The sequence below is a fragment of the Eucyclogobius newberryi genome, unplaced genomic scaffold (assembly GCF_026437365.1).
Source record: "Eucyclogobius newberryi isolate DKJ021-1_F unplaced genomic scaffold, fEucNew1.0.hap1 SCAF_14, whole genome shotgun sequence".
Lineage (NCBI taxonomy): Eukaryota > Metazoa > Chordata > Actinopteri > Gobiiformes > Gobiidae > Eucyclogobius > Eucyclogobius newberryi.
In genome coordinates this window covers 12,029,389-12,156,511 of record NW_027315768.1, presented here as the reverse complement: position 1 = coordinate 12,156,511, position 127,123 = coordinate 12,029,389, and the positions used below count along the sequence as shown (strand labels likewise).

At 41.1% G+C, this 127,123-nt stretch overlaps 1 protein-coding gene across 2 annotated transcripts; it reads left to right on the top strand.

The window, feature by feature from the left end:
- The first annotated feature begins 9,615 nt into the window (after positions 1-9,615).
- gli2a (GLI family zinc finger 2a) lies at positions 9,616-105,314 on the top strand. Of its 2 annotated transcripts, none has more exons than XM_072444301.1 (14): positions 9,616-10,006; positions 28,852-28,992; positions 58,448-58,553; positions 69,971-70,176; positions 74,536-74,745; positions 84,019-84,220; positions 85,004-85,205; positions 87,054-87,164; positions 88,355-88,495; positions 93,423-93,572; positions 97,891-98,055; positions 98,748-99,020; positions 100,982-101,342; positions 101,424-105,314. In XM_072444301.1, exons 2-14 carry the CDS (start codon positions 28,878-28,880, stop codon positions 103,553-103,555), a joined length of 4,374 nt encoding a protein of 1,457 aa, XP_072300402.1. In that variant the 5' UTR covers positions 9,616-10,006; positions 28,852-28,877; the 3' UTR covers positions 103,556-105,314. The 2 variants fall into 2 exon arrangements, with proteins under 2 accessions (XP_072300402.1, XP_072300403.1); XM_072444302.1 differs by lacking the exon at positions 9,616-10,006 and adding an exon at positions 18,283-18,389.
- Positions 105,315-127,123: the final 21,809 nt, after the last annotated feature.

Here is a 127,123-nt window from a genome sequence, read left to right as displayed (position 1 = left end):
ACAATTGCGTTAGCGCCAACTCTGTAAAATGCAGAGAGCAGAGTCGGAAGGCCGGCAACCCGCGAGGGCCGTTGGATGCCGCTTGCGGCTTTAATTAGGCCCGAGCCCCAGCAGGGGGAGGGCCTATTGCTCCCGCAACGCTGCCAAAGGCAGCGTTGCAACTGTCTGACCAAACATGCGGGCGCAGCCCGCATGTTTGGTACCCCGTCGCCCCTGGCAAGTACAGTGAACTAGCCCATGCCGAAGGCATGGATCATGCATACTTACTCCTGCTATGACAGAAATAGTCAACAATTAGTGAATGGGCGTAGCCCATTCACTAATTGTTGACAACAGCAGCGCGAAGCGCTGCATTCCTCCAAAAACCCTCCTGGCATCGTCCCGTATGCGAGAATCCATGCCGCAGGCATGGGCCATGCTTGTATCTGCTCAAATCAATGGGAGTCTATGGGGAGTGGGCGGGGCATCCCGACGGAATAGGGAGTGACGAGCGCGTAAGCGCTCGTAATGATAATTCCACCCCATGGCGGCATCGGGAAGGCTTAGAGCTTTCAAACGATGTATCATTTGTTGTTATAGTAAAAACGGCTATATTGTTTTTGCTAAAAATATTATTATTATTATTTTTCTTGTTCTTCTTCAGCGCTTTGATCTCTAATTTGACCCCCTGAACATGCTCAAAAACTCACCAAACTTTGCCCAAAATTCAGAATCGGTGAAAAATTTTATTTTTTCTGGGCCATTTTTTTTTTCGTTAAAAAATGGCGCGACAGCGCCACCGACAAAAGTCAAAATACATTGCGCCTATGGGAGACGCCCCGAGGTCAACTTTGGCGTAAAGCTACGAAATTCGGTACACGCATTCCTCTCGTGAGGATAAACAAAAAAAAACATTGTGGCCACGCCCCCAAACTTACCCTATGGCCGCCATCTTCCTTTGAAAATGAAAACAAGCTGAGTTAGCCATTTTGTTTACATCAAACTTTGACGAACTCCTCCTAGGGCGTTTTGCCCACCGACTTCAAAATCGGCGTACGTCCTCTGGACAAGTGGGGCATCTAAAGTTATTCAATTTTTTGAGATACCTTTTACGGTCTGTGTGCGGCGCAGCCGCAAAGTTGGACAACTTATTTTGGAATATTGCAGGTCTAAAAATTGCTCCCATTTGATCAAAACGAGTCCGATTAGGACCAAATTTGAATCAGTTGTTAAACTTTCTAGTTTGGACCAGTTTAGGCTGACAAAATTGAAATGGCAGTGATAGCGCCCCCTACAGAGTGACCTTTAAATTAACATTGAAGGTCAAAAATTTGTTTTACCAAAATTGTCTAAACTTTACCCAAAATTCTATTTTGCCGTCCCGATCACAAAAGCCAATCACAAAAATGCCTAAATTTTTACGCCGTAGTCGTAGCGATGACAGAAACCTCCCATGTTATCCCTATGGGAAAACCACAAAATCTCTCAAATTACCACATTTTTATGTTTTACACTTTAACGAAGTCCTCCTAGTGCGTTTTGCCCACCAACCTCAAAATTGGTGTACGTCCTCTAGACAAGTGGTGTATCTAAAGTTATCCAAATTTTAAGGATAACTTTTACGGTCTTTGTGCGACGGAGCCGCAAACGTTTCCCAGAATTCTGACTATTTGGCCTTCAGAGTGGCCTATAAACAATAGAGTTTTTCCAAATGACATGATATTTTGAACAAAATTCTAATTTGCCATCCTGATCATAAAAGTATGAGAGCCAAAGTCATATTTTGTACGGCGTAACCGTAGCGTTGACAGAAACATCCCATGTTATCCTTATGGGAAAATCGTAGAATCGCTCAAATCACCACATTTTTACGCTTCACACTTTAACAAACTCCTCCTAGGGCGATTGTCCGATCAAGTTCATATTTGGAGAATATCATCTACACAAGCGGGGCATCAAAACTTACCCATATTTTGATTCTAAGTGCTACGGTCTCTGTGTGGCGGACCCGCAAATATATGTCAGAAATGGGAAAACAGCGAAATCTCTAAAATCACCACATTTTTACGCTTCACACTTTAACGAACTCCTCCTAGGGCGATTGCCCGATCAAGCTCATATTTGGGGAAAATCATCTACACAAACGGGGCATCAAAAGTTATCCATATTTTGATTTTAAGTGGTACGGTCTCTGTGCCGTGGAGCTGCAAATATACTGTCACAAATGGGAAAAACGCCAAATCCTTGAAATGTTCACATTTACGCTTCACACTTTAACAAACTCCTCCGTGGGCAATAGCTCGATCAAGCTTTACTTTGGGAAAAATCATCTACACAGGCGGGGCATCAAAAGTTATCCATATTTTTATTCCAAGTGCTACGGTCTCTGTGCGGCGGCGCAGCAAATTTGACTGACACTTGTGTTGATTTGCACTGGATTGGCCATGTCCAATGTGTCGCCGTCTGTCAAGTTCTTTTTTTATTCAAGACACAATAAGGGCGCCATCTTTATCAAGTCAAAAGCGCAGAGTCGGAAGGCCGGCGGCCCGCGAGGGCCGTTGGATGCCGCTTGCGGCTTTAATTCTTTCTTCTTCTTTCTTCTTCTCGGGACCAACCCCCCTATTTTTCACCCAGTGAACATTGACGAAAAGTCACAAAAATGTTCACACCTCTAAAAATCGTGCCTCTCTACATTCTGGCTATTTCCCTTTTCTAAAACAAAAAAAATTGGCGCGTCAGCGCCCCCAAATGTACCAAAAATGCATTGAGAGATGGGAAATGACCCAAAAAAAATCTGATCGTAGAATCATGAAATTTGGCGCCGAGGTAGATGGTGACAAGAGAAGTAAAAAATATTATTACGGCAACGCCGTCCGCCCAACCAAATGTCGGCCATATTGCTTCAAAAATGGCTAAACATGACTTCGGAGTTTTTCCAAACGTCGTACTTTTACGAACTCCTCCCAGGGCGTTGGCCCTAAAAAGCTGAAATTTGGTGAAAATGCTACTGAGGAGTGGGACATCAAAAGTTATCCAAATTACATTGATACCTCTCACGGTCTCTGAAGACCGTGAGAGGTAGCCGCAAACTGTAGCTAGAATTTCAGAAATCTCCCATATTTAAAATTTCTGCCGTTTGCGCAGATAAAGTCCGAATTGCGTCAAATTAGAATCAGTTGTTAAACTCTTTGCCCTAAACCTACTTGAAGTGAAATAAATTCATTTGGCGCCACAGCGCCCCCTACAGATTTTATATGGAGGTTAAATGTTTAGTTTTGCGAAATTATATGAAATTTGACACACAACTCAATTTTGGCATCCCCATCAAAAAAGTCAATGAGACCCATGTCATAATTGTTATGGCGTTGCCGTAACGATGACCGAAACCTTCCATGTTATTCCAATGGGGAAATCGCCAGAACATGTTTACACTTTAGACTTTCACAAACTCCTCCCAGGGCGTTAGACATATTAACCTGAAATTTGGTGAGACTCATCTTCAGGACCATCAAAAGTTATCCACATTTTTATTCAAAGAGTCACGGTGTCTGTGCGGCAAAGCCGCACATTTTGCCAAGAATTCAAAATAAAATTGCTTTTTGATGGTAAAACAAGGGGAGAAGATGTGACAGCGTCACAGATTCAGCAGTAGGCGTAATAAAAGAACAATTGGGGCGCGTTAGCGCCCCCTCCTCTTGCGGCGTGGCAGCGGTGTGGCGGCGGCGTGGCGAGGGCCGATCATTGCCGCTTGCGGCTATATTTTTTCTGTTATTGTTTTAAAGTTGGGAGTTGCTTGAAAATAGCCTAAATTTGCTTTGTGTAATGAGCTAGCAGAGAAACACCTTAAAATATCCTCACCCCGGTCAAAGGGTCTTGGCATAAAATGTACAATATGCTGTGGAAATCCTGTCAGGATGTTGCAGTAGCATTAAGACACAGCAGAGGGCAGCACCTCTGTCGTGCTGCTCAGCCCTCCCTCTGTGACCTGTGACCCCTGTGACACATGTGATTAATAAATATCTATAGATAAGATTCACCTATCACAAAATCACCTACATCTGAAGAGAGACAAGATGTTATCCAACACGATAAATATGTATCTTCAAACTGGAACTATTTTAAATATTATGCTGCTATTTTATTCAATTAAATCCTGTTACTATTGGTATCTTTGTCTTTGAGGTAAAAGAGGATTCTACACTCCACACTGCCATGTGAGCCCCCACAAACATAACAATGATATTACAATAACATTTATCAGTAAGTTAAACTTCACCCACCAAAACTTGACCTGTAAGATAAGATAAGATAAGATAAGACCACTATGATTGTGCTCATGGGACTGAGATGACCTCAACTCTTACTACTTCAATTACAAATCAATTACAGATCTGATTTGAAACAGAATCATTCTCTCCTTATGACGTGTAGTATGTAGATGAACACTAAATCAATCATTCAGAAATACACTTTTAAAATGAAATGAAAGTAGCAGGAGAGATGGCATTAAGATAATTTGGGTCTTTCAGAAATCACTGGCATCACAGTTTACCAGGTAATTGTAATATTAACCAACTCCTGTCTGAATAATTGCTCGTGGTGACATTGATCATGACATTGAAACTGAAGGTGGTGCATAACCTCAGCATGTCGGTGTCGTAAGTGAACATTTTGGCTGCAGTGACTACATTTGCGGGGTAAAATAAACAAATACATCTTCACTTTTTGGCACAAACAGATACAAACCGTAGCTTATTTGTATTTCCTTACTATATTTGTAGAAGCTGCTCACAATTAATGGAGGGAGAAACATTCATCACTATTTTTTCCTCATGTTGATTGATCTAGATTTTTGGTTTATTAAATACTAATATAAATAATATTGAAAAATAATGAATAAACAATTAATGCATAATAAATTGTTTAATAATTAAATAGAGACAGACTTTTAATCATTGCCATTTCACAGACCTCTGGATTAGAAAGACCCGAGCTGATCACTGACGATAAAGTGACAGAATCTCAATGTTGATTCAAATTCAGTTAATTTTAATAATTACGTTTAGAGATATCAATTTAGAGGTTTGAATTTAGAGATATAAATTTAGAGGTTTGAATTTGAATTTCTTCTGTACTCTGTAAAGTCATTGTATGTGTTAAAAATGGCCCAACATCTGAAAAAAAAAAATAGAACCAGGTTAAAATTGGTTGCTTCCTTTTGTTGACACATTGGGTTAAAAAAATGTACAGAATTTATTTTATTTTGTACATTTTTGGGAGTTAAAACTTGAATGTACAGGATCAGGATTAGAGTGAGTACAAGAATGGAAGGTTTAGTGTGCAGGTGCTGCTTTAAAGCCTGATCTTTATGTCTCGACGGGAGAAAAATGCATTTTTAGAAAACGGATTCAGTTACAGCGTCCCATATAGATCTATTGCAAGTTTCTTTTTATTTTAAATTTGTTTGCCTATAGTACTTAACATTGACTTCTGTTCTGTCTTTACCTGTGCATCACTTTGAGAATCTTCTCCAGATCTCACGCTCCTGATATCAAGCCGATGACGACACCTGGACATGAATTTAGCAACATTTCTTCCCTTATCTTTCTACTTTAAATATTCCATGTGTTCCCGTCGACAGGGCGACTTCATCTAAACTGTGAGACCTACTGTATGATGATAAATGCTGTTTGTCCCTTCTTCCCACTGGGCCTAAACAGCAGAATAAAGGGTTTAGAACCAGATGAAACATGAAGTGGACGCTCATAAACAAAACATGCATTATGAAGAATCCTTGCCTTCTACTTTGTAAATCAGTGCGCTGATTTTAACTACAGGCTCTGGGCGCTGGGTTGGAAAATGTTTGTTCGACATCAGAGAGCGCCTTCATTATGTTTCCGCCTACTTAAAGCATCACAGAAACAACAGGCCAAGCAAGATCCATGTGCAAAGAATTAAAGGAGGCGCGATTAAGGAGCACTCGGATCAGTAGAGAAAGAAGACTCACAAAAAGCATAAGGGAATATTTAAATTTGATGAAATAATGTGGCTCTTAGGAAGCTTTGGGTCGTTATTTTGGAGTTGGTGAAGACTGAAGAGATGTGAATGCGACTGAAAGACTTGCACGAACTTAATCGAGCAGCAAAATAAGAGTATATAGTGAATAATAATGAATAAACTGATAAAACGCTTAATAATGATAATAGCACTGCACTTGCACACGCTGTAAACTGCATCGAACTTGGGATTAAACCGGGACTAAATTCTGAATTGAATCTAAGAGTTCGACAGCATCGAACAATGTCTGTAACTGGACTAAACTGGACTAAACTGGGCTCGGACCAGGACCCAGAAAGGACAAGTGTGAACGCACATTTTACAAACAAAAGCCGTTTCCAAACTGCACGTAGTGAAATAAAATCCACTGTTTAACACAACCAGTAAAAGCAATAATAAAACATAATAAAAAATATATGAAAACGTAAAATAGATTAAATAAATATAGATAATGATAAATGAATAATAAAACAGAGGCGTTTGCAAAGTTTGGAATCCAATTTGACACATGTTGTTGGGTCATTTGTGCCATGTTTAATTACTCATTGTAGCATGACATATGTCGTTATGACCCTGGCTCTTCAGGTTCTTAACACATTAACACATCTTCTTGTGTAACTTTGTTTTCTCTGTTTAAAATGTAGAGAAATGTATGATCACAGCCAGAAAACACACTTCAAAAGCAGTAAAACAGACTCGCCTGGAGGTAAAAGATGTAAAAGATACAGTTTCCAATAGCAGTGAATTCAACTTAATCATTATCTCTTATGTGTTAATCAATGTTAATTTTAAGACAAACATGTGGTTCAGATTGTGCCACTTTTGAGCAAAATCCTTCTCAAGTAACTCTGTGAAGTCCCTTAAATAATGCAAAGCTAATTTTCTTACACAAGTAAAAGGTTTTATAAGGTCTTTTATTACCACTTAGATAAATAAATGGTAGTGTATAATAAAGCTGCAATAATGAAATAAATACAAAACTTACACATGTATTATTGTTTTAGTCCTGATGTAGACTTGGTTTGGTCCTGTTCTTCATTAACAATTTTAATTAACCATAATGAGTGTAAAACATAAATTAGATTGTTGTGTTGCTCTATGCCCAGAGTAATACTCAAGTAAAAGTACAAAGTAGCAGTCCAAGAATTTACTTGAGTAAGAGTCAAAAAAATATGTATCCATATTTGTGGAAACTATTACTCAAGTAAGAGTAATTGTATCTAATAAATAATTTGAAGTTGATCTAATGTGAAGGACAAAACTATAAATAATACACTTATTATGTTTTTTTCAAAGGATAGACTCAAATATTAGAAACATTTATTAATATCTGTGGAGCCGTGCAAGAAAGACACATGTTCAAATCATTCAAAACGCGTGTATTACTTTACTTTAAACAAAATATTAGTAGGAGTAAAAGTATGATGTACTACAACTACTACTACTCTGGTCCCACTTTTATATATTATTCATAGTATAACTTACGTGCTACTGAGGTATGACAGTAAATATAACCGAAACAATTCATAAATACAGCAAAGCCTGAAGTAAAGTTATTTTTTCTGCACTGGATTACCAAATATTGAACAACCTACTTGCGTTTTTGCCGCTGGTTTTACGCACGACACAACTTTACGCATGACATAACTCTCACGCACAACATAACTCTCACGCACGGCATAACTGACATAACTTTTACGCATGACATAACAACATAACTTTTACGCACGACATAACTTTACGCATGACATAACATTTACGCACGACACAACTGACATAACTTTTACGCATGACATAACCAACATAACTTTTACACACGACATAACTTTACGCATGACATAACTTTACGCACAACATAACATTTACGCACGACATAACTGACATAACTTTTACGCACGACATAACTGACATAACTTTACGCACAACATAACCAACATAACTTTTATCCACGACATACCTTTTATGCACAACATAACATTTACACACTGCCTAACTGACATAACTTTTACGCACGACATAACTGACATAACTTTTACGCACGACATAACTGACATAACTTTTACGCAGGACATAACTGACATAACTTTTACGCAGGACATAACTGACATAACTTTTACGCAGGACATAACTGACATAACTTTTACGCAGGACATAACTGACATAACTTTTACGCACAACATAACTTTACGCAGGACATAACTGACATAACTTTTACGCACAACATAACTTTACGCACAACATAACTGACATAACTTTTACGCACAACATAACTTTACGCACAACATAACTGACATAACTTTTACGCACAACATAACTTTACGCACAACATAACTGACATAACTTTTACGCACAACATAACTGACATAACTTTTACGCACAACATAACTTTACGCACAACATAACTGACATAATTTTTACGCACAACATAACTTTACGCACAACATAACTGACATAACTTTTACGCACAACATAACTTTACGCACAACATAACTGACATAACTTTTCCGCACGACATAACTGACATAACTTTTACGTACGACATAACTTTTACGCACAACATAACTTTACGCATGACATAACTTTACGCACAACATAACTTATATAACTTTTACGCACGACATAACCAACATAACTTTCACGCACAACATAACTTTTATGCATGACATAACAAACATAACTTTTACGCACAACATAACTTACGCACGACATAACAAACATAACTTTTACGCACGACATAACTTTTACGCACGACATAACAAACATAACTTTTACGCACAACATAACTTTACGCATGACATAACTTTACGCACAACATAACTTATATAACTTTTACGCACGACATAACCAACATAACTTTCACGCACAACATAACTTTTATGCATGACATAACCGACATAACTTTTACGCACGACATAACTTTCACGCACGACATAACAAACATAACTTTTACGCACGACATAACTTTCACGCACGACATAACTTTCACGCACGACATAACCAACATAACTTTTACGCACGACATAACTTTCACGCACGAAATAACCACATAACCGACATAACTTTTACGCAACTATCCTACCCTCAGCTGTAACGTTTACTCTCCCCCATTCACTCAATCTAACGTGAAATGAAACTTTATCCCAACTTTCCCCTTCCCCTCCACGTCCCACTGCTGGATCGGGTTAGGCCCGTCCCATCTGGCGCAGCAAATGGCCCTTTACTCACCGGGGAAGCTCGGGGGGGACAACGAGAAGAAGGGGGAGAGAGGCAGGCGAACGGGGCGAGGAGCAGAGCAAAGAAGCCCGAGGAGGAGGCGAAGAAGAAGAAGAGGAAGAAGAAGAAGAAGAAGGAGAAGAAGGAGAAGAAGGAGAAGAAGAAGGAGGAGAAGAAGGAGGGGGGCAGGATTGAAAACAGATCAGGCACAGCAGCGGCAGAACGGGACGACCCCAAACACCGGCGGCAGCGCGTGTTTCTGCTCCAACTCCCGCAACGCGCGCGCCGAACTTTCAAGCCCCGCGCGCCGATCCAGACTGCTTACGATGGATTTTACGCACGAGCTCGCCACTACTACTACTTCTACTACTACTTCTACTACTACTTCTACGACTACTTTTGCTTCAACTTATTCCCTAGTTGCGTCGCTCTGACTCGGGACACATCGGGACACGGAGAGAGTCGAGAAAAGGAGAAGAAGGAGGTGGAGAAGGAGTAAACTGCTCCAAAAACTTTCCCCAAGTCGCTTCATGGAGTTTTTAACGCCTTTTGCGCGTCGCGTTTTGAGTTTGCGCGTTCGCCCCTGACTCCAACAGCGAGTGGGAAACAGCAGACTAAAAAAAAAAACAAAAAAAAAAAAAGAGCGGATAGGACAAGAAGAAGAGGAGACGCTGTTAAAAAATAAATAAATAAATAAATAAATAAATAGAAAAGAAGAAGAAGCAGAAGAAGCGCAAAGACGCGTCTGTGAGAGAAGGTAAGAGATGAAGAAGATGCTCACGCGCGCTTCTTTTTTTCTCTCTCTCTTTTGTTTGTTTGTTTGTTTGTTTGTTCTATACTTTTGTGTGTTTATTCTCTGTCCGTTCGCATGACTCGTGCGGCGCGGGGCGTCTCGTGTTGCGTTGCGTGTCAGCGGCAGATGAGGCTGCTCCACACATCTCTGTTGCACTTTGAACTTATCTGACACAGGAATCCAAAAAATGTTTCGTCCTGCAACTTGATCCATATGGGAAGAGATGTGATCAGAAAGCACGGCGCCGATCCCCTCCCTCAACTCCCCCACAGAGGCTTTTAGTTTCTCTTATTTTGTTTTCATTTTTGGTAATATTATATGAGTTATTGCACTGCGTTTGAGTCGCAACAACTTTCAAAATGTCCATTCATCCTTTCATTTTGCATTGGTTGCTTTATACATCTACTTTATTATATATTTACTGTGAAGTCGGTTGTTTTGCTGTGAATTTTAGTGGGAAAAAAGTTGCATTTTGTGTTATAGATCATCTCTGCAACAAGATAATCCATTGTTTTTTTCAGAGAGGATCAAACTCTGCAGCATATTTCTGATGTTATGTGAAACGTGCATGCTAAATTAGACTTTGCACGTCAAATATTTTACTTTTTCACACCCTTTTCTTATAGGTTTTTGAAAATGACATGAGAAGAAACATGTCGGATGCCTTCACGAGTTAATTGGAAACGCAAATCCAATCAAGTATTTCAAGTCGTCCTCCATACTTTTTGCTACTTGACGTTTTCAGTGTAAAAAGACAGAAATATAGCGGTGTGTCATGTGGAATGCAGCAGCAGAAGCAGCAGCAGAAACAGCAGCAGCAGGGGCCCGACTGCAAAGCCATGTGTACTTATTGTTGAAAGATTCCCGGTTTACTGTTTGCTTTGGAGTCGAAGTAGTCAACAAACACTTGACGCCTTTGTGTGGCCCCTTAAAGCTCTTATATTTGCTGTTGGCTTTTTGGCCTCTATCAAACAGGCGCTCCGCTAATGATCGCCGAACCCATGTGCTTTTGGAATAACCAGCCCTGCTTTTTGTGGACACTTTGCTCGTTAGTTAGTCGTTTTGATTTCGCCCTGAATATGGAATCGTAAAGAGTTTTTAAGGCTGATTTAATTTTCTCGGGGCAACTATTCAGAAAAAGGATGTAAATTTTGAAGTGTGTTGCGATGCCTTTGATTGGAGGTGACTAGTTCTGTTTGTTAATGTTGCTAAGTAGTAAGTCAGAATAATGAAAATGTAGGCATGTTGACGTAGCTGTTAACTATTTAAAGATAAATATAATGTCTTTTTAAATGTTTAAAAGCTCTCAAAATGCAGCAGAAAGCAAAGTTGAGGTATTCAGTCAAGTCATTTTAGATTTTGTACAAATTTCCCGTTTGTAAAATGTATAGTTTGTCCCAAATGTTTAACGATTTAATTTATTATTACTGCAATTTAACTGGAAAGCTGTAAGATAATAACTGTACTTTATTACAAACGTGTCAGCTTTCTACGCTCCGACACTTTCCGCTAACTTAATCTTCTACATCGACACATGTACATTTGACTGTTGGCTTAAAATTCATCGACTTTTACGTCCAGTGCAAGTGTGTTTTTCCGCTTCACACGATGACGACTCCGGTCAGCGGTCGAGGCTTGGAAGGAGAAAGACGGAAGGGGGGGGTCTATTCCCATTTGCATGAGAAAAAAAGCGGCGAAAAGTTTTAGTGCATTTGCCCATTGTGAGGAATGAAGAGTTCCAACAGTTAGGGCCTATGGGTAGTGAAAGGCCCCAAGAATGGATGAGCCTATTCAACTCATTCAAGGCTTCAGTCTTGTCGGGAGAGGGGGGGGTCTCTCCTGCGGCAGCCTTCACCGACCCATAGTAGCCGTGTCACTTTCATCTCCACAGTCCTTCTGTTGTGAACGCCATTGCACGTTTTTTCTTCTTCTTTTCCCCTTCTTCTCTCGTACATCGCTGCATGCCTTGCTTTCATTGATCTAGCTTCCTAATAGCTTACGGCATTTAATGAAGCTGGAAACGCAATGACTGGTTTTTGTGTTGGGGGGGGGAAGAAGAAGAAGTAGAAGTAGAAAGTGGTGATGGAGGTGGGGGGCGTTACGACCTTTTTTTTTTTTTTTTTAAAGCAAATTCCGATGAAGTCTAGCGTACAGGGACTGAGAGTGACTCTAAGAAGGAGGAGAGCTGGGGAAGAGGAGGAGGAGTTGTGCCCCCCCACTAGGCCGGCCCTCCTACTACCTCCGAAAAGAGAAAACCACCCACTCCCGCTGAGTAAACTCAAAAGTGCGGAGGAAAAAAGAAAATTCCTCAAAGCAGCGCATCTTTAGGACATAATTCGGGAGGTATATAAAGCCATTGAGAGAAGCCAGCCGTGCACCTTTTGGATGGGAACGGTCGGGTAGTCGTTAGAGGTGGATGGGGGCGGTTGTTTGGTGGAGCGAGTGACCCTTTGACTCAAAGTCCTCCTGTAGCGCCTCGTAAATCTCCTCACATAAACATTTAGTCTGACTGTAAAGGTCCGAGTCAAAAAGAGCTTCTTTTGGATTGTCACGCTGTGTCCAGGCCGTTTCTTGTTTTTGAACAGGTTTATACAAGAGAAATTGTTACCAAATCAAGTTAGTTAGTTAGTTTTTGACCTGGAAGTACTGTTTAAGTATAGATATTGTAAAGTGATACGGAAAAACGATGCGAGTTGTACTTTTTTATTGGCGGATTCATCTAAAATCAAAATGCTTCGTAATTCAATCCCCATATTTTAGAAAAGGGCTTGGATTATGTAACTGTTTATATTCCTTTGATCGTCCTCAAATGCCCTTACAGCACTTCACCTTCTCCGCATCCCAATGTATTTCCTAGAACCAAGTGTCGTTGCTGACTGAAGTTTGCTCAAGTGAAAGTTTTGAATTGATGAGACCCAAATGGGCGTTCAAGAGGCTGTAAAAGGCACCTCGGCGTTGAACGATGCCACCGCCGCCCGTCCCAGTCCAAACCCACTTCACCGCCGCGCAAAAGTGGACCAGGCGAGAGGGAGATGGCTGTTTACATTCATGTGTAGAGCACTTCACTGGATCCCATCTCCTTTTGGCTGCATCCCGAGGGTGGGTGGGGGGTGCTGGTGTGCGGAGGTGGGTGACACAGCTTGTTTTAACGCCTGTTGTCTTAGGCCCCCTCCAGGCGTCCCGTTCTTTCTCCCCTCGAGTGTGCGAGGTTAAAGAGGCTCCAATCATATCCGCCGTGAAGCACCGAGGTGGGCTGTGGGAGTGGGAGGTCAGCCTGTTAGGAACCCAGAGCAGAGAAGTGGGTGTTCAGTTGGTGGTGCACTCCAGTCAATGCTGGCGATGGTGCTCCAACTATAATGGACAACTGGCTGTAGGTAAGACCGCTTGTTTTGAGAAACCCTTACTGTTTTATTTGACAGCTGTATCGTCTTAATTTCTTGTAAATGGCATTCCACCAGTCTACTGTCATTTGACCTTTTGACCTATAGAACTTCACCCAACCTACATGCTTAAATTGAATGATATCACGATGGCAAAGTCCTAATGGATTTACGTTGTTTTGTTGGTGATAAGTGAATGGTCATTTTGAGGGTTTTTGTTGCTGCTGATGCTTCTGGTGGAGAGTGCCACTGTTGGAGAGTCTTTATGGATATTCCTTTGCCATCTAAATACCGCTGTACGGCGATGAACGTATATACTCCACGAAGACGAGCAGGTTACGCCAGCAGGTCATGAATGTTCCGTGATGTCAGGTTGGGTTCAGGCGTTGGTTGAAATAGCCAAGATTAGAGAAAGATTTGAAGTTGGCTCATCAGCAAGGTTGTTGACAGTTGTTGAGCCTACTCACAGTACCAATGGATGTATTTCAAAGTATTTTCTTGTTTTTTTTTACGATTTTTTTTGGCCCGTAGGCTTTATTTGACAGGACAGTGCAGCATGACATGGGGATAAGAGCGGGGAAGGACATGCAGTAAATTGTCGAGACGCTCCACAGTGCAGGCATTGACTACAAGCGGAACTCAAAGTATTTTCTTAGTAATAAAAAAAGTACAATTTTAAAATGTTAGAACGCCATACTGTGGAATATTCCAGGCAAAACGATAACTTTCAAGTGGAGCGGCCCCTCCTCCAGAGTACCTTTGATATGGGGTCCATCCAATTAAATATGCTAGAAAAGTTCCATAGTGGACCTCTAATATGGGGCCGATCCAATTAAACATGATGATTTTTCACTTGCCACTTTTTCATTGGGAAAGTTGCGCAATTGCTCCAAAAGCAAGGAATCCTGGGCCTGCTCTCTTTAGTCCAAAGCACCTAATGTAAGCATTCCAATTACCTGTCAGTCATAAGTTTGGAATGTCCACTTTATAACTCTGTCTCCTCTAAAAGACCAGAGCACATCACAGGCGTTTGGTCTTGTATACAGGTGAAAGGATGATGCACCATGAATCATTCCCTTACACAAACCAGAGCTCTGGAGATCTCACAGTTCCATCCCCGGACACTTCTCTCACTCCCTAAATCACACACTGAGTCATCGGAAGCCCGTTTTTCCAATAGCACTAACATCATCATTGTCTGAGAGCTCACAAAGGAACAATGGTGGTCACGGCTCGAAAGTTTTGTGTGCAAAAGCCAGTCCAGGTCACGGCAGGTCAGCTCATTTGGAGTAAAGAGGGGGATGGGAGATGGAGATTCATTATCTCAACACAAGATAAACTCTGGGGGACAATGAGAAAGGTCTATTTTGAAAGAACAAATGCTTTTATCCGGAACTTTTACCTACAGGCACGTTTGCATTTGATCCTAAATGTGAGTTTATGGGCATCATCTCATCTAAAAACAGGTTAAAACTCTTTTGTTTTTGCACAATTACTGGATACTCCAAGTGTTGTTGGTAGGTATGTTAGTTAGGTATGTTTGGAAACCCTTTTGATGATTGAAAATGTCAGTATTCAATATTTATTTGCCTTTTGCCCCCTAATAATCTCCCCCATAGGCATTAAAAGCTTGTTAGGTCTAAGCCTTTGTTTGGACTGCAAACAAATCAGATTTACTACTCAAATCGTCAGACTGACTTTCCCTCTTTCTGTTTGTGAGCGATCGGATAAGGTTTGTGCTGGACAGAAAGTGGTCCTGTTAAACGAACTGGAAAATATACTGAAGCAGCTCAACATTATTTTAAAAAGTTGATAAGGTATGTGTAAATATGGAATTTTCCCCCTTATTCTTAATCCCCAAATCCTCCTTTTTTACACTACACAGTACATCTCCAGTTATAAGACCACCAAACCTTCTGCTTATTTAGCTCGTTTCACTGTGCTTTCTAACATAATTATCAAAATCCATTTTCATTTTGCCAAATTAGATTTTCGATGACAAGTTAATAAAAACTAAACAGCTGAAAATCGGTTTACACTACAGCTTTGACTGTATCATTAGCACTTCCTCATCAAACATCCCGCCGGCCCCTCTGTGTGACCGCAGGCCTTCGCGATAGACTTGCGGACAATGCCGTATTGTATTCCAAGTTTGCCGCTCGCTCTAATCTGATGCAGGAGCCTAGATTGGGCTCCACGTTGAAGCTAATGACGGCAGCCAACTTCCAGCGATAGCCAGAGAGAAAGACTGGGCTGTGTTTGCGCCGCTAACTCCACAGTTTGTCTTTGGGAGGGGAGAGGCTAACAAGCTTGTATGTTATGATTTACATCGGGCCCTCACGTAACTACAAAGCTCCAAAGCCGCCGTAGCCTTCGGGGCCCAGATAGGCACGGCTTTCTTTCCATACGACGTGAGATATTAGATTCCCCAATAGTGCTGACTCGCTGCCAAGCCACAGTCTCCTCGCTGATACAAGCCGGAGACAAGCAGGCAATAGTCAGATTTAAAGACATGTGGTTGTCTTTAGCACAAAAACGCGCCCCTCCTCTGCTCCGTAGCTGCCTCGCCATCCTCGTCTCCCCGGTCCCTCTTCTCTCCGGTCCGTGTCTGGCGCGCTGGCTGCAGGCCCAAAAACTGCTTCATTCTGTAGTGTTTTGTAATCAGCTCATTAGAGGAGGGGAAAGTGGGATGAATATGGTGCCCTGTTATGCGCCGGGGCCATTTCTGTGCTCGCTGGCTTCACATGCGAGGCTCTGTCATGTCGGGGGGCCACTCGCACGGTGAACCCAGCGCGGGGCAACAGGTGGCTGCGGCAGAGCGGGGCCAAGCAGGAGGAATACATGTGGAAGAAGATTGTTACAGTGCAGTGTGTTTTTATACTTTACTCTCTTTACTGTGCCAGACTACACTTAAAAACAAAAATGGTCATTGTCAACGTTTCAGGAATAGGTATGTTTGTTCTATTGGGGCTCCAAGACTTGGCATGATCCATTCAATTTTCAGAAATGATACAATCCTGATTTGTCAAATGTGTTGGTAACATTTAGCAGATGCCTTTGTTTATTTCTTGCAATCCAATCCAAATACTCGAGGCTTCTACACAAGCATGTCAAAATTGAGCTCATACTATGCTTTTTTGAAGCACATGGTGAACTGCGTCAGCTCTAAGCAGTTTGTTTCTTCTCTGGCCCGTCAATCTTACTACCAGTGTGGTCCAAATGGTCGACGCAAGTGTGAACACAAGCCCAGTTGGTAGCACGAGCCGGTGGTAGAGTCCTTGTAATGAAAGGAAAAAACAACAACCTTTATGTCTCAATTGGTGACGTTCTTTGACAAATGCTACAAATACAGACTTCTGACGCCAACAACACTTTTGCATTTTGTTTACCTCGACACTACAAAGGCCTGTCCAGTGGAGAAGGGCAAGCAGATGTTATTCGTTGGCAAACTTAACTTACACATTACCTAAGATTATATTTGGCTTTCTGAGAACCTAAACCCGGACTTTATTAGAACTAAACATTGTCTAAAATGAGGTTAAACCATGGATAAGATGGTTGTAGGTAATAAGTAACCAAAAGGATGACAAATAAAAGAAATATGATGCAACAAACAAGTTCTGAAATGCACATAGTTCTTATATTAGGCTACTTAAGTCGGAATTCTCATAATTTCTCAAAGTCCTTCAGCCATTGTCAGTGCTACCTTTTCTGTCATTGTGAGTTACCGATATAGGACACCAATTCTGATCCGGTTTTGATGTTCTCTCAGCTGCCAGAAGCACAAGCTACTGTTGCTTAAGTACGGGCGGCGGTTATTGACAGCTGAAGCGCTCTAGAGTGAGTGCTAACAACACATTTAGCGCGATAACCCTGGCCAAATGTTTTAGGGGAGAGAGGAAGCCGACTCGTCTCTGCGGAGCTCAATGTGGCACCGATGACAGCTGTGCCCTTAACGCACGCACACACTCCTGCTTCCACCGCAGTGTCACGGGTCACTTTAGCGGACGGTCAGCTGAGGTTTGGCAGCTGCTAGGAATTTTAATGATTTGTTCTTCTTTTGAGTAACTTTTGAGAAATGATGTGATCGCTAATGGTTTTCATAGTTGCATCCATCATCAAATTTTCCATTTTTAACTTATCCTACATTAGGGCAACTATTATAGTTTGATAACTTAATATCTGAACTATTTCTTGTCATGCAATTGCGTGATTTTAATAGCATTGCGTGTTGGTTTTACCCGTTAGCGCTTCCCCTATTAGCAAGTCAATGTTTTTATTCAGTCACTCCAGCTGTTAGTTGCTTTATCCCTTAGTTCTTTGACTTGCTAAACATCTAGTTCCGTTTACCTTGATGCTAATCTGCTAACATGAGCAATTGTTTTAACACACTTCAGATGACACTCTTCCAGTCCATTAGCACAAGTACTGACATGTGTCATCTGTTTGTGCTCAAACGTCTTAGCAAAAACTAGCAAGTCAGAGGCTACGCTAACTAGGGCTGCACGATATTGGCGATATGGTTGTCAACATTAGATTAACTTATTACTATAAAATTTGTTTTACACACAATAATTTCAGTTATGTCATTGTTTTAATTCAATTTAAACTGCCAATATAAAAACTTAACAGAGCCAAGAACCAAGACTAAATCAAGGCAAATGAAAATCATGATTAAAACGTTATTGAGATTATATTAAGTTACGCTAGCCACTTTTGTAACGTCGATGCTTTTGCGATATTGTGCAGCTCTAATGCTAACACTCTTGCTAGCTTCGTTTATGCCATAGACCGCCCTTCTCCTCCCTGTCCGTACATCGCGGTTATTCCATCCTCTGCGCTCTTGTGGATTCCTGCCTGGCTGAGGTCGAGGCTGGTGCGTGGGCCGCGAGCTCCACATCTGTTTCGCGTTGGTTCGAGGGAGACGAGAGATCAACCACAGGATATTGCCTTTACTAGCAGGAAAGGTCAGGTCCAAGGGTGGAGTAGGAACTCGTCCACAAGACTTTTCTCTTGCTGTTTAAGATGCCTTTTATATTACATCAGTTGTTGGACGCTCATTACAATGTATCCTTCCTCGTCAGTCCCGCGGATGCTTGGGTTTTGGTTTGGGATTTGAGTCCCTGATGGTGGAGTTCAGGAAGTGCCAAGAACGTAAATTGTGGCAGGTTTAAAAGTTTAAATATAAATGTGGTTTACTGCTTATACTTCGCTGGGAGTGTCTAGTGGTGAACGTTTAGATTGCAAACACTTGGAATGACAATGATAGCTATGTAGGGACTATTTGGTCAGTTTACAAATCTCATCAATGATTTTAAAAGATTCAGGTTCAACTGTATAATTTGCTCGTTGTACAAAATGGTTGTACAAAAAGGAAGCCATCTTTGCCAGACTTATTGTAAAGTTTGTGACTGTTATATTTGGGATGCACTTTGATTGCAATTGTGTTGTCTTTGCAAATAACAAGAAATTGAATGATATAATGAAACTTGTTTGAATAGATTGGTTTAGGAAGTGCCTTTAGAACCAGGCACCATATAATTATATACTTACTAATAACTTACACCTTTACCTCAACAGCCTTTTGAGATACTTTACTTTACTGTTAATATAGCGTGTCAACAATTTGGGTTACGGAACCATCGTTTGCACCATCTAACAAACCATTGGCCTAGATTTGGACACCTTCTGCTTGACTGGCTGGACTCTATAGCCCAGTGACAGGCTCTAGTGATGTTGTTTAAGCCTATGAATCAGGCTGATGGCTAAAGCGCCGCTGTCGGGCCCCTCCAGTCGACTGCATGGGTGACCTCCCGGACCCCGGTGGTAAATCCTAACACGGAGTTTCGCCAAAGACAAGTGATTCACCCCGAGAGAATGTGTCCCGGCCCAGTCCAAACCTGCCCTGGCCCTGGGGTCTCTGAGCTCTGCCATCTATTACACCACATGATCTGTCAACAAAAACATTCCCATGAGCCGTGCAGGTTTTATTTGTACAAGGCAGAAATTAAGTAAATGAAGAATGGATTTTTTTTTCCCTATTAAGAAGGAGGCCAACATTGTCTTTGCTTCAGGGTAGACATCTCGTGCACAAACTAAAGTTAAAAGAGGCCATGCAAAATTTTAACAGCTTTTATTCTTGGAATGTTCAATTTCCACTTTCTTAACATGCATTTTAGAGGTATTCTTTATAGTTTTACACTGACAATGCACCTACATTAATTTGAGTGGAGAATTGTCTTGGTAGCATAAAGCAACAGAATATAACTTTATGGTGGCATGTCACCTACATAAGTTCATAGAAATAAGAAAGTTAAAACCATATTTCAGAACATTCTCATGGAGATAGATATGTTTTATTCTGTATTGTGGAATATTATAAAGATATGTTCTAGAGCTTTAAGTGCAGTATGTACATTTTCTGGTGGAGGGTTTGCCACCTGCAATAGAATATTCCATGTTATGGCATTTTGTTGCCCATATGTTCCATGAAAAACATTGATTCGTTATAGGTTTAATGCTGTACTGTGGAATATTTTAGGCAACATCATCTCCATGGTAGGGTGGCGGGCCCCCCTCCAGAAAAGTTCACATTTCACATGTGTCAAGTAGGCTACACAAATAAGCAATTGCTTATAACCAAGGGAGAGACAGGCTTTTGAAAAACAATTGTGTAATTAATAATTGTAATAATAATTAAAATTTGCATTCTTAGAAACTTCAAAATCTGGCTACAGTTTTTGTACATTTGTCATGGCACAACCTAGAAACTGGACACTAAGAACTGTTTTAAAATGTATTTCAGTACAAGTTGCTGGGTTAACATGTAACCACTTCTATTTAAAAATGATGAAACACATTATTATAACCAACGAGGCTTTAAGTCAGAGAGCGGTGAGCCAGAGGTGAAGGCCCGAGTCTGCGGTCAAAAACAAGTGCTTTTAAACCGTCAAGTTGTGTCGCTGCCAGGGCTAAAAATGCACCGTATTTCTAAGTAAGAGGAAGTATTTGGGAAGTGCTCTCATGTAGGGAATATCTGGTGAGTTAAATTAGAGGTTCCTTGTGAAACTGTTGCGGAGAACGTCTCTCCGGGGTGCTCCGGTTTGGAAGCATGTGAAGAGAAAAACAGCTGGGTCAGTGCAGTGAGTTATGCGCCGTGCTTTTCGGGCCGGGACACAGTGAAGGTGGATGACAAGCAGGAAGACGGTGCGGAGCCGGGGTCGTACACCTGTCCACCCTGTAAATTACATCTGACGCTTCCTGCATTCCTTTTTCCTAGCTATGATTTAATTTTCAGGCTTCAGTACATAGTCTTAGTACACAAAAACTACATAGTGTATGGCTCACTACGCAAACTATTGCAAAGTTTCATCTGATATTTAAAGTAAAATCAGATATGTTGCACTTAAGAGCATCTGTCCTTATTCACTTTTGAAATAGTTTACTTCAACAGCTTAATTATTGCATTGTTAAGTCGTTTTTTGTATTTTGGTATGTAGTATTTTGTATTTTTTGGACTTTTTAACCCACTTACACAGAAGCTGAATATATTGTGATGTATTGAAGTTTACTGGTTCAGTTTAGTCTTCTGTCAGTGCTTAGGATTCTTGTGCCCTTGAGCAAGACACTGCTTTTCCTCTGATGTCTGCATTCACTGGCGCCCTGTAAGCCGCTACTTTTATCACACACTTTGAACCCTGCGGCCTAAACAACGATGCGGCTAATTTAATACTTACATTTTTCGGGCTAACTCTCCCTTTTGTTCACTCGCTCAGTACAAGCGCAGGAGCAAAGCCAGATGTGGAGGAAGTCGGACACAGGTAAATCAGCTCGGACAGAGAGTTCGAGGACAGAGTGGACAGTAGGGACAGCTCGGACGTGTACGTTAAGCTTCAAAGTGCTTTGTTTGATCACAATTCGACTCACTGAGAAATGAGTCTAATGAAGAACTGAATTTAGACGCAAAGTTACACATGGGGCGTGGACATGTGATATACAGCGGCCATGTTTTACTGTGTACCATCTTTCTGTGTCAATATCTCTTTATAGATTATAGCTGTTGTGACCTACATAGATACATTTTCTTTATAAATTTAGTTGGTGCGGCTTATATTCGAGAGCGCTCAATAGTCTGACTTTTACCTTAATCGAGGCTCTGCTTAGGGAAAATGACTTGAAGTTAATACAGACCAGTTTCTTTTCAAATCTTTTCTTGTACATGGGAAAACAGGCATGTACAGAATAGAAAATATCAATGTTGAGATTGTGTTTCACTACCACAAGAATTAACGTTTTAAATCGCTCCCAGATCCTTAAAAGCAACACATCAACACAGCTGTCACAGGGGCACCACATATGTAAAACTATCCATTGTTTTGGCTTTCGGGGGCCTGTTGTGCTAACCTGCATGAGCGTGCCTGTCTGAAACCTGAGTGGAGACGTCCGCAGGTGGCATAGGGGCCTTCCACCAAAAGAAAGTACTGTATGCTTACTTGTGGCCAGGAATTAGACACTACCAGCACTCCCGGATCGCACTGACCGAAAGATAGGAAGGAAGAAAGTCAGAAGAGCAAAGCCTGGAAATCCTCAGAAAAAAAAGAGAGAAAGAAAGAAAGAAAGAAAGCAGAGGGCCTCTTTTGATGTGTGTTTGCATTCCTCACAGCGCTGGTGAAAGGGGAGCTGTCTAGCGGTAGTGCCAAAGAGGAACACTTGAAACTGAACTAGGCGCAAAGTAAAACACTGGCCGCCGGTTCATAACAAAAGTCTAGGGTCTGGGGGTACACGGTAAAGGAAGAAGACAGATAGATGTTTGGAGAGGAGATAGAGAGGGGAGATAGTTGTGATGGAGGCTAATGGAGTGAAGTCTGCCCTGTCGAGTTCAAGGGAATCGCTGTTGCATCTGCGAAAGTTGCATTGCTTTGCCACAGTTTGTAATGATTCTAGTACGGGAGCCTCGCAGGGACATCGTTTTCGCAGGAAAGCTCGAGATTGTGTCATCGTGTTAAGTAAGTGGCAGTTGAATATATTGAAAAATGGGTAATATTGTCAAAGTTGTTTTGATGGTATGCAACAAAAAGCATATAGTTTATAGTAAAAGATATATGTCTGCTGCGGCCCACTCCACGCAGCAGACATATGTGCTATATACTCAAACATGATCGGAACCCTTTTTATTTCCTCTTCAAACAAGTAGAACATCTGGATTTTCTTCACATTTGTGGGTAATTTAACATTTGTCGGATACTTAAACCTCAACTGTCGTATTTAAAGAAACATTTGTACACATTTGTATAGAATTTACAAGCAAGACAAACGCAGGACTAAACCAGGTCTCCCCCAAATACTAAAGCAAGACTAAAACAGGACTAAACCAGTGAGAAACCAGGACTAATCAAACTTTAAAGAGTGCTGTGGTATCTATACCTTCTAAAATTATTCCCTAAATGATTATTACAGATATATGAAATGTCAAATCCCATAAAGAGTTTGATTTGCAATGTTGACAATGGATATTTTTACTTTAGTATCAGAAAAAGTACTCAAAATATTGCATAAAACAGGAAGCTGAACCCCACGAAGATCAAACTCTAATGGTTAAACATGTTTTGTCCTTGTTTCTTGTGGTATGGACAACCCCAAATGCAAAATAGCCGAAGACATTCACTTGAAAAGGACGTTTTGTGGTAGGACGCATCGAGGTCTTAACATGATACCTTATGGTTTGGTACGGCTGGGTAAATCATCTGAACTGACTAAAGCTGTATGTTCGTGACAGCTCGCAGCATTCATTCATAAAAACAGCTCCTCGGCCAACACAGCAGGAGACACAAGACCATACTGTGCCAAACTTTTGTCACACATCACAGCGTTACATCACTCTTTGAAACTTCTCTGGCCAAATCAATAAAATAGTCTCACATTTTTGGACAATGATCTTGAAGGTCTGTTTCAGTTGAAGTCTGTTATTCCAATTTATATCCCAGTCTATATATACACTATTACTATAGCTACATCATCACATCATTGTTTTAATGCATTTTAATGGAGCTTTGGACTTGGAATATACAATAATATACAAACATATACAATTAGCTTGCAGTAGTCTAATGTAGCCTTAGTATGTAAATGTAAGTGTTAACTATTGAGATTTCAAGTTAAGGTTAGCAGTAAAATAGGTATGCTATAATAATAGATAAATGCTAGGTGGCTGTTTTGGCAAAAAATGAATAGGTTGTGCCAATAGTTTGTCATTTTGTCAATTTTCATAGCACATTGTAAGATTTTAATGACATCTAGGGCTGCAAGATGAATCACAATCAAACTGAAATTGCAGTTTGGAAGAATTTAATTGGCAAATCACAAAAGCAACAATTTTTGAAGTACCACCATTTCCTCCACAAACACCGAAATATCCTGTTTTTGTGTCAGCTTAGGCATATTTCAACCTTTTTGTCATTTCTCATGTAGTCCCTCGTAGTGGCATCCCTAGCCTGCTGCACCCAAAGAAACATAGCACATATATAATCATTTAGCTGCTAATATCTTGATATGCGTGTGGTGGGAGGTTTATAATCCCGTCCTGCTCTAGAGTCAGCCTGTGGTCACATGGCACCGGAGGGAGGTGTGGGGATGGAGGGCCACGGAGAGGTGGCTCAAAGGGTGGGGGTCTTATCCTGCCCGTGCTGCACTCGAGTCTACCCGGCCAACCAGAAGATGAGAAAAGAAGTGCACCCTTGTTGTTATTTCGCCTTTGGCCCCTGCCATCTGTCCGCCTGGTTCCTAGCACCTGTACCAGCCTGTCAGAGCCGGGGTCCCCTGTCATTGGGGCCAACGCAGGTTCGGCCTGTAGGGAGACCACGGGTAAGGGGGGGGGGCACCGTGTCCCCGGTCAGCTGAATTAGAGCAAGCAGTGGGTGGGAGGAGCAGGGTGAAGTTGGGGGCACTTTTGCAGAAATGTGCGTGGATTCTTTCTCACATTAGATATTGTCATGTTGTTGTCATTATAATTAATTTGTTACTGCTAATTTCCACTGTTGTTGCAAGATTAAACCATAAATGGGCTGTTTTTGGTCAAACGTTTGCATAATGCTAGCTTAATAACCATGTCACGTCTTGAAGGTAAGATATAGACTTGAAGGTAAGATCTACAATGTCTATCTTCCAGTTGAATGCTAATTGCTAGTAGCCGTTGAGTTTCAGTTTATTGTCATAGTTGTAAGTCAAGTTTAAACTATATGGATTTCATTGAAGCGGTAGAAAGGGCTACAGGGAATATTTAAGTTTATATTGCATAAAACTGCGGAAATTGCCAGTACGAAAAACGCATTCCGAGATGAAAGAGTTTGGCTAACTGAACTAAACAATTTTACAAATTTAACCAATTTCTAACTGGTTCCAATAAAGCAAGCTCTTCAGTTGGGACGAAACGTCTAATGAGTATTCAAAATTGAACTTGCACCTGCCATGTCAATCAATATTTTCTTAGGTAAACGATCCTTGGAGGTTCTCGGATCCTTTTCTACCCTGCTCCGTCCTGTTTTGGCCCGTGCTTCAGAGGCAAATTGGAAGGCAAAGAGCTGGCATGGCGTAAAAGCACCGAAACAGCCATTAATGCTTTGCCAGATGTTCACAGACGCCGATGTAAGGAGGAGGATTCCCTGTTAGTTTTAAAGGACGGGTGCGATTGAAAGGCAAAGGCGGTCGCTTATTCAACTCTTTCTCGCGCACGACTTATCTGAGCCAAGAAAGACTCAAAGGAACTTGCTTTTTGGGCCAAGTCCAACCTCGATAAAAGCCCTTGAAAGAGGACATTAAATCCTATCGCTATAAGGTGATGTCAGAGTGGTCCGAATAGTGGACAAGATGACTAGCTGGCTACCTCCGGGACTTTTTGGCACTTTGGGAAAAAGGGAGACAGCTGCAGTCTAAACCTGTTAGTCGCCCACCTCTAATCAGCTTACATTGGCCGGGTGACAGGCGACTGGCACCTCCGAAGGGTCACAGACATGGCCGCTACTACAACCACCTCACGGCGAAAGGAGACATGTTGGATAGCCACGTGAAACCAAAAACACTACTTCACACCTTCAGCGAGAAATACACGGGATCAGTGAACGATTTTATACGATTAATCATCCAGAAAGCAAAAGTGGGCTGAATGGGCTGAACAATTTTTTTATTTTTTTTTCTAAATACCTTAATATGTTTTCTACAATTAATACATCAAGAGCATTAATATTGGCAATTATATATATTATTTTGACTGACGATTATTACTTTTTCCCCGTAATAAAGTGAAATGTGTTTCCAATGCTGTTATACTGTAAAAGCAACACTAGGGTCAAAATAAGACCGCTATGTGCTGTCTAATTATAAAGCGTTTTATTGTCCACGAACAAGGACAATAAAGGCATATCTTATCTTAAATGCAATATTAGCATGCTAGTTGTTGTTAGCATTTCTTAGCCGAACTTCGCTCTGATCTCTGAAAGTTGTAAAAACGCACCTATAAAAACTTGAATACATTTTTATTTTTAAGACAGTAAAAATCAGGTGCAGCGCCTTTATGTGACTAATAACACAGATTTCAGAACATGCAAGGATAAAAGCTTGACTACTAATTGAAAACAAATGTATATGATATATTTTGAAACATTTGATTGAGCCCGTTGAATTTGCTATTTCATTTTTAATCATTATTATTCATCTTTCATCCCATAATGCTTATCTTCATGGCACTATGGAAAATGTATTGCATCATGGTCTTTGTCTTGCGCTCATTCCAAGTGGTTTTACAAGAGTCTGGACTGCTGACCATCCGTGTAAAGTTTGAATATTTGTCCTTTTATAGACATTCCGACAGGTGTGTAGCAGATAAAAGCTGGACTCTTCATTAAGGAGCCCCAAAACCCGCACCTTTTCAGTGCATTTTTTAAGCATGTCACAATTTCTTGCACCTGCGATGTCGTTACTGTGCAAAGCCTCATCTAAAGACGTTTTTCTTACACTTTAATCAAGTTCCAATATTTATACTCCTTAGATTAAATTGAACTCCTTTTTATTCTGCAGTTTGTTAAATATAAAATGTAAAATACGTAATTGCTATGATGTAATAGATGTCAGTATGTTTTTTTACATTTGAAAAACAATAACAACGCCAGTTTGAATATTTTTCAACACAAAATATTTCAACTTACCATAGATTTCTATAGTAAAGCATTTGAGTATACCACATGGAATGCTTTATTTGCATTGTGCACTATAAGATGAAATGATTTGAAGGTTAATTGACTTGTATTTCCCATGATTTTTGGATGTGAGCGCTGTGCTAAATGCTGTACCTCATTGGTCTGGAGTGAGAACATCTTTTTGCATGACTCATCTTTTTTACGGGAATCATAACGCAATGGAAAATCATTGTCTTAAAATGCAGTAATGAGTTTCAACACATGACATAAAACAGACAAGCGTCCCAACACAAACACGTACAACACATACAACATGTGCGCCTCAAGAGAGAACGCTTCACTTTATTAGAGAAAAACGAATGCAACTCTTTTACGGTGCGTGAAATATATTATAGATTATAATGAAATTGCTAATGCACAATAATTTGTGTAAAAAGTCAAAACATATGCAGACGGGGTCCAATATAATTTTGTTTTCAGTCGATACTAATATCCCATAATCAAAGTTTGCAGATGTCGAGATCAATATTTTCAAAGCCCATAAATTGAGGTTAAAAGAGACACATTATGTATTAAGTACTTAGTATTTAATTTAACTATGCTATATTGATAAAAAATTATAATAAAATCAGGTCCTTCGACTTCCTGTTCAAAACTGCAGAACTGATAAGTCCCGCCCACATTTCATCATAACAAGCAGGAGATTTTCATGTTTTTATTTGACATTTTAAAACCTAAGTCTTATTTTTTCATATAATCACAAGTAAGTACAGAGATGTGGGTGGGGATAGGGGGAAGGTGACAACAGGAATTTTCTGGGCACTCTTTTTCTGGCCAATGCAGATTTAAATGCATGAATCAATCAGAAAAGCAAACACAAATGTAACAAGTTTGATTTAGCATAATATGCCCCTTAACTTATTTGTATGCTGATTGTTTAAACAGACAGCCGCCTCTGTAGCTTCTATTGTAACAATGGAGGCACCAGCATGGATATTTTAGCCCAATACTGACAATACGTTTCACACTGTGAGACTCCATTCTCAAGTACACGCCGACACATCCCAACCTGTTTCTCACCAAAGTTTGAGTTCAGCCTGAAGTGCGATGACCACTGTTTTCACTGGAGGCTGTGGACTGAGGTCTGTCTCCTCCCCTGCCACAGACCCGCACTTGTTTGCTCTGGGCTGGGGATGATCTTTGTAGGTCTCACCAAGTTAAACAAGTGGCCCGTTGCCAGGCCGTGGAGCCTTTCACACAGCCGCACGGAGGTATTGACTCAGGGCACACGGCTAAAAGCTAAAGGCCAAGTGTATTTACAATGGGAATAGTCCTCGTACTGTGGACATGCTGTGGTAATTCTGTCTCTTCTGCTCCATTAGAATAACCGCATGAACATAAATAAAAAAAAACTCTGAGAAATGTGTGCTGATTGGGATTGTATCATCTGGGGATATAAACGTGTTGCAAAAATATTGTTAAATGTTTTTGATTCTTGAATTGTACAGCCAAAATGTGTCACAATATCAGATGTTAGTGTTGCAATTATAGATATTATAGATTCAAAGATGACATGATTTAAAGATTATTCACGATTACTGAGACTTTGAGCAAACAACAGCGAGATCTTTAATTTTCTTTAATTCCCTTTACTTTGAACACGTTTGTGACCATTTTTATAAAACTTAACTTTCTGAAGAAATGAGCAGCCAGATAAAACAGTAGGCCACTTTACATTTAAATTATGTTTTTATTATAATTTTTTCTTACTATATTGACTATTTACTATATTTGCAATACTTGATTGAAAATACTTAATTTTGCCTCTAAAATGGTCACAATTTCACTAATGACATCCCCAATCGTGTGTCCTTTTTTAAATATAGATATTGAAAGTGTATGAAAGTGAACAACCGATTTTATGTATTAATTTAAATTTATTTTTAAGCTTCTGAAATCCAAAATTACAAATTTGACATTTGACATAACCTTGACTTATTAAGTGTATAAACTCTAGATTAATGTGGACGAAAAAAGTATGTAAAAGCTACGTTTATTTACTAAAATGCAAAATCACTAAGTAAGAGTGACTTTAAATGACAAAACCCTCATTAGTCATTATTCAGAACGATCATTAGTGCCTTTGCATAGATAAGTAAATGGGAGGTTTTCAGCACCCAGCTCGACATCAACATCTAAATGACAAAGCTTGATGACCGTTTTCCTTTTGGGCTTTTCCTAGGCTTCACCAGAGAGCGGCCGGGCATCATGGAGACCACCGCTCCAACTGCCACGGAGAAGAAGGAGTGTAAGACTTCAGCGCTGGACGGAAGCAGCTTCTCCGAGCTCCCCAAGAAGCCATCGCCCACCACGCTCAGCAGAGGTACGCTGGTGTCAACACAGTTTAGATATATATTTAAACTAATCGGATATAATATAGGAAAATTTAAATTACTTCTTGGGCTGAGTAGCTTTGCCTTTTCAAGTAAAACATATACCAATGGAATATTCTTTTTTAATTTATTTTGCATTTACTTAATAGAGTTTAATAATACATGTCTAGTTTCTATTGCTTCAAAACTATATTTCACATGCATTTTTGCCGAACCAGTACACGTAAGGCTACTTAGCTTTGGTGTAACTAACACTAGGGTTAATTTAACAAAACAAAAAAAAACATTTACAATCAAATTATGCTTCAGATTTCTAATACATTGAGGTGAGCTATTGACTTCAAATATACATTATTTTAAAAACATTTTACAGTGCAGCTCTATTCCGTGTGCAGTCCCAGTCGAATCCCCCCGATTGGTTCTTTCTTACTGGTGCTGTTGACTCCATGGACAGGCTCCACACATGCAGATCTGGGTGGCACATAAAAAGAGTCAGGCCCTGAGGTGGGGGGCTCTTACATGTCAGAGAATGGCTGATGAAAAAATGCTGTAATGAGGCCGAAGGACCTTGTTCTCACCTCCTGAGTGTAAATTTCATGAATTACTAAAAAAGCCAGCGGACGACACGGTGTATCAGAGGCCGCACGGAAAGAGTGGGGAGGGAGAAGAGAGGACGGAGGGAGGGGGGGCCGCACTTTTGAAATGCTAACAAGACGTCATCTGACATTGTGGCTTTAGCAGTGCTCGCGCTTAATGATGGGCTTGGTGGCCTGCCACAAGAGGAGCCGCGAGTATTAATTGTTTAGGGATGCGGGCGAGAAAGTAGGACGTATGTGTTTTGCCCTGACTGGCAGCACTACAAAGAGCTCACAAGTTCCTCCGAACCAGAAAAGAAGAAAATATCGCACTTGCCACCATCTGCATAATTCATCCATTTACACACTTCTGACCATTGTGCATCCTGTTGGCTGGGGGCTGTAACGGTAACCTTGCGTTGCAGTGGGTGAGCAGAGAGAGAGAGAGAGAGAGAGAGAGAGCGCTTCATAAAGGCCTTGTAATTAAAAGATGAGAGCTCATGTTTTTGTAAGTGAATGTGTGATGAAAACTCCTTCTAACGAGGTTATGAATTACTAACACCGACTGGTGGACACCGCGGCCCCTCCGGATCGCCGCCTGGCATCGTGTGCGCGGTCCACCACAGGAGCACACTCGGCTGGTGCTGGAGATTAATGAAGGGCTTGGTGGCCTGCCATTGAAAGACACTATTCCACCCAAGGGACTCCAAAGTAGGACATAAGCACGGCGTTAAGTTTAAGATCAGGCTTTGTTTTTCTCTTAGATTATTCCTTCTTTGACTTGGTGCATTAGTATGCATGCAGAAATGTGGGGCGTCCCTGAATAAATCTTGGTGATATTTGTTTTGGAATATATCATGCCAAGTCCTGCAAAGGCCACTTCTAGTCTTCAAACTTGGAAAGTAGAGTCACCAAAAGTATACAGAACAATAGTGTTTGTTAAGCAGAAATGTCCTAAAAACAAAGTAAGTTAAGCTATGGAAACTAGTATTTCACAGTGTTTGCTTTGTGCTTTTCTTATATCCCTTTATGTTATGTCAGCAGTCATTGGTATTTGTTGTTACATGCTAATATTCTTTACTTAATAATGCCTTGACAGATACAGATGGACTGGTAAATTGGGTTTCATCAATTAATCCAATAATGGACGAGTTGACTATAAAAAAATATCGTAATTGTATATTGATACTGCGATGGTAATCGCTTTCTGGACTGTACAGACCCTAAAACACATAGAAAATACTTTTTTATAATGAAAACGGCAACATTTTTAAATCAAAATGTTAAAAAAGAATAAACCATTTCTTATTTTCATCAATAATACACTTTATTCACATTTTGTCTTATAATAGAAGCATATTTCAACTTTAATTTTGGTTAATTCTTAATTTTTTTTAAGTCTCAATGTACAATAGCAATAATCGTTTGACTAGTCGACTATCAAAATATATGTTGGTGACAGCCCTAGTGGTAAAAAATGAGTATTGAATTCTTGTAAAAAAGTATTAAGTAAGTATTTGGTGTAAAAACAATATATATAGCGCTTTTCAGTGACCCAAAGACGCTGAACATAATAAAAAAAGGGGGGGGTATTTACAGACAGGGGGGACAACACGTACAGAACACATTAATATACAGATAAAATGAACAAGACAGAAGAAGTAGAGAGAAAAAGATGGGGATGTAACAGGGGGTAGAAGAGTAGGCAACGGGGTAGAGGAGGCTAGGGGTAGGGGAGGTCATAGGCTTGGGTGAAGAGGTATGTTTTTAGGCGGGATTTGAATGTTGTGAGTGAGGGAGAGTGGCGGACAGGTTGGGGGAGGGAGTTCCAGAGTCGGGGTGCTGTTCGGGAGAATGCTCTGTCGCCAAAAGTTTTGAGTCGGGATGTTGGTGCAGTCAGGGTGAGAGAGGAGGAGGATCGGAGAGCTCGGGAGGGGCGGTGGGGGATGAGGAGGCTAGGGGTAGGGGAGGTCATAGGCTTGGGTGAAGAGGTATGTTTTTAGGCGGGATTTGAATGTTGTGAGTGAGGGAGAGTGGCGGACAGGTTGGGGGAGGGAGTTCCAGAGTCGGGGTGCTGTTCGGGAGAATGCTCTGTCGCCAAAAGTTTTGAGTCGGGATGTTGGTGCAGTCAGGGTGAGAGAGGAGGAGGATCGGAGAGCTCGGGTGGGGAGTCATGATGAAGTCATGACTTCATCATGACTTCAGCCTGGAATTCATCAGGAATACATGATGATTCATTTATAAACGACTCTAGCCAAAGTTAAACGTATAAAATAACAACTGTTTGAAATTCAGAATAGTTACTCAAGTCGATGTACAAGACGTTGGACGCCTCGTAAAAAGCGAGTCCTTGAAACGAGCGCTTTGTTGTTCATAGAAACCCGTAAAAAGACAATGGTGTAACTTAAGCCGAAACATCCTGGGAACATCTTGTCCGCCTTAATCCGACGTGTCAGCTGGCCACGGACTCCATCACGTTTTCCCCCCTCGTTCCAAAAAAAACACATGCCTTTTTGAACTTTCGAGAAAGCGGATAGCGGAAGGCGCATCGCGGTGCGGGTGCAAACGGTAGGTCCCCCCCCCCCTGGTCATGTGATCGTATTCTCTCGGCCTTGTTAATGGTTTTAAATGGGTGGTGGCGTTTTGTCTGACAGTCTGCATCTGTCTCAAAGCCAGGCTGGAAAAAAAAAAACACAACCCACAACCTTCCATCGTGTTTGCCCTTTTGCAACCAGACTCCCGGACCAAGGATTTACGAGCCTGCGCCGGGCATGTGCTTTACCATGTCGGCTAACATGTGTCAAGATAAGCTAGATATTTCCCCTCCCCCCCCTCCCATCGTACTCGGGTAGTAAAACATCTCGCCGTTTCAAACCCGTGATGGATGCAACTCCTCGCATGCCGACAACCGCTATGTAAATTCAACGGTCAAAAAGCGACACTTACTTTTACACGACCGGGCGTCCTGTCGTAGTTTTAGTTCTTTTTTTTACAGTCCGTCCTTATTACTGTCTATTCAAAGAAGAAAGTTTACGGTATTTTTCCGTCATCGCTCAATTTGGGTGTTGACCGTACTAGGCCAGTGGAGCAGACAGACTTAATTATTTAACTTTAAGGAGGCCATCTTTCTTTTGCGTTCTGTCCGCGGTTTGTGAACGTCCGTGACAGAGACTGATGCTGAGCGTGAGAAACATATTGTCCACAGATATTCATGCGCCGCTTTGATTTATCTGAGAGGAGGCACGGTGAGGAATCCCCCCTCACCTTTGTCAACACTTGCCATGCTTGCTTTGCGCTTAAGGAAAAGAACTTTTGGATTATGCTTTAAATCAACTCAGCTGCTTGAAAGGAGTGAAAAAAAGAACAGTTGTCAGTATCAAGATCTGGGATTCTCAAAGTTTTCACAAAGTTTTGTTTAAAAAAAAATGTGTTCACGTAAGTACACTATATTATACTAAAGACTAAGTAAATACAATGAAAAAAATCCCTAAACTAGACCTAAACCAGCACTAGGAGGCTAAACCAGGATAGATAAAGCAGGAAAAATCAAAAACCAGCACAAATCTTGGTTGATACAAAGACTAAACCATGAAATACTTTTATCTGAACTTGGACTAAATTGGGTTTAAAAGTTCACCAGACCAGGTGAAACTAGTTCAAACCAGCCTAAATCTGTTATAAACTAGGATTAAACTGGGGCTTGATTTTTTGGTCCATCAATAATCGTGTTTTTTCAGCTCAAAATATAACCCTAAGAACTAAAACGTAATAATTGTGTGAATTGTCGACAGAAACGGTGAGTAATTTCAGTTCCAATCTATACTCCAAAACTGTTTATGTGCCAATATCATTACTTTTTCATTCGCTCTTGAGAAATTAGTGATCAATTAAACATTGGGAATGAAAGCAACACCTTTTGTATGTGAATAATTGTAAAATCATGCATATTCTCACAAAAATCACAACATAAACACTTTATATGGTGACATCCCTAACTGGAACAAACCAGGGCAAATCAGCTCTAAACTCAATAGTGTGAACCAACTCATAGAAGAAACTAAACCGAAGCAGACCGAATAGGGCCATGTACCATCAGCGCTCCCCGCCCCACATCTTGAGAGCCACGGCTGTAGATAGATAGCGTAGAAAAGTCCACTGTAATTACTCTTGCTGGGACTCTAGATAAGAAGGGAGTGTTAATCATGCCCCGTCAAGGCTGGGTCTGAAAGCCTATACAGGGGTCTACGCACCGGCCACTGGGTCCTTTCTCTTGAGGGTGCTTTGGAGCAGGTCATGCCCCCTTCCCCAGCAGAGAAAAATGTCCCGTAGAAAAATAGTAAAAAAAATAAATAAAAAACAGACTACCCTCTACCCACCGCCATCACCCTCCCCGTATCCAAAGGCCTACTCCAAAGGGACAGCCACTAATCTTCCTGAGAAAGAGATTTCCTTTGCCTTTCTTTTCTCTTTCTGTGGGCCTAAATGAGGCTCTTACGCCGCCGTGGTTCCTTCAAGCCGAGTGGGATGTGGAAGAGGAGATTGGGGGGGTTCGGTGGTGGTGAGAGAGGGGGTGGTGGTGGTGGATTGGCCTAGGTTATGCAGGGTTGACCGCATTCAAGCCAAAGACCTCCTTTGGCCGCCCCCTTTTTTTTTAGGGTTTAACTCTTTGCCCCGGACTCTTACTTGAAAGACTCTGAGAATCCATTCCCCTGATGGTTGGAGTGTTGTACTCAGCAGGACAGCAGAAGGAGACAATGCAGAAAAACAGAAGGGAAAAAAGAAAGGGTTTGATTGAGAGCGTTTGGGGTTAAAATGATTATCGAAACAATGGCTAATAACGTTTTAATCACGGCTTAAGTAATGACTCGAGCTCCAATCCTCAAAGAACATAAGTCGTCAAAGATAAACAGTCATTAACGTTAGTATAATTTAAAGTGTGCATGACAGGTTTTTATGATTTGGTATATTTATACCTGTTGGAAATATAAATTATAGTTTTACACCAATCAAGTGGGTATTTGTGGTGAAAACTTTGAAAAAACTGTGGGAAAGGACAGGAAGTGACATCACTCTAGGGCAGAGGTGTCCAAACTTTTTTCACCAAGGGCCGCATTGATCAATGTCGAATTTGATGAATGACAAAGTGAATCTTTCGAAATTTTGCATTTGACGTGATTGCGATGAGCCTCCACACCTTTAATTAGACCTAGAATATTAATATTAGGTTGTATAACATCAATATGCCTGAATTTTCCCAATTTCACAGTAAAAAGTACTACTTTTTGTTGTTTGGGCCGACAAAGCAGGAAGCTCGAGGGCCAACAAAAATTGGTTTGAGGGCCGCATTTGGCCCCCGGGCCCTAGTTTGGACATGCCTGCTCTAGGGTCAATGTTAATGCATAATTTACACAAAGAAACAACTTTTTGGACATTCTAGACATTATTTCAACAAAATAAAGTCACTCTAATATATTTTATTTGTCAAATAAATTAGATGAGTTTTTGCCCAGTGTTTGCTGGTCAATTTCCTTGTTTGATCTCATCAATTATAAACAGGAAGTGAAATTATAAATGTAAAAAATGTGCTGTTCTGCGATAAAATTATTATAATTGTTTTGCAAAATTCAAAATATATTTATCTTAACTGCATTTTAGTTCAATGAGTCATCCGACCTGTCAGAGGCACTTTAACAATGTACAATTTCCCAACAGAATTATATAACAATTTTAATCATTTGCAAAAACAGAATATATTCCTGAACTTTGATTATAGAATGAAATATTACAAACACTACATTCATTCTGCTGACGGTTCACTTGATATTTGCCTCTTGTCAAATTCTTGCAACTTTCTGTCATTTGCCCTATTTCAAGAAACAGTGTATTGTCTTACTTCACATCCAAGAAACACCTCCCTGGGCTCCCGAGACCACCAAACATGCCATGGATTTCACTTTGAACGTTCCAAAGTTGAGACGAAATGGGCTCTATCAGGTGTCATCTACTGTAATATTTTCTAACAGCGCGTCAATAATGCTTTTCCGGATACTCGAGAAGACCTGCGAGCAACAAGCTTACAGTAAGGGCCTATTGACCTGGGCCCAAACTGTTTGTTTTACTGTCAGGCTCTATAGCACAACGCTAGCAGGAACCAGGAACTGTCCTTATCCACGTGGGAGGGGGGGGGCACTTGGGGATATAGTTTCTGTCCCGGAATGAATTTAAATTTATGGACTTTGATACGAGGGGTGCACGGTGGCAAAGGCGGTTAGCGCTCTTGCCTCCCAAGAAGGAGATCATGGGTTCGATTCCCGGACCAGACCAACATCACATGATCTCTCTGGGTGGAGTCTGCATGTTCTCCCCGTGTTACCGTGGGTTCTCTCCGGGTTCTCCGGCTTCCTCCCACCGTCCAAAGACATGCATGTGTTAGGTAAGATTGGTGACTCTAAATTGGCCCTAGTGAATGAATGTGAGCGTGAACTGTCTGTAATGTCTATGTCTCTGTGTTGGCCCTGTGACGAGTTGGCCACTGTCCAGGATGTACCCCGCCTAAGGCCCGAAGTCACTGGGATAGGCTCCAGTCACCCGCGACCCCGAAAGGGAACAAGCGGTAGAAAATGGATGGATGGATGGACTTTGATACGCTCATCGTAGCTCCAACTGCTAACGTTCAATGAATTATTATGTTCTTGATTCCCACTTGACATTGTGGTAAGAAGGCGTCAGAGTCTGGAATAATGTTGTTCCAAGCAGAGAAACGACGTGGACATCACCATGGATACCACGCACAAATGATCTTTCACTCTTATTGTTGACATGTGGTATTTTAAAAAAGAGAATTCCATTCGCTTTTGTGCGATTCAAGCCTTTTCTTTGCTACGCACGACAAAAAAGCGAAGTTGTTTCTCCAACTCCTCTTCACAATGTGTATTTTCTTACGAATTCCAAAAGAAGAAACAGTCCAGTCCCATTCGAAAGCTTCAGAAACTGCCCTTCTAGATGCAACAAGACCAACAAAAGTGAAATGTTTATTCAACGTGGAGTCACAAAGGCCCATGTTCTGACTGTGTTCTTGCATGAAGCATGAACGGACGGGACAACCATACGCCCGCCTCTTATGTGGTCTGTGGACATAAATCAGACACCATTGAAAGGGCCTTCCAGAAAACGCTCTTCTTCTTCTTTTCCGTTCTTCAAAGAGTCTCGAAGGCGGCGTGGTTTGCTTTGGGCACTGTCTGCAAATATAAATTTCCCTCCGCACCAGAGGCAATCCTCCGCACGCAGGCCAAAGACAACACGTTACATTCCTGGCAGTTTACAAGCGCTGGGAGAAGAGACGAGACGAGAAGAGAAGGAGGAGGCAATGTATGGATGCTTTAGGGGATTAAGAAGCAGCCTGCTCGCCCCTTCGCAGAGACGCTGCACTTCCCCTTCGTCCTCTCTCAAACAGAAAGCTCTTTCTCAGCGTGTGGGGTGTAATCCATGCTCCGGCTTCTGAGGCCACTTCCTGTCCCGTTGTGTTTGCGAGGCGGATGGGAATGGGCCTATAAGGTGCCAAGTCAAGTTTAAATTAACACCTCGGCTGTTGCGATAGTAGTACGCACGTTTTCAGCTTTGTGAGAACGAGGATCACTGTGGAACTGGTTGGAAGAATCGTTGTGTGTGCAGTAGTGTGTTTTACGTGCTGTCATTTATTTATTTAACTTTATTTAACTAGGAAAGTCCCACTTGTTTTCGCCACCCGCGACCGTCTTGCTGTGAGGCGAGAACGCTAACTGCTGTGCCCTGGTGCTGCCTCAACATCCGACTGATATACCGGTTGTACAATTGAGTAAATGATAAATTGCTAAAGGATAATGAAGAAACTGATGGTTGAAATGATCACCAATTATCCATTTTAACAACCACAATTCCATCCAACTCCAGAAATAAGAAAGCAAACCTTCTCCAAAAGACAATAAACATGTCTGACTTATGTTACCCATCACTGACCTGGTTTAACCTCAAGTCAGGCCTAACCCAAATTGTCTGCCTGGCTCAGCTACTTTCGGTGCGCTAATGTTAGCCCTAACACTCACAGTTCAAGTGAACCAAAATAAACGTTGGAGAAGTTTAGACTGGTAAAACAAAAATGTGTGCTAGCTGTAAACACGGGCGGGAGGCGCTTGTGTAAACAGGCCGCGGTTCCTACGGTCGAGTTGGTCTGCAGGCGGACAGTTTGCGGTCGGGCTCTTCCGGTTCTCCCTCCATTGGCCTCACCCCCCTCTAGACACAGCTGTGGTCCGTCCTGGGAGGAAGAAAGGGCCGCTGGAGGGAAAGGCATCAATCGCAGAGCAGCACGGGGCAAAGCCATAGAAGTCACCCATGATGAGGAGGCCGTGTCTGCAGCTTCTCACACAATATACACCATCTACATCAACAAATAGATCCCTCCACACAGTTTAGACAGAGGCCTGCATGCTACAGCGCTGAAGTGTTTATTTTACATTGTATTCACCTTTATTTAGCCAGGTAAAAAACACATTCAGATCCAAATCTTTGTTTCAATCTTTGTGACCTGGGCTAAAGGGGATTTGCAGCACTAGAAAAACTACAACAAAAACATTGGAGGATATCAAATAAAATTAAACATTTGAAAATACATTTAAATAGAGCAATAACCCATGAAAGGAAGTCACAGCTCACAATGTTGTGAACACTTCAGTTTGAAAAGTGTTCCAAGCCGTGGGAGCAGCATAACAGAATGCTAGCTCCGCCAAATCAAGGCCAAGAGCAATAAAAGTATTCTTGATCACTTTTCTATGAGGTCAACCCTTTTTGCAGGTACATATCATGGTTTCCCACCTGGCTGAGATCCTTTTTTAGTCCAAGAAATCCTGGTCCAGAAAGGCAGCTGTAACAACACTACGTTTTATACTGAAATCTCTCTAATGAAATGCCTCGAGAGTTACTTGTCAGTTACTTGAGTTGTCTATGATATGGACGTGTATGTTTGTTTGAGGCCAATAGAGACGTCTTGGGTCTTTCTCATTGCACCAGAAATATCAAGTAGGTTTAGTTTTTTCACCTCCTTTGCTGAACAAACTCTGAGTATGTTTCAAATTGTTAGCTCGCCTTCTGCACATCAGGTGTCATGTATAGGCCTATGCTCCAGGGCTCCTCCTTCTGTGATTAGGCTAATTGCTAAATGCTAACAGAGACGGAGACTTGGAGATCAGCAACGGTGAAACGTTAGACCTGTAATCACAAGAAGCAGCGGTTCCCTCAGGACGAATTCCACTCATGGCAAAAAAAAAGAGAGAAAAGAAAATCAATTTCCTCTTGTTGCATTCTTACAATTACAGCAAGCATTAATTGCGCAGCCATTCTTTGTCCAGGGGCTTAGTCTGCTCCACAGGCCGAGACACAACACACCTTACTTTTGTGCTGCCAAGTCAAAGTCACAAAGACCAGACTTAGAAAAAGAATGTGATTTATGCTCCAGGCCAAGTGAGCATTGCACCATTTGTTTAGCATAGTGTAATCATGGAACAGGCTGAGATGATGCTCATTTTTACACTTAATATTGAAATATACGATGATAACTATTCATTTTCAAATCCCTTTTAGGGCAATAGGCCTTAAGTCGTTTAGCATTTTTATCAGCCAACTATTACTTTATTAGTAATATAAAGATTTATATGGGCCAGACCAGGAAAGAGAAGACATGTTAAGAGTTATGTCGAGATTTGGGAGTGAATTTTGAGTTTAATCTGTCGTTTTACAGATAAATACAGTCTTTACTCGTGGCTTTCTGTAATGTTTTTGTAATTCTTTCAACTCCTTGTGGTCTTGTGGTCTTGTCAGAGCACTTTGGGCAGATCTCGGTCTGATCATCGAGATATTGAAGAGTTTTGAGACTTTTTGCATTACAATCTTTTAGTCGACTAGGACATGTTAATCCCTTTATTAGTCATTTGCAACTTGTTACATTTCGGCAAGGAGAGATTACCACTCTGACAAATTGCAATCCAGTACAAACTAAACTGTTATGATTCAGTTGTTCAAATCACTTTTTAAATATAACAACCATCATTTTCCAAAGTTGTTAGTCCAGTGTCTCGATTCAGGCGACATTCAACGCCAAAAAAAGAATTTGGATCAAGCCCTGTTCAACGCATATATTTCATGTTTGGGTTACTTTGAAGAAATCCAAGCTCCTCAGACATCCTGTTTTTTGAAACCAACCGGGACATTCTTTTTTACCAGAGGAAAAGAAAAAAGTTCCCTGCCAACCTCAGCAAGGGATACCACTCAATCATGCTCTCGCACCCAGCTGTTACAGAGAGCCTGCCTTTATTCCTGCTTCTCCTGGCACATTTCTTGCAGCTGTATGATGAATGACATTACAAATCAGTTTTCCATATGGCAGCATTTTGTTTGCTTCTTTTTTGCAAGGAACCGTGACAACCGTACAGGGGCCCTACGACCGGCTTTTCAGTGATTACAGCGCGGCGGAACTAATATTTGAGTGGTCCCAAAGCGCTTTCTCACAAGGAAGACAATAGTGTAGGCATGATGTACCTGTTCCGGGTGAAAAATGTCAAGTTTGACGTAGTGTGATGAATTGTGTCGAATAGAGACAATACTTTATACTGCTCGTACTTCTACTACTACAATGAGAGCTACTGCGACTACTAAATACTGTACCATTATTCTATTACTACTTGCCTGCTACTGATACTTGGTCTGGTTGTTTCAGTAAAAATGAACTGTTGGCAGTTTAAGTCAAATAGAATAGTACTTTCATTATGTAACACAGGGGTGTCCAAACTTTTTTCACTAAGGGCCACATTTTGAAACATATACGGCAGAGGGCCACAAACAACCTGACAATATTGAGTTTGTTGAATTACAAAGTGAATTATTTAAAATGTTGCATTTGACATGAGCCGTCACACATTAATAAGACTTGGAACATTCATTATTAGGTTGGTGTGACATCAAAATGCTTAAATCGTTCCAATTTTACAGTAAAAGTACTACTTTTTGTTGTTTGGACCAAGCCAGAGGGCCAACTAAAATTGGTCTGAGGGCCTCATTTGGCCCCCGGGCCGTAGTTTGGACATGCCTGATGTAAAAGATGTTGATTCCAAAGCGTTATCATCAACTTTAGTCCAATAAAATAGTACTACAAGTTTATTTAGGTAAACGATGCTAGTTGCAAGTCCAAAATTTAACCTATTAGGCTATTTATCAATGTCAAAAGCTGTCAGAATGTATTACACCAACACAAATACTATAATAGTAGTAGTAGTAAAAAGAATTGGCCCGACACACAAATGCTATGCTATGAACCATATCTGTGTGAAGGGTCACCTCCTTATCTTAGCAAGGCGTTGGTTTCATAAATGAAAAGTGGATGATGAATGAAAGCTAGTGTACGTTAGCCTAGCGTGTAAGCCCGCCGTGTTTTGTTTGCCAGGTGATTTCCCCTTAACCGTGTGAGCTAAGCCGGAGAATTCCTGGCTCGGGCTTCAAAGAGCGTGCAGCCGGGTCAACCCCTGACAGCAGCAGATACAGACATGTTCAAGTCTGGCCAGGCGTGTCTAAATGGCCAACACCTTGACCAGCGTCGTCATGCTTTGGGTTTCTCGGCTAAACTCTGAGGCAAACTGTATATCAACATTAACGTATGGATCAAGTGTGGAAGCTAAATTGGCCATGAATGATTGGAGTAAACGGTTCGAATTAAAACCCCAGATTGTAACGCAAGCTGTTATTTTACCTTACATTGTATTTCAAGGATCAAAACGAACCTCTTGCAGGCCTTGGGAAATGTTTAAAAGAGTATTTGTACTTTAGCATCCTCCTCATTACATCAGCCAAGACTGCTGTTTTGACTTCTTGACCTTGACGACCTGACGTCTGATTGTAGTGTTTTGAAGTTGTTGTGACAGTTTAGCTAATGTCAGTGCATCTTTTGCAGTAAGCATGTCGGACAAGCGCAGCCCACATTCCCCGAGCTCTGACAGCCCAGGTTCAAACTGCTTAAGTGCTCAAGGTGCTGTAAATCCTCTTTATTCAGCAGTTGTGGTCTTAGAGCAAACGTGGGCCCGTCTGAAATTCCCACAGAACAAAGCGGGAGGGGGCTAGTGGTTGAGGGTACTCGGTAGAAGAGGGGGTATTGTTTACATATCAAGACGCTTCCTCTAACTCTAAGGAAAAGCAGTAATTTGCCCCGCAAGGTTTTACTGTTTAATTTCTCCATTGTGCTGGGGGATAGCCCCTTAATTATAGGGGAGGAAGTAGGCCTAAGCCCCGGACAGAGGGCCAGCGCACACAGAGAGCCCTGGAGAGTTTAGGACCCCACTTCACTGCTGCCAAGTCTGTCAAAGTTTATGTGGTGTTTCCATGGCGACTGAAAACAGCGTAGTTTTAACACATTTTATTACAGTGCTCACTTATTTCAATTAAACATTCCCATCATATTAAGTAGTTAAAATGCATTAAAAAAGAGAGTTTAAAATTAGTTTCACTTTCTGTTTTGCTTATCACTCCTTGTTTTCATGTTTAGGGCTGCAACAAGTGAATCGATTATGAAATAGTGTCAGTAAATAATGGTTAGCTGGTTATACACAGATGCCATGAACTGAGAGAGGAGGTTTTATTATTCAGACAGAGCAGGAATCCCGCGTAAATGACACAGGAAATGTGTACATATTGTGTCTTTTATGAAAACACCCTTTTGTCTGTAAACATTCTCCAGCAGGACGTCCTCAAACGGATCAATTTCAGCTTTATCTGGGTAAACTACAGTAAAAGTCTCAAATTCACTGGCCTTTTGCGTTCTAAACTAATCAATTTATCAAAGAAATAATCGCTAGCCCCGCTCCACACTCCACATGTTCAAAGTGCTGCAGCGAGCTCTGGTTTCACCCACTCACTTAACGTGGCTATTTTACTTGTTCATTAGCACTTGCAGGGTGTCTGGCCACTTGCCAATTAGTCGTCCATTGCAGCTAATATTTCCTTCCTTTAGGCCAGACTAGCTTCACTGGAGGAGACTTACAGGCGTCTGGACGTGAAGCATTACATATAACGGAGATGGGGGGGTTGTATTGGCAAAGTCTCCTTCACTCACCTTTACACACCGGCCATCATTTTAAAATCCCCCGCCAACACCGAATGCCAAAATGTATCATGCTAGCTCAGGTAATTAACAAGCAGACGGGATACGTTAGCGCAGCTCGCCGTAACGACAGACATGAGCAAATATTGACCCAGTTTATACATGTTCCGTGCTGTATGTACGGCCAAATATATGGATACAGCGAAGCGATCTATCAACAGGTCGTTAGCTTGTTTATTCAGGCTGAAGCAAAGTTTTGACGGATGGAGGTCTTTTAAAATACAGTTTAGCTAAATGACAAGTGCGCTAAGTGTAATGGTGGGTCATTTGTTTATTTGTGGGTAAAAAAAAGGCTGGCAATGTCATCTCCTACATACAAGGCAAGAGTTTTGATACTTTTTGATTCTAGAAAGTTTTTGGAAATTATGTCTTCTTTCTGACATACTTACTGTAATTAGCTATTCTGTTTGGACTGGAGTAACATTTTTAGTCATATTGTGGTTCAGGCCTTCTTGGTACTAGGACAGGCCTATTATTGCGTGTAGTTTCTATAGTTGTCTTGTCTTTACTGGATAAGAACAATTTTAAGAAGTAGCCTAGCTTAGCCTTCACTCAAATAGCAATTCAATACTTATTTTTTGTTATAATTGGGTTACATAATGCAACTATAATGTACAACTATAATATTAGCCTACAAACTTCTGCCACCACTGGAAGTTTGCTTCATTTGTTGTTGTATTGTCGGAACATGGACTAAGGCTGTTTTTGCAGGTGCACGTTAGCCCAACACTAGCGTGCTTGTTTTGTGAAATGGCCCTTGTGTTAGCCGCGTGCTGTTTAGTTAGCTTGCGCAGCTTGTCATAGACCTAGACATTGTAATTGCCCCTGAACGCGCCTGACAAAGGGGCAGTTGAAGTCATCATAATAGAACATTTCATTTTCAGGCCACATTTAGTCTTACGAATATGCTCGCTGACGTACTGCAGTGTTTTCCATTCATGGTTACAGTGTAACTATAAAGAAGTTGTTCATTGGTAACTTGATACAGTGCCACATTTAAGACTTGGAAAAATGTGTGAAAAACGTCTTAGAGAAGAAGAAAAAAAGTTCCATATTAAAAAGAATACTGCTGACAGTCGGGATTGACGTTTTACAGGCCTGAATAACTTACTAGAGGATTAATTATAAAATTTGGCTCCGGGAGGCAACGCTGCATGGTATGTTTTATTATTTTTCTGAGTCATATGCTCTCATTAAAACATTTAACAGCACAGGCATCCCGCTGTGCTAGCGTGTATTTATTTAAGTTTATTTAACATTGGAGTCTGAATCACAGAGGGCTGTTTTTCATGCAGTCATGCACTTTGTCTGCTGCACATGTCATTGTTAATCTTGCTTGAAAGACCAGCCAGGGTAACCCTTGTATTATTCAAGTACAAATATATGAAGGTCACATCATTGCTTTTTATATTTTATATATTTTTTATAAAAGCTTGACACAGAACATTGTTCTGTTTTTAGTAACTACACATTTAATTGCCTTAATAAAGCATGAACAAATAATGAATAAGAATGATTCAGACAACTTAATAAATATCCTTACTCCTACCCCTAATGCTTTAAATAAATCATTTCTAATAATTATTAATAAACTATTTGTCCACGCTTTATGAAGGCAAATTAAGGTGTAGTTATTATAAAATGCTACCTGTTGGTTTTACAGCATATGGCCAAATACCAACCCTAACATTTAATGACAATTAACGAGTAAATGGCTAAACGAGTAGATTTAACACTACCTGCATTCTACTGAACTCCACTTTACATTTTACACTCAATCAACCTTGTACATGCATTTTCAAAATACAACTCAAACATCTCAGCCTAGTCCAACTAAATTACATGACTACCACAACACATTTCTACGCTGGACATAATTCTACCTCTGTTTTTCCCTCAGTACCACACAGTTACCTGCGCCATTAGCCTGTCATAACACGGCACATATAACCCCAAGTGATCCCGGGCCTGAGAGGAGCCGCTGTCCCCGGGGTCCGCTGGTTCACGGTCCAGGGTGATGGGTACCACATGTAAGCAGAGCCAACCGCTGGAGCTAATAGAAGCTGACATGTGGCGGTCCGGCAGGGGCAGATCGGATAGCCGTGACTGGCCTATCGCTGGAGAAACAGAGGCCTTTTTCACTATAGGGCCGAATGCCTACTGCTTTTCTTTAAATAGAGGCTTTGTAGGGGAGAAATGGCCTACTCACAGGCTCCCCTCCTGTCTGGCGGTATGCACATATGGCTCTACGTAGGCTAATCTGTGCATTGGCAAAGCAGCGGTTACAAGGACAATGCAACTGGGAAATGGAGCAGCAAGTCTGACTAAAATATAGACTGGAATTAACGGCAGTGCAAGTTCCCAAATCAAATATGTGGATTATTTGTATAGTCGAACCATTACATATATTTTTGTCAAGTATAAGGTCACGCCAGTACCTTTTGAGCCGATGCTAAACGAATGTGAGCCCATAGAATGAGAATGGATCTGTTGATGAAGATCTCGACTGTGCCACATGTGGGTCATTATGAAGAGCTAGGCGGGGATGGTTAAAACCTTCGGTGTACGCTCTTTAAGATTACAGCTTTGAAGGGAACGGCTTTCTAATCAAGACCTTAAAAAAACAACGCCTAGAGTCAGAGAATTCAAATCCAGATGTTGTTTGTTGCGCTGCTCCAAATCAGATCCAAAATGAATAATCCTGTTTGTTTAGTATAAAATCGTCCGCTGGGGATTCCTCTACGGGAGACTTTGGCGTTTTTACTCGACGGAACAAACCGTGAAGTCAATTTTCGTTCCTTGTACAAAGACTTTAACTTGGATTTGCCGTGGAGCCATGAGCTTGGACCGGTTCCACCTCCTAATTGCTTCACTATGTCGCAGCCTGACGGAGCCATCGCAGAGAGTGCAGATAGCATATGGGACCGGCTAGCTCACTTTCAGATGTCTTATTTTAGCCTCCCCCCCAAAAACATCAGGGTTCGATGAAATCCCCACTCTTATCGCCGACTAAGAAATGCTTAACTGACAGTCTCTTCAATTTGTTCCCCAAATGTTTCATTTAGCGTGTTGATGGAAACGCTCTGGCAGTCATTCAGTCTAGACCAGGCCCCGATGACAGGCCTGAACGCAGGGCTCTTCAACAAGGGTCAACAAACACGCAGCTTCTATGTACAGTAAGACCTCGAAATGAGAATTCAGAATGGAGGTAATTATATATACAATGATGCAGCAAGATTACAGTAGTCGTGATTTGGAAAACCAGCTGAGAGAGCTACCTTAAAGATAGGAATTTAGAAGAAAGAGAAAAGATTGTAGTGCCTGAATACGCAGTTGATTTAGGCCGTCGTTCAAAGAGTTATTACATCATTTTTGGAGTTTCAGCCCAAAGCTACTTTATGAACACCCATATCTACTTAAAACTATCATATAATGGATTCCCAAACAGTTAGCCATTCGGAAACACCTTTATGCATGCATTTTAGTCTTTATAGTCCAGAAAAAACTATTATGATGATCAAAATATAGTTTTTTAGTACTGTTTTAATAGTTGACTAGTCATGATCTTTGCAGCCCTAATTATTTTGATTACATGCTCACGTCTCAACCCCTTTTTCCTACCATAATGCATTCACATAGTTTATTTTCATCATATTTAGAAAGAAGCGTGACAGCCAACAAGAATGGTGTATGTGTCGTGTGTTATTGGGCAAAGAATGCAATACTTTTAGGTGGATACACATGTCAGATTGAAACGTCAGTCACATCAAAACGTATGTACTCGCTTCAAATCACTTTTGCCATCATGTCTTTTTCGGGAAAGAGGTCCAAATCTCTGCAATCAGCGAACCAGTTTCATGTTTCAGAGACCAGCAGAGTTTTTAGTCCTAATCACAACTTGCGTTCTTAAGCGACGTGTTCAAGTTCTCCATTGTGTCATTGTAAATACCTGTTTTGAACTGATGCAAACCTGATGCCGCTTCAGAACATGTCATTTAGGCCAATGCTGAACAATACATACCGGGTACATGTATTTAGTTTTGTAGCTTGTGCCCTCACAGACCTTATGTGAACCTGAAAGTGAAGAATTGTCATGGTTAGTCTTCAAAACACCCCAAATCTCAATGGACTAAGTGCCTATGTAAAATATAATGGAACAAAATGGACACAAGGCTTAAAATAGTAGAAGAAAAACACTCCTGTAAGGAAAGGGAAACCACATATATGAAAACACCTTCCAAAGTTAATAAAAGGTAAGTAGCCTTTTGAGTGCATCTGGGGTAAAACGGATTCAACAATGGCTGCTACTGTTGAGTGTGTGGCTGAAGCTGGGAATATGAAATGACCCAAAACGTATTGAGAACTCACACTCACACTGATTCTAATGTGACAGGTGAAATGTGTGGTGGAGGTGGAGGTTGTTGTGGTTTGGTGTGTTTTTTTGTGTAAGTTGATATTCTACGCTGAACAAAAATATAAATGCGACACAAGTATTTCCTCTCATATGTCATGAGGTGAACTCAAAGATATGAAACTTTTTCTTTATACACAAAAGACGTATATCTAAGTATTGTTCACACATATTTGTTTTACTGAGCAATTCATATTAATAATCCATCCCACCTCACGTGTGTGTATCAAGATGATGATGAAACGGCATAAAGTGTGTCTTACGCTGGCCACAATAATAGACTACTCTGAAATGTTAAGCTTTATTGAGAGTCTCGGGAGGTCATATCTGGTGGAAATGGCAGCCGAGTTGCAGCATGATGAAGCACGGCCCATGTTGAAGGATCTGTACACGCTGGACACTGAAAACATCCCGGTTCTTGCATGGCCAGCACACTCACCAGACACCCGAGTGTGACTGGTGTTCAGAAAACTAAATTCTTAGTTGCTAAAGTTGTATGATTTATTCACAATACCACTAAAAGGTCAAAGCCCACCTCACCCCACTTGAAAACATGGTTACAATGCTCAGTAAACCTAGACCCCAAGAGACCAAAAGTTCTGCTATCAAAGTTACTTCCTAATGATGAAGCGCCTCTTCCTGCCGATATCCATAAAAGTGCCAGTCAGATCTGGTTGCTGTTCCCACCAGGCCTCCCCTCGAGGTGACTCTCCCGTCGGGTGTCACGCGGGGGAAGCGGCCCGCTGGCTAATTTTATCACACAATGCGTTGCGTCTGTCAGCGGCCGCGCAGTGACAAATGATTCCTTTATCTTGAGGCCTGTTGTTTGTTGTTGCTGAGTAATGTCCTGGCCGATTTCTGCAGTCTCCGGAGCCCTCAGCTGCTCCTCTGTCAGCTGTCATGGCCGCCTTCACCACCAGGTCTTACACAATGGAGATATACGCTGGAGACACGGCTTGTGTACAACTAGAACAAATACTAAGGCTGCTTACCCTCGTAGGACTCTCGACAGCCTTTACTACCATGGACACTACAGACAAATGATATCTATGTTGCAACTGTATTGAGACATTGTGTTGGCGTTATTGTAGGGCTGCTCCATCATAGTCACAGTGGTTTGGTTCATAGGTGACATCACGAGTATTTCAAACGGTTATTTCTATCTATATTGCCTGATTCAATTAATTAACCTGTAGTAAAAGTTTTATGACACTTTTCAAAGCCTTCGTATATTAGATAAGTAGGTTTGAGGGGCAGAATGTGCACAAATATCATGGACAGAGTATAATTAATTGTATTTTTGACTACAACTTTTCTTGTAATTGAAAAGATTTAAAAAGGGTTTATGTAGTTTTTACCATTGTAGTTGAAACCAACAGAACTTAAAATCAAAAGTGGGCTAAATGCTACTGTTACTTACTTTGGTAGAATTGTGTAACCCCATGGTTGACCTCCAGCCCCCTCCTCATTTCCTGTTTCCTTTGGTGCATCTTCACTTCTTCCTCTTTCGTAACGTGGAGAATTCTCTTTGGTTGCGTCAGAAAGCGTGTTTCTCTCTAGCTCCTCACACGTAACTGCAGGTTATCGTGTTCTGTTGTTTTAAGAATCGAGCGTGTAAATACTCTTTGGAACGCACTGAGAAAGCTTTTCAATGACCTGCACATATCATGTTTTAGATTCCAAGCTATTTCTACTATCTTCGTTTGACAGCTCTAAATTCTACGCCTTGTATGTCTTAATATGGACTTTCTGTTGTGTAAATACTTACTTTTTAAACCAATCTACAGATAAAGAAAGAGTGTAAGCTGTTTTACTCCAAGCAGCCTCTTTTTTTCTTCTTACAATGACACAAAATAGCCTGCCATCAACTCCCAACCTCTCCCCGGACCTGAAATGAGGGTCATTTGACAAAAAGCAAAAAGGCCTCTTTATCTGAAATCATCGGAAAAACTATTGAAGACCAAAAAAATGACCTGAGAACCGCTGCAGCGGCGTTGGGGCCCTCTGACCCATTTCACAGCTGTTTCTTGTTAGTGCTTTTAAAACAAATTCCCCCCGCGAGATGCTTTCTACGCTGGATCCTGCCCTGAGAGAGGGAGGCCAGGACGGGACGCCTTTGTACGTGTGTATAAACAGAACTGACTTAACGTTTTTATCTTATCAGTTTAGATGACCCCAGCAGAAGGGTCAGGGAACTCGAGATGCTGGGCTGTGTTGTGAACGCCAGCGAGAGTGGAGTGGGTTTGGGTTAAATTTGTCCTGAAGGGAAGTGAGTCCACCTTAAGTGCAGCTGCCACCGAGAGTAAACTGTTGGCCTACGTCGCGTTCAGGGGAGATTAGAAAACATACTGTACAGACGTGAGTTCTTAACCATTATGATGCATTTGGTAAAAGAATGTGGTCTGTTTTCAAAAATGGGTATTGCAAAATTGCCGTATAAAGAAACAGGAACGCTGATGCAGGCTTTGTAATGCATATTCTATATTCTATTTTGGTTTGCAGAGAAGAACTTTTAGAACAACTAATGGTCAAGGTAAAGGTTTTTATATGCTTTTATCTCAGTCAAATAACCTCAATATGGCAGTGAGATACATGAATATACCTGTAGATATGTAAACACTTCCTGTTACTTCCTTTATCTGTTCTGGCTGTTCTTATCGGAAAAAAGAAAGTTTTGTGAAATTCCAGCATACTAGTCCTCATGATGGTTTGATGAAGGCCAGGCCATGGGGTATGTCCCGGCTGATCCTCCCCAGCCTCCTCGGTCTCCCCGGGGGGCACCTCACCCGGTCCTGACCCCCCGCCCCGCTCCACCCCTCCTTAGATTGATGTGCACTGCCTCCTTCTCCTGCCTCTTCCACACATTGTGCACTGTTTAGGGTATTTCCTCTTTTTCTTCTCGTCTGGTTTTTAAAAAAGGCGCTAATTGCGGCGCTGAGCTTGCAAGCGAGCATGCCGTCATCAGGCCAATGAGGACGCTCTTTGTGTCGCACTGGCAGCTTCGCCGTCAGCTGTGTCTGGGGAAGGCCAAAGGTCACTTGGGAGACTGAGGGGCCTTATTGAGTTCCCGCCGCTCGGAGTGACTTGGCTCGATTGCCGTGTTTGCTCTTGGAAATGCCCAACTGATTGATTAAGTTCAAAAAGTACAATTTATGGGCAGGTGAATGGCACACTGCAGAGAATGGGCATTAGCTAAAGGTCCTATTCATTTTGCAGGCTCATTTTAATGTCGTATTACTCAGAATAATGTACAAAATGTCATTGTTGCCAGCAGAACGTGCATGGAGTGGAGCGAAGTCGTTTAAATAAGGCTTAAAACAACAGCTGCCAGCCATTACCAATATCTGCTTTGTATTAAAGGCAATTTGGCTCTGAACACTTAGGGATTTTAAAAACACAGAGGAGCACCATCTTTTAACAATTGTAGGAAAAGGAATAGTTAGCTACAAGAAAGAGTGAACACGACTTAAACCAAGACAAAAAAGAAACATTTTCCTCGCTAAAACCAGGTTCGTCACAACTCTTTTCCTCACACGTCTGGGCTAAATTGGCCACCATTTTGTCCCGACAACACCTCTCCAATTACACCGAGGCTGTATTAATTAGGCGATCAGGAGTACACCTGTGCTCCGGTGCGGCCCGGCGATAAATCAGTGGAGTGAGCTGTGGGCTGATTATCCCGACAGCCCATCAGTCTTCAGAGAGGCCCACTCAGAGGCGCGGCCCGACAAACCACAAACACCACACAAACACCACACAAACACCACACTAACACCACACAAACAACACACAAACACCACACAAACACCACACAAACACCACACAAACACCACACAAACAACACACAAACACCACACAAACAACACACAAACACCACACAAACACCACACAAACAACACACAAACACCACACAAACACCACACAAACACCACACAAACACCACACAAACCTGGGAGAAACTTTCACCGCACATCCATGCTGCGCACATTTCAGTAGTTTTTAAACTTTTATTGAAATAACAAATACATAGAAGGCCTATGTGAGTACCTAAGTGCCATATTGATAATAAGTTGTAGGATTCATCTATATTGGTTGGTAAATTGAGAATACATGAGTCTGATGATTAAACTTTTGTGATACTAAATATTATATCTTTTGAAAAATTGTAATTATATCGTCAAAAATATATAAATGCATTTTAACTTCAAAATTCCAATGTTTTTTTTGCTCCAAATTTACTTAATGTTAGTCATGTTTCAATTGAACTTCACGAAACCTTGTGGGAAACAAGTAAAGATGATTAAAATGATTACTTTGCAAAGTATCACATGTCAAAAAATATTGTCTTTGCTTTGACATACATACCATAAACCTGGATATTGCATCTTCTGATCCCCTAAAGTCCCTTGTCCATCCCACACATCCAGATCATTACTTTCCCTCCATCCCACCTCACTTCTCTCCCTGGACGCCCATTTTACCCTTAACGCCCCTAAGTACCAGCAACCAATGGCTGATCCGGGTGAGGTCGAGTCTTCCTCGCGCTCGGCCCGTGGAACAATTATCCGCCTGGTGTTTCCACGGTGATGGATCGTCATGGCGGCGGTGGGCTGTGCTGTTGTGGCGTTTGATTGTCCGAGGCCGTCTTGTAGATCTGACAGAGACTGATGGTGGTGAAGTGCAGCCAGCTGGGTCTATGTAGGATCTGTAAACAGGCCGGGACAGGAATCACATCCCGTTAGCGATAAGAACGGATGGGGGAGCCATGGCAACCAGATATAAATACAGATTTGATCAAAGCTTAAAACACTGATGAATTATTAGTCTTTATTGCTCAGTATAGCTTCTCCGACAAGTCCTTTTAGCGACTTCCAGCTTGCTGTTTCACTTTTACAGCCAATAATTTGAGTTTTGTGTTAGACTTGTCTCTTCTCATCAGTCTTGCTGCTTTTGGAAACAAGCCAGCTGTTTTCAATGTCGAACTCCCATAAAGTTACTGCCCAGTGCATTCCCAGTGGTAGGAAACGGTTAGCCGCTAGCAAAACACAGCGCAATAGTTGTATTCCTGTCAAGATAAGAGCTTTTCACCAACTTGAATTAATATGCTACTACATCATGGTGGAGAAGTGATTTATACTCAAGTAATTGGATAGTAGAAATATAGGCAAGCCCCAAATGTTGCTCAAGTTGCCAGTCAGGGTCAAATAGTTCTACGTAGAAGGTCTTGTTACTACCTATAGGTTACTGCTATACAGGAGAATTTCAAGAATTTCTACATGAAATAGATCATACATTTTTGTATTTTTTTAAAGTGAGTGATTTAATGCTATAACACAATATTAGAACTGGACATTCTGTGTTAAATTGGATCCCTAAATCTTGTGAAAATGTCTGAAAAAACCCTCCCAAAGCCAATTCTTGCCATAGGCCTAAAGTTGCCAAAATGTAATTAGAACTGGCTTCTAATTCTTTATTGAGCCACGCATTTTTTACGTTACCTAAATGTCAACATCTGTTTTTTAAAGAACTACAAAATTCTTACTACTCCTTTTAAAGTTCACAACTTTGTAAAACCAGCTCGTTTCCACATCTCCAGGACTGACTGTTTGAAGTGCACATCGCCGCACACTTATCCAAGTTCACTGCAGAGCCCGACCGACTTCCTCCTCTACCTCCCTGTGTTATTCTATAGAGCCGTGCTTTAATCCACTTACCTTGCGCCCACAATCCCCCTATCAATAAAACAGGTATCGTCTTTCCCTCCCCAGGGGCCGTGAGAAGCCGGGTGCCAGTCCGTTAAGACTTCCTTTCAGAGATGGTGGTGGTAGTGCACTCTGTTGTAAGCCCCTAATCCCACTGTCGCCATCTCCAAGTGATGCTACGGCCTCAAGGAAGCTACGTCTTCTCGCTAAACCTGGAGCTAATATACTGTGGATTAGTTTAGTGCACACACTGTGGTCACACGCTATTCCAAATGCAGGTTTATTTTATTTTTATTATGTTAGTAACACACTTCAACAATATAAAACAGTCTGCCTAAGTAAATTTCACATTAACAGAGCACACAAGGCAGACGACAGCACGCTCATAATCCATGTAAGCAAAGGTATTGACCAATTAAAAACTCCCAAATTCCCAAATTGGTGCATGCTGACTTTACAAAAACACTGATTTTACCCTGAGAGCTCAAGTTAGTGTAATGTTATATCAAATGAGATTTAAAGATGCTAACAACTGAAGCTAGTTTTTTTTTTTTTTTTTTTTTTTAACGTTACATGTAAAAACGTACTTGACGTGATTACTTTTTCATATTGTTCTGGCTTTTTTATGTAACTTAAATGAACCACTTTATAATAACTGAACATTAATTAGCCTCGATAAAGCATGGACAAAGCGTAAATTCATAACAAACTAGTTTATTAAGAATGATTGAGGGATTAGGGTTAAGTGTTACTTTTCTGGTATTAATTACAGTTTATAAGCCTGACTCATTGTTCAAGTCATTGTTCATGCTTTGTTAAGGCTAATAAACGCGTATTTATTATCAAATGTGCTCAAACAAAATGGCAGACTTCACCAATAACTTCTGTATAAACACAAGTCATTAATGAGCAATCAGCCGTCTAAATTCTATACCTTGTGCTTGTAAACCAACAAAGAAATCCTGTTAAATGTCTTTATCAATGGATCAATTTGCGCACGGTGCAGTATAATCTCCGTCTGTGGTGAGTTTTTTTGAGCCTTTGCGTATAGCTGCTGCTGGCACGCCGCCGTTGTGTAGTTAGGACAACATCCAACTTTCTTTTTATTTTTTTTTCTGCTGGAATTTCCTGTCTACCATGACCCCTCCCTCCTTCCTCTCCTCTCCTCTTCTCTCCTCACTCCCCTCCCTCGCTCCTAGCATGACAAAGAACTTTTTTCCAAGCGTATTCCTGGCCCGACCTGGCCTCTCAGGGCATTATTATTGAAGTCTGAGTACTTCCTCTAGGACGTGAGCCCACTCCAGATTGTACTTGATCAGCCGCCTCAATAGGATATAATGAGCAAATGCAGTTTCCTACCACTATACTTAGTCCTCCAGTGAGTGTTTGTTTGCATGGAAAACCTGTTATTGTTTATTGCGGCTGCACGATAATGAACATTTTGATATGGCTGTTAAGTTCTACAATAACAATATCATATCATTGGGATATTTTAATATAATCTTTGACACAATAATGTTAGTTATATTAAAACTAACATGTGCATTCATTTATTGGTCCAACAGTGTCACAATCAAAACGTTAACGGAGACAAAACAAGCTACACAAGAAAATCATGAACTATATCTGAATATTTTTACGTTTTCTTTTTTAAAGTAATTTCTGTCATATGGAGGACTTTTACGTTATTGCAATGTTTAGTTAATTGTAATACCGATTATTGTGTTAGCCAATAAAGCAGTATTGATGCTTTTGTAATATTGAACAGCCCTAATGTCACTAGTGGGAGATGAGACCAGTTTTCAGATACAAAGTTGCCATAGAATATACTCATGAGGGCGAAGACGGTTTAAATACTCTCAACCTTAATACAACCAAATATCATACAAGACCTCAGAAGTGTATTCCAAGTTTGTTGAGATCTTAGCTAAATTCATACCACCCATATTCATAGCTTAGGTTGGCTAACATTGTCTTCCTTTGCAGCCTTGTAGCATAAGTGATTAGCATAGCAATAATTCAGAATAATTTCTAGATGGGTATCTATGTTTTGTAATTGTAAGCTTTCTCTGGTAGCTATTTCATGCAACTTTCCTCATTATGATTTGATGTGTATCCCATTAAACATGGTTGCCTGTATGATCAGGTTAAGCACAATTTATTTGCTCCAGTACAGATATGTTCCAAAAGCAGTTAGTTAGGGGTTAGGGTCAAAATGAAACAGTTGAGTGGGTTTTGCATCAAATTATAGAAAGTTTTAGTCTCCAAAAAAGTGCCCTGTTAGCATGCTAGTTGTTGTTAGCTTTATCATGACAGCACAACCTGCTCTGGCCTCTGAAAGTTGTGAAAAGAGCTTAGAAACTCATTGCAGCGAATAATAAGATTTGGACTGAAAGGAAATATTTTAGTTTTTCACGTTTTTTAATACTGTAAAAGTCGAGTATAGTGCTGCCTGGTTTTAATCTTATGCCTTGGTGGTTGGTCATAAGTTTTTATTTTCACAAACAGGACGCACCATTGTTTTAAATGAAAGTATTTGTGTCTCAGATGTAAAGTCCAAAGGGGATTCACTCAAAAGTCACAGGGAGGTGGATGTTCTGGTCGTGCACCTCTCTGGAGCCGTCCCTGCTGCCCAGGAAACAATGCAGCTGTCTGGGTGATGGAAAGGCCTGCTTAGCCCTTACCACCTACACATCAGACCACAAAAATCCTCTTAGTTCAAGACTAGCAGTCATTTGTTTTAATGTTTTTAAATTAAAGTATAGAATGTGGTTTTATGGAGAACAAATTATTAAGAAAGGACAACGAAATGTATTGGTACACTTTGCCATTAGCATGTTTTTCACATTTAAAAAAACTGCCACCTTTGCTCTTTGGAGAATGTCAGGCCCGCACATTACTGCACTATCAAGGTTGATGAGTACATTTGCACTTTCCAGAATAGACTAATTCCTTTTATACGTTTCATGAGGCCCCTGAATTGGCTCAACTTCAACGTCTGCACATCTTTGTCCCATCTTGTCCCGGTCTGGTCCTCTGCAGAGATGCCAGGGCATCCAAACCTAGGCTGCACCTCCCAGACAAAAGGCTGAACTTCTGGCTCCACTTGTGAAACAAAGCTCACAATTCTTTTTCTTCACGTCCAGCGCCCCTCTTTCTTTCCCCCCTCCTCTTTTGGCTTTTTAACTCACAAGTCGTATCGGGATCGTTGGCCTGTCTTGGTCACAAAGGCGAGGGCGGGGCCATGGCGAGGTTCCAGGCAGGCGGCATAGATCACCATCCCAACACAGAGGGTCTGACTCCAAGCAGGGGACAAGACATAGTTAGACAGGCAGGGTTTATGGCCTAGTTTGACTCAAGGGACATGCTTCTATTAAAACCTACACAGAGGAGCCGTTTGGCCCTTAGACTGATTTCACCTAGGGGCTATGCAAGTATGAAGGTATAATTTGTCAGCAATCTTTTCTTGTAAAAATTCCAGTGGAAAACATATGCTGTTTGTCCCCAAAGAACTTGAGAAATAGGATCTGTGATAGTATTTAACATAGTCTGCGAATTCAAAATGATTTAACCATTTACATAATATAAATCATCTCAACTCTTGACATCTAGAATATTTTCTGAATAAAGGGTATTATTCAAGAATATTAGAAATGATCTTATTGTTTTTGACCACTACTGCTTCTGCATACATGAAAAGCACTAATACAGTACAATCTAAAACCATAGTACCCTGCTCCATCTCATTCTATTGCGTAAATATTATTTTTCATGCATCGTTTTAGCTACTTTTTTTAGTTACTTTAGTTACTTTAGGAACTGTTTGACTTTGATTATTTCCAGTCAGTAGATGCCACACACATTTCACTTGCTTTTTTGTTTTTCAAAGGAAATATCACCACATTGTATTGTGAATAGATGAGATAAGATTAGCACTGATGTTAAAGGCTTTATCAATAAAAAAATGTTAGTTTTTCTGTCAATGAGACATCAGCATGACAAACCACAGGAAACGACATGCCTTTTGTATTGACTCCCAGGTGTTGTCATTGTAATGAGGGCAATCATCACGTCGTTTGGATTAGCCTAGCTCCAGCTCCCTGCAGGCGGACTGCGCCCTCACTGCTCTCTCTGCCCAGAGGCTGCCACTTGTTTTGAGGTGCTACAAAGACACACATTACTGCTGCTTAACCCTGATCGAGCCTTTTGTTCTGCTGACTGGAGTTAGCGTGTTGGCGCGATGCCGTTTTGTGCCAAATTGTTACAGGATTACAGATGACCAGAGGCAGCTGTTTACTTAAGAAGTTAGGAATTTTCGGAAAAGTAACTAAAGAACATTTCTTATTAACCAACAATAACATACAAAGAAACAATAGGGCATAGAGTGTATTGTTTGTGCACTTTTAAATTATGTCAAGTATAAGCAAAAAGGTCAGCCATTCACCAGTATTTGGTTTTACAGCGTTAAGCAACGGGAAGGCATCTGGGATAAAAATCCCAAATATGTCATGGTCAGAATTTTCATTAGATATCCCCATAAACATGTAAGGAGCAGCTAGACACTTTTTTTTTTAACTTTTAACCATGTTATAACATTGTTCCCTCATCAAAAACATACCTGGAGTTGTGTTTTGTTTCATTCACACTTGTTTGGTGAATCCTGTTTAGTAAGTCCTCTCCCCTCTGAGCCTCAGAGAGCCCTCCGTTTCAAATTTCCCACATTTGCTACGTCACAGGTGGAGCTCTGGAGGTGCTTTTCTCTTTTTTCAAGTCCATACATCATCACCAGACATGTTGTAAGCATTTCTGCCATCAAATCATGTTCTTTACTATTGTGTGCCCACAGCATGTTGGGGCAAGCTAGCTTTTTCCATATGGTAATTCCCTCTACTGCCACTACAGCGCTAACACAAATACTGATGAGGGAATGCCTTACTGACCATCACAAAGAGTGTCTGGATTTCTGGTGGAATTGCTCACTATTAAAACAAACACACAGCTTGGGAACTAGCTTAGCATTCACATCTTGCAAATATCACAATCATTTGGTCGGTATCACTTTGAGCTTTGTCAGAATTCCATTTCCCAGAATTCTCTCCAGTGAAATCGTATCAGTAGTCAACTCCAAAGCACGCTCCTCTGTGATCAGCCCTATTTACTAGCTTTTATCCCAGCTTAAATATATCCCGCTGAGATTATAAGACTGTGACTTTTAAATGTCTTTTCTAATAAGACCCCGGCCTCCAGACATCAGACCATTTACTGCAGGAAACCGTGCATTCAAGCATTCTTTGTCCAACACATAAAACACATTTATTATAGTGTTAAACCCGCTCCGGTCTTATTACATACACAGTCATTAATAGGCATTCGGAACTCGGGGGCAAAATCCAGAGACAGTCTACAAGGGTCCAATTAATGGGGCATTACGGGAACTGTAAAATGCTAGCGTGACGTGCCCTGCTGTGCGCCGTGTCATAAGAACTAGTCACGAAATCAACGAAAATGGATTCAAACGTCCCTCGACAACTGCGATTTTTGTTGCGTGTTTATGTCTAACATTTTGCCTCCCGGTGTCCGCAGGTGGTCATCCGCTCTTCCCCACCTTCCACACGCCCATCCCCATCGACATGAGGCACCACGAGGGACGCTACCATTACGAGCCGCATCATCTGCACGCCATGCACGGGTGAGTAGTACGGGAAATGTGGCTTTAAATGCAATGGAGAAATGACACACGCAAAAGATGAAACCAAAGGACTATGACTGACATTAAAGAGCTATATTCTCCATGGACATGTTTGTGCTTTGCCTGGAATGTTTCACAGTAGGGCATTAAAAAAAAACATGAAAATACCTTGGTACAGCTGTTCAATGTATAAAAAGCAGCGAATACAACTATCTCATTATGGGACATTTACTTTTGACAATACATGCCCTAATTTTCTTTGGATGTCTTTTGCAACCTTAAAAAAAAAGTCCTGTTCTCTGGTCGTGTTTAAGTTTTATCTTATATATATTTAAAAATGATTAAATTGACCTCATGTAGCGTTCACGTTCTACGACTGTGTAACTGTGGGAGCTGAACTGTTTTTGTGAAAGAAATATCCAAACGTATGATCCACAGATGTTGAACCTTATCATTATTTGTTAGAAATTGGCTCCACAAATTTCAGCTGACAACAATCACGCCTTTTGGAGTTGAATAATGGCACCACTTTCTGAGGCCATTTTCAAAGCATAATTTCAGTTTTGTTCATCCATGCTGACAGAGAATATGCTGATCCTCATGCAAGTTTTTGTTTTATGCGAATAGGGCTTGTAATTACGGAGACACGAACCATAAACCAGCTCGACAAATCTGCAATCTGACAATTAAACAGCTAATTCCACCAAATTCTTAACTGTCCTCCATCTCTATTTTAAACTACAAGGATTCCAGACTGTTGTAACGTCACGTGAACACAAACTAAGCGATGCAAATACTCGTACAATTCCCTTTAGACGTGTGTTTTATATTTGTCAGTGGCAGAACCCCGAAAAGTTCCCCATGATCCAAGTTCAAACGGATAAAAGCCAGGCAGGAACCACAAGCCACAGACGAGGAGACATGACGCATTAGCACTGATACCGCGCTATGCTAACATTTCCTCTGTTATCGCCTGTTACCGCTTCAGCAGGGACTTGGAGAGACTTTCTGGCATTGCAAACAACCAGAACTGGGAGAGTGTGCCAAGGCATGTCGTCTCCGAGGAAAAAGTCTGCTAGGAAATTGTTGTTGTCTATCTTTTTTACATTATGTTACAATATTATAGTAGGAGTGGAATTATTCAAAGCTATGAATCTATTACATGCATATCTTCTACTAATATATTTTATTTGTCATTCTTTATCTAGTACAACTCTTAATGCTATGATTATGGCAAGTTACCAACCGGTATAATATTTTACCATTTAGAAACTAGAAACTGCATAATTTTGTAAATGCAAACTTTCTCCCATCCATTTTCCATCCATTTTCTACCGCTTGTTCCCTTTCGGGGTCGCAGGTGACTGGAGCCTATCCCAGTGACTTTGGGCCTTAGGCGGGGTACACCCTGGACAGTGGCCAACTTGTCGCAGGACAAACGTTCTCCCAAAAAATTCTAAATCCAATCAGGCATTTACATGGAAAATATAACAAATTTGCTTAGTTTTGCCTCCGTTCTAACAGATTCTAGGCTGCCAGTCTACTTTTTGTAACTTTTGTCCAAACCTGACCTACTTACTGTTTATTTTCTTAGGTTATCGAGGTGGCCATTACCATACAAACATGGCCGCCCCCCCCCCCCTCCTCCCCCCCACCTCCTCCTTCTTTTGCTTATCTAAAATATTTGAATCCAGCAGCATCTAGAAGGGAAGCCGGGGAGTAAGATCAATAGAGGTTTTGCGCGAACTATGCTGTTACATTTAAATTCAGCACGATCAGGTGAAACACAGCGGCGTCAGGGCCATTCATCACCCCCAAAAGCAGTAGAGAAGGAAGACGAAAAGAAGAGGAAGAAAAAAAAAAGTGTTGCCGCGGCGCCCGGTTTGTTTTGATTAATGTGATGCAACTCTGACAGTGCGCTACCGCTAATTCATCAAGACCTTGATCTAGCTGTCGTTCCCCCCGGCGCGCGCCAAATTCACCTAATTACGGTGAAGCCGGAGAGTCCCGTGGACCAGCCGGTCGCCCGATTGTCAAGCGCCGTACCTCGCTCTACATCAATTTCTTTCTTCTTCCTTTTTTTTTGGTGTGTGTTTTTTTTTGCTCTGCGCAGATCGTAACGAGCGCCGCCGGTCGTTCCGTCATATCTGTCAGAAGGAGTGTCTAGGGTTGATCTGTCTTCATTGAGCTTAGCGGACGAGAGGAGACAAGGATGAGGCGCGGTGTCAGGAGCCGGGGCTAGTTTACATGCACAACGTATGGAAGATGGGCCTGTATGTATATGTAAAGTGCAAATGGGAGCGGTGTGGAGATGTGCACGGGTGAGGAAGTGGCGGTAGTTGTCGTAGATAAAAAGAAAGGAGGCTGAGAAAAACATTTGACAAATATTTGAACGGTACCAGTTTACAGCATGCATTATTCTACGGTGATATAAAGGGCTGTTGCATTTTTTAAGGCGACGCACCGAAACTGTAATTGATGAAGAAAAAAAAGTAACAACACTTTTCATGTTGGCCCTGTCATTTTTTCCTAAACTTTCTATTCTCAATGGAGATATTACTGTTTTTGCCTGGAATAGAAATAGCGTAAAATATAGCTTAATGAAGACGGACAGGCAATAAAAATACCCGTAGAGCCAAGAAAGATGAGTTTAAAACGATACTGTGGAACCTTCCAGGCAAAGCAATAACATCTCCATGGAGACAAGCAGGTGGAGGGTTGTATTGCAACTCCAATGGGACAAAATCAACCTAGTGAAAATTTAAAAAAATGAAACAGAAAACATTGACACAAAGATATATCCATCTATATATATGTATGTCTATTTTTTCAGAATTCAATACTCATTTTGAAACATACAATAAACATAAAAAAATCTCTAAACATAAAAGTTTTAAAAAAAAGATTCATGTTAGCAGCAATTTGATTTCCTGCTCCCTACATCAATGCATTTAACCATAATTAGCATCTTAACCCCGCCTCCCTTTCCCAGAATCCTTATTAATAGCACAATGAGATGAAGAAAAAGCCAAACACTTCATTCCAACATACAACAGAGACCTAATTGTTGCTAAACCAAACCAAACCAAACCAAACCGCATCACCACAGCTACAAATGGATAAAAAGTTTCTGGCAAAGTCTTCACACTTTATTCACCAGGCAACACTTCTTCAAGCTGCCCGATTGGTTGGTTTTGATCGACATGTTGTTATCTCGCGTGGCTCCAAAAGTGGATGCTCCCTTGAGTTCCAGCCAGGAATGTGGTGCTCGGAGACAAGAGACCCATCAGTCAAAGCTGGCCGCCACGTTACAAATCAATAGCGACCATTTTCACGCTTTGCCGCACGGTTTGAAAGGAATTTCCTGCATTACCAAAAGACTGGATGTGATGTGACAGCAACCGCTCCAAATAATAGTTAGCATCAGAGTACATTATCCCATCTTCGGACGTGCTGGGGGTCACGCTAGGTTCTCAAAGTGTTGTTTCTTGGCGTCTCGGGGCCCCAAAAACAACCACGCTAGGATCTGAGGTAGCGTTCCCATGCGGGGCGGAGCGGTGATTCATCATGATCGCCACAGAAGCCTGGGAAGTACAGAAAAGAGCGTGTCATATCATAATTCATCCGACTGCTGCCACCACGGGCCGGTGGGGGAAATGCCAGAGAGGCAAATAGTAACTTGTTGGTCAGCGGTGGACGGAGAGAGGTATGAGGGGGGAGGCATGGGGGAGGCATGGGGGGAGGCAGGGTGGAGGCATGGGGGAGGCATGGTGGAGGCATGGGGGGAGGCAGGGGGGAGGCATGGAGGGAGGCAGGGGGGAGGAATGGGGTAGGCAGGGTGGAGGCATGGGGGAGGCATGGAGGGAGGCAGGGTGGAGGCATGGGGGAGGCAGGGTGGAGGCATGGGGGAGGCAGGGGGGGAGGCATGGGGGGAGGCATGGGGGGAGGCAGGGGGGAGGCATGGAGGGAGGCAGGGGGGAGGAATGGGGTAGGCAGGGTGGAGGCATGGGGGAGGCATGGAGGGAGGCAGGGTGGAGGCATGGGGGAGGCAGGGTGGAGGCATGGGGGAGGCAGGGGGGGAGGCATGGGGGGAGGCATGGGGGGAGGCAGGGGGGAGGCATGGAGGGAGGCAGGGGGGAGGAATGGGGGAGGCAGGGGGGGAGGCATGGGGGAGGCAGGGGGGAGGCAGGGTGGAGGCATGGAGGGAGGCAGGGGGGAGGCATGGAGGGAGGCAGGGGGGAGGAATGGGGTAGGCAGGGTGGAGGCATGGGGGAGGCATGGGGGAGGCATGGGGGAGGCAGGGGGGGAGGCATGGGGGAGGCAGGGGGGAGGCAGGGGGGAGGAATGGGGTAGGCAGGGTAGAGGCATGGGGGAGGCAGGGGGGAGGCATGGGGGAGGCAGGGGGGAGGCATGGGGGAGGCAGGGGGGGAGGCAGGGGGGAGGCATGGAGGGAGGCAGGGGGGAGGAATGGGGTAGGCAGGGTGGAGGCATGGGGGGAGGCATGGGGGAGGCAGGGTGGAGGCATGGGGGGAGGCAGGGTGGAGGCATGGGGGGAGGCAGGGTGGAGGCAGGGTGGAGGCAGGGGGGAGGCATGGGGGGAGGCAGGGTGGAGGCATGGGGGGAGGCAGGGTGGAGGCATGGGGGGAGGCAGGGTGGAGGCAGGGTGGAGGCATGGGGGGAGGCAGGGTGGAGGCATGGGGGGAGACGGGGTCTGTAAGGAGGTTTGGTTCACCTTGTGCTTGACAGAGAAGAGTTTAGGGGTAAATTGTGAATGAAAGTTCAGGCCGTCAGCGTTGTGAGAGCGATTCCCGGCTCTGACAGATTTGCTGAATGTCGACCGTGCTCTTTTCGCCCCATTTTATACTACACTGTCCTGTCTATTAAAGCCCATTTGAGAGAACAAAAGAAAACATTTATATATACATAGAATAGTCAAGGGTCATATTGATTTAAAACTTTTTTCTTCATCTAGTCCCATCCATAAACTATATATCTTTACCTATAATAAGTAAATAATAAATGAATATAATATTGTCATGCCGAGAAAAAAACTATTACAGAAAATGTTTATCTATAATACAGGGCTGCAACTATTAACTAATTATGACATTCTGTTGTTGTATTTCGATAATTGTTATCTAGACATTATAGACTCTAAAACACATAAGGAAAGACAATTTTATAACAACCAATTTCTTATTTTCATCAATAGTGCACTGAATGTGTAAAATTTATATTCTTTATCTAAAAGCCTTCAGTCGCCATCTTTCAACCCTTATTTAGTTGCTAATGCATTTCTGAAATCTCAATGTACAATAAATATAAATAATTGCTTGTCTAGTCGGCTAATCCAAAAATAATTGCTGCCTTGTGAAATAATTGTTAGTTCCTGCCCTACAATCATGATTGCTCATTGGATTGTTTATTTCATAGACTGGAAGTAGGGATGTCAAGATTATTCCATCAATCAATAATCGTGATTATTCAGGTCCCATCATTTCAATCCACACTCTTATCTCATCTTGCTCTTTATGTCAAACAGTCACAGTAAATATTTTAGACAGCTTTAATGAAATAAATCACTGTTGTTATGTGTCGATAATCGTGAAATATTGTTAAATCGTGATGCATGTTCTCACAATAATCGTAACACTTAGATTCAATATTGCGACATCCCTAATCGTAAGAAGCAAAAACATTAACATATTTCTGTGGACATAAAATACAACGTCGTTTGCAGTACAGACAATAATGAGGCTTCAGTCCTTAAAAACCCTCTGAACTCTTCCCAGCTCTGTTTTCAAACGCGCCTCTTAAAGAAACCCACCGTACTTTCTCCCTATCGCAATCGCGGCCCGTTCCAACCATTTTGCAACACTTAAAACCTACTCATCACATCCATCAACGATATCTATTTGTTTCTCAGCCCCCGTCAAACCGACATGTCGGCACAGAACGCTCCGAGTCGGCCGTAAATCACCGAGCGCCCGGGCCTATCCGAGGTTGTGATAATACGGTGAAATTTACTGCGCCGGTCTGTCAGGAGGCTCGCAAATAACAGTGCAGCGTGGCAGGTACCATTATTGAGGCCTTGTCGATCCACCCTCCGCCTGACAAGATGTTACACGAAGACTGGCTGTTTTGGAGTCGGGGAGGCGGGGCCCGCAGAGCTCAGGAGGCCGTTCTTCTGAGGTGTCGCCTCATGGCCATTTAAACGCTCTTCCATCATGTCAGGAGCACTTTGGGTGGCTGACAACGCACTGAATGGAAGATTGACCCGTATAGAAGAAGAGAAGACGCCACTGACGTCAAAGAAATGTGCAGTGAAAACCAAAAATACCTAGAATAAATACAGAAAAATAGACGATGACACTTTATAATAACTACACTTGTGTTAGCCTTAATAAAGCATGAATAAAGGCTTAATTTATAATGAACAGGTCGTTTTTAAGGCCTGGTAACTATTTAATACATATTTTCTAACCCCTTAAATATGGATGAATCAAGACTTTTTTCATGCTTTATTAATGATAATTAAGGTGTGATTATTCTAATGTGGTATCAAATATTGTACATTTTATATGAATGGCTTGATTGATTAGACACTTTGCGCTCAAATGGCAAAATTCAAAATGGTGAATGTTGCACATTGGTGAAAAAATTACAAAACAATGAAAGTAGTATGTGATAAAACTTAAAAAATCCCTTAAAAACTACACTTTTAATAAAAGCTTGTAGCACAAGGACAAAAAGTAACTATTTTCTGCAATTTTAACTAGACACAGTTTTTAGATCCAGTAAAACACACCATTTGGAGCATACAACCTTTAGATATATTATTGTTTTTACAAATCTCAAGTCTAGACGGCAAAGAATAATCTTGATTGGCCTCAAACCCTTTATTGCCACAAATTCAAAAGTATATCCACATTCACTTTAATGCTACTATAAACATCTCAAAAAACCAGATCATTTTCAGTAAGTGCTTAAACCAACTTCCTCGCCCTCTGATGATTTTCGCCCGCCACTTTTCTTCATCTGCTCTCGGAGTCTTGTGGCGCCGGCTGAACTCGAACGCAGCACGCCTTTGGCCCCGCTCCATTCTGCTCTCTCATCTCTCTGTCTTTCTTTCAAATCGCTGCTAATCAGACCGCAATCTCCCCCCCCCCTCCCCCGTCTCTCTGCTCTGCCGGGGCCTAATGTACATGTTCCGAGGTATGCACTTAGTCACAGGGTTACTCATGAGCAAGACGAGCCACGCCACGTCCCCCCCATCACTTTTTCTCACAGTGTAACAATGGGAGAAACAGCGTGTAATCACATAGGGATCGACATACAGGCAAATAGCAATTACACAGATGGAGGAGTGAGTAGACTTTGGCGATATTTTGTGATATTTAGTGATTTGGAGGTATGTTTTGCATTGTGAGTGCACGGCAGTTGAAGTAAGAGTATGGGAAAAATAAGTGTAAGCGTATAGCTGCATGTCAAAGTGCTCATTATTTACAAGGAAATGTTGGAGAAACTGGCGGCCAGGAGGCAAACAATGCACTGTAGTCTGTTTTTGACATCTCACTCAGTTTTAGATCTATGTACTTGGGCCTAAGAACTCCTGCCATGGACACAATAAATGGATACTGTTAAAATTTGCAAGAAAAAAGGCCATCACAAAGAGATGGATGACACGAAACCCCCGATGATCAAGGACTGGAGTCATTTTTATCCATTTGTCTTATATTTGTTATTATGTCATAACAGTAATATATAAGACAAATGGAAAAAAATACTTTCAAACTTAATTTGGAAATGGGCAAATTTGATCGGCTCATCAACTACACTTTCAAATTAAAATGTAAAAAAAAGTCCCATTTGGCGACTTTTTTTTGACATTTTAATTGGAAAGTGTAGTTGATGTCTCTTCGGAGTTTTATTTTATATAATCTGTTCTCTGGTTGTGTTCTGTTTGTTTTTGTGTTCTATATTTAATCCTAATTTTTTTTTTATGTTTTAGCGTAAACTAGCACATTTAAAGTAACTTATTAGTAAAGTAACGTAATTTAAAGGTATTTTGCTTAAGTGATGGTCCTTAATATTGGAAGAAAAAATTGAATCTCTGGCTCTAGCTGCACGCTTCCTATAAAATATTGAAATTGAGATTGAAAACGTGATAAATGACGCTCATAAAATGTTTAACTAGAAATGTTTCAAGAAAAAAATCACTTTAAAGTTGTTGTAGGAGATTTATGGTATAGTATAGAAGTATTGTTGAAATATTTTAAACTTCAGATGAGAAAACTGAAAACAATACAAACTTGGAAACCCATACAGTGTAGACTACTTTCTTTTTCAACTATTTTAACTTTTGAACTCTCTTTTAGAACGCAGACAATGCACTAAAAACAGCTCAAATCAATCTTATTTTACCCTAAACTTCACTTTTGGCCCTTCCTTCACCCGTAGACTTATTATATACAACACTATTTTTAGATTATAAGTTATGTCCGCTCCATTCTACAAAGCCAGCGCTCCAGATACAGTGCTAAAACTACATTTTCTCACATTAAAACCGACCGTGGATTTATGTGCAAAAACAATGTGGTCCGAGTTAGCCTCGCGCACATTTATACTTCTACTACGAGAGTACGTACAGACGGCTGGAGCAGGTGTTTCCAATGTACTTCCCATTCATTTAACAGTGAAAGAATCTTATGTCATAACCACATCCGTCATTGTTTGGCTGCGAATATTTCCGTCTATGGTCAGTTTAGCAAAAAAAAGCTCTCCGCACGTATCGCCGCACGTAAAAACCCCCCAAAACAAAATGTGTCGCCGCGATGCCAGGCTCGCCAGCGCGTTGCCAGCTCGGTACGATAGAAGCTTGTTTTTGTGTATGGGTAGTCTGTTTCTTCTCACTTCTACCCCCCTCCCGTGCCAGAACAGAGCGCTCTTTATGGCTGTTTGCGAAGGGGAAGAGTGGTCCTGATGAAAGTTGGCGCGCGGACAAGGCCGGCAGTCTGCTTACTGGAAATGGAGCGAAGAATACGCTGGGTTGGATTGGCGTGGGTTCGGCGGGTGCAGGTCGGGTGCAGCGTTAGAGCTCGGCGAGCGTTAAGGTTCGACGTGGAGCAAGTGAGTTCGCTGCAAAAGCCGGACGGAGCGAGTTTTGAAAGATTATAGCGGGAAAAGTGTTGCCAAAACGCAGAAATGTGGCTGCCAGCCGGGAAAACCGCATGCGTAAACAGACATTTGTTGCTGGAGTGTTTGCACAAGCCGCCTTTGTTTTGAGCCAGTTGTAAAGACTGTGTTACGGTAAAGTGGTCGGCGCAGGATTCATTCATAAACAGGCTGACACGGAGAAGACGTCACATCCCAGTTCTGTCCGCAACCAGTTTTCTTTTATAATGTAGTTATTAAAATGCATTTTTCGAGTTAGAATTATCAAAGAATATGCTGGATTTCTCCTTCTCTATAAAGGGCTGTAAATGAAGCCCTGTTTTGGCAGTAAAAATGGATGTTTTAGTAAGTAAGCTTAAGTAGACAGGACAGTATAGAGTGAAATGAAATGGGGATGGGACTGGGGAAGGGCATGAAGTAAATTGTTGATAGCTGGATTCAAATTCATGTCGTATAGTCGTATAGGTTTAGTCCGGATTATGTGTCTAAATTAGTCTAAAGTCTTTCGAATTTGTTTATTTGTATTTTAGTCCGAATGTAATTTTTTTTTATTTCATTTTGTGAATGTCTGTAAATAATTCGGCCCCCATCAAGAGTATTCTCCAAATATATCCACTGTGTCCATGGCAGGAGTTTTGAGGCCCATTGTATTTCTCTTTCACTATAAAAGGCTGTACAATTTTAGCATTTTTACAATATAAATCTATAGACTTTTTTATAGGTTTAACATTACTCTTGCAACAACAGCGCTTTATTAAAAATAGCACATACCGTACTTTTATGGTATATTTCTGGAAAACTTCCTGTTGGCTGTATAATTAGAAATAGTAAATACTGTAATTTTACATTATATTGCTGTGAAACTGTATCTGTATCTGTAATATTCAGTATAAATATGCTCTTTTCAATTCCCAAAAATTGCATTCATTGTAAGAGTTAGAAAATCCAATCGTTCAAAGCCTTAATTCTATGAAATATATATATCTTGTTTACGTGCATGACATTAATGATACTGCACATAGAAGTCAATAACTATTTTAGACGATAATAAAAACACCTGCAAATCTAATTCTATGTTTAAGCAATGCATAAAATGATAAAACAATAATATCTTTTTTTTTTTTTTGACTCTTTCTACAAATGACCTGTTTCTTGGCCCTGACTACAGTACACAGCGTTACTCATCCCTCCCAGACCTCACTTCTTGCAGGTGTTCCTACCGCACACCGAGCGCCCGAAAGGCCTCTTATCAGCCCAGCACTCGCTCGACACAAGCGCGGCTGCTCCTTTAAAGCCAGCGCCAGCGGCCTGCAGACGGTTTTATCTAGAATTCAGGCCCTCGGGGACACTTGGAGCATTACAACACCCACTTTGTCTGTGATCCCCGCGTGCAGAGCTGCCAATTACCTGCCACACATGACAAATTTACTGTAAGGACTGGACCGACCGGCGAGCCTGACTTCACGTGAGACGCTACGGGCGACGCAGGGCGCTAAGCATCCGGTTGCGCTCTCTCATTGTTTGCATGACCTCAGGTGGAAGAGCTGGTAGTTTGCCCAGCTGAACAAGGAGGAGATTATACTTCGCAAAATGATCCGTTTTGACTTGTCTGTAGCTCCCAGGCTTAATAGGAGATGGAGTTGTAAGGGATTATTATGTGTTGTGGACGGGGAGGGGAGGGGAAGGAGCGTGATTTCAGAGTAAGGAGCGTGATTTCAGATGGCAAGGCTTGGTTAAGTACACGGCAGGCAGATGACTTCACAGGTTTATGATTGGTTTGTGTTTGAGAACCGTCCCCCACATGTTTCTCCATCAGCCCATAGTTCACTTTAGGCGGAAATAGATGAAAGGTGAATTCAAATGTTGTCGTTTTATTTCGTAATGGGAAATGTGCACACGTCAGAATCAGAATGACTTTTAATCCTCTCCAAGGGGAAATTGATTTAATTACAGACATGCTGCAGACTAGCCAAAGAAATGAAGTTCAAATAAAAAACACATTTGTATACCGTTCCCTCACAACATATTTGCAGTACAGTTCTACATGTGAACTGACTATTGCTACTTCACTAACATGATTTTACAGCACACAGTTTATGGTGACGGCAGTAAAAACGGCCCATTGCTGACCAGTTCTTGCAGCTGTCCAGCACGTTGTAGCGATAGCATGTTGTATTAGCAGCAGACAAAAGCAGGAAATGTGCCATGTTCATGTGATCATGTTCTGCCCTCATTCTCCACAGACCTCCAGGCCTGACGAGCAGCCCGGTCATCTCGGACATCTCTCTGATCCGGCTGTCCCCTCACGCAGGAGTGGGCGCCGGGGAGTCGCCCTTCAGCCCCCCTCACCCCTACGTGGTCCCCCACATGGAGCACTACCTGCGCTCGGTGCACGGCAGCCCGACCCTCTCCATGATCTCAGCTGCAAGGGGACTGAGCCCGGCAGAAGGTGTGAGGAGACCCAGCTCACGTTTGATTTGGATGTGATCGGGGCTTTGAGAAAGAAATATGTCACGCAAAGAACAGCTGAATGTCCTTGTCAAGGGTTGATCGAGCTTCCCTCTGGGCAAACAGTTAATCCTGTGCCATCGTTGCCTCATCCTCAGAGAAAACTCATTTACTTTTTTACTTTTTAAGGAGCACTGTGTAGTATTTATGACTTTTTGCAGTATTTTAAACGTTTTCAAAGCACTTTAAAGCACTTTACATGCCGTTCACATCATTGTGGTTTTGCCGCACAGTGCCCATTGATTTGGCCGCCGTTCTCGGATATATTATGCTTTTCCTGGGTCTTGGTATTAACCTATAACAATAGTGGATCATTAGTTTACATTTTCTTGGTTTTAAATCACAATGTTGAATTTAAATGGCTTAGTAATAGAAACAGTTTCATTGATGTGCAGTTTTGAACAGGACATCAAGTCTCAGATTTTCATTTAATTCCAAGGCTGTGTGACATTTTTCAACCCGTTTGGAACAATCACAAATAAGTAGGTGGTAGGAAGTGGGTATGAATAGGGGATAAGTGAAAACTGCACTAAATCCTTGACTAAACCACAATGCAGGTGTATTTTAATCTAAATTGTGCATTATAGTAATGCAAGCAGATAATAAGCAATTAGTTGTTGTTTGCTATATTAAACCCTCTGTATATTATACTCTTCTAAACACCAAGCTTGGCAGATATCCATTTGTTATAACCTGTTTGACTGAGATGTCATAAATCCAACCAGCAGCGCCTGCCCTGCCAAACAAAGAGTTAGCCACATCTCACTTAATATTACAAACAGTCTTAGAGGCTTAATGTTGCAGCGAGCTTTCAATGCCCTGTAGCACTATAAACACTAGTGCTACCTGTTCTGCGCTCCTCTCCATTCTCAATCTGCCAAAATGGAAATATTTAGTCTCCTGGTGATGTATGCCGTGCAGTCTGAGGAACGAGCTGCCAGTGATGTGGAAAATGTCTCCTCTCTGTTATTCTACCAGTTAACATTAAAGAGGTGAGATTAGAGTTGAGCGAGTTGAAAATTTATGTATCCTGCCCTGTCTGAACCGGGCCTGTCTGCAAACGGCATGCAGCGCGTTTGCACAGACTTGACCAATAGCGATAATTAGTCTTGCACCTCGTACGTTTCCACATAGAAAACGCTGAACGCACCTTTCAGCAGTTCAGGATGGACTGTTTTCGTATGTGATTTGAGTTTGCAGAAGGATCTGGGCAAGGAGACCCGAGCGAGAATGTGCGGGTGAAGCAGAAACTATGGAAATTAGCAGGAGAGTGTCCAAATTCTGTTCCCAAATAAAAGCACGGTTAAAATAGTGGCAGGTCAATCAAAAGAGAAGCAATTTAAATGGAGCAAAGTGTCTCATTTTTATTTATGAACATTTGAATTCTTTGAACTTATAGGCCGCCGTAGATTTAGTCAATCTAGTGGAATTCAAATAACTGGAGATACAAGATGCAGTTAAATCACTTCTACGAACCAGTAAGACTCTTGCATTGTGGCGCATACAGCCGCATCTCTCCGTGAGCTAGCCCTAGGGCAGCTGTGGCTACTGTAGATACTTTATACCTTCCAGCACTTTTGTAGAAGCCTCTGATGGAAATTCTGACCAAATATTGAATAAGTAATTCCCCATTCTGACAGACACGTCCTCACTGTCCCCGTCCCAAACAACAGGTCACAGAAGCAGAAGAGCCTCTAGTCTTCAGCGCCAAGAAATAAATCAGCAAGTGCAAGCTTTTGGTAAAGAAATGCCTCACTACGCTTTCATGAAGAAAAGAAGAGATGGTGTCACTGATAAAGTAGAGGCAAATATGGAGCGCGGCGGGCATAATGCAGCTTTGCAGAACATAAATAAAGCCTGGTAGTGCAGCAGGCAGCCGAGCATGTATAAACTTATGTTAGGCATACCTGGGAGCTAGCCATGTGTTGAAGAGCGCTTGTGAAACCCTTACAGCCTTGAATGTACACTATATAAATTTAATTTGTGGTTTTGGAGTGAAATGTTTCAACAGATATCAGCCATTTTCACAGCTAGTCTTAAGCAAACCGGAACATAAAGAAAGTTTTATAAGTGTGAAATTTCCACCAAGGAGTAGCTAATAGAGTAAGTCTATATGTCTGGGCTGTTCGGGAAGGGAGCCAGACAAGCCAAACCCATTTACACAAGAACTTGGAACATTGCAGTTTAAGCTAACATGTTTCGTTTTTTTGTCGGAAACTGTAACCCGCAACCTCTATCATCAAAATCGCAGGAACTATCCATCTCAAAAAGACACTCACGATTGATTTTCGGTCTTGTATTTGACGCACATTTTTGCAAGAATGTAATGTAACCGATATAACGCAACTTACAAAGCCTTGGTTTAACTTGAACCAAATGTTGCTGCTACTTCTCGTGTCTTCAATGGTGAGGTCACAGACACACAAACACTTACAGGGAAAACGCCGCTCTGTGGAGGAGGTAACGTGATCTGGCACTGGAAAACTCCCCGGTTGCTGTAGGCCTGCACACCTTTACCACAGCCACGGCCTAATATGTTCAGATGGGGCCCGTTAGCGCTGGGGCTGTGGTGGCGTGGAGGGTGGGGGGGGGGCGGGGAGCGGTTTTAGTTTACCACTTTCTACCCAATTTGCACCCCGACCCACTTCGCCAACTTTTAGCTTACCGCTATATTCTTCAGCTAGTAGTTTGAAGATAGCGGTCGTAAGCTACATTTTGTGCTTTCATGTTTTGGCGTTCGAGCGTGTCAGTGACTTCGATAGAGCTCGGGATTCTATCGTCACATCTCAGAGAATTTTTTGTATGACTTATGTTAAACAAAGGGAGATTTTAGGATCAAAATATTCTGAATCTATAGTGTGATTAAAACCCAAAAACCCAACAGCAAATTGGGTTGTTCCACGACTCTTGTGTTTGCTTATTTTCTAGTTAATAGTTATTTACTTTTTCTTTAGACTTTTCCACATCTGACTATGAACGTAACCTTTTTGGAGTTTGATCCTTATCTCTATTACTTTATTAGCTTACTGTAGTTTTTGGCAACTTGTTAGCAACTTGTTTGGAAACCTGAGCTAGCAAGATTTCATTGACTCTACTCTTTCTACTACTAACTATCCATCATAATTTTGTGCTTTCTTTTTTTTGGTTTATTGAGAAGTATTACATATTTTATAATGGCTGACCACTTGTTTTTGTTAGCTTTAGCTTCCAAAAGCAGTTTGAAGCGCTGGAGTTATTGCTAAGTGGCTAGCATAAACCCACCAAACCCAATCTGCAATCCTCTGGTACCCAATTCAAACTCAAATTGTAATTAGAGCGCAATTTGCTCTCTATTTTTACCAATCCACTGGACGTGCAAGAGAAACATCTGCTTTTTTTGTGATTCGTCATTTGTAAACTCGACACGTGCAGGTGTGAGCTCATTTTTTGTCAATACTACTTGTGCACATTTAAGGCCTTCCTCAGCATCATACCTCCGTGCACCTGCATGAGACTCTGGCCTGTCAAACTTAAGGCGCTCACAACACCACACAAGTCCAGGAATGTGCTCTTCCTCTACCTCCTCTCCTCCTTTACCCGGCCTAGCCTCCTCCTACTCCCCCGAGATGTTTTCCCATAAGCCTGCGAGCCTCAAAGACATCAGACATCTTTTATCAAACGCCTCACGCCCCGGGGCATGCACGCAAAGCACAAATCTTCAAATCTGTAAAGCAGGCCACTTGTCTGCTCGGTTGAGACCTTCTCTTTCAACCTTTCTTTTCGCTCGGCTTTGTTTTGTCAGTCTGTCAAACAGCATGTTAAGAGATGTCTGCCAATGTGTTACTTGGTTTTCATGATGGATTGGAGCTCCCCTGACTTGTCAAAATGCATCACTTTGCATGGCTGTGACCTCAGCTCAGACCTTAACAAAATGTTGCTGTTTGCAGATGTAGGTCAAAGTATGCGATAAAAAGAAACCTGCAAATCAGAAGGATTTTAAGCATGGAAAAAATAGTTGGTTGTAGGCAAGGATCAGTGGTAGTAGTGGTAATAGTATATTTCTTGGAGGTTTAGACCTACTTTTTAGAATGTTGTCTTTGTTATAGCTGTTTAAGTGTGAATGGTATAGTTTGTCTAGTATAAAGTTGCTTTCAAGGATGGGTTGAAATGCAGTGAGAAAATTTGGTTCATATCTTTCATGGAATAGTCTCTAATTATTGCAAATGACTCAATTTAGTTTTTGTACCTGAAATAATTCCTTATTTTTGTTCTTGTATGTCTTGTACGCTTAAAATAACCCTCATCTGCTTTTCCCACGCAGTTACCCATGAGCACCTGAAAGACCGGGCCCTGTTCAGCCTCCCCCCTCCACCCCCAGGAGCAAACCCCACAGAGTACTACCACCTAATGGCCAGTGCCAGCCAGCGGAGCCCTTATGGAGACCTCCTGATGCAGAGCGGAGCGGCGGCGGCGGCGGCGGCAGCAGTGGCAGCAGCCGGCCACCTACCCGACTACATAAGCCCCGTGGATGGTGAGTGACGTTTTTGAACTGCTTTGAAACTGCAGCAAACAAATGTAGAAAAGAATAAACCATCCAATTTTTTGACCCGCTAAACTTTATATTTTGATTATAAGCCCCAATGCAACTTGATCCTTTGTGTGTCTTTCATCCCCACTACAAGTGTAACAACCCACTTTTACGGCCTCTTCCCCTTTGTTTCCTAGCAGCAGGCATGTTGATACCATCCTCTTGTTCTTCCTTTTCTGCTTGGAGTAGTTTACCACATCAAAGCTTGCGGAGTTCTTGTAGACTTTTAGATGTAACAGAGGGACGGCGGTTAGGGCTGTGTAAAAACTAAAAGCCCCAAGGTACGTGGTCATAAAAAAACGTAGTTCCAAAACAGCTCGTGCATACCTGGGAAAGGACAGTGCTGTTCCACGTTAACGTGAGATTAGTGTTAACAAATGACCTCAGTTTTCAATGGAGTATCTTAGCATTTATACATTAGCTTAGCATTGACGCAAAATCTTAGCATCGACATATTAGTTTAGCATCGACACATTAGTTTAGTAGCTTAGCATCAACACATTAGCTTAGCATTGACACATCAGTTTAGCATTGACACGTTAGTTTAGCATTGGCACATTAGTTTAGCATTGACACATTAGTTTATTAGTTTAGCATCAACACATTAGCTTAGCATTGACACATTAGTTTAGAATTGACACGTTAGTTTAGCATCAACACATTAGCTTAGCATTGACACATTAGCTTAGCATTGACACATTAGATTAGTATTAACGCATAATTTTAGCATTGACACATAGGTTTAGCATTGACACATTAGTTTAGCATTGGCACATTAGTTTAGCATTGACACATTAGTTTATTAGTTTAGCATCAACACATTAGCTTAGCATTGACACATTAGTTTAGAATTGACACGTTAGTTTAGCATCAACACATTAGCTTAGCATTGACACATTAGCTTAGCATTGACACATTAGCTTAGTATTAACGCATAATTTTAGCATTGACACATAGGTTTAGCATTGACACATTAGTTTAGCATTGACACATTAGTTTAGCATTGACACATTAGTTTAGCATTGACACATTAGTTTATTAGTTTAGCATCAACACATTAGCTTAGCATTGACACATTAGTTTAGCATTGACACATTAGTTTAGCATTGGCACATTAGTTTAGCATTGACACATTAGTTTATTAGTTTAGCATCAACACATTAGCTTAGCATTGACACATTAGCTCAGTATTAACGCATAATTTTAGCATTGACACATTAGTTTAGCATTGACACATTAGTTTAGCATCAACACATTAGCTTAGCATTGACACATTAGTTTAGCATTGACACATTAGTTTAGCATTGGCACATTAGTTTAGCATTGACACATTAGTTTATTAGTTTAGCATCAACACATTAGCTTAGCATTGACACATTAGCTTAGTATTAACGCATAATTTTAGCATTGACACATCAGTTTAGCATTGACACGTTAGTTTAGCATTGGCACATTAGTTTAGCATTGACACATTAGTTTATTAGTTTAGCATCAACACATTAGCTTAGCATTGACACATTAGTTTAGAATTGACACGTTAGTTTAGCATCAACACATTAGCTTAGCATTGACACATTAGCTTAGCATTGACACATTAGCTTAGTATTAACGCATAATTTTAGCATTGACACATAGGTTTAGCATTGACACATTAGTTTAGCATTGACACATTAGTTTAGCATTGACACATTAGTTTAGCATTGACACATTAGTTTAGCATTGACACATTAGTTTATTAGTTTAGCATCAACACATTAGCTTAGCATTGACACATTAGTTTAGCATTGACACATTAGTTTAGCATTGGCACATTAGTTTAGCATTGACACATTAGTTTATTAGTTTAGCATCAACACATTAGCTTAGCATTGACACATTAGCTTAGTATTAACGCATAATTTTAGCATTGACACATTAGTTAAGCATTGACACGTAATTTTAGCATTGACACATTAGCTTAGCATTGACACATTAGTTTAGCATTGACACGTTAGTTTAGCATTGACACATCATTTTAGCATTGACACATTAGTTTAGCATTGGCAGATGAGTTTAGCATTGACACATTAGTTTATTAGTTTAGCATCAACACATTAGCTTAGCATTGACACATTAGTTTAGCATTGACACGTTAGTTTAGCATTGACACATAATTTTAGCATCGACACATTAGTTTAGCATCAACACATTAGCTTAGCATTGACACATTAGTTTAGCATTGACACATAATTTTAGCATCGACACATTAGTTTAGCATCAACACATTAGCTTAGCTTTGACACATTAGTTTAGCATTGACATGTAATTTTAGCATTGACACTTAACTTTGGGGATGACGCAAAATTTTACCTTTGACAGATTATTTTAAAATTCACGCATAATCTTGGCATTGATACATTAGCTTTGCATGGACGCATTAGTTAAGCACTGACGCAAACTCTTTGTATTGACACATTAGCTTAATACTGGCACATTACGTTAGCATGGGCAGATTTCTTTAGCCTCGTCAAAGTCCTAACAGTGGAGCGAAAGGCCAAGCAACAACCGCACAGAGACTAGCTTGTTTCTTGGCTCAGCTCTGAATCAAAATGATGGTCAGGCCCCGGCACGAAGCTTTGATTTCAGGGGTAAAACTCATCCAAGAAACCTTCAGCCCTCATGAATGGAGGATAGAGCGCGCACAAAGTGGAAAAGTGTCCGTGAAAGTTGAACCTTTCAATGCCTGATAATCAAGTGCTCCCTGCTATTTGGCCACTGACCGCCGCTTTCACTTTTCACTGCACTATTTCTTTCATCCCGCCGTAGCTGCCCACCCAGGAAAATAAAACTTGCTCTCTGCTGGCCTTTGCATGACACTAAAGTCAGCATCCTAGCAAAACATCCAAGATCTGATATGGAGAATACTTTTTCAAATGCCCCTAGTCACTCAACCCTAAATTGTAAGTTTTTTTAGCTGACCCCCTCCCTCCTCTCGCCCCCCAAACCACCCCAGTGACCGCCGCTGTGTAGCTGTGCCCGCACTTGTTTGAGGAAGATGTTTACCCAAAAAGCCACTGCCCCCACCTCATCTATGCCACACTCCTTACCCCCATCCCAGCGGCTTTCATGTAGCATTCAACCTGCCTATAGGAGTGATGTGGTCGGTTTGGGACGCTCCTCCGTGCCAGTGCAGTCGGGACGCTCTTCCATTGCGGCGTCCAGGCACACGGTTGGTATTGACAGAGGCGGCGGGTAAATGGTCATCGCGGGCAGCCTCAACTTGAATCAAAGGCGTTATTTACCAGCTTAGCGTGGGAGGAGTAGCCCATACTGCATGTTTTCTGTCCCGCAGTTGGTTTTGGAAAGCAAGCAAGCTGGAGAAGCTCATATTAAAAATCAATTTATGCATTAATATTCAGCAGACCCACCGCAAATAGCTGGTTGCACTCGGTGAACCCATAGCGTGGCTTCACACCCTTCGAGCCCCCGGTTTTCCCCCTGTACAAGTAAATTGCACACAAAGATTCTTTGGTGGAAAGGTTGTAAATACACGCATTAGTGAAGGGGTTTTAAGTCTTATGGTCCATCCCAAAGTATGTCAAAGCACTGGCTAATATCCAGGTAACGACTTGTGGCTAACCACCTTAGAAATAGCCATTAATTCAATTACAAGGTGCTAAAGCTCTTCCTGACAGACTTTCTTCATACCACTACTCTTTACTTCAGGGGAAAACACCTGAAGCCTTTTCAACGTTACAATAATATAAAAAATAAAATAAGCCAATTGCTTTTCCCTGTTACAGAAAATTGTTTTAAATTATTATTATTATCATTATTTATTTTATTTATTTTTTACCATTAAAAAACTCTAAAGTTGCCAAAATAATGTACAAGTCATATCAAATAAGGTTTAAGTTACCTTTCTGGCACACAGCCATTGTCAGTAATCCTCAAATGAGACTTTGCTGAAGCTTTTAGATCAAATCTGATTTTTAAACTTTCTCTTTCTTCAGACTTTCTCTTCATGAAACCATGTAGTGTTGCCCAAAACATACAGCCTTTTCAGCATCAAACCTACCCGGCTTCCATAATCTTTGTGTAGAGTTAGTAAGACGATCCCGCTCTCTGAACCGCTGTAGATGCAACAGCCGTTCCAAGCCCAATGAAAAGCGAGTTAACTCTGATTAGCATGCTGTACTGTAAATATGGTTTCTCACATTGGGAGGCATTCAGGAGCCTGTTTATGCATGAGCGTGCAGGTATGTCAGGGCTGGGTGGGCACAGGAATATCAGAGCAGCTTGTGGGCAAAGTCCGACGCTCCCACGACAAAAGCGGCGGCCAAAGTAAATGTCTGCCGTCCTGAGGAAAAAGGGATTTTATGTGGACGCAGCAAAGCGAACGCAGCAGATACATTTGTGTACATATGTGGTGGTGAGGAGTGAGTGGGCCAAGGGGGGGGGCTGCATACACAAACACTTAACTATATGTTGGTTCATGTGCACATGGCTGCAAGTGTGTGCGTAAACAACGGTGGCTTTGGCCTGCACACTGGGGGCTCATAGAGGATTCAGCACCAGCAACGCTCCTAATAAATTCACTGTGTTAGCATTAGCGAGATTTAGCAGGGAAAATAAACATCGGCCCACTCCGGAGACCCCAGGGGGTGGCTGGGTAAAGATGTGGAGGCCTTGGGCTGCACTGGCACTGCGTCAGAACGTGGTGTGGTGGGTGGGGCGGACCAGTCATTACAGGGAAAGATACTGGACCATGTGGCCTGCCTGACCTCAGACAAGGTCAGACTCAAACACTTATTATGAACTTCATCAGTACAATAGAAAATATATCTGTAAAGAGGTGTATATCAAAACTTTTATCAACATTTTCTCTCCTAAGACATGAAAGGAGGGGCTCAGAAATGCGGTCATTTTCTTCAAACATATAAAACTACCGCTATTAAGAAAATACTGCGCTATTAAAAAAATATTGTGCTGTTAAACCAACGTCATCCAAATAAACCCATAATGAGTTGTTAGTTCTATCGACACTGAAGTGATTACAACATTTGGAAAAAGTTCAAAATCTTAACATATGCAGACAGTTAGTTAAGAAGTAGACTTAAACTTTATAGTGTTAACATAATAATATACAAGCAAGGTACTGCTCTAGCTTTGATTTGAGTCCCATGTATATACTGTGGGTTTTAAAAAATCTAAAATTTTGCCACAATATTGTCATGATCAATTTCAAATCCATTCATTCCCTCCTTGTTGCTATGATGCCTCGTGTCTCCCACCAAAAGAACAAAGCACTCGGCGGGAAAACAAGCATCTTTAGCAAGCAGTAATTACTTATAACAACATATTCTTAGGAGTGATTTTAGCATTACAAAGGTTTTACAAAGGTTACAAACTTCACAGCGCATTACTACAGTCTCACGTTTGCTCCGGGTCTGGGTCGCACTTAGCATCCAGAGATTAGCACAACCCTTCAATTAAAGTGTTTTGATTTTCCACAAAGCCGTTTCATTTGAAAACGGCACGGCTCAGGCAAAACTGTTGAAAATAATCACAAACATACACACTCCGCCGCACTTTTTAATATATTTCTTTACTGTATCAATGGCCGCCCTCTGTGCCTGTAATTATGACTGTATAAATCCAGATCCCGCAATTACAACCAGCCCGAAAGTCTTTGCCATATTACCGCACACTGCCGCGCCGCTATGGCCTGGGCCACATCTGTTTTCTCACTCCGCGCCGGAACCTGCACAACCCTTTCAATTAGGAGCGCCACCAATAAAACACCCGGTTGCCAAGCGGCGTGTGAACCCGGGTAAATAGACAACAGCATCCATCCGAGTAAACAAAAGCTAATGAAAGAGCAGCATATCTTGGGATAACTTCATAGCTGCGAGCGTTGAGAATTCCTAAGGTGCGCAGTAAAGGGGGCGGTGTTTTCGGGCACGGTGCCCAGAGGGGTGAGGTAGGCGCCAGAGCAGCCATGCCACCAGCCTGTGAGGCCTGTTTCCTGCTCCATGAAAGGGGAATATTATTAATACAACCTATCTGCCGTTTAAATCTGCTGGCAGATGTAAGCAACTCAAGAAATAGCAAGTCGAGGCAGCTGCGCAATCTATTAGTAGTGACAGTAGCGGATCAGAAGAAACGCCAAGATTTTAGCATTCATTTCTTTGGGTGTTTTAGTTTTATTTGTCAATAACGTATCCATTATGAGATACAACATTAAAAATGTTGAAATGGTGTTGTTTAGCCTGCCATTCTCTATCATACAAATGTGAATAGGGTTTAAAGTAGGGCTTTGATTCGCAATATTTTCTTTATAGAAAAAAAAAAGTTGGATTATTGTTTTTTTGGGGTGGTTTAGCAAATCTTAATGCTCCTGGTGTGGTTTCTGATGTACACTTTGAACAGAATGCTACGTTTAAAACAAATCTAATCACAATCACAATTATATTTTTTTTACCCAAGATTGAATCCACTTTCCGTCAATCCTAATGTCTTTAACAAACTCAAATGATATATGCAATGATTAGTTTGAGTCGTTGGCAATGTGTTTTTCATATATGGTTCTCAAGCAGTTTTCGAAAGCGTTCTAGATTCGATTTGATCAGATGCCAATTGCGTTCAGAAGTTTAATACGCTTCAACTGGAAATCAAATTCAAACCAATCTGAGAACCGAGCCATGATGTCGTTCATTGCCGTTTATAGAGGCCTGGCATGTGTCCCAATGCTCTGTTGCCTTAAATACAAAACCAAAGTAGATATTTTTCATAATTGGGGCAGCCCCGTTGGTTTAACCTTTATTCCGCTCCCTCCAAACGACATATTATTGCTTATGTACATTCCTTACAGTCGTTTGTTGTGTTTGCCAACTCTTTCATATCAGTGTCTGCTTAGCTGCTTAGACCTTCAGCTTCAGCTCGTGTCTGGGGGCCCTTTAACTAAACGCACATGTCTCCTCTTTACTACTCGCCACCTCCGAAAGGGTTTTTTACGGCTAAAAGGGGGTCTGCCTGCGTTGTGGTGGTGGTGGTGGCGGTTTCGTGGAGCTTTTCGGGCGTTTCAGATTGGGAGCACATTGAAGACAGTGGGGTTGACATGCAGTAAACGTGCGCGTCAGGTCACGGTGCATGCGCCTAGGTGAGCCGTGATGGGGGCCGTTACGAGTTTCCGGGACCCAGCGCCTTCAATGATGTCTGCCATAAGAGCTCATTATAGCCCAAAGTGGACCTGCTGCCTGTCCACTCACACCACCTGTCTGCGAGGGCCCGAGCTGTCACGTGCACTTCAGCGGGGGAAAGTGCAAGGCCATTTTATATGGACATGCGAGGGGAGTTCTGGTAACTGTAGTGGCATGAAATATAAGATACAATGTTAAAAAATCACAGTCATGTCAGTTGTTCTAATGGTTGTGGGGGTAATGATACACCAGAGTGCTAAGAGTGATCAGAAAAGTAGTAGCCTCATGGAGTGCCTGGTCATTTTACCACAGTCATGTTCAACAGTTTACTAACCCTAAAGTTATCATCAAACCATTTTGGAATATTTTGAAGTTTGTTGAGTAAATCAGAGCTATTGGGTGTTAAACTGCCAAATGAAATGTTTTATGATGTTTTCAAATTTTCCCGGGCGCAAACCCCCAGACACCCCTTTTTGTTGTTCACTTCTTATTATATGCCAAGATACACAACCTTTTGTTGTGTGACAACTGCAGGTTCTTCTAGTGCCATCAGAAATGTTGTAAGTACAAATTGAATCCTCAAAACACAACAGTGTAGGCGAAGTATCACCTAGTACGTCTTTTGCGGTAGTAATAGCTGTAACAGAGTAAAGTAGGCATATTTGGTCGCAGCCGTGATAGTAGTAAGCCTATTGTATTTCTTTATTTCTTTCAATCCTACCAATTGCTGCAGAATAAAAATGATCGACTGTTTTACAATTTCTTTGGACGAGTTTGCTTTTTACACATCATTGAGCTTTATATGGAATTACAGATGGAAATGAGCTGTTAAGTTACAGTCTGGTACAGCCATATCTGCTTTTATGCTCAGTGTCATTTTCCTAATAAATTAATGAAATGAAAATATTGCCCAGTGACATTAACAGCAGCAAATGCTTATCAGACACGGCACTAAAAAACCCTAAAGATATATACAATTATCATAAACTTTCTAATTTTGAATCAGTTTTGGAAAAATCATCAAGTTCGTGGGAAAATTCCACTCTTTACTCTGCTCCTCAGTACAAACCCGCTAGGTCTGAGCGGAGGCCGTGAACTCTACCTTTGTAAGTCAGACTTGTTCTTTTTTTAATGGTATTCTGAAATCAATTTGTTTAAATTGCCTCCATTTAACTTGCCCAAGTACAGCAGTCTGAAGGAGATCTGTATCACGGTAATTACTGAGAATGATTGGGGCGATTCATTATGCATAAGAGGATGTGAATGTTAAATAGGAGAGTTGTGTGTGAGAGCGATGCAGCAGATAGAGAAGACCACTGCGGCTGTGACCTCCACGGGAACACTTCGGACTGGCATTTTTAAGAATAACTGCATCTAAACATTTATTTAACTTATCACAAACCGACTCGTCTGATAATGGCGCAATGGAAACTTGTCATGAGTTTTATTACTGTTCTCTCTATTCAACCATCCAAATGTTTCTGATTCTTTATAAATAATCATGTTGAGGTGACACTGGTGCGGTGGGTAAGTGATGGCCCATGAACCAGAAGACAGCCCTCTATCTATCTATCTATCTATCTATCTATCTATCACTATTCATCTTGTTTTATCTGTAAAAACAAAAAAACAACAAAAAAAGAAATCACCTTACACACTTACAAAAATTCCATGCTGGGTTTTCCTGGGTGAAAATCATATAGTTTGGCAGTTTTTTATTGATCATTTCAATAGTTCACGAGGTGAGACAGCCCTCCCATATGTATTTATATGTATATTTGCAGTTGTGTTGTTGGTTTTTTGTCTTTTACTTTACTTTTTTTCTATAATTGACTTTAACATGTAAGTATATAATTAGAGACAAGGTTTATTTCCTGTAAAATTCAATAAAATACATTTGAAAAAAGAAAAAAACAAGTCTATGGATGCAGAAAGCCGGGATTAATGATGAATAGTTATAACATATATCAAAATTGACCTAAGATGATTGATAAATAGTGAGGTTACTTACAATGGTGGCTTTGTGTTTTGGCAGTGTCGCGTTTCTCCAGCCCTCGTCTGACCCCCAGACTCAGCAGGAAAAGAGCCCTGTCCATCTCTCCTCTGTCCGACGCCAGTATCGACCTGCAGACCATGATCCGGACCTCGCCCAACTCTTTAGTGGCCTACATCAACAACTCGCGCTCCAGCTCGGCGGCCAGCAGCTCCTACGGACACCTGTCTGTGGGGGGGCTAAGGTTTGTTGGACAATTGTAGTATTAGGACGTTCCCCATGAGAAATGTTGTTTTACAGTATGACAGTTTGACTTTGACACCATGAAATTATTCCACATTTTATATTAATGTGACTATTTATTTTATTAAGAAAATGCATGTTATTGGACAGACATGCCACTGACACATATTTTGTACATTTTTAGTTGTATATTTAAAGTTTATTTATATTTATTTGGGTTATGTTTTATTCCACATTTTCTAATGTGTGTAATTATAGCAGAAGGCGTAAGAACTGACCATCCTTTGTGAGGCAAGATAAACTATGCTGAAGCTAAAAAAAAAAATGGTTCATGAACTTTAAAAACGCTGTGGAGCACTTCCTCAAACTCCACCTTCTGAGGCATGATTCTTCAAACAACCCATATGAAATAAAATCAAATAAATACAAACAATTTGTCAAGAAAGTAAATTTAACATGATATAAGCCCATACAATATTTCTGTGTTTCAGAATGATGAGAAATTTAGACTGTTACCATAGTGATAAAACATTTTAAACAGGAAGCTGAAATACATCGACAAATATTAAATGCATTCAACAGATTTTCATCAAGGTTTTTCCAATTACTAATTTTGGTGGGATAGAACTTACAGGATGTAGCGTTGAGTTCAAAAACAAAATCCCGCTACCTACAATATGTCATCAAAACTACATCCACGCTACATGGACAATTTACACACAAGGATGCATCTTTCTGACCGTTCAAACAGCAAAACGTCCAACTGAATGTGTTTTGTCCACAGTCCGTCCTTCAGCTTCCCTCACCCCATGAACCCAGTGGCCTACCAGCAGCTCCTGTCCCAGCAGAGGAGCCTGAACGCCTTCGGTCACACTCCTCCAATGATGCAGCCCTCTCCTGCCTCCCTCTCTGCCCGGCAACACCAACACCAACTGACCTCCTCCATGACAGCAGCCCATAATACCTCCAACTCTGAGGCCAGCCAGGTATTTGAGTGTTCTTAGCTTTATCCCACTATTTTCACTATTAAAAGCATTTTTTCTCTAGCAGTTAAATATTTCAATTTTTTTTTTTTTTCAATTTCAATTTCAATTTCAATTTCAATTTCAATTTTAATTTTGATTTTAATCTTAATCTTAATCTTAATCTTAATCTTAACAATCACAACACAATAACAAAAAACAAAAGTACAGACAAGTGTATATTTCAGATGACTGTTTTAAGAAGAATAGTTCATCCAGATGAAAAATAAAGAGGAAGGTTAAGGCACACCAGGTTTAAGATTTGAGTCCCATTTAGTCCAAATGTCAAATTTGTCCATTTCCAAGTTTAGTCCGAATGTGATTTATTAAAATATTCTTTTTGTACATGTTCTCTCTGTGTCTGGGTCAGTTTCCTCGATCAAAACATACGCAAAACCCTCCATAAACCTGGAGAAGAGTCCATTTTCACTGTTTGAAAGTCACTTAACACAAAAAACGAAGTACTCAAAATACTTCTTTAGTTACTCATTTAGTGCCTTTCAAAATACAGCTACATTCTAGTATCAAAGAGATACATTCACACAATTTATACATCAAACTACACCGTATCAGTGACAAAAAAACACATCAAATCTTCTCTAATCAGTGATAAATAAACGCAGTACAAACGTTACAACCAACATAAAGCTGTTGTAATTCCACTGAAAGTATTTTAAGTATTCTTTTCCCACCGGCAGTTGTCATGTTTTGCCCGAACAGCTCGTTATTATTTGACATGACTTAAACCTTCTTGTACTTCCTCTTTATTGCACCAGTGTTTACTTCATGGGCCTTATGTCATGTAAACATCCCATGCCAGGAACAGCCCCGTCTTGCATTCGTCTCCTATCAGCCGCCTCCTGCTTTGTGTCGGCGCTAAAAGCCGTGCACTAACCTGACACAAACCGTAACCATAACCAAACATTTTGACATGGTGAAATAGCTGGTTTTCTGCAAAGATGGAGACCACGTTTTCCTGATTTGGTTGACGGCCAAATGCATTTAACAGTATCTTTTGTGGGATTCCGAGACCTCCTCTGAGGCCTAATAAATCGTACAACCACAACTGTTGTATTTCCCCCATTCTTTTGGCGTCTGCGGCTTCCAGTTGTCGCTTCAAAGCCTCTGCACCCAAACCCAACCACTTTTTTCATATTTTCTCGTGGCTTCGGCGATCGTAAAGAATTCTAAATTGTTTAGTCTCGGCGGCGGGTCTCCGAGGCTGACTTATGGGCCGCGGTCGCTCCAGGCACCGCCCCACTTCCCCCCCTTTTTTTTAACTTTGCGTAAAAGGAGCCAAAAACGCAATGACGCTAGCGTTCGCTTAGCCCATACGATGCGAGCTGCTTCCTGCGGTGGGAAAGTGGTGCGGCGGATTCTGGTGGTTTCGTAAAGTGTCTTGATGGTGAAATGAAAAGCAAAAGGAGTCGGAGCCGATGTGTGTTAAAGTAATCATTCTTGCGGGCCAATGGGGAGCCGTATACTGGATTCACTCATTTGTACATGTCAAAACAGGAATAGTTGTCATACTGATGATTTTACTCACATATTAAGTTACGACTGTTATTTTGGACAGGGGCATTTCCTGGAAATGGGCAGGCAGGGCAAATGCATAGGGTGCCTTTTTTTAGGGGCCCCCCAAACGCTTATACATTAAAGCAATTTGACATTTCTACAGGAATTGATTTGGATCATAAGTGTGATAAGGTTTAATTGGTTTAATTTAGTGTTATTAGTTTAGTTTGGTGACATGTACTAATGGACCCGCACAAAGGTAAAAAATACGGCTCTGACTTTGGATCTTCTCTTCAGAATGCAGGCGGAGATCCGGCCGTAAGCAGTACAGTCAACCAGCTCATCACCAAGAGGTCAAAGGTCAAGACGGAAGCAGAAGGGCCCCTACCCATCTCACCTTCCACTCAGGTATGTATAAAAGCTGGCAAAGGGTTATTTCAACCCCACATTTGTTGGAAACTGAAAATGCCAAGAGGTCCTTTTGATCATATGAGAAATAAGAGGTTTTTCTGTGAATATTCTTACAACAACGTCAAACGAATCAAAAATCCGATAGTAATTCACATTATAACTAGTATTGAAACAATGTGATTTATAAAATATTGACACTAAAACTAAAACAAATAATAAACAGGACACATTTAGACCTTTCCTCATCACTTTTAGGATGATCTCGAGCTTTATTATTTTGTATTGAAAATGGAAAATAGTTATCATTTTTATTGATATGGCACTTTTCAAGACACTCAAAGTCACTTATACAAACAAAACCAATACCATTATTTTATGATCTTTGTTGATATTGGTATAGTAGTAGTAGTTTTAGTTTTATTAGGAATAGAAGTTTAAATTGTGTATGAAACATTTTACACTTTCAGACAAATTTGCATTGTTGGTACAACTGCACCTGGTGTTTTTATTCATTATTATAATTATTATCAGCAAAAATATGCAAGTAGAATACATGAATTACTGTGTAGTATTTTTCATTTATTTAGATACTATTAACTGTTGGTTGTTAGAATTCAAACCATGATTAAATTCATTATGTTCACACTGCCAGAGAGATCATTACAATTGACATAATTTTTTTCATTTAATTACTTGCTTTGGAGATATTATAACAGTTATTTCTGTGTTTTTAGTACCAAACAAAACCTACAAAGTCACATGTTTATTTGGGGGGTTAACCCTGGACACCCCTGAGTCCATTACATCCATTTATCTTCTCCTGAAAGCCTAAACAGCTGCTTACCAGTAATACCTCTTACATTAACCACAATAGATTTGTTTTTTACCGCTATTAATTAAGCCACCGCAGTCGCACTATTTCACTGCAGCCGCCGTTGTGCGTCTCAGATTGATCAGAAGCTAATGAATAAAAATGCTGCTTAAATCAATGCGTAACTTGCACTGGTTTGATATGGAGAAATAACTCATTAGGATCACGGAGCAGATTAGATAAGAGCGATGCTAAACAGTGACGTTTTGTCCCAGGTATTGACTGCAGATTTGGCTGAGAGATGTAGTTTAACGTGCACATTTGTCATTTCTGCTCATTGAGTGGGCGCATTCATCTTCACGTGTTTTGTGCGCAGGATCACGGCGGAGGGATCTTGGACTTGAGCGAAGATCTGGACAAAGACGAGTGTAAACAGGAGCCGGAGGCCGTCTACGAGACCAACTGTCACTGGGACGGCTGCAGCAAGGAGTACGACACCCAGGATCAGCTCGTGCACGTGAGTCTTAAAGTCACTGACCAGAACATGGACAGGGTCTGAAAGGGTTAGAGGCGAGGGTTGAGACAAATGACAAAAGAAAAACAAAACAACATTAAAATAAGGCATGAAATTGTGTAAGAAAAAGCATGTATTTTTCATTTTGGATGTTTTTATTGCAATGAAAAGCCTGTGTCCATTACTGTGACATTGTTTTATGTATTTAATGGAGGTTCTGAAGAATAGTTTTAACTTGCCTTTCTATGGAATCTTGCAGTTGATGTGCCATCTCCACAAAGTTACACAGTGTTAGTCTAAATAACAATTTTAGGAGTCAAAGATGTGGTGACATGACATTTTCAATTCCTTTCAAATGTATTGAAATTCATGTAATGGATGTCATACAATATTAAAACAATTACTTTAGTATTACATTCTAATCAGTTAGTTATTAAATCAAGAGCAATAATATACATTTACTTTTTTTTATTTTATTTTTTTCATTGAAAGAATAAACACAGACCAATCAATACTTGTGTGTGAATAAAGATACAGTCCAGTAACGACAAATTTAAAAAAAGAGAAAGAAGGAGAAAAATAAATAAATAAACATTTACATTTTCATTCTATCTTTAAACATATATTTTGGGGGTGAAATGGTTATAATGAAATGCATTCAAATAGCATTAACTAAACACACATTTCCTCTACATACGTATGTGAGATGGTGAATACAATAAATGACAAAATATCACTCACACCTGATTATCTAAAGGTTTATAGTTAAAAGAAGAAGAAAAACAACCAATTCTTTTCAAACGCCATAGCGATACATCATAATTAGAAAGCTTTACTTGAATCGTGCACTTGACCAAAAGTCCCAAACACCTCTTTGTGGCCCTCATTAAACGTGGCTGTTTGGAGGCGTCCGGTAAGTGATCTTTCCTGTCTGCCTGACACGAGCGCTGGTAATGAGCCTACGGGCCCTCGCCCAACGCAACTGCAGCTGTGCCCCACCCCCCCGTGACCTCCGACCCCCGACCTCTCACTCCCAGCAGCGCCCCTCTCCAACCCCGGGCCCCCGAAGCCCAAGGGCCGGCCGTAAATCCGGGGTCGCGCCGGCAACTCCGCTCCCCTCGTGGGTTTAAGCTGCGGCTGTCACGTGAACACCGAGAGGGGAATGTGTCGGGACCGAAAGACCCGAGAACTGATGGGGGGCTTCACCGCGGGGTGCGAGAAGTCAGGGCCAGGGTTACCTCCAAGAACTTTGGCCCTCCCCAGCCCCGGAGTGTGTGAAAGCTCGCCAATTTGCTCGGAAAGGACAGCTGAGGGGAAACGCTGAGGTCAATGCATTTTCGAGCTGTTGGTGTACAACAAAGTTTGACAATACAGTCTGGGGAAATCATGATTCGCTGCTAAAAAACAAAGTTGGCAGTGTAAGGTGCTAAAGCAGAGATAGTGAGTCCTTTATGACAGTAAGGTAGGATAGGAACCTTTTATTTAGTTGAAGTACCCTATTTGTACCCTATTTTGCCTTAGTACAGATGCTGTTTGGGTCCAAATGAGACCGCTGAGTGCGTTCTGCATCTGATTATAAAGCGTTCTATTCTCGGAAAACCAGGAAGCACGCTAGTTAGCAGCTGTTAGCGTGCTAGTTGTTGTTAGCTCCACGGCAAAACTCGCTCTGGAATCTGTGAAATCGTGAAAAACGCCCACAAACTCACGACGGTGAATGATTCCAATACTCGGAATGTGTTGTGAAAAAAGTAAGGAAGTACTGCACCTTTAAGAAGTCTGTACCTCTAAGTTGATAATTTGTACGCGCCATGATAAACTGTAAAAGGGGCACGGTGTCAAGGGGTCTGTCACCTGCTTATCGTCATGGAGATGTTATTGCTTTGCCTGGAATGTTCCACAGTACGGCATTAAACTCATCTAACTTACATTTGATCAATACATTTTTTTTATATTGCTATAACATGCATTCTTACTGTTTGGGGCTCACCTCACCACAGATCTGACCTGTAACTTGGCCTGGTGGCTTCACTTCCTCGTCTCCATGGAGATAGATAAGATATAGATAGATAAGATTAATAATGGAGTCTTGTTTTTATCTGCGTACTGATTGGTTTAAAAGAAAATTATAATTCACTACAAACTGGCAATTACAATACATCAAAATTGTACTCCTTTTGGTCTCCACAAATTCTATGCTGGCCGTTTTTTTGTTTTTTTGCCCACATTTGTCTCCGGAGCCGAGACAGCGCCTCCCTGAACACATTTTTGTTCGGTCTGGAGCTTCTCACTAAATCAGCAGAAACACACACCTGCCGCTTCGCTTTTGGACCCTTCCCCCGTCTGACTTCTCCCCCAAAACACTGAGTTTGGTGCCCAATATAACCTGCAAACAGAGGCCACACACTTGTTTCCGTTTCTCCCGGTCTGGCTCGACTACAAATAGAAGTGAAGGATTGTGGGTAGGGATGTCCGTGTTCGGCGTGTGGGTGGTTGCCTGTGGTGGAAGGATGGAAGTAAAGAATTATGGCGGCGCATGGGTTACAGGGGCCATCTGCTCGTCTCCATGGAGATGCTATTGCTTTGCCTGGAATGTTCCACAGTACAACATTAAAGCTCCTTGGAGAAAAGTATGCAAGTTTTTTTTTTTTTTGTAATGGAATAAATGGAATGCCATACAGTGGAACATTCCAGGTGAAGTGGAGATTCCCAATACCGATATTTTTGAATCTACATCAGCCAATGGTCGATGAGCTCTGTCGATATTTTGGGGCCAATATATAAGACCAAATTTGATATTTCCTCCATAACAGACTCAAATATATGATTGCAGTGCTCTGTTTTTAGTAAAGTAAAGAGGAAAAATAATATATATTTAAATCGTTTTTAGACATCCAAAGCCCTGTTTTACTACTAAACTATAATAGAGCAGTGTAATCACATTTTGGACTTTTAGCTTCACACTAAAATGTAAAAAAACAACTTTATACCTTTAATTTTAAGCAGTTAGTCAGACTAAACAAAATAAATGTGTTTGTTGGAGATTTAAAGCCAATAGCGATACAATAAAAGGCAATAACATCTCCACAGAGACAGCCATGGTGTGCACATGGTGTAAGAACGCCACATTCAAATTGTTCAGAAGACTTAAATATATATAACAAACTTTAAAACCTGTTATACATTGACAACAATAACAAAGTGCCCAGTTGTAGAGCGTTAATACTCAATATGTTACAATACCTTGGGCAAGACATGTATGGTATTACTGCCACTTTTCTGCCATGGTGTTTTTGGTTTTATATTTGGTTAAAAAAATAATATATGTGCACTATACACATACAAAGTAAACCTTTAGTCATTGATTATTTTTCTTTTCTTTTTTTCTTCTGCTATTATATTTGTTATTTGAATATAGATTAAAAAAAAACATTAAATAAAAAAACAGAAAGGAAAAAACACACAAAAAAACACAAAGAACATAAGAAAAGTAAAGGAGTAAAAGTAGAAAGTCATTAAGTAAGATATATAGTATTTATTCTGAAATGGAAATAAATATAGAATGTAACAATAACAATGACCCAGAACTAGTTACCGTATTTTCCGGACTATAAGTGGCAAATTTTTTCATAGTTTTGGCCGGGGTGCGACTTATACTTATATTTATACTTAAATACTTATACTCCCAAGCAACTTATATGTGATATTATTTGTTATTTTCACACTTGCAACCGCATTTCATACTCCAGTGCGACTTATATATGTTTTTTTCTTCTCTATTATGCATTTTTTGGCCGGTGCGACTTAAATTCCGGTGCAACTTATAGTCCAGAAAATACGGTAGTACTTTCAAAATGATCTTTACGGCCCAACCTCCATGACTCAAACCCTCGTAAAGCACAAATAGACCGGTGTTGTTTTCGTTTACGCATCCCTCAGGAACTTCGGTCACATATTTCCGTCACCGCCAAAAGTGAGGAGAATGGGCCGTAAACGCGATAGTGACTTTTTTCCTGTCCCTTTCTGCTCTGGGCTGAGGAAGTCCGGCACGTTCTCAGCGCCTGAACAAACACATGACACTCTCAAACGTATTCTCGGCTGCATAGTAACTGTCAGCTGTAACAAATAGGACATAATGGATGGGCCCATTCGTCCGACTGATGCAAAAGAGAGCGGCGTTTTGGTGGGAAACGGACAGGAATGTGCCGAGTCGACCCGCGCGGAAACAATATCCAGACTATTTTTGTACGTGACGCAAAGTATCGGAAAAATAATTTCATTTTGTGAGATTAAATGATTGAGTTTGTACGCTGCTGGGCCGGTTGCATAATCAGACAATGCAATACAAGTTTAAAACAAAAAAAATATGTAAATTATGATTCGTTTACGGGTTTGATATTATATTATATTATATTTTACTTTTTTTGTTATTACTTGCACAATGAATTCATGGTAAAACACAAAAAATAAATTCATATTCAGAATAAAAACAAGATTCACATTAGGAACTTTCTTCTGTGATAAGGTGCAACACAAAACAACAAATATAATCGCAAAATATAAAACATAATAATTATAATACCAATAAGGCATGAATAAATTATTTTTTTTGCTAAATACGATAAAAAATAAAAATAAATAAATTGATATATATTGATCGATTTGACAATTTGAATGAGATAAAATTACTTATTATTTAGTATTTTACTGTTTTTTTTTTAGTCTGTGTCAATAATGATGAAGAACTGTTAAATAATATCTTCTCAAAATTATCATAAAACTAAAATGTTGAAATCATGACATCCTTCATTTAGTTTAACACTTTAAGCTGTTTGTATTAGACATTCTATCATCAGAACTGCTGCACGTCATTTAAAAAGTTTCATTTGCGTCTCCGTCCAAGCTAATCGAACGTCTTCTTCTCTCTCCTCAGCACATCAACAACGACCACATCCACGGGGAGAAGAAGGAGTTTGTGTGCCGCTGGGAGGAGTGTTCCCGGGAGCAGAAGCCCTTCAAGGCTCAGTACATGCTGGTGGTCCACATGAGGAGGCACACGGGGGAGAAACCCCACAAATGCACGGTGAGGAGTCAGATGGAGGTCTAGAGGCTGAAGCAGAGGAGCGTGCGGTCCCGTAATATAGTCCTAACTCCAAACGGGGGGAGCAGGAAGAACATCCGCACTGGCTCTGGTCTTGTTAGAGGTTTTGCATATGCGGTCGATTCAGGACACTAAAGTCACAGCAGGAGTTGTGGAAATATTACCTTATACAGTTTTATTTAATCAATTACCAATGTAGATGTTTAATAATACTGTATCATTCTATGTGGACTGATTCAAAATGAACTGCCTTATCAAGGGCTGAAACGATTAATTGGCTAATTGTGACAAGCTAGCTATAAAATAAATACAATTTAAATTAAAAATAATAATAAATAATAAATGGTCTTATTTTGATAGTTGTAATCATTATTGGAATTATACAGACTCTAAAACACAAATGAAAAGACATTTTATTTCAAAGCCAGTGCCATTATTAAACCAAAAAATGTGAAAAATGAATACACTTTTTGACGTTTACATCAATAATACACTTCTGTCACCATATTAATGCATTCAAAAGGTCTAAATAACTTAAATAGTCATTTGTTGCGATGCTTAACTCATCAAAAGTAGAAGTTTTGTGAATTTACGTTGTTCTTTTTCTATCTTAACGGCGCTAAAATACAATTTAGTAATAAAATATCGAGGCATAGTTATTAGTATTTGCTCGTTAAACTAGCAAGATGTTATTAGAATCCATAATCAGAGCGATAAAGTCCTGAAAAGTATTTCAAACAAGACTTTCCAAGGTTGTTGTGACATCCACATTATTATGATTAGATGTGAAAACTTTATCTTCAGGCAAACACAACGAGCTCATCCTCGGTCAGTCTGACATCCTCTTTCACAAACCGGCCTTGAGCTTTTCATTCCTGCTGAATTTGCCGTTTATATCACAACAAAATCCTACTATCAAACTTAAAATATGACACACACTTTACACACAGGATTGTTAAAGGTGCTGTACCTGATTTAGTGTCTAAAATAGTGAAAAACAGAACTAGTTTGTAGCAGTCCGAACATATTGTTACGTTACCTAATGCATCCCTTGCATTTAAATTGTTCTTCGAGATGAGTGTATGAGCAAAAAGTACTTCAAATATACAGTATTCAGTGGCCAGAGCAGCGATTGCAGTCACGGTAAAGCTAACAACAACTAGCATGCTAACAGCGCACTTCCTGCTTCAGTACTCCCTAAACTCAAACTAAATTAGCTGTTCCTAAACCTCACCTTAATTGTAAAATAATATATAATCAAAACTAAACATTTGCTAAGATAATGCAAAGTAATTAGAACCCCAGAGCAGAATGTCAAACCTTTAAGGAATCTGTTTAGTGCACGTTAAAATGCTATAATTAGATGCAAACAAGACACAGCAGTCTCAATTTGACCCACATTTTAATCAATTTCGCTTTATTACGTGAAATAAAAATCAGGTACAGCTCCTTTAAAGGGCTTGTTCCTGATTTTATTTCGAAACACCTTTTTCTTCACATAGTCTGTTGTAAAAGCAGCTCTTTGTTTATTTTTGGAAGCAACCGCCCGGAACAGACACATTTGAATTTCTCCGTTTACATAAAGCAACTCCAGCTAAATTTCCCCAACTCGAGTTATTACTTTTATATTTAATTTCATCAACCCAGTTCCAGGTTAGACCTATCTAAGCCGCGCTCTTTGATTCGCCGCTATATAAACTAATCTGACACATCTATGAGAATTCTTTGTGGCGGTGTTGATAAACCATGGGGGGCTCGTCTTCTGACTCTCTGTGCTAAGATCAAGTCGCCGAGTCTGTTTTGACATCTTCAAAGCGGCGCTCGTGCTCTTCTGAATGCTTTAACAGATGAGTGCTGAAGGCCATGTGAAAGGCTGATTGACAGAGGGGCGTGTAATTAAAATCTGCAGACAAGCTAGAGGTCTTTGGAGGGCTCCTTATTAGAGCCAAGGCTGATGTTATATAACCTATATATATATATATATATATATATATATATATATATATATATATATATATATATATATATATATATATATATATATATATATATATATATATATTATATGCATGTAGTGACCTGTACTTTTGAGTAGTTTTATCACAGGGTACTTTTACTTGTACTGATCTTGTATTATGTTGGCTATTTAGACGGCAGATTGACAAAGACATGTATTATTTAACGTTTGTGTTGGTTGTATCTCAGGTTAAAGGGGATGTTTGTCCCAAAATCAACTTAAAAGAGCTTTTGGCCTTGGTACGACGCTGTTTCCTCATGATTAGTTTAGTCAAAGTTGTGTTTTGATCAATTCATGTGCATGATTGAGTTCGTCCTATATTTTCCTGCAACTGAGGCTCGAGTGCTAAGAAAAGTCCTGTTTTTAACTATTATTTGAAAAATGAAGACTCCGTGTGATGCAGGGAGAGTTCTAAAAATAAAAGCGCATAAATGACAATCCACTATTTGTTATGATGAAATGTCACTCTGAGGAGGCGGGGCTTATCTGTTCTGCAGTTTAGAACAGGAAGTCAATGGAACAGTTTCTATTGAACAAAATGTAAAATGATCTACTATTGTTATAGCTCCATACTAAGTACGTGAAAAAAGCTTAATATTATGTGTTTAATGTGTCTTTAGGATAATTTCAGCATAAATATAATTAAAGCAAGAAATGGTCATAGTTGTAAATGGTAATATACAAGTAAACAGATGAATAACTACTAAAGAAACCCTGTTAACCACTGACACTTAACACAAAAGTAAAATTTTGGATTATTTATGATTTATATAAGCAAAAAAGGAGCGAACATGCAAACTCACTGCGTCCAGGAATCCAATCCAAATACCTTTACTTGAGTAACAACTTCGGTCACCATTTTGTACTTGTACTTGGATTATCTCCGCTCAAACTCATCTCTTATTTTAAATGGAATCTTGAATCAACAAACCCATTTTTGGCTCAACTTGCACTTCTTTTCATTTCAAAGGCTCCACAATGACAGCTCAGAAGGAATACTAAATTATAGCTTGTACCGTGCGACAGAAACAACAGACTGAACACAGACCCTATTGTCTCTAAGCCTCACACTTTAGTTTAGTTTTTGCAGATAATAGGTCCCTTTTTACCCTGTGTTTGGCTTTGTGTGGCGCGGCACAGTGGGCGGGCACCAGGCCAAGGGTAGATTACATTTAAACAGCAGTCGCCAACCAACCAGCTGGGCATAAACAGAGCACCAGAGCAGCCTGTGCCATGCACTTTGTTTACAGGCGAGTGGGCATGTCGCTGTGTATCCAACACACAAAGGTGGGGTTGGTAAAAGGACTATTATTAATATGGTAAATAGTGTTGCAATAATATGAAAGAAAACAGTTGGTAATGATTTTTATAACATAATATAATAATACAATTAACACTCCTTTTAGACAATATAATATCATTTTCAACAACAACAACAAAATTACTATTTCCTTATATTCCTTATATTTTTTTTTTTTTAGTATTGATACTAGTTTCAGTTTTTGTTGGATTTTTTGTACATTCCTAATGCTGAATTTGTGGATTGGTCAGTGGGATAATGGACCTTGTCACTAATTTATGATCTCTTATTTTGAACTTCGGATTGTTCTTTCCTCATTGGAGAAACGGACAAACGGACATTGTTAGAGGCTAAAAACAACTGTTGTTTTTTATTTTACTAACCAGGAAGTCCCACTGAAATTCACAAATGATTTAACAGATGAGTCCCCAAATTGTATATGATTTTATTTTTAGGGTTGGCTGGCACTGGGAGAACGTGCAAACTCCACATTATATTTTTTTCCTTCTGGACCAAAAGCAGTTCTAATAAAAAGTTGTTCAAATAATACATAATAAATGTTTTAATTCAAACATTATTTATTTCAATATTAAGGCCACATGAATGTACCATTATCAAAGTATTATTAATTTGTTAACTTCATGTACAAATACAAGTTTAAGGTGTTGTACTTGCCTAAAAACCCTGAAAAAACCTTCAGGGGTTTATAATTTTCAAACGGTTTGCAGCGGTCCAAACTTATTCTTTATCTTTCGAACACATTTCTAGCATCCTAATTATTCACCGTAATGAGTTAATAAGTGCTTTTCCCAACTTTCAGATGCCAGAGCAGAGTGACGTAATGCTAACACCAACTAGCATGCTAACAGCGCACTTCTTCGTTCTCGTCTGATAAAACGCTTTATAATTACAGTAGATAGTTAGTCGTTCTGCTTTTATAACTCTTTAAGTATTGTAATTTACTGAGCGTCTGACTCTTGCAGTTCGAGGGCTGTGCCAAAGCCTACTCTCGCCTGGAGAACCTGAAGACCCACCTGAGGTCCCACACGGGAGAGAAGCCCTATGTGTGTGAGCACGAAGGCTGCAACAAGGCCTTCTCCAACGCCTCGGACCGGGCCAAGCACCAGAACCGCACGCACTCTAATGAGGTACTGCATCGCATCATGTACTTTTACACACAGTTGGGTCGTCATGGGTACATTTTCTAAAACTAGCAGAAGTAAAAGACACCATAGTTTTACTTACTGCTTGGGTAATATTAAATGGATTACTTATTTAAATGTTCTATCCACTATACCACTATGAGTAATTGTAAAGTTGTGTTATGTTTAAAAGTTAATGTCTAAAAGTGAGATCTTATAGAGAGCTTATAAGTGGCCCATTATGACTTCTTTTAGGGCTGGGCAATTTGGCATGAATATGAATTTCCCATTTCCCTGATCTTAGTTTGTCTTGAAAAAAAAAATGCTTTCCTGAACATAAACAATACTGACACATTTTTCTAATTTCTACCTCCAAAGTGTGAAATCTGCTCCAAATCTCATGCTTTTTCTTTCAATTAACAAGAACCAAGAAAATTGGTTTGAACCCTGAACTTTGACAATTAGCGACAACTGAATCTTAATCTGAATTCAAATTTACTTTATTGGTACAGCCCTAATGTCTTAAATAATAGAAAATGCACTCTTTGTTCACAAATACACACTTTTTTACTAGCATTGAGTAACTATGCTTTCTTCTTGTGAGTATTTTGAAGTAACTCTTATATTTTCCACCACTTTAGCCACCTCTTCTTCCAAAAATACTGCCAAGAACTGACGTCCTCCTTATTCTTTGTCAGAAACCGTACGTGTGCAAGATCCCGGGCTGCACCAAGCGCTACACCGACCCCAGCTCTCTCCGAAAACACGTGAAGACAGTCCACGGACCCGAAGCCCACGTGACCAAGAAACAGCGCAGTGACGTTCCTCCGAGGCAGCAGCCGCCCAAAGGAAACGGCGAGAACGACGTCAACGCCAAACACGGCTCGAAGGGCGGAGACAACGGCAACATCACTTCTAGAGGAGGGGAGGACTGCCTGCAGGTCAAGTCCATCAAGACTGAGAATTCTATGGTTAGTGACAACAACTTATTTAGAAACAAATAAATGAAGAGAAAAACATATTGAAACTAAAAGCTACAGAATGTTGGGGAATACTGAACACAGTAAACTTCCCATTCATTTTTCGCATTGATATTTTAAAAAATTCAAATATCAAGAGTTTAAAGGCTAACAAGCAATCTAGTAACTAATGTCCTTAACACGGCTGTTTTCATTCAGAGAAACACTTTAAAAACTTAACATTCTGTCTTCTCCCGGTCACTGTTGAACTCGATGACCGCAGCAATGCTTAGTTACCTATGCCTAGTTACCTAGCCATGCCACGTACATTTTGCTAACAATTGCTAACTCTAACATCTGACTAATTGTTTTATTTCACAGAATTTATTTATGCATTTGATTCCTCTCAACAAAGCTAACCACTGCTAGCTAAAAGGCATTCCTGCATCTCTGTATCTCTGCTTTTGCCATCTATGTAGTTATTTTTCTAACTGCTTTCTTCCAATTTACCTCTCTAACTCTAACTTGCTGCTATCTTTTTTATTTAACTTTCCTAATGGACAGACTACCCTAAGGTGAGCTTCTGACTACCATTCCAAATTCCTATGCATGAAAAATATCCACTTTCTTCCATCTCACAATGTGATTTTTGCATGTAAAGTCACAAACCATTCTATTTTTGCCCTCTATCTTGGCCAGCTTTTTTTCTGGAAGATCACACTGGCCATAACCTTTTCTGTCGGCTGATGATAAAAGTAATTGTCACATTAATATTTAAGAGTCGGGACGGTTTTAGCTGCTGTGCTGATTCTGCTGAACAAAATACTGCCAACTTCAAGCTGTGATCAAGACTTAAGTGTAGCCAGTTTGAATTAGTCTTTTAGCTGGATCGTTGCTCACAGAACTCATCCATTATCCACTTGTTTTCCTGTTAATAAATCAAAGTAATCTATAATGCATGTGATTATGGCCTACATTGGTTATTACAAAACACATCACAGGCAGACAAAAAAAAGCTAATTATTAAATCCTAAAGCAGCATAAAAAGCTTTTTTGGATGGAAGCCTAACTCTTTGATCACTTACTTTTTCAAGTCTTATATACCGTTTTCTTTGGGCTATAAAGCCGCCCCAACAACATTCACAGAAACAAGAAAGTGTACATATACGGGCCGCACCTGTCAATAAGCCGCAGGTGCACGTTGTAACATGAATATTTACACACGCCATTGCGCTGCGCTGGGTATAATTAGATTCATTTCTCAGTGGATATGAGATGAGTCAACATTCTGAAGCTTAGCAAACTACATCACAGCTGTCCCTACTGTCCCTACTGTCCCCTCTGTCCTTGATGACTCTGTGTGAGCTGATTTACCTGTGTCTGTGTCTTCACATCTGGTTCGATCTGCTCCTGAGCTTGTTCTTGTTATGCTCTAACATGAGATATTTACACACGGTAGTGATGCAGGAGTCAAGTCTGGCCAAGAAGGTTTAATTTCAATGCGGCAGGTTCTAAACTGCAGACCGCCGTATATCGCATGTCTTGGCCCTTCGCAGCATCTAGATTCACTTCCTCATTTGAATCATTTCTCTGTGAATTTGAATCTGATTGTAATAAAACAGCATTTGAAGCTTGAAATAGTGACCACTGTCCACTGACGTCTTCTTCTACAGTGTGTCAAATGCTTGCACTTACTGCTAGAGTGCCCCCTGGTGGCCATTAGCCAGTAAAAATCTATAAATTAACTGCACCGTTGTTTGGGCCACATTGTTCTAAGCGTGGGGGAAAAAATAGCCAAAAGTACGGTATGTTTTATATAACAGTCGATATTTGAGCTGCTACCCAATTTAGATCACTGCCAAGAGCAAATTTTTTATGTATAAAATATGATAATATATCTTCATTATAACCTGTCTGTTTAAATGATAGTAGCTTTAATAACAGTCTAATGAAATCTCCTGTTGGCTCTGCAGACGTATCAGTCCAGTCCTGGTGGCCACTCGTCATGTAGCAGTGAGCCATCACCTCTCAGCAGCACCAACAACAATGACAGTGGAGTAGAGATGGCTATGCACAGCGGGGGCAGCTTCGGAGATCTGAGCACCCAAGACGAGGGCCCCATGATCGACTCCACCGTCCATGCTGGGGGACATCACGCTGGGGTGGGCCTACAGCTGAGAAAAGCAATGCCCCATGGTTCGGTCACTATCAAGCTGGAGAATATCAAAAAGGAACGGTTTAAGACAGTGAGGGATTCGTGCCCCTGGAGCAACTCTGCACCGCAACCTCCGCAGGGCCAGCATAACACCAAGTTACCCCCCATACCTGCTGTTGGTAAGTGAAATAGAAAGAGAAAAATATGTATGTCCAGTATGTCCATGTTTGCAGAAAATCTAACAACCTTTTCTTCGCCAGGTTCCTTGCTGGAGAACTCCAACCTCATCAACAACCTCAGTGGCCAGTACCCGGGCCAACGCATCATCGACCCATCATCCTGTGAGGTGACCCTTCTGAACCAGCTGAACGAGCGTCGGGACAGCACCACCAGCACCTTCAGCTCGGCCTACACCCTCAGCCGCCGCTCCTCCGGGATCTCCCCTTGCTACTCCAGCCGACGATCCAGCGAAACCTCCCAATTTGGAACGAACCGTCACAACAACATCAGTTCTGCCGATTCTTACGACCCCATCTCAACCGACCTTTCCCGGCGCTCCAGTGAAGCCAGCCACTGCGGAGGAGGCTCTGGAAATGGAAGTCTTCCGAGTTTGTTAAGTCTAACCCCAGCGCAGCATTACCGCCTCAAAGCTAAGTATGCCGCTGCTATCGGAGGAGCTCCACCGACGCCCCTACCCAACATGGATCGGATGAGCTTGAGAACCCGCATGGCTCTTTACAACGACTCTCAAGAAGGCCAGTCCCATTCTTTCCACCATCCCCCTTCTGGTGGTGTCCCGCGAAGGTGCAGCGACATCGGGTACGGCCACCAGAGCATGATGCCTCACGAAGTTCCCAACAACCTGCCGCGAAGAGCCAGCGATCCAGTGCGACGTCCTCCTGGAGATCCAAATGCCTTCCCAAGAGTCCAGCGCTACAACAGCATGAACAACATGAATCCAATGGTTTTTCAAGATCGCCATCAGGGATTAGCTCACCCAGGCTACACACGCTCTGATGGTAGCCTCCAGCGATACCCCTTTGCCCCACGGCCACCCAGCATCTCCGAGAATGTAGCTATGGAGAACATGGCCATGGACGGTGCCATGGCTGGGATGGAACACAGCGGGGAGGAAGACATTGTCCTTCCAGATGACATGGTACAGTACCTCAGGTCTCAAAACTCGGGTTCGACGGGACAAAATCCAACCTTCCATGGCAACAACCATTCTCAGGGCTACCAAGGGAGCATGCCCCCTCCTGCTGCATCTCATTACTCTCGAAGGATGGCTATGGTGGACACTGACTTGCAACCGTGCCATATTGCTAATTCTCAACAACCGCTAGCTCACAACATAAACAAAAACAACATGCCAGTGCAGTGGAATGAAGTTAGCTCTGGGACTGTGGATACTACAGACAAGCAATCAAAACATCCACTCAGGGGGAACCTTGCTGTCGTCCAGCAAAGGCACAACTTTGGACCCTTCCAGGTAGGGCAGGGGCATAGTGACAACCAGCAGGTGGCACCAATGAGCCAGAACATGTCCATGCAGGGATACTCAAACCCGAACGGCCAACGACTAATAAGCCAACAGCAACAGAGGCAGTGCAGTAATGTGAACCTTGGTGAGCAAATGAGTCCTCAGCAAGGTTTTGGCCAGGAAACCATTCCAATATCTGGCAGCACAAGCATGAGAGCTAACAGGAATGGTATGGAGCTGCCAAGCTACAGAGCAAGGACTGATGCTTATCCTCATGCGAACCAAGTGAACGGGTACAACGCTGTACAGCAACAGCCAAATATGAATGGAAGTAGAGTTATGATACAGCCAAAACCACCAGCAGAGCCCAGAACAAGGCTTGCCATACCAGTAGCAAACAGGATACCCAAGATGGAGATGAGTCCATGTCGAGCAAACGACACATCCGAGGCGAGTCCAAAGCGGCCGAGCGGTTCTATGGTACATAATTCTGAGAACGTTTTCTACACAGGGCAGATCCACATGTTTGATCAAGCAGGCTTTGAGGCTCCAATGTCACCCCAAGCTCCTGTCAACAACGCAAATGCTCCTGGCAACATGGCTTCCCCTGGGGTTAACCAGGTTTCGAGCAGTACTGCGGATTCTTCGACAAATGGGGCATCCGAGCACGCCCAGATTGACTTTGACACCATGCTGGACGACGGGGATCACTCCAGCCTCATGTCGGGCACTCTGAGTCCAGGGCTTCTGCAAAGTCTTTCCCAGAACTCCTCTCGACTTACAACCCCACGCAATTCGGTGACTCTGGCGTCCGTACCGGCAGGGATCGGCAACATGGCCATCGGAGATATGAACTCTATGCTCACAGCGCTGGCGGAGGAGAGCAAGTTCCTCAATATGATCAGCTGAGAGCAACCGTAGACCTCATCCTTCCTTCCAGTCTTAACTTTTGCTATGTCAGGATTATATAAAAGAAAGCACTGACTGAACATTTGTGAAACTTTTGATATTGTCCATAGAATTATGTTTACGTTGTAATATGTACTCCATATACTACAGACAAAAAGTATAGTATAGGGTTAAGAGTATCATCCTCATTTGTTAAAAAGCCATACTTTTTAGCTCCAAATATAATAGCCAGGGATATAGAAACACTTGCAGATAAGTCTCATTCAGTATTTGCCAGAGTGGCAGCCCTTTATAAAGCGGTGCACTGAAAGCATTTCACAATGTGCCTTGCTTAAGACATCAAGGTGAAAAAAAAGAAAAAAGGAAATGGACATGTAGATAACAAATATTTTCTCATGAAGCCATTTCATGTACATTTATAGATTTGTACTGTATGGTACTGTGTTTAAATTATATTTGACTTACAGTAAAATGTTTAAACTATGGCTGTCCATGCGGAACATGAGGCCGTTTGGCTAAAGTCTGTACTCATATTGTACTATGTATAATATGCTTAGTGTTGTTTGCCCGATGGAGTAGGTAGCGTTACACACCTATGTTCAAACCGTTGAATGTGAAAGGGACTGTTGCATATCATATATCGTTGGTCCTAAAAATGTAATTTACGTAAAAGAAAGCGGTAACTGTCATTTCTGCAGTTTATGCCCACTTCAGTACAGTGTCATGTCATGTTACAGTTGTCATCTGCGTAGTATTGGTAACAAGATCAGTATTTTGTTAAGAGGGCATATTAGATACCTGTTTACTACATACTACATCTGTATGCTAAAGTCTTGTAAAAAGTAGTGAAAACATGTTTGAATAGAATGACTTATATGATCATTTGCTGTAAATGGGTCCAGTAAACCCTGTTCCTGATGTTGAGAAGGGGCACAGCCCTATTGGTCAGAATACCATATTGGGTATTGCTACCTCACTGCATTGTTTAAATGATAAACAATATCCACGTCATTCATTATGTATGTTTTACATAGAGGGTTTTATATTGTTTTATAGTGTTTACAGGACTCATTTACAGCCAAAGACAACTCAAAAGTGTTTGCTTCAGTCGACTTCCCCGAACTGGGACTTAAAATACTAGTGTGTAAAAGTGCCATCAAATATTGATGTTCTCGAAGGAAGTAGGTACATGTGATTGAATTGAACCAGAATCTTTGAGTAATTACAATGTAAATGTAGCCCTGACAGCCCTAGTTTAAACATGTGGTTGTACAGCATTATGGTCCAGATATTAAGTGATTTTTGATCATAGCCGGGGCTCGGGGGGGAACTGGCAGTGTTGAATCTGCACTCCGGATCAGAGGCATCACTCCTCTGTGGTCTCATCTCACCAGGGTAAACATAGCGGAGGACAAGACTTTGCTCCCGTCACTTCCAACCTTGTGAGATGAACGGCATTCTCTGAAAGAATATACAAGTACTTCTGTGTGTTCTTGGACCCTAATTACCACATCCTCGCCCCCCTCACCCAGCTTCTCCACCTCCCCTGGGTTCACCATGGGTCCTCCAGGAAGTGACTTTGATTCTGGACAGGATCTGCCAACAAGCCCCTCACATTTCTTCATGTTTGATGAATTTCTAAGTAGCCTTTAAAAGTGTTTGTACGCTGCCCTCCACTTTTTCTGTGTGTGGCTTTGTGTGACTGACTGTACATAGCTTTTGTACATTTCAAATAAACTATCCTCTTTGTTCTTTTAAATCTCTGGTTTTGTGTTGTGTCCGTTTGAAATTACAAGTGTCATTTCTCTGGGGTACACATTAGATCTGGCCACCAGTTTAATAATAGTAAATAAAGTCATATGTATACATCTATGCAAATCATAGGCCTATGTAATTCTTGCCTTAGGCTCTATTTTAGCTTGAGGCTTGAATCTTGGACTGGGGGTTGTTACGCTCACCTCAATACAATAACCATGCCATTAAAGGTTAGGTTAGGGCTTACATTTTAAGCACTCTATCACACACATCTGGATTTCACATGTAAAACAGTAAAAACAACAGTTACGTTCAAATAATGTGAAAGTTTGAATGAGGCAATGTCGTGTCTCATCAGATGGTCTACGTTTTAATAGTGGACACAGAACAAACCATATAATAGAGCTAAAATATGATGCTAACATTTGCAAAACAAATGGAAAATTAGCTTTGTTTAACTGTATTTTCAGTCTTTTGTTTTTTAATTGGCATGACTGCACAACTGCTAAATATTTTCTGATATTCTTCACATATTACTGTTCATTTGATCGTTTTCTGAATCAACCCAATAATTTGAAAATTAGCATATACTATTATACTGTCTATAATGAATAAATAGACAAATGAATAGAAAAAGAAACTCCTTTACCTTAAGCATTATTTAACTAGGTTGAAATCCATTGAGATCTAGATCTTTTACAAGGCTGATCTGACAAAGCAACACTAAAAAAAAATATTTACATTGAGACACTATCAATGTCCATAACATTGCTCTTTAGAGTCACCAGAAAAGTTACATAGTGCACTTTTAAATGGCTATGCTTTGGGTTCTTGTGGTGACCTTACATGACCTCTGAATACACGCAGGCCTAAACCATTAGCTGTTAAAAAACCCAGGTGAAACTCCACGGACAAAACGCACACGGAGCACTTTCTGAAGTTGGATGCCATGTTCGCCGATATCCAGTCTGACAGCTTGGCCTGAGAAAACGGGTGTGAAGGCAACATAAAACGGCCCGGGATGAGAAAATCAGCCCCAGTACAAGACACTAAAAGGGACATAGAAGATCAGGGGGGAAAAGCCCGCGTTATGAGCCAAGATGCAAAGTGGAAGAAGAAAAGGAACAAATCATTTTTAATTTGACAGCACGTTCAGCAGGGGACTGGTTTGGAAGGGCACGCGGCCTGATTACTTTTGCCAGCGGAATCCCGTATTCTGTTAGAGCGCGGATGGGAGCGAAAAATAGCCCCGGGGTAAGGAGTTTCAGCAGAGGAGAACAAGAGGTTAGTGAGGCAGAGAGGGATCAGACAAAGCACGCAGAGGGGCCGCGGCGGTGAGGGGCGCGGGGGCTACGCTAACCTGTTGGAAGGCGCTTAGATCAGGGCTACTTACCGCTAGCATGGCAAGCTAGTTTCGTTGGAAATGGTAAAAAGATGGTTTGTTGGTCTACTTAAAAGGTTGTCCAAACTTTTTTCACCCAGGGCCGTATTTTAAAACTTATACCGGACTAAATTATGCCTCATTTCCGCTTTAAAACACTGTTATGTTTGTAAGTGTTCAGTATGTTTTAGTAGATCAGTTTTAGGGGCAGTGTTGCTAGCACCGTCCGATAGTGAGGCTAATGTGACGTTGTGCTGTGGCGTCTCTTATTCCACAGACACTGAAGTGAATTTGACTGTGAAAAATTCCTTGAAACGTTTTTAAACTTTTACCCAACTCCCATTGTCTTTGCCCACAACCACAATCGAGAAAACGTTAGATAGCGAGCGACTTCTGGTGGCTCCATTCGTGGTGTAGTCTTTTCTCTCGTATGCAATACAAACATTGTAATTATTCATCAGCAATGCATTATTCAGCACTTTCAGGGGCAAGAGCAAGAGTATATCAAGGAAAGCTAACAAACAATTAGCTTACTAACAGCACACTTCCTGCTTCACAGAGAATAAAAAGCTCTGTAATGAGATGATTTTGACACTAAGATCTGTTTTTACAATATATCTGTACCAAGGAAAAACAGATTTGACTTTATTACATGAAAAAAAAAATGGTACAGCTGCTTTAAGTAGGGTATTAAACTCTAAAATGTCTTGTAGCCAACCTTCCAAAAATAGAAATACTACATCAATCAATCAATCAATCAATCAATCATTCAAAATGTATTTATATAGCACTATTTGTACAAAACACAATTCAAAGTGCTTTAGAAATTACATACATAAATTACATATCACAATAGATAAAAAATGAATAGGCGGGGCTTATCAGTTTTGCATTTTGAACAGGAAGTAATTGGAGCCGTTTGTCATTGTAAGCCATTTTAGATCAATACTGCAGTTTACAATGAACACAGTGTAAAATAATGATCTACTGATGTTATAGTTTAATACTAATTACCTGGAAAAAAAATCTTGACATGTCTCCTTTAATTTTCATTCATTACAACTTTACCATCTGTATGAGGTTAAACTGTCTAACGTAAAGTGACACTACAGCATTAGACTGAATTAAAACAACTTATTTTGGCCTCTAAAACACTTCACATCTTGAAATTAGTGAATGTTCAAGTAGTGTTTTTTTCTAATCCTGCATTACATACTACACATTAGTAAATAGTGTTTATAATGGGCTTGAGTGTGACCTCTCCTGCACACTTTGCTTTGGATTTGGGGAGTTCCTCAGCAGTGTCCCGCTCCCAGAGGAGAGGAACAATGGCTCATTGTTAGACCAGGCTGACAGGCTGCATGTGCAGATACAATAATGAACGGCCTTATGAGTCGCAGATAGAATCAAACTGCTGTGTCATTGGTTCAAAAGAAGAATACCACTTTTATCTTTTCAGCTGAGTCAGTCGTCACCATCAAGAAGCTTCCAATGGGATCTCAATGGAAGTTTCTGAAACACAAATTTGTTGGGTTCTTTGACATTTCTATTAGCATTCTCACTTATGTAACAGAGGTGTTGGAGATGTTTTTGTTTTGCTTGTAATGTTCCACACTTTGGCATGAAACGTGTGGATGGAAAACTGTACAATCAGAAAAGTTACATAAAGCACCTTTGAAAATGTATAAAATGGGTGAAGAAACATGCTAAAAGTAACGAGCTAGGGCTGCAACTAACTATTATTAGTAGTAGAGGATTCATTGATTATTTCTATGGTACATTGAGGGTTTTTTAAATACATTTTTAACCACATAAAAGTTGAAATATGGCGTCTGAAGGCTTCTAGAGAAGGTTTACGAATAAATTCTATTATGAAAATCTGAATAAGTTTCTTATATTTTTGACATTTTGATTGAATTCCAATCAATTCCATTGTCTTTGTTATAAAAAGGTGTTTTCATTATGTTTTTGTCTTTTTAGTCCAGAAAACGATTATGATGATCAGAATACAACTAAGATTACTTTTAGTCGACTCGTCACATTTAGTAGATTACTGGTTAACGCTCTGAAAAACATTGGATAGGATGACTAAAAGTAAATATCAATACACAATGCTGAATATGACCTTTTCAAAGAACTTTTAAATGTTGAGGTATTAGTACAGTGAATAAACAGATCGGCCCATACAGTTGTTGGACTTAATTTTATTTACCAGTAATTCATCCTGTTCTATGATGATTATTTTTTCATTATTTCTATTATTATTATTATAATTATTATTTTCTTTTATTTTTTTGTTCTACTCTCTGGTCCTGTTTTTTATATGTTTGTATGAATAACTTTTTTTAAAACATTTAAAATTAAAGAAAAAATAAAAATGTGTGTGGAAGCTGTGGACAAAGAGGATGAAAACTACTGCGTGTGAAAAATGTTTGAGAGGTTGAAAAGGATGAAGCAGTGAGTGAGCAATGGGACAGTTTTCGTTTGTACGTGTCCATAGTCCTGTGTTCATCCTGTCAATGCACATCTCACTGTTTTTGGTTTTGTTTGATTCTTGTTCAACGAACATTTAAATTATTCCCATGTCCTTTTTGATCCATTCCTTTGCATGGTCTTCGGCCCTATCTTGCAATGTACTTTACTGATCTGAAGTCAATTCTTTCTACAATAGCACAAACACATCTTACACTTTCAACAAAACATCACAGACTCATTGCAATATCATGCAAATAAAACTGATTTATTATCGCCTTCGGCAGATGCACTTGGCGTCTTTTTATAGAAGTGTGTCCCGCTCTGCCCTTTGACCTCGGAGCCCGGGTCATCATAATAAACCTATTCTCTCCCCTCGCTCCTCGAGGTTAGAGCTCCGTTTTCCATCAAAGACTTCCAGCTCTGATCCGTGTGCCCGCTCTCCCCAGACAGACGTGACCCCTGTACCTGCTGCCCCCGCCGCCCCTGCCGCACCCCGCCGCCCCGCCCTCGTCGCTCTGCCCCGGGCGAGCGGCGGACCCTGAGAGTGTGGAGCTACGGAGAAGGACAAGCTTTGTTACAAACGCCTCATTTAGGACCCGAGCCGCTAATCCTGACCTTTTCTGTCGTGGTCAGATATGATATTATTTAGTAGAAGACAAGTATAAAACCGTCCCGGGTTTGGTTGGACTTATATTAACAATCAATTTCTTCTAGATGCGTTTTTTAAAAGGTGCATTACGTAACTCTCGTAGAACAAATAGCAATAACATCTCCATTATTGCTTTGCCTACTCGTTCCACAATATGGCATTTTACTTATCAATGTGACAGGTCAGATCTGTGGAGAGGCAAGCCCGCTCAAAAGTAAGAATGCATGATTTTCAAGCTTTAACATGTTCCCACTGGGCGAGAACAGTTTTTTGTATCAACACCAAGTCGCCTACTTTGGGGGTCATCTTTTCAAAATTGATACCAAAGCGCAATTCTGATCCAATCTTATGGATGAAGACATTTCAATAAATAAATGTAGGTTTTAGAAGGGTTTCAAACTGGTTCTAACGGACAAATAAAACACCTGACACAGTTTGCTGCTGGTGAAGCGGTTTGACACAAAACAATGAAGTATTTATATGTTAAACAATATCAACGTTTGCGCTACAGTATTTGTATTAGTATTTAGAAGTAGATATTAGAATTAATATTGATGTATTGATACTTCGATACTAATACTCCCATCCCTGTGAGACAAGAAGGTGACGGACCCTCCACCAGAAGGTTAAAAAGCACCTTTCAAGATTGTACAGCGACTGGTAATAGAGCCAGTATCGTATCGTAGCTTTTAGCATTGTGAACAAAAACATACACAACTGGACAAAAAGGTTAGTGTAGTTAGCTCCTCCCTTCAGACAGATATTAAAAAGGTGCTGTACCTGATTTTTACTGTTTTGAGTCGCAGATTGTGCCGCGTTAGCATGCTAATGTTTGTTAGCTTTACCTGAGACGGCAAAACTCGCTTGTGAAAAGTGCTTATAAATGCATCGCGGTGAATATTTTAGATGCTGGGAATGCATTAGGTAAGTGAGCGATACATGTGGACAACTTTAAAGAGTTTCAAATGAACTAAACAAAAAAATGAAATAAACTTTAGGCAGTGACTTACTCTTACAGGAGAAGCTGCTTGGATGAGAGGGTAAAAACGTCCTGGTTCTAGTTTTGCCAGTTGTTTAAAAGCAAGTGAATTAATAAAATAAGGAGATTAATTGAACTCATTCTTCTTCCTCTGCACTCTTTAAGCACGCAAGCATAATAATGTAACCTATAGAAATGTTGTTGCCGTGCTTGAATTGTGACATCACGGATAAGTCTCTAGAAACAGGACATTTTCTTTGGTCAGTAATCAGTCCGCCATAATGCATATCCTTTTACTTCTCCGAAATCCATCGTCACACTTGGCTCACCCGCCCTGGGGCAGAACTGGTCCTGTTAAAACACAGAGTTATGATGCAGCCTGATGAAGGCCCGTATTGTGGGATTCCTGAGGGGTGTAGCGTCCCGGGTCAGACCTCTGCGTAACCCCTCTGCAGAGGTCACTAACTTCGCTTCTCTGAAACGAGTGGGCCGCTGTGGAATGCTGTGTCCGATTGAAGTGGAGGATGCTCTGATTAAAGGCTTATAGTGACCCTGGCTCTGCGCTGGTCGTAAGTTTAGCGCAGTTCTTTTATGGTTTTTACATGAGACGTGTTGGCTCTACCACGGCGAGCTAAATGAGGGCTTTATCAGTGCATGGTCCACACAAGGCTGGGTCATTTGTGGGAGAAAAGAGGCTTCCGACGCACTGAGGAATGAAGCTGTTTTAATGAGGCTAATGGCAATTTGAGTGTAAAATGTTCAGAATGAGTCTACTGAATTTTTTACAAACACTTCCTGGATAGCCCTCTAATTATGTCCCAAGAAGTAGAATTTATGGCACGTTCCCATTTTCAGAGTTTCAAATTCCTACTTAGAAACTGTGAGTAGGAAGGAGAAGTTTCGCACAGAGCAAGAAAATGTGTGTGAATAATAATAATAATAATAATAACTTTTATTTATATAGCGCTTTTCAGTGACCCAAAGACGCTGAACATATATAAAAAAAGGGGGGGGGGGGTATTTACAGACAGGGGGGGACAACACGTACAGTACACATTAATATATAGATAAAATGAACAAGACAGAAGAAGTAGAGAGAAAAAGATGGGGATGTAACAGGGGGTAGAAGAGTAGACAGTGGGGTAGAGGAGGCTAGGGGTAGGGGAGGTCATAGGCTTGGGTGAAGAGGTATGTTTTGAGGCGGGATTTGAATGTTGTGAGTGAGGGAGAGTGGCGGACAGGTTGGGGGAGGGAGTTCCAGAGTCGGGGTGCTGTTCGGGAGAATGCTCTGTCGCCAAAAGTTTTGAGTCGGGATGTTGGTGCAGTCAGGGTGAGAGAGGAGGAGGATCGGAGAGCTCGGGAGGGGCGGTGGGGGATGAGGAGGTCAGACAGGTAGGGGGGGGCAAGGTGGTGAAGAGCTTTGAAGGTGAGGAGGAGTATTTTAAAGTTTATGCGCTGCTTGATGGGGAGCCAGTGGAGAGAGCGGAGAACGGGAGTGATGTGTTCACGGGACCGGGTGTGGGTGAGGAGGCGGGCAGCGGAGTTTTGGACCATTTGGAGTCTGTGGAGGGAATGGGAGGAGATGCCAGTGAGGAGGGAGTTGCAGTAGTCGAGGCGGGAGGAGATGAAGGCATGGATGAGGGATTCAGCAGCGGGGAGGGTGAGGCAGTGTCGGATTTTGGCGATGCGGCGGAGGTGGAAGTATGAGGTCTTGACAATGTGGCTGACATGGGGAGTGAAGGAGAGGGTGGGGTCCATGATGACACCGAGATTGCGTACCAGGGTAGAGGGGGTGATGGTCGAGGTGTCGATGCTGAGTGAAAAGGGACCAGTTTTATTGAGAGTGGATTTGGTGCCAATGAGGAGGAGCTCTGTTTTGTCACTGTTCAGTTTGAGGAAGTTGAGAGTGAGCCATGATTTTATTGTAGAGATGCAGGTTTCGATGTGGCTGAGGGGAGGCTTTTGGGTGGATTTGGTGGTGAGGTATATCTGGGTGTCGTCAGCGTAGCAGTGAAAGTCCAGGTTGAGTTGGCGGAGGAACCATCTCCTGTGCAGAATGTGAGCCTTTGCAGTTATAAATACGCTATTTTGCTCCGTTATGCTAATGTTGCTAACGCCTACATGGGGCTGATATCAACAATAAGAAGAAAAAAACACTTGTAAACGTTCCTTTTAAAATCTGTAAATAAAGCAAGCTAACAATGTTAAATCACCTAAAAGCACCTAAAAGTACCAGGAAGTAAAACCAATATAACAAATGGCTAAAACAGCTAGCATAACACAGAACGACGCTGCGTTCATGTGGTCCTCGGGTGCTCGGCTTTCCAAGATGAGAAGTTCGGGTTCCGACTTGTATTCCTGCGCGTTTGTCTTTCAAAGTCAGTATTTTGATATTGTTGTCACCAATAGAGCTAGCTAACATGTTACATGGGTAATTAATCAAACAGTTTTCTAACAACTGACAGTAAAACCCTAAATTTAGTAACGTTTAGTCAAAGAGCTCAATTCGTGTGAGCGAGTTATTAAACATGCTAACATGCTAACAAGTCGACAGATATGCTAACAATCCAGGTGAAGACTCCCACCTTGACTAGTCTGAACTCCTGACCTTGTTCAGAGGTTTTAGCTGAAGGTGCTTAATATCGGCTTGATCTGGTATTTTCACAGCTCCAATGCTGTAATTTACTGCTGGAAATACCAACAAAAACTGTTGTTTGGAAAAAGCTGAGGGTTTTAAAATGCAATTTTATTGGAATTTAACAGCAAAGCTTCAATGACGATGTCCATACCTCCAAGAAGTGAAATGTAAGAGCAAGGTTAAAACTGTTGGAGCAGATTTAGGTTTTGTGGTAAAATGTAGCTTAATGCAACACAGTGGAACAGCAGTGAGCACTTGTTACCTCACAGCAAGAAGGTCCCAGGGTAGGCCTTTCTGTGTAGTGTTTGCAAGTTCTACTCATGTTGGATTGGTTATTTTGTCCAGGTGTCTAAACAAAAATCACAGTCCTCCAGTTTTGATGGCAAAGGCTGCACTGCTTCACCTAGATGAAAATATATGAGGATGGATAGTTGTTTTTTTCAGGATCAAGTCAAAGGTATCACTGTCACTGTTTCCCTCAGGAAATGGAAGTTTTGTGGGATCTGGATAAAACAAAACATAGATTGTTTCCTTCAATACAATACATAAAGACCTACACATGACATAAAGTGGCTCTTTAGGCTGCACAGTGCACTTGGAGGGTGAACTGATGAAAGAGACACACACTGAATGTGCACACTTGAAGTCGTCTCTTTATAAATCATTTTTAAAAGTGATTAAGCTTAAATGTTGCGTTAAAGCGTCTCAGATTTTAAATTTTATTCAACTAAAACTGAAATTGTAATTAAACCGATTTTCTTAAATGGTGCGTTCCAGGCACTGAAACAGCTCGAAAGGATAATCGCTACTTGTGAACTCAGAGATTATCGAGGAACTCCTACTTCACGTAAGAGATAAACTGTGACGTTACAACAACGGTAATCACCTCAATAAGGCTGCGTTCACACTCGGACATCGAAACTGGAACTAAACTGCAATAGAACCTAGAACAAAACCTAGACTAGATCAAACTAAACCAGGACCAAACCAAATCTACATTAGGACTCAAACTAGGCCCAAACCAGGACCAACTCAGGACTAGTGTGAACAAGGGTCACAGAGAGAAAAAACATTGATAAAGAGTCCTTCTGGTGTTACATTTTAGTCTTATGCTAGCTATTTTTACTTTACTTTATTTTATTATATTATTATTTTATTTGTATCTTTATCTTTTTATTTTTAATTTAATTTCCCCCTCCATTCCCTATTAAGATATGAGAGGAGTTTTGTTAATAAGAGTATTTTGTTTTGTTTATAACAGTTTTTTTTTTAAACTTCCTACTTCCTAAACATCTGTCCTTTTCCTCCTGACAGGAGGAAATAAACGAAATGTCCCCATGTGTGGACAATAAAGGACTATTTTATCTTATCTTATATATTTTCTGGGATATATCCAATTGACACTGGTGTTCAAAGTGTGGAGCAGCAACTCCAGTCCAAGCGACATCTTCTGTCCATAGGATTCACTGGACAGGACTGTACATCTTAAAAGAGGTCGTTTACATTAGCTTATGTGTTTCCATTAGCTTTCACCTTTTTCCATATGTCAAGCGTCCCAGACACATAATCCATTCTAGTGCCAAAGACGTCCCGCATGAATAACATTTTAAAAGTTAGATTATTACATCACTAATTGAAAAATCTCTTGGTTTTGAGTCTGTGTACAGTGCGGGAGGAGATTGAGGCTTTTAGCACCGGGAAGTGTCAAAACGTCCCATTTGAGGTGACAAGGCATTATCACACATGCAGCGGGGCGGATGGGTGCGCTCTGGGTGGGTGTCGGCGTCCTGGGTGGGGAGAACTGAGAGGCAATGGTCCCAGCACAGGAGACTGAGATGTGTTATTCAACCACTTTGGCCAAAATTCCTCTCAGACGCAGTGACCGTCACAAAACGTTAATGGATTCCCGGACTGTGGTTGGTGAGTATTCCACATTTGTGATCAAATTGTAGCTTCCGGTTTAAGGGTTTTCATTACTTTGTTATTCAGCTTTGAAATGTACGTTTCGAGCCGTAAAATCCAAGTGTATTTTGTTTGCAAGTTGATCCGATTTTCACACTTTTTTAGTTTATGCAGCGTTCACACTGGTTCGTATTTGGTACTGATTTGACTTGGTTTGGTCCTTGTCTAGTCCAGGTTTATTTCGAGTTTAGTCCCAGTTTTGAGGCGGTGAAATGTGAACAAACCTTAAGTGATGTAAATCTGTGTCAAACAAATAGCTGCAATCTGTTGTTCTCGATCTTGTTTAGTTCAAAACCCGCTCATGAAATATTTGGATTTCTAAATACCACCAGGACTGGACCAAGACTATCTAACCATTCAAACAGGGCCAGGACTAAAGTGTAAAGTAAAACAGGACAATATGTTTTTATTGTAATAAGTATAAACTTCAGGAGACCTCACAGACAGTTTGAAAACCATTGCTATAATAACTACACTTTTCATAGCCTTAATAAAGCATGAACAGTATTTGGGCCCCTAAACTCCTGCCATGGACACAATGGATGGATAACATTGGAACTTTCTTCAGGGAAAAGCCATTAAAAAAATGGATGACACAAACTGAACCAACAAAGAAATAAGGAAAAAATACATTATTCTCACTTAATTAGCTGGGGGCTAGCTCAGAGTTAGCTCACATCACAACGACACGACGAAAAACACTCAATTATTGCTCCAATCCTAAAGAAAATGAACAAATTGTTTATTAAGAATGATTCAAGCTGAGCAGATACTTTATTAATACCCCAATTCTTAACCTTAATACCTTAATTAAATAGTTAGTACGGTGAAATCATGCTTAATAAACCATTCCCTCATTATGAATTAACCATTAGTTCATGCTTTATTAAGGCTTATTAAGGTGTAGTTGTCATAAAGTGCTCCCAATTTATAACAAACCAATTTTCAGTTTATTTTACGTCCCTCCAAACGATGTGCACGTCTCCTTCATTACCGTTACGCTTTATTCTGTTGGAACTTTGGTTGTTTTTTGGATCGGCCCCTTGAGCAGAGCGCAATAAATCCATTTTCCAATTCCATCAATAGGTGATAATTGCCGTCTTTCGTCCGCCCGCGGTCGAGTGCACCGGCGATGGAGACGTCCCGTGTTCTGGCAGGCGAACAAGTCGTCTGAACGAACGCTCGCCATGTCCAAAACCGACCCAAAAACCCCGCTGTTTTTACCCATTTGACTTTGGCACCAGCCGCACACCAACCGTTTCCCTCTCGCCATCCCAGAGCAGGAGGTCCATCCCCAAAACAAACAACAACAATCAAAAAGCCCCCAAAGTGCTCCGGGGGGCGGCTCCTGTGCGGGATAATTGCAAGTTTTTTTTGAGCAGATGCGTTTTGGATTTGGCCCCTGCGCGCGCTCGTGTCCGCTGGTTAAATATAGTGATTTGATTAGAAAACAAGCAGCGGCGTGCATGGGCCGACAGCCAGAGGGTCCATCGGGGCGCTCGATAATGACCCCCGGGGGCCAGCAGATCAGAGGATGCAGGGGCCCGCAGCCAGGACAGGGGCCGTAAATCTACGCGGCTCTCGGGGGCCGGGAGTTGGATTCAAATACAATGAGAGTGCTGAGTGGTGTGCGGAGCGGGGCGGGGGAACGTGGAGGAGGGGCCCGGAGCCCGAAAGGGTTAAGGCAGGTTTTTGGGTAGAGGTCAAAAGGGACCGGCCCCAAAACAGCGATTTAGAGACTTTGTTTGTTGGTCTTTTATAGTTTTGCTGCTGGTTTACACTTTTATCTCATTTTGTTCGTCCTGTTTAAAGGAGACACTCGTTTGTCTCAAGCTTTACCTGGAACAACAGAGTCAAATCTGCACCAAAGATGTTTTATCAGTTCATTTCATCCACTTGTGTCCAAAGACTTATATGAGACACTGTAACTTCACACCAAACTTTACAAACTTGTACTGAACAAGGTTTTGACGAATTGTCCAGAAGGATTTGTTGATGTTTAATTCCAAATTGGATTTATTTTAGTTTTAACTCCTAAAAATAAAGTGAAATAGGAATTTATTTACGCTAATTTTCATCTAGTTTTCTTGTTTTTCAGTCAGCAGGACATTTAAAACAGACTCTATCCATTTTTCACATTTATATACTGTAAGTCCCAATTCCAAATATATGAAATAAAGTTAATTTCTACCCCTAAATTTGCTTATTTCTTTGTAGTTTGCTTTTTATATCCCCCCCAGTTTTGCTCGGTGCTGCAGACACAGTGCTGAGCTTGAGGACTTATTCATCTAAAGCATCTGTGGAGCTGCCCTTTCCCCTGACACGAGGACACATGACCTGCTTTCCCTTAGAGCGCCTCTTCAACTAAAGGACTCACGGGATTAGATATGATTTTGTGGAATATAAATGGTTTGTCCAGTTTATTTCAGCTGATACTGATATTGAATATATTTTGTGACGATGTGATATTTGCCAATGTCGAACTGCAAATCTAAAGTATACGTTCATAACCTAACTTAACTTTTTCTTTTTTCAGTTTTTAAATATAGATCACAGAACACACAAAACAGATCAAGACCAGAGAAAGCAGCAGGATGTATAAAACATGACATTAAAAAGGAACCAAAAGGGATCCAAATAAAATGAAGGCATCTGTTGACCACAATATCTGTCCCGTTTAGTCTGAACGTGACGGCCCTCGATCCAAAAGTATGTGCCAAAGATCCATCTGTTGTGTCCATGGCAGGAGTTTGAGGCCCAAATACACAGTTCTGAAATCGAATGAGAGGGAATTGTTCATCTGTCAAAAAGTCAGAAAGTTCAACGTTCATTTGTGATCCAATGGAGCACCACTAATTAAAGGCGGTATGGACGATTTTTCGGCGATTTGAGAACGCAGGCGGAAGTGCACATGCGCACTCCCCCGTGCGGACTGATACAACACACACGTGCGTTTGTTTATTAGCGCAACGCATCACTCGTCTCCCGTAGATTTCTGTCCACTTCTGCGTCAGCTCGAACTGTCTTTCTCCGTCTTCATTTTGCCCCGTACACTGAGGGAACTATATTATGATAGATCCATGCGCTTAGGCACGCGGAAACGTGGGGACGAGCCTGACGCGGCTGCAGGTGAGCGGTAGGTGCGTTTTATGATTGATACGTGGCAGGACTAATGATTTATCCACGCCACGAGGAAATGTGATAAAAAATTTGCTGAAAAAAATCGTCCATACCACCTTTAACTTACTTTTAAATCAAAAGAATAAAAAGCATTTATTTGGGATGAATTATGTTTAGTTGTCTTATTGATAACTGTGTAAACGTGCTGCCACTTTCAGGTAAAGGCAAGTTTATTTGTAGAGCACGTTTCTTATACAAGACAATTCAAAATGCATTAAAATCACAAAGAAATGACAGAAACAGAAATACAATCAAATTAACTAAATAAATAAAAAACATCTAGCCAAATCCAAATGTATCTGACCACATTGGCAGCTTTCCAGACACTCCGTCCCATATTTATTTGACATTGCAGCATGACAGGCGTCTCCGGGATGGACACATCACCTTTAGATTGATTTGTTCCCATATCTGCGCTGAAAACAGGAAATGACACAATTGGAAATATATTGGTGTATTTTGTGTGACAGAAACACCTCGTTTCACTGATACGGCTCCGGTAGAGAATGTTTTTCCCTATGAAGTTTATTCACAAAATGATCACATGACAGAGTTGGAAAAATGGTCTTTCTATTTAAAATGTGCGTCTGCAACTAACGACCAGTCGACTTCAAACATTACTGTACACGGAGCAAATAAAAGTTAAAATATGCTGACTCAAGTCTTCTGGATAGAGAATACTTATGAATAAAGTGTATCATTGATGAAAAATAGTTAGTTCATTTTGACATTAATTTAATAATGCCACTGATACTACTTTTTGTACATGTTTTATGGTCTGTATAAGTGGAAAACAATTACAATCATCACATTACAACTACCATTATTTTTCTTTTGAATCAAATAGTCACGGTAAGTTGATCAGTCATTGCCTTAATCTGTTTTATTAACTTGACTAAATTTAGCATTTTACAGGTTCTAGAAGTGGACAGTGGAACTCTATGGGAAAGTTAGTGTGTTTGAAAGAAATATCCCAAACAGAAATCCACAAACATTGAACTTTATAGGTTAGTTTAGTCTTTATTTGAAGGGACAATTTGCAGAGACATTAAACTCATAAAAAAACCAGATTATTGCTCGTAGCAGTCCCTGAGTTACATGAAAAACATTCACAAAGTCCTCAGCAAGTATTTACTTTACATTTGTCTCATAAAATATACATTTCTCATGCTTTTCACTATTAAAACAGTCCATAAGTTACACACAGTATCACCATTACACAGCACTCTATTGTAAATACAAAGAAAAAGTACTTATCCATTCAACATTTATACTACCACTTTGTGAGGCTTTTGTCAAAACATGAGTTCACTTTGGATTATTTATGGTGACAAGGACGAGCTTTGTGTCAGTGTTTGTTTCATGTGGACAGGCCCATTCATTACAGGGATAAGAATAAAACAAAAACAATGCACTTTGAGCGTTAAACAGTGAATTATACCAGACACAAAGCCTCAGCTCAGATTTAAACGACAGGAGTTTTAGAATGTTGTGATGTCACGAGAACCAAAGTACACGTTATTATAAAGTCATGTATTCAGCGAGCAGTAGAAATGTGCTGTGTTTTTCTACTTCAAATAACAATAATACAGTAGATCAAGCCTAATGTTGAGCTCCAACATACAGCACATATTGGTTAATAAAAGAATAATTTAAATGATCCAGAACAACACTTAAAATACAACTCTTTTGTTCGCCCTGGACAGCCACAGCCCCATGTTCTGCTCTAGTTTCCCACTTGTCTAATCCGGATCACGTTACGACTCGAACCCTGTGATGGAAACGCCGACCACAAGTTTTTCTTCCAATTTTCAGCTGGCTCAGGCCTCACACTTGTTGGGACAGCTGTGTTTTATGACACCCAAAACGGGGCCGGCTCGTTCCTCCATCTCGCGGGCCGCACGCTTGTCCAAGAGAGAGTTTGTCTTAAGACTCCAGAGTCAAACAGATAAGAGTCTGTGATGTGTTTCTCATCACTGAGGGATTACACTGGAATGTCATCATCTGTGAGGAGTGTGCAGAGGTTCAGCGCGCCCTCTGCTGGAGAGCTCAGCACACTGCAGCAAAGTGGTGAGAACTGTGAAAATAAGATAAGATAAGATCATCCTTTAATGTCCACACATGGGGACATTTTGGTGTTACAACGCAGTAGATACAGAGAGAAAGGACAGAAAACTTATAGGAAGTTTAAAAAATAAAAAATAAAACACTTAATAGAAGAACTCTTATAAACAAAACAAAAAAACTCTTATTAACAAAACTCCTCTCACATCTTAATGGAGGAAAATAAAAATTATTTAATAATAAAATATGGTAAATAATAATGAAATAAAGTAAAGTAAAAATAGCTAGCATAAGACTAAATAATACTAATAATAAAGAGAACGTTTTGCACTGTTGCTTAATCTTCATACATATTTTTGTACATTTTTTACTTCCTATTTTTTGTTGGTTTTACTTTTTAACGTAAAGACTACCTTATTGTTTTTATATGTAGATTATTTCAATTTGTGGCCTTATTTTAATATCTATTATGTACCAAATTAGCATTAGCATTGCGACTTATAAGCACAGAAGTGTTTGTATCGTCTTTAACATATCAGTGATGCACAACTTGCTCTTTACTCTTTACTGTGAGATCTTTAACTATTTAAAGTATTAATTTCAGCGCGACTCGGCAAAATTGCAATAGAAAAATAATTGGACAGAAAACATTGACGCTAACGGCAAGCTAGCAGGCAAAGTTATGACCAGAGCTAATCGATAATAACTTCAACATCAGCATGTACTTCCTGTTTACTTTTTAATAACTATTTTCTTAAACACATTGAACTAGAGTGATATATAATTTTACTAAACATCTAAAAGGTCCATAATTTGACCATATTGACTTGAAACATAAAGCAAACGTCATCTTATTGATTATTATTATTATTATTATTATTATTATTATTATTATTATTATTATTATTATTATTATTATTAATAATAATGGAAAAAGAACATTCTTGATTGGTCAGTTTCAATCAAACAAAAATGAACTTATTTTTGTATATGGAGATTTTATTCAGTAATATTTTAAATCTCTTCATGCAGTACTCCCATTTACACTGTTTGTTTTTTATTCCTACATTATGAACCTCAAATGTCATATCTAAAATGAAAGCGGTGGCCAAACAAGTGTTCTCTGAATTATTCTTGTCATTTTTTACACACTTTGTCTTTAAATGAAGATGTGTATATATGTAAAATATATAATGTAAAAGAGTATGAGGATCCCTGGAGACGTCTGTGAGAAATGTAGCGCTGCACCAATAATGTTTACTGATAACGAGACAGTTTTATTAAAACATAAAATATAAAAAAACAGCCTGTACAAATGCCAGCAGGCTGTTTTACTCATGTCAGTGCAATAAACACCTGAAAAATCATTGGTTCGACATTAGTTTGTGAAGATATTTTTGTACAATCGACCTTTCAGAACAGTCAAAATGCAAATAGATCTAAAAAATAAAATAAAAAATAAAGCACTAATAGATCAATCTGTAATACACAATCCGTGTAGAGTTTTTAAATCATTCCCCAAACAACATCAATGCTAAAATCCTCTTCTCTCATCAACCTGGAGCTTTGTAAATGCGTTATTTGTACAGCCTGTATAAAAATAATGCACAATCTCTTATAAACTCCGAGCCGCGGCTCGTGCTGTCGCAGAGGCAAAAACCCGGGCCTGGGAGGAGTTCGGGGAGGCCATGGAGGAGGACTATCGGTCGGCACCAAAGAAATTCTGGCAAACCGTCCGGCGCCTCAGGAGGGGGAAGCAGTGCCTCACCAACACCGTTTACGGTGCGGGTGGAGGCCTGCTGACCTCAACTGAGGATGTCGTCGGACGGTGGAAGGAATACTTTGAGGATCTCCTTAATCCCTCAGTCACGTCTTCCGAAGAGGAAGTAGAGACCGGGGACTCGGAGGCTGGCTCATCCATCACCCAAGCTGAAGTCACTGAGGTTGTTCGCAAACTCCTCGGTGGCAGGGCTCCGGGGGTGGATGAGATCCGCCCTGAGTACCTAAAGTATCTGGATGTTGTAGGACTGTCTTGGCTGACATGTCTCTGCAACATCGCGTGGTGGTCGGGGACCGTGCCTCTGGACTGGCAGACCGGGGTGGTGGTCCCTCTGTTCAAGAAGGGGGACCGGAGGGTGTGTTCCAACTACAGAGGGATCACACTCCTCAGCCTCCCAGGTAAGGTCTATTCCAAGGTAATGGAGAGGAGAATCCGACCGATAGTTGAACCTCGGATTCAGGAGGAGCAGAGTGGTTTTCGTCCCGGTCGTGGAACACTGGACCAGTTCTATACCCTCCATCGGGTGCTCGAGGGTTCATGGGAGTTTGCCCAACCAGTCCATATGTGTTTTGTGGATCTGGAGAAGGCTTTCGACCGTGTCCCTCGGGGTGTCCTTTGGGGGGTGCTCCGGGAGTACGGGGTCCGGGGCCCTTTGCTCAGGGCTGTCCGGTCCCTGTATGACCGGAGCAGGAGCTGTGTTCATTGCCGGCAGTAAGTCAGACCTGTTCCCAGTGCATGTTGGACTCCGCCAGGGCTGCCCTTTGTCACCGGTTCTGTTCATAATTTTTATGGACAGAATTTCTAGGCGCAGTCAGGGGTCGGAGGGTGTCCGGTTTGGGGACCACAGGATCTCATCTCTGCTGTTTGCAGACGATGTTGTCCTGATGGCTCCATCAAACCCGGACCTGCAACATGCACTGGGACGGTTTGCAGCCGAGTATGAAGCGGCTGGGATGAGAATCAGCACCTCCAAATCCGAGGCCATGGTTCTCGACCGGAAAAAGGTGGCTTGCCCTCTCCAGGTGGGTGGGGTGTCCTTGCCCCAAGTGGAGGAGTTCAAGTATCTCGGGGTCTTGTTCACGAGTGAGGGAAGGATGGAGCGTGAGATCGACAGGCGGATCGGTGCAGCGGCTGCAGTGACGCAGTCGCTGCATCGGACCGTTGTGGTAAAGAGGGAGCTGAGCCGAAAGGCAAAGCTCTCTATTTACCGGTCGGTCTACGTTCCTACCCTCACCTATGGTCATGAGCTTTGGGTAGTGACCGAAAGAACAAGATCGCGGATACAAGTGGTCGAAATGAGTTTCCTCCGCCGTGTGGCTGGGCGCTCCATTAGAGATAAGGTGAGGAGCTCGGCCACACGGGGGGAGCTCGGAGTAGAGCCGCTGCTCCTCCACGTCGAGAGGAGCCAGCTGAGGTGGCTCGGGCATCTGTTCCGGATGCCTCCTGGGCGCCTCCCTCGGGAGATGTTTCAGGCATGTCCCACCGGGAAGAGGCCCCGGGGAAGACCCAGGACACGCTGGAGAGACTATGTCTCTCGGCTGGCCTGGGAACGCCTCGGGATCCCCCCGGAGGAGTTAGAGGAAGTGTCTGGGGAGAAGGAAGTCTGGGAGTCCCTGCTCAGACTGCTGCCCCCGCGACCCGGCCCCGGATAAAGCGGCAGAAGATGGATGGATGGATGGATAAAGTTTGTCAGTAAATAATGTGAACACATGAATCTATTGGGGCGTCTTGTTAAATCATTCATGTAAATCATCTACAACAGCACTTTAAATGAGTATATTCCTCTTTTACGGGGTGCACGGTGGCAAAGGCGGATAGCGCTCTTGCCTCCCAAGAAAGAGATCATGGGTTTGATTCCCAGACCAGACCAACATCACATGATGGGTGGAGTCTGCATGTCCTCCCCGTGTTACCGTGGGTTCTCTCCGGGTTCTCCGGCTCCTCCCACCGTCCAAACACATGCGTCAGGTAAAATTGGTGACTCTAAATTGGCCCTAGTGAATGAATGTAAGCGTGAACTGTCTGTAATGTCTCTGTGTCAGCCCTGCGACAAGTTGGCCACTGTCCAGGGTGTACCCCGCCCAAGGCCCGAAGTCACTGGAATAGGCTCCAGTCACCCGCGACCCCAAAAGGGAACAAACGGTAGAAAATGGATGGATATTCCTTTTTCTTTTTCTTGCTCAGTGTGGGACGTACTTTGTGGTTTGATCTCTGAGTGTTTGGACTTTCTCCAGTGTCTAAAAGTGTGTAAACAGCTGAATGGCACACTCAGGGCAGGGTCATGACCCTTTGACCCCTGTTGAATGACCTTTAAACTTTATCTGTGACTTATATTTGTAAGACTCACATCTGACACAATCTGTCACCAAAGTACAAGCTTTCACTGCTGTTTTTAACACATGGTAGTGGTCACTACAAGACAAACTTACTACTTGTGCTGGGGGAAGTATGACAGCTTGAGCACATCCTCTTCTTCTGACTACTTATTCTATCAAACAATATTTAATGTTTAATTCCACTTGCAAACTGTTCACTCTTCTTTTTCTTTTTCTCACTCCAGAGGACCTGAGGACCCAGATGCCCCTCCCCTGGTGAAGTGGTCCCTGCCCTGTGTGGACGGTCCCTCATCTGCCTGAGGAGTGGGTCCAGCTCCAGTCTCCCTCGTGTCCGTCTGTGAGAGTCGGATCTCTCCTTCACTCTGGAACTCCTCCAGGTTTCTACTTTTCCCAAGGAGGTTTTTTGTAGTTTTTCCTGGCCGAGAAGGAGGGTCTAAGGACAGAGGACGCTGGGACATCGTCCCTCGCCACCACAGACATTGTCTGACTCCATCGCCACCACAGACATTGTTGATTCATTTCTCACTGTCGCCCTCAGAGGCAACCGTTGTTGTGAATTTGGGCCTTACAAAAATAAATTGATTTGATTTGATACTTATAGCACTATTTATAATACTTCTACTACTATTTAACATTTGCAAATACTTCTTTGAGTCCAATTGATATTCTACAACTGTAAGATTAATACAATTATTTATATTTGACAATGGAAGTTGTTAGAAGTGATAAACTGAGGGCACGTCTACTTTGGGCTGTAATGTGTCTGAGGCTGTGGCTCCCTCTTGTGTTTGATTAAGGTAGTGCGCGTTTCTATCGCGACTACAAAAAAGAAAGAATATCAACATTTTACAATGACTATTACTGTTATAACGCATGAACAAAGAACAGAAAGTTTAGTAATAATGCTAGTGATTAAGTCTTTGTTCATGCTTTATACTTTTATTCAAGTGTAGTTATCATAAAGTGAAAGTGAAAGTATTATAAAGTGGTACCACATACGTTCTATATACCACAAGTTTGAACTGAATAAATAAAATAAATAAAATAAATAAAATAAATAAAATAAATAAAATAAATAAAATAAATAAAATAAATAAAATAAATAAAATAAATAAAATAAATAGGGATTGGCACTTCTGCTGTTTTGGCATTTCCATTAGTGGAGAACAAAGGGAACGTCTTGCAGCTAAAATGTATCATGCAGTTTGATTTGTGTAAAATGTTCAATGTTCTCGTGCACCAACATGCCACAATGCGTAGTTTCTTTGAGAATATTTTTTTCTTATTTTCTGTTGAGATCGACAGGAAGTGGAAGGATGAACACGGTTAATAGTGACACCTCCTCTATGGTAACTTCAGAATGAGGTGAATAAGTTAACAAATGCACACAAACCCAAAGGCTAACCTGATGTTTTGTTCCTTTACTGGCCCCTTGTGGCTATAGTTGGTATGTTTGGAGTCAGTGTGCATATTTGTGTCAAATTTGATCAAAACGCTCATCGTGGTTTGCAAAACAGGATAATCAGGCACAATATTTGTACAAACGCTGTTGCTGAGACTACTTACTCTCACAGTATTTGTAAATGTGTTGATTCTCCAAATGTAATAATATACATGTAGTGTTCATGTGCGTGTTTATGGTCAGACCACTCACCCATATTCAGCACCAGCCCAGTCATTATGCTCTTGTGTTGTGGTGTCTCAATGTCTGACTGCAATTTACTGCAACCATAAAAAGTGGTAAACTGTAACAGAGCAACTGGAAATTTAATTAAAAGTAAATTTAACAAAATGATTGCTTTGCACGCTTGGTTGAAGTTTAAACCATGAAAAAATACTTTTAATTCAGGTAAAGTACTTTCATTGTAGGATTGCAGGATTTTATAATGACGAGAGAAACGGGGAAATACAAGTCTTCTGCTCTTTCTGCTGAAGAACATGCAGTCAATGTCCAAAGAGTCCAAAGAGTCCAAAGAGTCCAAAGAGCGTTGTCCCCTTTGTCTTTTGTCTTTTACTGTCTTGATTTTGGCCCCTCGAGAGATTCAGAATCTCAGTGGGACTTTCCCGGTTAAATAAAGATTAAAAATACATTTGTCATCCTGAATGCTGGCATCAAACTCTCACGCCTCGAGGTAATGCCAGGTGTGCTTGAAAAAATGTCAAATTTTATGCGTTGACCTATTTAACTTTGGACTTAAAGGGAACATATTATGCAACATCGACTTTCATGAGTTTTTACCTGTGTTATAACATGTTCTCCGTGTTCTTGTATCATTCTCTTAGTTAAGTCTTAGTTGTATTTTCATTGATATAGGTCTGTTTGAGTAATCACATGTTGTCCTGCATTTGAGGCTTGAGTGCTTTTATTT

What these genes read in the sequence shown, in the direction of transcription:
- gli2a (XM_072444301.1), top strand. Translation starts at nt 28,878, where the DNA reads ATGGAGACCACCGCTCCAACTGCCACGGAGAAGAAGGAGTGTAAGACT. An exon ending in ACCGCACGCACTCTAATGAG is followed by an intron (nt 98,056 to 98,747) that starts GTACTGCATCGC and finishes ATTCTTTGTCAG; the next exon opens with AAACCGTACGTGTGCAAGAT. An exon ending in TCAAGACTGAGAATTCTATG is followed by an intron (nt 99,021 to 100,981) that starts GTTAGTGACAAC and finishes TTGGCTCTGCAG; the next exon opens with ACGTATCAGTCCAGTCCTGG.